At 56.9% G+C, this 105,365-nt stretch overlaps 8 protein-coding genes across 55 annotated transcripts; 4 read left to right on the top strand and 4 right to left on the bottom strand.

Annotated features, from left to right (window-relative positions):
- Window positions 1-1,366: 1,366 nt before the first annotated feature.
- Window positions 1,367-6,476, bottom strand: SIGLEC11 (sialic acid binding Ig like lectin 11). Its single transcript, XM_084965674.1, is given in 11 exon segments — window positions 1,367-1,763; window positions 2,789-2,852; window positions 3,162-3,258; window positions 3,674-3,791; window positions 3,793-3,844; window positions 3,846-3,957; window positions 4,052-4,309; window positions 5,293-5,340; window positions 5,536-5,808; window positions 5,959-6,342; window positions 6,425-6,476. Coding segments are annotated over 11 exon segments (1,650 nt in total). The 3' UTR covers window positions 1,367-1,571.
- A 13,973-nt stretch (window positions 6,477-20,449) lies between these two features.
- ATF5 (activating transcription factor 5) lies at window positions 20,450-25,131 on the bottom strand. Its single transcript, XM_013998679.3, has 3 exons — window positions 24,934-25,131; window positions 23,288-23,584; window positions 20,450-21,738 (listed from the first exon to the last, which is right to left on the bottom strand). The coding sequence occupies exons 2-3, from the start codon at window positions 23,463-23,465 to the stop codon at window positions 21,068-21,070; spliced, it is 849 nt and encodes a 282-aa protein (XP_013854133.1). The 5' UTR covers window positions 23,466-23,584; window positions 24,934-25,131; the 3' UTR covers window positions 20,450-21,067.
- Window positions 24,831-50,838, top strand: NUP62 (nucleoporin 62). Of its 3 annotated transcripts, none has more exons than XM_084961620.1 (2): window positions 24,831-25,008; window positions 47,281-50,838. In XM_084961620.1, exon 2 carries the CDS (start codon window positions 47,338-47,340, stop codon window positions 48,934-48,936), a length of 1,599 nt encoding a protein of 532 aa, XP_084817746.1. In that variant the 5' UTR covers window positions 24,831-25,008; window positions 47,281-47,337; the 3' UTR covers window positions 48,937-50,838. The 3 variants fall into 3 exon arrangements, with proteins under 3 accessions (XP_084817746.1, XP_084817744.1, XP_084817745.1); XM_084961618.1 differs by having other exon boundaries at window positions 47,274-50,838; XM_084961619.1 differs by having other exon boundaries at window positions 24,831-25,093; window positions 47,274-50,838.
- On the top strand, window positions 24,831-64,185 carry IL4I1 (interleukin 4 induced 1). 14 transcript variants are annotated; one of them, XM_084961594.1, is made up of 10 exons: window positions 24,831-25,008; window positions 51,088-51,210; window positions 51,581-51,636; window positions 54,500-54,646; window positions 58,697-58,935; window positions 59,848-59,960; window positions 60,549-60,750; window positions 62,421-62,489; window positions 62,824-62,960; window positions 63,233-64,185. In XM_084961594.1, exons 4-10 carry the CDS (start codon window positions 54,610-54,612, stop codon window positions 64,167-64,169), a joined length of 1,734 nt encoding a protein of 577 aa, XP_084817720.1. In that variant the 5' UTR covers window positions 24,831-25,008; window positions 51,088-51,210; window positions 51,581-51,636; window positions 54,500-54,609; the 3' UTR covers window positions 64,170-64,185. The 14 variants fall into 14 exon arrangements, with proteins under 14 accessions (XP_084817720.1, XP_084817724.1, XP_084817723.1 ...); XM_084961598.1 differs by having other exon boundaries at window positions 54,472-54,646; XM_084961597.1 differs by having other exon boundaries at window positions 51,581-51,640.
- Window positions 64,186-64,441: 256 nt separating this feature from the next.
- On the bottom strand, window positions 64,442-79,360 carry TBC1D17 (TBC1 domain family member 17). Of its 4 annotated transcripts, none has more exons than XR_014806490.1 (17): window positions 79,316-79,360; window positions 78,738-78,836; window positions 78,437-78,511; window positions 72,839-72,962; window positions 72,032-72,239; window positions 70,969-71,080; window positions 70,714-70,872; window positions 70,278-70,406; window positions 70,085-70,188; window positions 68,810-68,904; window positions 68,256-68,431; window positions 68,050-68,150; window positions 67,869-67,968; window positions 66,139-66,236; window positions 65,858-65,974; window positions 65,242-65,328; window positions 64,442-65,155 (listed from the first exon to the last, which is right to left on the bottom strand). XR_014806490.1 is itself a non-coding variant. In XM_013998674.3 (17 exons), exons 1-17 carry the CDS (start codon window positions 79,334-79,336, stop codon window positions 64,952-64,954), a joined length of 1,950 nt encoding a protein of 649 aa, XP_013854128.3. In that variant the 5' UTR covers window positions 79,337-79,360; the 3' UTR covers window positions 64,442-64,951. The 4 variants fall into 4 exon arrangements, 1 of the variants encoding a protein (XP_013854128.3); XR_014806489.1 differs by having other exon boundaries at window positions 68,050-68,097; window positions 68,256-68,372; XM_013998674.3 differs by having other exon boundaries at window positions 68,256-68,372.
- A 338-nt stretch (window positions 79,361-79,698) lies between these two features.
- On the top strand, window positions 79,699-89,020 carry AKT1S1 (AKT1 substrate 1). Of its 6 annotated transcripts, XM_084961845.1 has the most exons (6): window positions 79,699-79,820; window positions 80,526-80,704; window positions 84,386-84,771; window positions 86,028-86,105; window positions 86,188-86,357; window positions 87,960-89,020. In XM_084961845.1, the coding sequence occupies exons 2-6, from the start codon at window positions 80,652-80,654 to the stop codon at window positions 88,101-88,103; spliced, it is 831 nt and encodes a 276-aa protein (XP_084817971.1). In that variant the 5' UTR covers window positions 79,699-79,820; window positions 80,526-80,651; the 3' UTR covers window positions 88,104-89,020. The 6 variants fall into 6 exon arrangements, with proteins under 6 accessions (XP_084817971.1, XP_005664808.1, XP_020950426.1 ...); XM_005664751.4 differs by lacking the exon at window positions 80,526-80,704; XM_021094767.2 differs by lacking the exon at window positions 80,526-80,704 and having other exon boundaries at window positions 79,699-79,935.
- Window positions 89,021-89,866: 846 nt separating this feature from the next.
- On the top strand, window positions 89,867-100,262 carry PNKP (polynucleotide kinase 3'-phosphatase). 19 transcript variants are annotated; one of them, XM_084961438.1, is made up of 18 exons: window positions 89,867-89,930; window positions 90,211-90,374; window positions 90,981-91,027; window positions 91,613-91,915; window positions 93,008-93,087; window positions 93,167-93,224; window positions 93,305-93,412; window positions 93,752-93,823; window positions 94,752-94,800; window positions 94,892-94,962; window positions 95,034-95,126; window positions 95,211-95,307; window positions 95,400-95,461; window positions 95,621-95,730; window positions 95,818-95,905; window positions 95,989-96,050; window positions 96,381-96,763; window positions 97,427-100,262. In XM_084961438.1, exons 2-18 carry the CDS (start codon window positions 90,224-90,226, stop codon window positions 97,459-97,461), a joined length of 1,869 nt encoding a protein of 622 aa, XP_084817564.1. In that variant the 5' UTR covers window positions 89,867-89,930; window positions 90,211-90,223; the 3' UTR covers window positions 97,462-100,262. The 19 variants fall into 19 exon arrangements, with proteins under 19 accessions (XP_084817564.1, XP_005664806.4, XP_084817569.1 ...); XM_005664749.4 differs by having other exon boundaries at window positions 96,129-96,763; XM_084961443.1 differs by having other exon boundaries at window positions 95,989-96,054; window positions 96,133-96,763.
- Window positions 96,870-104,998, bottom strand: PTOV1 (PTOV1 extended AT-hook containing adaptor protein). 7 transcript variants are annotated; one of them, XR_303878.4, is made up of 13 exons: window positions 104,662-104,900; window positions 101,954-102,091; window positions 101,735-101,817; window positions 101,606-101,663; window positions 101,416-101,523; window positions 100,001-100,156; window positions 99,560-99,646; window positions 99,402-99,475; window positions 99,260-99,317; window positions 98,898-99,002; window positions 97,400-97,597; window positions 97,249-97,320; window positions 96,870-97,002 (listed from the first exon to the last, which is right to left on the bottom strand). XR_303878.4 is itself a non-coding variant. In NM_001445490.1 (12 exon segments), coding segments are annotated over 12 exon segments (1,248 nt in total). In that variant the 5' UTR covers window positions 104,833-104,998; the 3' UTR covers window positions 96,870-97,308.
- Window positions 104,999-105,365: the final 367 nt, after the last annotated feature.

Genomic DNA, 105,365 nt, shown 5'->3' with positions numbered 1-105,365 from the left:
GCGTTGCTGTGGCTCTGGTGTAGGCTGGCAGCTACAGCTCCAATTAGACCCCTAGCCTGGAAAACTCCATATGCCAGGGGAGCGGCCCAAGAAATGGCAAAAAGACAAAAAAAGATATCGAGTATAGTTCCCTGTGCTGTGCAGTAGGGCCTTGTTGTTCACCTCTTTTACAAATAGTAGCGTGTCTGTCTTACTCCCCTGACTCCTCACTTATCCCTGCCCACCCGCTTCCCCTTTGGTAAGTTTGTTTCCAGTGTTTCTGAGAAGAAACCCTGACTTGAAGCGGGTCACTGTTGCCGCATTTCCATGATGCTCTTTTCACAAAGGCTTCATCCTTTGAAGAAGGTATGTCTGTTACACAGATGTCACCAAATATTCTGCCAGCATGGGAACACCGTGAACCATCTTGTGTCACTTTGAGGGCGGGGGTAAAAAGGGACACCAGGGAGTTCCTGTCGTGGCACAGCGGAAACGAATCTGACTAGGAACCATGAGGTTGCGGGTTCAATATCTGGCCTCGCTCAGCGGGTTAAGGATCTGGCATTACTGTGAGCTGTGGTGTAGATTGCAGAAGTGGCTCAGATCTGGCATGGCTGTGGCTGTGGCATAGGCCCACAGCTGTAGCTCCAATTGGACCCCTAGCTTGGGATCCTCCATATGCCATGGGTGCGGCCCTAAAAAGCAAAGAAAAAAAAAAGTGACAACAAAACTCTTGTTTTGTCAGTGAACCTTTTTTATTTTTTTGTTTTGGCCACACCTGAAGCATGCTGAAGATCCCAGCCAGGGATGGAAGCTGCTCCACAGCAGTGACAATATCTAGTCCTTAATGGCTAGGCTACCAGGGAACTACCAGTGGACATAATTTTTAAAAGTCATTGATCAAGAGATGCCACATAACCCTGAAAAATGGCAAAGCAAAATGTGCTACAAAAGATGGAATCACATGCGTCAGCCCTTAGGATGGCCCAGCCCTTATCCCACATGGGCTGCCCCAGAAAGAGGTTTGACCTTGGGTGCAATACACCTTCGACCCTGCAGGACACCTTGTGTTCACTGCCGCCTCAACACCTGGGAGTTCCCGTCGTGGCGCAGTGGTTAACGAATCCGACTAGGAACCATGAGGTTGCGGGTTCGGTCCCTGCCCTTGCTCAGTGGGTTAACGATCCGGCGTTGCTGTGAGCTGTGGTGTAGGTTGCAGACGCGGCTTGGATCCTGCGTTGCTGTGGCTCTGGCATAGGCCGGTGGCTACAGCTCCGATTGGACCCCTAGCCTGGGAACCTCCATATGCTGCGGGCGCGGCCCAAGAAATAGCAAAAAAAAAGACAAAAAAAAAAAAAAACACCCCACAACAGCCCTCTGCACTAGGTTTATTGTGTCCATTTTACAGAGGGGGAGACTGAGAGAGTGCCGTGCTCAAACCCGTGTTGGTGACAGGGCTGAAATTCGAGCCCAGTTCTGCCTATCACCCCGCCACTGGGCTTCCCACACACTTCGTTGTGGTATCCCATTTACATGGAAGATGAGTCTCCCTTCCCACAGAGGCCCTGGGCCCTGGGCGGGAGCCGGGGTCATCACTGCTGGATCTTGATCTCAGCGTATTCCGTAGTCCTGGTGACCTCTGGGTCCTGAGGCTCCCAGGGCCTCGGCGCGTGGAAAATGAGGGAGGCGTAGTGGAGTTCCCGCTCCTCCCCTGTGGTGGGGCTGGCTGCTGTAGGGGGCAGCTGGTCCAGGGGGCTTCCTGGCCACCCCCCATGCTGGTAACCCTGAGCAGAGGGGAAAGGAGAGAGTCTTATTAGGATAACTGGGACTGCAAGGGGGCCAGGAGGTCCTTAAATCTGGAAACTGAACGTCTAGTCTTTCATTCTAGACATTGGCTGGACCCCCACTCATTCATTCAACAAATAATAATTGAGAGTCATAATTCCTGGCCCTTGGTAGTCAGTTGCCAATCTCCTAGTTTCCTCACAGGAATCTATTCAGGAGACACTGTCGGCCCCATTTATCAGGGGGAGAAACTGAAGCTAAGGAGATACCTTCCAAATTGCATATCTAGTCATTGGTGGGGCCAAGATTTATGCTAGATCTTTTTCTTTCTTTTTCTTTTTTCTTTTTTTTTTTTAAGGGCCACAGCCATGGCATATGGAGGTTCCCAGGCTAGGGGTCCAATCGTCGGAGTTACAGCTGCCAGCCTATGCCACAGCCACAGCAACGCCAGATCCAAGTCATGTCCATGACCTATCCCCCAGCTTACAGCAACACCAGATCCTTAACCCACTGGAGACTGAACCCGCATCCTCATGGATAAGTGTTGGGTTCTTAACCCACTGAGCCACAATGGGGATTCCCTCCCATAGCTGATTTTAATCTCTATCCTGTCCTGTAGTAAAGTGTAACCATGAGTATGAAAGCTTTCAGTGAGTTCTGTGAGTTCTTCTAGTGAGTTACTGAACCTGAGGGTGTCTTGGGGACCCCTGAACTTGCAAGTAGGCAATAATTATTTGAGGGAGATGTGGCATCCTGCCTTGTGGAGGTGAGATTGGAAGTGGCGAGGGAGCAGGTCAGGGGTCCAGAGAGAAATGAGGAGGCAGGGGTAGGGAGGGCTTAGTTGGAACTGAATGCAGTCAGGTGGGTGTGGTCCTTGGCTCTGGGCTGGTGAGTGTTGATGCGACCCAATAGGAAAAGCCTGTTTGGGGCTTGCTGATCATCTAAGTCAGGGAGAGGACAGGGTCATGGGAGTCCTGGGAGGAAGCCAGCTGAGATTTCAAGGGGTGGGGGTCTCATTGCTCACCAGGGAAGTGGTCGCCGGCGAGGCAGAGGCATCCTCCCCAGCTGCCTTCCTGAAGGTCTTCACTCTTGAGGGGGGAGGCCAGGACCTTTCATCAGCCTGACTGGCTCAGAGCTTGGAATGTCCCCCCACTTGAGGCTAGAAGGGCTGACCAAGGCCAGGAGGTAGGGGACATGCCTCACCTCGTGACTCTCACGATGAAAAGGGGTGCCCTTCAAGGATGGCTGGGATCGAGGGCTGGGGACAGATTTTCTGACCCAAGGCCCAGTTCTCAAAAGCTCTGCACCATCCATATCCCCCTGGGGCTGCCTGGGGTTCCACAACTGGGACCACCCCCTGCTCCCCACATTTGCCCCCCACCAGGAATGATACTCACATGAAGAAGATGAGGCAGGAACAGAGACTGAGCAGGCCAGCAATGCCAGCTCCCCCGACGGCCCCCAGAACCAATCCTCCTCCAACCCTGGGCTTCCCTGCAGATGAGTGGGGTTTAGGGTGACTCCCCTCCAGGACCCAGAACCCATTTTTTTTTTTTTTTTTTTTTTTTTTTTTGGCCAGGCCTGTGTCACACAGAAGTTCCCAGGCCAGGGACTGAACATCTGCTGCAGCACTGGCCCTCACCACAGCAGTAGCAGTGAGAATGCCAGATCCTTAACCCACCATGCCACCAGGGAACTCTAAACCCCAGAACCTTCAAACCCCCTCCTCCCACAGAATTTGAGCTCTCCTGTCCTCCAGCCCTCAACCAGCCAACTTGCAGGGCTCTTTCTGCACCCTTGCCTTTTACCCCCTCCCATCCAGGCCCTCCCCCCACCCCCCAGCTTCTCCAGGATGGAAAGAGAAGCTTGGGCTTTCCCCTAAGCCTCTGCCCCCAATAAGTGCCCTGACCTGGCAGCAGCAGGACAGTGGTGCTCTGGGCCCCGTGGACGTTCTGGGCCTCGAAGCTGAGTCTGAGGCTGGAGCTGAGGCCCTCGCGGAAGCTCAGGGAGCTGTTGGCCCAGGGCCCCGGTGGAGCCAGAGGTGACCTTGATGGAGGCGTTGCTGAGATTCCGGTCCAGGTCCCTCCCCCAGCCGCCAGCGCCGGGAGAGGGCGGGCTGAGCTTGGGAGGAGCAGCTGCAGTGCAGACCCTCATCCTCCCAGGAGCAGAAGGGACCCAGCAGCTTCGGGGGGTCTGCGCGGAGGGAGGAGATGGGTCAGGGGGCCCCTCCCCTCCCCTGGACCCGAGCATCCTCTCCCCCGGGGTGTTTTCCCTCCTCCCAGCTCACTCTGCACAGAGAGATGCAGGGAGCCGTGCACGGATCCCCAAAGATGCTGAGCTCCGCACGTGAATTCACCTTCGTGGCCCGACTCCACCCGGGGCAGCTGCAGGACCCCGGGGTTCCAGGGCTGCGAGGGGCTCAGGGTCCGGCCCCGTCGGGCCCAGCTCAGTGTGGCCGGGGGGGTGCTGTCAACGACGCAGACCAGGCACAGAGATTCCCCTTCCAGGACAGGAAGAGATGAGCCATTCCCCAGGTATTTCAGCTCTGGAGGAAAGAGACAGAGACAGAGGAACTTCTGCATGCTGCAGGCGTGGCCAAAAAGAAGGAGTATGAAAAAGAATGTGTGTATGTGTGTAACTGAGCCCCTGTACTGCACAGCAGAAATTAACACAACATTGTAAAACAGCTATACTTCAATTTAAAGTTTTATAAGTAAGAAGTTCTTTTGTGGCGCTGTGGGTTAAGGATCTAGCATTGTCACTGCAGCGGCAGCTTGGGTTCCTGCTATGGCACAGGTTCGATCCCTGGCCAGAGAATTTCCACATGCAGGGGCGGGGGTCCTCAGCCAAAAAAAAAAAAAAAGGTATCTCTACACCTTGTATCCATGAGGACTCAGATTCCATCCCTGGCCCTGCTCCGTGGGTTAAGGATCAGGCATTGCAGTGAGCTGTGGTGTAGGCCAGCAGCTACAGCTCTGATTGGACCCCTAGCCTGGGAACCTCCATATGCCGTGGGTGTGGCCCTCAAAAGACAAATAAATAAATAAATAAAACAAAATCAGTAAAAAGAATCACACAAACTTCTGTGTTGCGTGTAGTGGCTTCGTCTGAAGTCAGAAGGAAGGGGCTAAAATCAGCTGCTTCAAAGTTGGGGTCATTGATCTAGTTCTTACTTGGGGTGGTGATTCCCCAGCTGTTCATTCTTTTTAGGGGTCACGTCGGAGCTACAGCTGCTACACCACAGCCACAGCAACATCAGATCTGAGCCGCGTCTGCAATCTACACCACAGATAGTTAACCCACTGAGCGAGGCAGGGATGGAACCCGCAACCTCATGGTTCCTAGTCAGATTCGTTTCTGCTGCGCCACGACAGGAACTCCCCAGCTGCGCATTCTGTGGTGTCTCCACATAACTTGCCTATGTGTGACAAATCGTCTTTGCACATAGTGAATCAGGTAAAAATAATCTTGCCTAAGAGTGAATGGGGGCTCTCCTCTCCCTGTGTCCCCAGGGCCCTTGCGTCCTACCTGTGCAATTTCCTCGAGAGATGCCGATGGCCAGGTTCCGGGGAGCATCTAGAGCAGTGAGGAAGGGAGTCAGAGCTGGCTTTCCTCCCCCAACCCCATCCCGGGGGAAGTGCAGAAATAGGAAGCAAAGCAGAACAGGGCCTGCCTCCTCCCCGCCACCCCTCCCAGGCCCCTGGCCTCTGGGCCGCCAGCGCCCATCCCGCCCCCCCGCAGGTGGCCCGCCATCCCAGGTCCTGCGCTCACATGACACGTTGAGCTGGAGGGTCCACTCCGTGCTCACACCAGCCCTGGGGAAGGTCACCCGGAAAGTGAGGTCGGTGCCATGGTCCTGGGGGCGGGGGGTGAGCAGGATCTCTGAGGAGTTAGAGGCAGCTGAGGCGTCCGGGGCAGCCCCCATCCAGGAGATGGTGGGGGGCGTGGCCCAGTCACAAGCGCCTGGCAGGGAGCACGTCAGGTGGCTGCCGGAGCCAGATGCCAGGGGCTCCTTGATGTAGATATCAGGGGTCCATGTCAGTGCTGGAGAGGAAAGAGGGAGAGGCCAGATCCCAGAGGGGACCCCCGCGGGGGCCCAACCCTGATCTGTCACTATCCCCCTTAGAGATGAGAGGCAGGGACCACCTCTCGCTCGCCCCCTGCTGTGGTCAGTTCCTGGGGACCACTCTGTACCTGTCACGTTCACAGTGAGCAGACTACGTCTGAAACTGTATTTCACCTCAGCTCCTCTCACCAGCTGAAAATAATAGCTTCCACTGTCCCTCTTCCTGGCGTCTCTGATGCTCAGGGAGCAGTTGTTGGCCCCGGGGTCCCCGGAGAGGTCGAATGGGAATTTCCTCCTCTTTTGTGCGGCCCTGACGGGGTGGTTTGTGGCCACAATGACATCATTTTGGGGTTTCTCCTCTTTCCGCATCCAGTAGCCGTAGGCGGGAGTAGCGTCATTCCAGCCCGTCCAGGGTTAGGAGATGGTGCAGGGCACAAGGACGCATAGACCCTCCGGCACTGTCACAGATTCCTGCACTTGGAGCTGGTACCATGGGTCCCTCTGCGGGGACACTGGGGGCAGGGACACAGAGGCTCAGCTGCAGCCCCAGCCCCCGCCCCAGCCCCGGACCCCCTCTCCCCACCTACCGCTCACCCATGCGCAGCAAGAGCAGCAGCAGCGGCAGCGGCAGCATCTTCACGTCCATGGGGTCAGGACTTCTCAGGACTGTCCACCTTCTGGACCTGCCTGTCTGTCCTAGAAGGAAGCTCCAACAGGAAGCTTCTGGGGGAGAAGGGGCACTGCCTATCTGCAAAAGAGCAAAAGAGGAAGCTCAGAATCGCAGAGGTCTGGAATACATCTCTTCTGACTTCTCCTTTCATGGATGGAGGCATCAGGGCAGGGGGCGGGGGGTGGCGGGGGGAGCCTGCAGGGCTCAGCCTAGGGGGAGGGCAGTGCCGGGAATGGGGCTCTGAAGGCAAACAGGTGAGGAAGGGCGCCAGGTGAGGTGCTGGAGGCAGGGATTCCCTCACTCACTTATTCATTCACTCACTCATTCGTGCGCCAGCAAACATCTCTCTACTCTATGCAGGTGCTGGGGACAGAGGAGGGCCTCCCAACTCCTGCCTTTCCCTGTATGACCCCAAACCCAATGTCCTCCTCAGGCTCCCCAAGGACCCTCAACCCCTTGACCCCGCACCTGTCTTGGGGCCGAGTGTGTGTCCACACAAGGCCCTGGGCTCCACATTAAGAAATTACGGCACAAGGCCCCAGGCTCAGAAGGGCCTGGGGTTTGATGAACTGAGGTTGCCATCTTGAAATTCCCAATAATTTTATCTTTGGATTTGCACTTTGTGAATAAAGTCTAATGGGATAAGGAGGAGGCACCGGGGGAATCAGAACCTTGGATCACACGCAGGTGATCTGGGGATGTCTTGCATCCAGGGACAGGCTCTCTGCCCCACTCCCCCCCGCCCTGTCCCTGCATGCCTCCAGCTGGGTACAGGAAGGGGAGGGGTGTGGTGAGCTGAGAGGTGAGCGCCTGTGAGGGTCTCTACTGCCCACCCCCTACCCCCATCAAGCCCTATGGATTGGATATTAACTAGCAAATAAAAAATACTATGAACAAAATGTGGTCCAGCCACACAATGGAATATTACTCAGCCGTCAACAGGAATGCAGCCCTGACACACACTACAATGTGAGGGCCCTCAAAAGATTACGCCAAGCCAAAGACGCCAGACACAAAAGACTACATAATCCAGGATTCGTCTTTGGGAAGGAAGCAATTCAACCTGCAAGAGGCTCCAATAAAAACGGTGGTCAGGAGTTCCTGTCGTGGCTCAGCAGAAACGAATCTGACTGGCATCCATGAGGATACAGGTTCAATCCCCAGCCTTGCTCAGTAGGTTCAGGATCCAGTGTATTGTGGTGTAGGTCGCAGACAAGGCTCAGATCCTGCATTGCTATGGCTGTAACATAGGCCAGCGGCTACAGCTCCGATTTGACCCCTAGCCTGGGAACCTCCATATGCCATGGGTTTGGCCCTTAAAAAAAAAAAAGGGCACACACAGGCACAAAAACTCCATCCAGGTTTGTGCTCTGTACATGCTGTCACACACATTCTTGCTGAATGTATTAGCTTTGGGTTGCCATAAGATAGCACACACCAGGAGTTCCCGTCGTGGCGCAGTGGTTAACGAATCCGACTAGGAACCATGAGGTCGCGGGTTCAGTCCCTGCCCTTGCTCAGTGGGTTAACGATCCGGTGTTGCCGTGAGCTGTGGTGTAGGTTGCAGACGCGGCTTGGATCCCGCGTTGCTGTGGCTCTGGCGTAGGCCAGTGGCTACAGCTCTGATTCGGCCCCTAGCTTGGGAACCTCCATATGCCGCGGAAGCGGTCCAAGAGATAGCAACAACAACAACAAAAGACAAAAAGACCAAAAAAAAAAAAAAAAAAAAAAGATAGCACACACCAGACAGTTTATTCTTTTTCTTTTTCTTTTTAGGGCCACACCTGTGGCATATGGAAGTTCCCAGGCTAGGGGTCCAATCAGAGCTACATGTGCAAACTATGCCACAGCTTATGGCAACGCCAGAGATCAAACCTGCATCCTCAGGGATACTAGTCAGGTTCTTAACCCACTGAGCCACAATGGGAACTCCTGGACCGTTTAAACAAGACATTTACACTCTCATGGTCCTGGAGGCCAGAAGTCCAAGATCAAGGTGTCAGTTTGGTGAGGGCTTGCTTCCTGGCTTACAGAGGGCTGCCTTCTTGCTGTGTCCTCATGCGGCAGAGACAGAGAGACAGGAAAAAAGAGAGACAGGAAGAGTGGTGTCCCTGTGTCTCTTCCTATTAAGGACACTAATCCCATCATATCAGGGCCCCACCTCTACTCGGTTCCCAGGCTAGGGGTCAAATTGGAGCTGTAGCCGCTGGCCTACACCACAGCCACAGCAATGCACCACAATGCCAGACACACAACCCACTGAGCGAGGTCAGGGAACCCAAATCCTCATGGATACTAGTGGCGTTCCTTACCACTGAGCCACGAGGGGAACTCCCTCCTTCGTAGAGTTTAATCCATTTCCTTTTCACTCTAAGTACCTCATAAAGACTTTCTGAGTCCTTCTAGCAAATCATCAAACCTCAAGGTGGTCTTGGAAGCGCCCCCCCCCCGCCCCCGGAACAGTCTGTTCCCATCCTCAGGCTGTTTTGCCGAAGCCACAATTTCCCTAAGAGGGGGCGACGGAGCCCAGCTGCGGGGGTCGCCCATCCTGGGGACCCGCGCTCGCGTTCTCGGGCGCCCCCTGGTGGACCTGCAGCCGTCCGCTCTCAAAGAGCTCAGAGCGTCTCTTCGGCGGGAAGTTCTGCGGAGGAAAACTGCTGAGTGTGTCACAAAAACACGAAGGGAAATGCGATAAACGCAGCTTGCAAATGCACGGGGAAACCATCAGTTCCTTTTCGTCTGTAACAAGTTCCTAACTTTACTTCTCAATCGCTTGTCTCTCAAACAGGCGGCAACAGCACTTTGGACTAAATGGTCCCAGCTGGTAACAAGCTGCCCTTCCCGCCTCTGGCCCTGGCTGCTCTGTCGTCTGCAGCCCGGCCTGGACCCCATGGAGAGCAACCCTCAGGGGCAGACTCTGTGGAGACGGGCCATCAGGACCTCTGTCTCTGACTCAGTCACTCTACCTTTTTTTTTTTTTTTTTTTGTCTTTTTGACATTTCTTGGGCCACTCCTGCGGCATATGGAGGTTCCCAGGCTAGGGGTCGAATCCGAGCTGTAGTCGCCGGCCTACGCCAGAGCCACAGCAACGCGGGATCCAAGCCGCGTCTGCGACCTACACCACAGCTCACGGCAACGCCGGATCCTTAACCCATGGAGTGAGGCCAGAGATCGAACCCACAACCTCATGGTTCTTAGTCGGACTCGTCAACCACTGAGCCACGATGGGAACTCCTCAGTCACTCTGCATTGTTCTGGTTTGAGTCAGTTTTCCAAGTTCTACAAATTTGCAAAACAGGTCCCTAAAAACGTCCCTACTTTTAAAGCAAGTGAATGATTCATTGCTTTTACGACAGATGGCCAGGAAGAATGGGGGTGGGGATTTGGCCACTGGCAGGATTCCAGGGACCCAGGACCACATAGTATGGATGCTTAGAGTGTGCGAAGGACCAAGAAGCCACCCCAAACCCTCTTCTTTTCTTTCCTGTGGGAGAGGTCATGGCCTCCGGGTCTCCTTGGCCTGAGAACTAGGTCCAGTTGCCTGAATGCAGGTCCACCCTTCCCCTGCACAACGAAATAGTAGGATGGGGATTCTACCCCAGAAGTCACAATGTGTGTGTGTGTGTGTGTGTGTGTGTGTGTGTGTGTGTGTGTGTGTGTGTGTGAGTGTACAGTGGGGCCCAGGGCAGACCACCTCAAAATGTGCCTTAAAGGATTATTTTGCATTGTAGTTACTTAGGAAACAAACAGCCAGGAGTTCCCATCGTGGCTCAGTGGTTAACGAATCTGACTAGGAACCATGAGGTTGCAGGTTCCATCCCTGGCCTCGCCTGGTGGGTTAAGGATCTGGCATTGCCATGAGTTGTGGTGTGGGTCGCAGACGTGGCTCAGATCCTGCGTTGCTGTGGCTCCGGCGTAGGCCAGCGGCTACAGTTCCGATTCCACCCCTCGCCTGGGAACCTCCATATGCCGCAGGTGCAGCCCTAGAAAACACAAAAAAAAGAAAAAAGAAAAGAAACAAACAGCCAATGCAAGAATGACACCTGACCCTCCTTTCTGTCTCCCTGACCTGAAAGCTGGAGTAAATCTCTCATGTGGGGAGTTCCCATTGTGGCGCAGTGGAAACGAACCCGACTAGGAACCATGAGGTTGCAGATTGGATCCCTGGGCTTGCTCAGTGGGTTAAGGATCTGGCATTGCCGTGAGCTGTGGTGTAGGGCGCAGACGCAGCTCCAATCTGCTGTGGCTGTGGCTGTGGCTGTGGCTGTGGCCAACAGCGGAAGCTCTGATTCGACCCCCAGCCTGGGAACTTCCATATGCTGCAATGCAGCCCTAAAAAGCAAAAAAAAAAAAAAAAAAAAAAAAAAAAAGTCTCATATGAAAGGGACTCTCCCTGCATCTGGAGGGAGGACACCCTTGTCACCAGGTACAGGGCACTCAGGCCAGAAGCCAGTATAAACAATCCTTGTTCCCCCATCATTTACTACTCCAAGCCCAAATTCTGTTTTGTTTGGTTGGTTGGTTTTGTTTTGTGGCGGCACCCACGGCACATGCAAGTTCCCAGTCCAGGGATTGAATCTGAATCTGAGCCACAGCTGCAACCTGCGCCTGTAGCTTCCGGATCCTTTAACCCACTGCACCCAGCCGGGGAGCAAATCTGCAGCTCCACAGTGACCCGAGCCACTGCAGTCAGATTCCTAATCCACTGTGCCACAGCGGGAACTCCTGTGAGTCTATTTCTGTTTTGTAAATAAGTTCACTGATATCACTTTTTTTTTTTTTAGATTCCACATAGAAGTGATACCTTATGATATTTGTCTTTCTCTGCCAGACCTACTTCACTTAATACGATAACTTCCAGGTCCATCCCTGTCGCTGCCAATGGCATTATTTAATTTTTTGTATGTTTGGTTTGGGTTTGGTCTTGGTTTGGTTTTTGGCCATGCCCACAGCATGCAGAAGTTCCCTGGGTCAGGGATCAAACCCTTGCTACAGCAATGACCCCAGCTGCTTCAGTGACAATGCCGGACACTTCACCTGCTGTACCACAAGAGAATTTTTGTTCGTTTTGCTTTGTCTTTCATTCTTTTTTATACCTGAGTAATTGTCCATTGTATATATGAACCACGTCTTCTTTATCCATTCATCTGTCCGTGGACATTTAGGTTGCTTCCACGTTTGTTTGGTTGGTTGTTTTGTTTGTTTGTTTGTTTGTTTGTTTGTTTGTTTGTCTCTTTGTCTTTTTAGGGCTACGCCTGCAGCATATGGAGGTTCCCAGGCTAGGGGTTTAATCCAAGCTACAGCTGCCGCCCTGCACCGCAGCCACAGCAATGCCAGATCTGAGCCACATCTGCGACCTACACCACAGTTCATGGCAGCTCTGGATCCTTAACCCAGTGAGAAAGGCCAAGGATCGACCCCCCAACCTCATGGTTCCTATTTGGATTTGTTAACCACTGAGCCACAACAGAAGCTCCTGCTTCCATGTTTTGGCTATTATAAATAGTGCTACTATGAGCATTGGGTGCATGTATTTTTTCGAATTACACTTTTCTCTGGATTTATGTCTTAGGTCCCGTTTTTATGAGATTTCTAGTTGTACAAATTAATATTTATTTCTTGGAGTTCTCTGGTGGCCTAGGGGTTAAAGACTCAGCATTGTCATTGCTGTGTCGGGTCGCTGCTATAGCTTGGGTTCCATCCCTGGCCTGGGAATTTCCAAATACCATGGGTATGGCTAAAAAAATTATTATTTTTTTTTTAGGGCCGCACCTACAGCATATGGAAGTCACCAGCCTAGAGTCTGAATCTGAGCCACAGCCGCCGGCCTTCACCAGAGCCACAGCAATGTGGGATCTGAGCCACGTCTGCGACCTACACCACAGCTCACAGCAACGCCAGATCCTTAACCCACTGAGCAAGACCAGGAATCGAACCCACAACCTCGTGGTTCCTAGTTGGATTGTTAACCACTGAGCCACAACGGGAACTCCAGGAATGCAAATATTAAGTGATGCCGCCCAACTTATTTCCTCTGCTGTAGGATTCCCAGAAGTGGCTGCACACCCCCCATTCATTCTGCACAATGAAGCTCATTCCAGGCCTAAAACAGGTTTCTCTGGGAGTTCTCTTGCAGGGCAGCAGGTTAAGGATGGCCAGTGTCACTGCAGCAGTTTGGGTGGCTGCTGTGGTGCAGGTTCGATCCCTGGCCCAGGCACTTCCGAGTTGGGGGGGGGGGTGTTGGTGCACAGCCAGAAAAAAAAAAAGCAGGTTTCTCTAGGCTTGGTGTCACCTGTCAGGCTGAGCTGGACCCAGGAAAGGCGCATCCTCAGCTGCCCCGCCCCCAACTCCCCCCACCACCACCACCTCTGGAACCCCAGCGTCCCAGAGCTGCTTCGGGCAGGGCCAGGCCCCACCAGACTTGAAGTCAGCAGACGGCTTCCAGCTCCCCCAGGCTTATCCCAACATCTGGGCTGTGCTCCAGGGGGGAGGGGGGCTGAGGATGGGGAGGGGCTCACACCAGAGCAGGGGCGGGACCTCCGGGGCTGCAGGGATGTGACATCGCATGGGGAGAGACAGAAGGGGCCTTTCTCTCTCTCCTCCCACAGGATCCGAGAAAATGCCACAGTCCAGACGGAGGATTCAGGAAGACGGAGTAGGTGATGGGCTGAATAATGGCCCACAGCGCAGTCCTGCCTTTTTTTTTTTTTTTTTTTTAAGGGCCGCACCCTTGGCATATGGAGGTTCCCAGGCTAGGGGGTCGAATCAGAGCTGCAGCTGCCGGCCTACACCACAGCCACGCCAGATCCGAGCTGCGTCTGCGACCTACACCACAGCTCACGGCCATGCCAGATCCTTAACCCACTGAGGGAGGCCAGGGATCGAACCTGTGTCCTCATGGATGCTAGTCAGATTCGTTTCCAATGGGTACGACAGGAACTCCGGTCCTGCATCTTAATCCCTGGAACCTGTGCCCACGTTCCCTTGCAGGGCAAAAGGACTTTGTAGGGGAAATCACTGAAGGTCTTGGGAGGGAGAGGTTTTCCAGGTGGACCCTTGGAGTCATCCCAAGTCTATTAAGAGCGGCAGGGGGCGCTCGGGCCCGGGGAAGCAGGAAAGGATCAACGATATAGAAGAGGTGGTAGCGATGCCGCCACGCGGACTCGCAAGAAACAAGACGGACCTTCGCCTCTGGATCCCCCAGAAGAAAGCAATCGTGTGGAAACCCTGGTTTTTATCGCCTTGAGACTCCGGGTGGACTTCTGGACTCCAGAACTGTAAGAGGACCCCACTGTGTTAAGCCCCGAAACTGCCCTTGATGCCCTGATCCCTGGAGAGGCCCTAAGGGAAAATCCATCCCCTGGCTTCTGGCCGCTGCGCCCACTGCAACGCCAGTGGAGTGGCGTCTTCTCCGTCTGACTCTGCTCTTTTATCACATGGCCTTTTCCTCTGTGTTCAAATCTCCCACTACCTCCCTCTTGTAGGAATGCTTAAGTTTCCTGGTTGTACAGCGGAATAAGGATCCTATTCTGAGTTGTCACAGCTCTGGCTTGGGTCACTGCTGTGGAGTAGGTTCGATCCCTGCCCCAGGAACTTCCACATGCCTCTGGCGTGGCAAAAAGAAAAAAGAAGTAAAAAAAAAAGATGGAGTTGCTCTCATGGCTCGGAGGTAATGAACCCGACTGGCATCCTTGAGGAAGTGGGTTCAATCCCTGTCCTCACTCAGTGGGTTATGGATCCAGTGCTCCAGGAGCTGTGGTGTAGATCGCAGGCTCGCAGGCGCAGCTCGGATCCCGAGGTGTTGTGGCTGTGGTGTAAGCCGGTAGCTGCAGCTCTGATTTGACCCTCCATATGCCTGGGTGCGGCCCCAAAAACAACAACAACAAAGAAAATAGAAGGTTTGTGGTGACATTGAGGGCCCCCACCTGTAATGCAAGATCTCTGCCCCGTCTCAAAATACTTAATTTGCTCACATGGCCAAAGTCCTTTTTGCCGTGGACATGAACTTTTGCAGGATCCAGAGATGAGCCCGTGCTGTCTGTGAGAGCTCTGTTCTTGCACATGCGTATTCCATGATTCTGTTTATGGGAATTATTCAGATTTGGCTAATTCATAGGGATGGAAATGTTTTCTGGGACCTGGGGGCAGAAGGGTTTGGTGAGTGATTGCTTAATGGGTCCAGGGTTCCTATTTGGGGCTGGGGGGAGGGATGAACAAGTTCTGGAACTAGACAGTGTTTTTGTTTTTGTCTTTTTGCCTTTTCTAGGGCCGCTCCCGGGGCATATGGAGGTTCCCAGGCTAGGGATCGAATAGGAGCTGTAGCCACCGGCCTACGCCAGAGCCACAGCAATGCGGGATCCAAGCTGCATCTGCAACCCACACCACAGCTCACGGCAACGCCAGATCCTTAACCCACTGAGCGAGGCCAGGGATCAAACCCGCAACCTCATGGTTCCTAGTGGGATTTGTTAACCACTACGCCACGACGGGAACTCCTAGAACTAGATGGTGTTGATGGTTATGCAACAATGCGAATGCGCCAAAGGCCACTTTAGGACCATTCAAATCCTTTCATGTATTTTTTTATTGCAGTATAGTTTATGACATTGTGTTAGTTTTAGGTATACAGCAACGTGATTCAGATTTTTTTTGTTTTTTTTGGCATATGGAAGTTCCTGGGCTACCGGTCTAATCAGAGCTGGAGCCACCAGCCTACACCACAGATACGGCAACGCAGGATCCGAGTCGCATCTGCGACCTACACCACAGCTCACGGTAACACCAGATCCTTAACCCACTGAGCAAGGCCAGGGATCGAACCGAACCCACAACCTCATGGTTCCTAGTCAGAATCGTTAACCACTGAGCTACGATGGGAACTCCTGGGTGTATTTCATTGTAAGAAAATGCTTTATTTCCTCATCTGGCTATTCCACTGATCCCAGAGACAGGGCCTCATGCTGGTCTCAGCTGTGGCTTCCATACTGACTGTTGTCAACTTGGGCCCTGGGCTCTGATGGATATTTGGCTGGTTTTGGCATCCTCATGGATACCAGTCGGGTTCTCAAGCCCCTGGGCTGGGAATCAGGATCACTGGACTCAACTCAGAGATCTTTCTAGGGGGAGAAAAATAGGGCTTTGGTCATTCACTCCCCTACCCTGCTCCTCAGTGTTCTCTGTCAAACAGGAATTTTTGGTAATTGGTTTAACAAACATACCAGGCCCCTCAATGTGCTTTTCAAATATTAACGCATTTAGGGCTCACGATAACCCTCTGAAGTAGGTGCTATGAGTCCCATTTTAGGGCAGAGGAAACTGAGGCACATCTGCCCAAGGTCTACAGCTGCAGGATACCCGCCCCCCCATCCCCCCGCACCCGGTTGTTGTGCAACAGACTAGGCAGGGAGGCCTCCCTGTACTGGCGGGGGCTCATGAGTTCGGGATCTTGTCGGTTCTCCCCCACTGGGATGTGAGTTCTGGGAGCAGGGACTCCGTCTGGCGCACAGAGGCACGTCACGGACATTGTGGAATGAGTTTAGGACAGAGTAGAACCAACTCACGACGGGGCACGGGCGCCACCTGGTGGCGATATCCTGCTAAGACAGAGCCGCCGGGAGGCCGGAAGTGTTTGCTTTGGACGAGTTGGAACCCTCATCTGAAGGGGAGTTGGTATTGGGTGTATTAGTGGACAGGTACAAAGATGGGTGCCCTCGGCCAGTGGCTTCCAAACTTTTCTGATCATTATGCAAAGTAAGAAATCATTTCGCGGAGTTCCCGTTGTGGCTCAGTGGTTAACGAATCCGACTAGGAACCCTGAGGTTGAGGGTTTGATCACCGGCCTGGCTCAGTGGGTTAAGGATCCAGCGCTGCTGTGAGTTGTGGTGTAGGTTGCAGACGCGGATCGGAACCCGAGTTGCTGTGGCTGTGGCGTAGGCCGGAGGCTACGGCTCCAATAAGACCCCTAGCCTGGGAACCTCCATATAATGCGGCCCTAGAAAAGGCAAAAAGACAAAAAAAAAAAAAAAAAAAAAAAAATCATTTCACATCAACATAGTTTCATGAAATACTATTCTGTAATACATGGTATTTTGTATGCTGTTCTATCCTATTCATATCTTTAACCGCTGGTCAAAAATCCTCTAAATTGATTCCTGACTCTATGGATGCCCAGCTGCCTCACTTTTCTTCAGCTCATAAAGAAAGATTATGATGGACAAAACACCCAGGTCCAACTCCCTCCAAAATAATTTTTCTCCATGTGTGTGCTGCCTCTGGTCCAGCCTTGCCATCCTGACTTCAAGATAAGGAACATGGGGAGTTCCCGCTGTGGCACAGTGGGTTAAGGACCTGGCACTGCTGTGGCTGTGATAGCTGTGGTGTAGATCGCAGCTGCAGCTGGGATTCAGTCCCTGGCCCAGAAACTTCCGTATGCTGTGGGTGCAGCAAAACAAACAAAAAGATAGAAAGAAAAAGATAAGGAACCTGGGCTCAGAGAAGCAAAGACACCTGTTCAAGGGCACACAGCTCAGATGTGTGGTACCAGATTCTGCTTTATTTCTTGAGGAGAAAAAGCACTAAATTCTCCTAATTTTTTTATTTTTTTTTCTTTCTGGTCGCACCTGCAGCATGTGGAAGTTCCTGAGCCAGGGGTTGAAGCACCAACCTGAGCCACAGCAGTGACAATGCCAAATCCTTAACTGGCTGTGCCACCAGGGAACTCCTAATTTCACTATTATTGAGGCAAGTTTAATTTAGTCCCCTTTCCCTGCCTGCTGATAAGATTGAGCTGCCTGGCCTGTGGTTTTCTTGTCATGTACAATGTAAATTACCGACATTCCAGAGCTTGGGCTTACAACTCCAAGGCTTCATAGGAAGCACAATGAATCAGAGCTGGCGCTAGAGTCTGTGTCTCTTCTAGATTGTTCAAACAAGCCATCCCATTTAAATACATGGAAAGGTGACAGCTGAAATATAGAAATCACTTTCTGAGCAACAGGACTGAAGGCGTCGGCTACTCCAGGAGAACTTGAACTTGGGCTTTGACATTTGCAGGTACTTCCGCCAAGCAGCAATACCAGTCAGGGATGCTTCAAACCAAGTTCAACCTCTGAGGGTCCCTGTCCCCCCAACTATGAGCACCCAGGGTGAATATTCACAGTAAGCCTGGGCCGTGGCCATGGCTTCTCAAAGATGTATTTTTCTTTTTTTTTTTTTTCTTTGCTTTTTAGGGCCACACACGCAGCATATGGAGGTTCCCAGGCTAAGGATCGAATCAGAGCTGCAGCTGCCAGCCTACACCACAGCCACAGCAATGTGGGATTTGAGCTGCGTCTGCGACCGACACCACAGCTCACGGCAGCGCCGGATCCTTAACCCACTGAGCAAGGCCATGGGTTGAACCTCTCAACTCATGGATGTAGTCAGATTAGTTAACCGCTGAGCCATGATGGGAACTCTCTCTTTTTTAAAATCTTGCTCTGTTCAGCACCAAGAGATGAAGGCTAATAAAGTAAAAGGGCTCCCCAAGTGGAGCATCTAAAAGATGACCCTGGGGTTTCTGCTGTGGTTCAGTGCATTAATGATCTGCCTTGTCTCTGTGGGGGCGCAGGTTTGATCCCTGGCCTCTGCCCAGTGGGTTAAGGATCTGGTGTTGCCGAGGCCGTGGCATAGGTCACAGCTCTGGCTGGGATTTTTTCCCTGCTCAGGAACTTCCACATGCTGCCACCGGGGCTAAAAAAGAAAAGTGGGCTGGATTTTGAAGGCTCTATGGGGGTATCCTTCCTTGCCTCTTCCAGCTTCTGGAGGCCACGGGCACCCCCTGGCTTGTGGCTGCTCCAATCTCTACATCCACCTTCCTTTATTTCTTTGGCCACACCCACTGTATGTGGAAGTTCCCAGGCCAGGGACTGAACCCGCCCCACGGCAGTGATGCCAGGTCCTTAACCTGCTAAGCCACCAGGCAACTCCCTCTGCCTCCATCTTCCCTTGGCCAACACCTCCCTCTCTGTGTCTCATTGTGTCTCTTTTCCCTCTGTCTCTGATTAGAACATTTTTCACTGCCTTTAGAACCCAAATCTGCATTTTTTTTCCCCCAAATAAGGTCGTGTTCATAGGTTCTGGGGAGTAAGACATGGATTTATGGGGGGGGGGTGTCACTATTCAACCTACTACAGACCCCGGAGGCTAAACCATCAAGCGTGAAAAAGAATTAAACTCATTCCCCCGGTTCAGGGAATTGCAAGTGTCAAATAGAAATAAACTGGGGGGGGGGGTAACTGCTGAAAGGGCACGGGGTTATGTTCTTTTGGGGTGAGGGAGACGTTTTGGAACTAGACAGAGGTGGTGGTTTGGGCAACACTGTTTGTACTAGAAGGATTTGTTCTAACATGGTTAATTACATGTTATATGAATTTCACACCAATGGAAACAAACTCAGATTCAGCACAGAGACTTTCTTCTAAAAGATTACTGCACGAATTCCCGTTGTGGCTCAGGGGTTAACGAACCCGACTAGCATCCATGAGGATGCAGGTTCGATCCCTGCCCTCCCTCAGTGGGTTAGGGATCTGGCGTTAATACTGTGAGCTGTGGTGTAGGTTGCAGACGCGACTGAGACCCCGCGTTGCTGGGATTCTGACAGCTCCAGCTCCAGTTCGACCCCTAGCCTAGAAACCTCCTTGTGCTATGGGTACGGCCCTAAAAAGACAAAACAAACAAACAAAAAAACAGAGAGAAAAAAAAGACTACTGCAAAGCAGAGGAGGGCTGATTACAACGGGGGAGGTACTATAGCCAGATAAAGGTGATAAAGTTTGGAGTTCCCATCGTGGCATGGTGGAAAAGAATCCGACTGGGAACCACGAGGTTTCGGGTTTGATCCCTGCCCTCGCTCAGTGGGTTAAGGATCCAGTGCTGCCGTGAGCTGGGGTGTAGGTGGCAGATGTCGCTCAGATCTGCCATTGCTGTGGCTGTGGTGCAGCCTGGCAGGTGTAGCTTGGATTAGACCTCTAGTCTGGGAACCTCCATATGCTGCGGGTGTGGCCCTAAAAAAAAAAAAAAAAAGATTATAAAACTTACCAACTGTGCAACGTTGGGGCAAAGATTTTTTCTTTTGTCTTTTGTCTTTTTTTTTTGTTGTTGTTATTGTTGCTATTTCTTGGGCCGCTCCCGCGGCATATGGAGGTTCCCAGGCTAGGGGTTGAATCGGAGCTGTAGCCACCGGCCTACGCCAGAGCCACAGCAACGCGGGATCCGAGCCGCGTCAACCTACACCACAGCTCACGGCAACGCCGGATCGTTAACCCACTGAGCAAGGGCAGGGATCGAACCCGCAACCTCATGGTTCCTAGTCGGATTCGTTAACCACTGCGCCATGACGAGAACTCCAAAGATTTTTTTCTTTTGCTTCCTTTTTTTGGTCACAGCGTAATGTGGGATCTCAGTTCCCAGACCATCAAACCCAAGCCGCAATGATGAAAGTGCCAACTCCTAACCTCGAGAGCACCAGGGAACTCCCAAAGGAGTTTTTTCTTCTAGAGTGTCACTGTAGTGGCTTGGGTCGCAGCTGTGGCATGGGTTTGATCCCTGACCAGGTGTTGACGGGGCCAAAGAGAAAAAAAAGAGAGCGAGCGAGCAAGCGATATGGGGAAGTGGGATGACAAGGTAGCTTGATAGGACAGGAGGTCAGAGAATGAGGCCACCTTATCCAGACCCTTTTGTTTTACTGTCACCCTTTTTGATGACAAGGACGATGGGGAGCCTGTACCTCTGGCTATTCTTTCTCTCAGTATGTAACAAACCCAAACGGAAGTTTACCAGTTCAGCCAGTCTCACCTGGGCCATGTGCCAAGTGCCTGAGCTTGACTGCAAGTATTGTATTTTCTATTATTATCCTTGTCTGTGGTCTAGGACTGTCCCCCCAAGCTCTCCTCTCAAAGACAAGACATGCAACCCGAGGAAATTCATTTTATTTCCACTCATAATCCACCCCCCGAAAAGGATCAGTCCCCACCCTGCCCTCCCGCCCCTAGATGCAGCCCCTTCCCCAACACCGCACAAAACACTGATGTCCTCCCAGAGCTAAAATGAACACCCCATCACCAATCACGGCCATTCCCCGCCCTGCCCGCCGCCCCAAGGGCCCGCGCCTCCACCTGCCCTGCCGGCTTGGCCACCCTTTGGCTCCACTCCCCCCAGTGTAGTTCCCCAAGGTCACTCGGCTTGTTTTGCTCATATTCTATGGGCACGTTTCTGAAAACCCTCCCTGACTTTGTCTCCAGAGCCCCCTCTGCAGAGCTTCCTGGCTTCCCTTCCCGGCTTGAGACCGGATTTGCAAGCTCTGCCCTGCTCCCTGCATTCCCCTGGGGCCTCAGGTCCTCCAGCTGGTACTTGAAGGGGGTAGGTACTGACTAAGGCCAAACAGTGTGCGATCCTGGAGAGGGAGGAGGGGTCGGCCAGGGTACCTGGGGAGAGGGGGAAGCCGGGGATGACGGAGAGGCCCTCCCAGCCCAGCCCCGAAAGAGGAGGGAGCCGGAGCTGACGAGCAGCGCCCCCTACCGCCCGGAGGCCCTAGCTGTGCCGGGTCCTCTGGCTTCGCGCCTTGTACACTTCGATGAGCAGATCCTTGACATACTGGATCTCCCGCTCCACCGACTCCGCCCTCTCCCTCAGCTCCCGGTTCCGCGCCTCCAGCCCCTGGCACTCGCCCTCCAGGGCCTCGCCCTCTGCACGCTTCCGCTGGCGGTACCTCAGAGCTGCGGACTTGTTCTGGTCTCTCTTCTTTTGCTTGCGGTCCCCTCGGGGGGTGGCAGGATTCGGGTAGGGGGCCGGGCGAGAGGCTGGAGGCGGAGGCAGAGGAGGAGGAGGAGGGGGCTGCTGGGGGGCGGGCAGGGGCGCCAAGCCCGAGTCCCCCGGCCCGGCCTCACTGCGGCAATAGATGGCCAGCAAGTCGAGGGTGTCCAGGGCAGGGGGCTGGGGGAGGTCAAAGGTGGGGAGGGGGAGAGGGAGGGAGGGTGCTGGTGCTGGCGGTGGCGGCGGTGGGGAGGTTGGTGGGAGCAGTGGGGCATCGAGGAAGAAGTCTTCCATCTGTTCCAACTCCTTCTTGAGGAGGGAGGCCATAGCTTCCAGGTCGGGGGCAGGTGGGGAAGTTGCGGAGAGGGCACCCGAGGGCAAGGGGGGCTCCAGAGGGAGAAGGGCTGTAAAGTCCACCCGCTCGGTCATCCAGTCAGAGAAGCCGTCACCTGGAGGATTGGAGAGGGACAGAAAGTTCCTTGAGTTCCCAGTCCTTCAGCCAGCCAGGTCTCACCCCTGTCCGCCTCATTCACCCCATTCATTCGGTAAAACCAGCAACCAGTCAATCAGTCAACCAACCAATGAATAAACCAAGAGACTAGCCAACTACCCAACCCATCAACCAAACAGCTAACCAGCCAATCAACTGAGTCAACCAACTGCTAATCCACAGACCAATCAACCTATTAACTAAGCAATCAATGAATAAGCCAACCAACCACGACCCACTCAACGAAACAGTCAACCATTTCAAGCCTTTTGTTTGTTTGGTTTGCTTTTTAGGGCCCCACTTGCAGCATGTGGAGGTTCCCAGGGTAGGGATCGAATTGGAGCTGTAGCCACCGGCCTACACCACAGCCACAGCAATGCAGGATCCAAGTCGTGTCTGCAACCTACACCATAGCTCACAGCAACGCCGGATCCTTAATTCACTGAGTGAGGCCAGGGATGGAACCCGCATCCTCATGGATACTAGACAGGCAGGTTAACTGCTGAGCCACGAAGGGAACTCCTCCAACACCCTCACTCTGCACCTGCGGTTTCTTGATTTTCCCTCTAGTTCATTCTCAAATGGCAAACTAGATCACACATAAACACACCTGATTTCATCTTTAATTATTATCGTCTTTTTAGGGCTGCACCTGCAGCATATGGAGGTTCCCAGGCTGGGGGTCGGATCAGAGCTGTAGCCACTGGCCTACACCACAGCCACAGCAACTCCAGATCCTTGACCCACTTTGCGAGGCCAGTGATCAAACCCGAAACCTCATGGTTCCTAGTCGGATTCGTTTCTACTGCGCCACAATGGGCACTCCTCCCCCTGTCTTTTCATGGCTCATTCCGTACCATTTTTTTTTTTTTTTTGGTCTTTTGTCTTTGTTGTTGTTGTTATTGTTGCTATTTCTTGGGCCGCTCCCGCGGCATATGGAGGTTCCCAGGCTAGGGGTTGAATCGGAGCTGTAGCCACCGGCCTACGCCAGAGCCACAGCAACGCGGGATCCGAGCCGCGTCTGCAACCTACACCACAGCTCACGGCAACGCCGGATCGTTAACCCTCTGAGCAAGGGCAGGGATCGAACCCGCAACCTCATGGTTCCTAGTCGGATTCGTTAACCACTGCGCCACGACGGGAACTCCCGTACCATTTTTTAAGCCTCAGCCAAAATGTTACTGCCTTGGAAAGGGTGTCCCAGCTCCCCACTGTAAACTAGTCCTCGCTGTCGCTTTTGAGCTCAGCTACTGTTTCCTGCTTATCCCCACACATCGTCATTTGTCTCTTGTCTGTCCCCAGTAGAGTGTGAGCGCCAAAAGGGTAGGCACCACGTCGGTCTTGTTCCCAGCTGTATCCCCAGCACCTAACAGTGCCTGACATATTATAGGTGCTCAGGAAATATTTATTGAAGGAATAAATACACGAATGAATGAATTCTTCTTCTCCCCTGCCCCCTGACCCCAGCTCACTCCATGACTCCACCTCCATTCTTTGCCTACCCTTACCTGCCAGGGGCTCTCCCCCCCCTGGAAGCCCGCCCTCCAGGGCTCCCCCAAGGACCTCATAGGGGCCCAGGGGGGCAGGGGCCAGGGGGAGTTTCCCATAGTCTACGAGCCAGCCCAGCCCGCTAGCTGGGAGCAGGGTCCTGTCCAGCTCCAGCCCCAGGGTCGCCAGGAGTGACATGGCTGCAGCTCGGGTGCGGGGCACAGATGGCAATGAAGGAGGCTGCACCAACAGCTGGCAGGAGGCTCTGGAGATTACTCAGCTGGGCGAAGACGGGCACCAAGGCGAGAGTGGAGGACCTACGAGTGGGAGACAAAAGTGAGTGGGTTAGGGGCCAGCCTCGCCAACGGCCAAGGCCATGGGGAAACCAAGCGATACCCCCTCAGGTCCCCAGGATTCCTTACCTTTTGGGAATTCTACATCTGCCCTTTCTTTCCTCAAATGGGGACCCCACCCATTCCCAAGGGAATTTTCTTTAGGCCCCGACTTACTTTTCCTCAGAATTCCCTAGACCCAATCCTTCCAATATTGAAACATAATGGTGTCCCAGGGGAATTACCTTAAGACCCTCCCACCCACCCCATAATACTATCTCTCATGGAAAAAAAAAAAAAAAAAAAACACAAAAACCTCAATCCCAGGGGAATTTTCTTCCAGCCACACCTCTTGCCCTAAAACATATCCTTTAGGCCCCACCCTGTCCCTAGATTCCTGCTGTGAATCTGTTCCCAGGGGAATCCCGCTGCCCCGCCCCTTCATCAAAATCCTCCATTCAAATCCCATTCTTCCCTTCGAATTTTGCAGTGGTCTCCCGTCCCCCCAAGCCCTGCCCCCTGGTTTATTAGCTCCACCCTCCCCGACGATTCCCAGAGGCCCCGCCTCTTTCTCAATATAAACCCCACCCCCTCAGCGCACGGTGCGCTTAGCCACGCCCCTTCTCCCAAAGGGTACCCCCGCCCCCGCCCCACCCTCCGCGACGTCTCTTATCCTAGCTCCCGTCCCTTAACTGGTCGTTTCTAAGCCCCGCCTTCTCCCCCCCGCCCCCGCCCCCGTAGTTGCTTGAAAGAAAGGGAGGGAAGACGTGCTTTTACGCCTGAGCAAACTGGAGGGAGGCGGAGGGTGGAGGGGGGCGGGATGAGAACAGCTCCCGACTCCCCCTCCCCCCACCCCCGTACACGGCTGTCTCGCCGAGGGCCAAAGCGCAGGCTCCAGCCCCAGAGCTGTCCTATTGCCCCCGCAAGGCTCCGCCCTCCTCGGGATCAGTGCTGCGCACGTGCGGCTGCTGCTCGTCAGCCCTTTGCTCCGAGATACAAGCGCCGGTGGATCTGAGCAATCGCTGATTGACAGACTCAATCAGAGCGGGGAGGAGGGGGGAAACCCACCCTCTCTGGGAGCTAGTGCGCAGGCGCAAACGCATGTGGTCGTCTTTAAACGCCAACATTGTCTGGAAGAACGCACCCTCCCCCCATCAGCTGAGTGCGCATGCTCCGCAGCGCGCAAACGGAGCGTCTTGTCTCTTCTGCGCCTGCGCGACCGTGATTCCTCACTCTTGTCTCCCCACCCCCCCGAGCCCGGTGGTGAGGGCCGCGAGCTTGGAAAGGGCGGGAAAGACGGTTGGAGAGGGAGGGGCGAGCGAGCGGTTACTCACTCCATGGCTGCGGAAAGAAGAGGCGGCGGTGGCCTCAGCTGAAGAAAGACGGCAGGAGCGGAGAGCGCAGGCGCGGTGAGCACGGCGACTGGCCGGGGGCACAGAGGGGTCGCGGCTACAGAGCCATGGCTGGAGCTACGCGGGCGGAGGAGGTGTCGCGGTACTGTGAGGAGAGATTGTGATCTGAGGATGGGGAATGAGGCGGCCCGGGGGACTGGGGACAGATATACCGGGGGCGGCGCAGCACGGCGTGCCCGGATCCTTCCGCGCCCCGCCCCGCGCTGCCCCAACCGGGAGGCGGGCTTGGCCTCCAGCCCTCGGGGATCCCGGGGACTGTCCCCCACTTCCGACCAGGGCGTTCAGCCCTCCCCTTCCTCTGACCTGAGGATCTGGCCCTGCTTTGCTCCCGACCCCCTGGACCACCCCCACTCGGGTGGGGCCCCTTTCTCCTTCTGATCCGGGGTCCGGCTTTCTGTTCCCTCTCATTCTGGTGGTTCAGCCTCACCTCTTCCCCGATCCCTGCACGAGTTCATTTCTCCTTTCCTTTCTCTTGCTTCACGAATTTCCGGCCAGCCACGTGCTGATCTCTTCAACTGCCACGGCACTCTGAGAACCCTTGTTGTGGCTTAGGATCTGGTTTGAGTCACAGACCGCGCTCCATTCAAATCGCAGACGGGCGCGGGTGGCCTTGGGCAAATAATTTAAATTCTCTAGCCTCGTAGATAGGGAACTACCTGTAAAATGAGAATAATCACCTCTTCCTAGTGGGGTCGTTTGTGAAAATCCGTGCAGTCGGTGTCTGTGAAACCAGCCCTCCTTCATGCCTGGTCCAACCGCTTTTATTATCCATAACAAGGACCTCTGGGGACCAGTCTCACCCCTTCCAACTCCCCTGGCCAGAGCCCCAGACTCGACCATCCAACACCTGCTAATAGATCATTCTTGTGTCTCCTTCGCTCTAGCATCCCTGCCCTCCCCCATTTCAAACGATGGACGCTCAGCCCCATCCTGCTGCCGGGAGCAAGGCATCATTGCCCAGACTCTCGTGTCCATCCCCTGCTGGCTTCCCCTTAGCCCTTATCCTTAGCACGCCTTTCAGGCCCGTTGGTTCATTCTTCTGTCCCTGCCCCTCACCTAGACGTCCTTTCAAATGGTTTTCTACCTCCGTGCACCCCACCCTCACCCCCAGATCAGTTTTCCACCTTTGCCAGACTTAGGGAGATCTGTAGTTCCATTTGCTGAAAGAGATGGGGCTTCCTGGCCAGTCCCTCCCATTACACAGGGCCTTCCACCAGACCCCGTAGACGAGGGTCTTTGCTGCAAGCCCCTCTCCTCCCCCATTCATCCACATCTAGACGTTACACCTGGAGTACAACTTTTCAGGACTTTGGTGGTGGTTATGAGACTGAGTCAAGATCCAAAGGTGGGAGACCCAGATCTTGAGTTACCTGGAATGATACATGGGCCTCTTTTGTTTTGTTCCATGTGCATGTGCTTTTTTTTTTTCCAGTTTTACTCAAGATATAATTAAACTTTATAAATTTAAGGTGTACAGTATAACAATTTGATTACCCATAAGTTTAGTGAACATTTATCATTTCCTGTAGATGTGAAATTAAAGATATAGAAATAGGGAGTTCCCATTGTGGTGCAGCGGAAACGAATCTGACTAGCATCCATGAGGATGCATGTTCAATCCCTGGTCTTGCTCACTGGGATAAGGATCCAGCGTTGCCATGAGCGGTAGTGTAGGTCGCAGATGTGGCTTGGATCTGGTGCTGCTGTGGCGTAAGCCGGCACCTGTAGCTCCGATTCGACCCCTAGCCTGGAACCTCCATATGCCTTAGGTGCAGCCCCGAAAAAGACCCAAAAAAGTAAATAAATAGATACTTAGAAAAAATACATATTTCTTTTTTTCTTTGGCAACTCCATGGCATATGAGTTCACAGGCCAGGAATCAGATCCGAGCCAAAGGTATGACATATGGAAGGGTTTATTCTCTCTCTCTCTCTCTCTCTTTTTTTTTTTTTTTTTTTTTTTTGCTTTTTAGGGCCACATCTGAGGCATATGGAAGTTCCCAGGCTAGGGGTTGAAATGGAGCTACAGCTGTCAGCCTACGCCACAGCCACAGCCATAGCTATGCAGGATCCCAGCCACATCTGTGACCTGCATCACAGCTCACAGCAACACCAGATCCTTAATCCACTGAGCAGGGCCATGGATCGAACCTGCATCTTCATGGATCCTAGTCTGGTTCGTTAACCACTGAGTCACAAAGGGAACTCTGGGTTTATTCTCTTAATAACTTTGATATGTAACATACAGCAGTGTTAATTATACTGATCATTTGATATATTACATACCCAGTACAGGCTGCTCTTCCTACAGGAAGCCCTTTTTGGGATCTGACCCCGTTCCCTTAGAGTACTTCCTGTCCACTGTGCCAGTATTTGAGCACTTGTCCTTTGGGGCCACATTATTACCTAGGCGGCATGGAGTAGTAGTTAAGAGCACAGACTCTGGAGGCAAGTTGTTGGATTCACACCCTGACTATACCCCACTTATTAGCTTCCTGGCAGTTTCGCTGTGCCTCGGTTTCCATTAATAGTGCCAGAACAGAAGTCCTCTGGTGGCCTAGCAGGTTGGGGATCTGGTGTTACCTCTGTGGCTCTGGTTATTACTTGGTGAGGGTTTGGTCCCTGGTCGGGAAGTTTTGTGGGCGCAACCAAAAAAAAAAAAAAAAAATAGTGCCAGGATAAAATGTGGAGTTTAGTGACTAGAAACATACAGATGTAAGTGGCTGTCCGTAGTGCCTCCTTCTTAGTGTTGTCTGATATTTAAATGAGTAAATCCAGGCCACCTGCTCATAGCCTAGTTCCTGGCACACATCAGGTGCTACATAAGCGGTTTCTGTTGTTACGGAGGTGGATATGTTTTCTCCATTGCTAAGCCGTAGTGCTTTCAAAGGCCTTTTAAGTGAGAAGTAAGGACCTCCTTCTCCTTGCCCTCCTCAGTGTAGGTACTTGAGCCATAGCAGGTAGGATTAGGGTCGACTCTTGGGCAGGCTGTTGGCAACGAGGGGGCACAGTCCCCCCACTCTTCTCTTGAAAAGACCTTCTAGGTCATGACGGGTGGACTAGGCAGAGTATTTTTCTTTGAATAAACTTTTTATTTTGGAATAATTGTAGATTTATAGAAAAGCTGTGAAGGCCGTGCAGAGGAGTAGAAGTCGGTGCCTTTACATTGCCATGGCGCACTTGTCACAACACTGGAGTCAACATCAGCCCCTTTCTATCGCCTCAACTCCACCTGGTCCTCGGATTTGGCCACTTGTTCCCCAACGCCCCTCCTCTGTTCCAGGATCCCCCCAGGATGCCACGTTACACTTAGTGGTCGCGTCTCCTTGGCTGCCTCTGGTCTGTCTGCGGAGGCTTTTTCAGACTTGCCTTGTCTCAGGATCTCGATGGTCTTGAAGAGTATGGGTTGGGTGCTCTACGGACTGTCTCTCCATTTGGTTTTGCTCGTAGGTGGAGATTATGGGGTTTTGAGGACGGCCAGGTAGAATGCTTTTTAACAACTGCAGACGAACTTAACTGGGTATGGGAGTCATGTTGCCAGTTGCTTGTGGTGTATGCTGACTGAGAAGCCCCTGGTCCCTGCTCCCGGCCCCTTGTGCCTTTCTCTCGCTCCAGCTGCTGGCTCCCACAGAGTTAAGTCCTGATGCCAACTGCCCTACCCAAGCAGCCTGAGTCCCTTCTGCTGAGCGGGTGCCAGCGGGCACTTAGTTCCCCAGCATATTCGAGTTTATGGGCAGTGGGTCGTCAGTGGTGCCGGTAAGCCCGGGTCTTGGCGCCCTGAGCCCTCTCCCCATGCCTGGCCCTGATCTGGATCCATGGCCCCTCCAGGACTCAGATGCCTCCCCCACCCCTACTTCCCAGACACCTCCAAGGGTCCAGTACCCCAGGCCCTCCAACTCCTCAGCTGGGGCTGGGAGCATGGGTGGAGCTGCTGGGGACTCTTTTTCAGTGCGGAGGAGCTAGGTTGGGGAGTGAGGCGGTTATTGCAGGCAGGTTGCATCACCCTGGCTCTTTGATGGGGAGGGGGAGTGGGGGGATTCCCTGGGGGCCCCCCTGCACACCTGGCAACTGGAGCCCTGGAGCTGAGGATCTGGCAGAGGCCCCAGCAGAGCAGGGGAGGGGGCCAGGGAGGGGGGAAGGAGAGCTCCCTGTGCAGGACCCTGAGAATCAGGCCCGATGCCAAGAATGGGCTCAGCTCACAGAGGCTGACCTGCTTGTCTGGCAGCAGGCAAGACTGAGGCCTTGAGAGGTGAGAGGACCTGTGTCCAGTCACACTGCTGCTTACAGCCCGGGCCTCCACGGTACAGCTGCCACCGCCCTGCAGGCCCCGGAGGGAGCCTGTCTCCTCTCAGATGTGTGGGGTCCCTGACCCCCAGCTCAGGACATAGCCTGCCTGGAGGCCACCACGCCTGGACCTTCACTCCAGGTTTGCTGTGGTTCACAATTGCCAAATTCTATTGATTGTGACCTGCCCCTGCCCAGAGGAGGCCGTCCTCACCTGCACTACTGCAGAACCCTTTCCTGGCTTCCCTGCCAAGGTGACAGCCTGGCATGATGAGAGGGACACCAGGATTCCGTCAGATGGATTCAGGTTCCAGCCCTGAGCTCACACCACCTGGTCTTGGCCCTTACTCTGCCTGGACCACTGCCTTCTGAAAAGTGGCTCAGAGCGTGGACTCCAGAGCCAGCCTGCTAGCTTCACATCCCAACAGCACCACTTCTGTGACCTTTGGCAAGTGGTTTCTGTGACTCTGTTTGCTCGTCCATAAATTGAAGATAAGATGACTCACTTCATTGGGGTTATTGTGCAGATGAAATAGGTAAATGTATGTAAAGTTCCTAGGTTAATTACGAGCAATAATGATTTCTCTCTAAGGCTTAGGTATTAGGAGAATTACGTGAGGTGATGTAGGGAAAGCCCAGCACTACTCGGAGCTCATGGTCAGCATGTTTGTTTCTCTTCCTATTCCCTCTCTACCGTGTTCTGCTTTCACAGCGTAGGCAGATGTCTGCATACGTCAGTTTCCCTGAGCAATTAACGGAGAAGTCAGAACTTCCCTTATTCCCAAGAATTGGTCCCCCCAGCCCTGTGGGCATCAATTCACTTTTATTTTTTCTTTCTTCTTTTTTGGGGGGGGGCACTCCCACATCATATGAAGGGTCCCAGGGCTAGGAGTCCAATCAGAGCTGTAGCCCCCAGCCTATGCCAGAGCCACAGCAACTCAGGATCCAAGCCACGTCTGCGACCCACACCACAGCTTACAGCAACGCCAGATCCTCAACCCACTGAGTGAGGCCAAGGATCAAACTGCTGTCCTCATGAATGCTAGTTAGGTTCGTTAGCCACTGAGGCATGATGGCAACTCAGGTTCCCTTTTTTTTTTTTTTTTTTTTTTGCTAGAGGTCGAATCAGAGCTGTAGCCGCCGGCCTATGCCACAGCCACAGCAACGCCAGATCTGAGCCACATCTGCAACCTACACCACAGCTCACAGCAACACTAGATCCTTAACCCACTGAGCAGGGACCGAACCCGCAACCTCATGGTTCCTAGTTGGCTTCGTTTCCTCTGTGCCACAACAGGAACGCCCCAGTTCCCTTTTAAATGAATTGTTCCAGCACTGAAACTGGGGAATTCAATACTGTGGGCCCTGAAGAGGCACTAGGGCAAGTTTCTAGGTCATGAAGGCCTGGAGGGCAGGGGTTGGGAGTGGGTGTCTTGGCAAACAAGGGCGGGAAGGCCAAGGCCAGTTCGTTTGGGGAAAGGGCAGTGCAGGGGCCAGGCACACAGAGCACAGGTCAGCCACGTGGCCTGTGGCTCAGAGTCCTCCAGAGCCCTTTTCCTGCCCTCGCTCCTGCTACATGTCCCTCAGCAGAAGCAGCCCCCGCTCTCAGAGGCTGCTCAGGCCCCACCCACTCCAGCGCCCTCCATGCTCAGCTTCTCTACTCGTTTCCTGTGGCCGCTGTAACAACTTGCCACAAACTTAGTGGCTTGAAACGACACACATTTACTCCCTCTACTGGAGACAGAAATCTCAAAGGGGTCCTTCTAGAGGCTCTAGTGGAGAATCTGTGTCTTCGCCTTTTCCAGTTTCTGGAGGCTGCCTGCATTCCTTGGCTAGGGGCCCCTTCCTCGAATCATTTCTGCCTCTGCTTCCATCCTCACATGTCCTGTTTCCTCCCTTGACCTTTCCCTCCCTCTTAGAAAGACCCTTGTGATCGCTGTAGGGCACACCCAGATAGCCCAGTGGAGCTCTCCGTCTGAAGATCCTTGATTTCATCACATCCGCAGAGCCCCTTCTGCCTCGTGGGGTAGCGTGATCATGGCTTCTGAGGGCGAGGGTGGGGGCGTGTTTGGGAGCCATTATCCATCCTAGCACCCCACCCTTCTTGGAGCCACGTCTCCTTGTCTGGGAGGTGAAGGCTGGCGCCACCCCTGGGATTCCCCTCTCTCCCATGCCCTCAGCGCTGGCTACAGAAGGACTGGACAGGCTGAAGGTGGTTGGCAACATAGTGTCCGGGAGCTCGGGACACCATCGCTTACCATTGTGTGGCCTTCGGCGGGACACCGTGCCCCTGTGGGCTGCATCAGTAGAGCACAGGAAATAGCAGAAGAGGCAGTGGTGAGGTCACCTGTGGAAAGGCCTAGAACGACACCTGTCTCCACAGGCACAGGCGTTGCCTGGGGTTGCCCTGTGTGCTGGGCAGCAGTGCCGGCCTGGTGGCGCAGAGCTTCAGATTTTACAGGAGAGGTTAGTAACCAGCCTTTCTGCGTGATCCACGTCTTAAAAGGCTGGTGAGTCATTCAGAGATCGTGGTGAGGCTGGGGCCGAGGGCCCTCCCTGACTACATGCAGTGATCCCCCCGCCCGGATCCGCCGTCCTCTGCCCGAAGTCACTGAGGATTCGGGCCTCACCCAGACTGCCTGGTCCTCTGTAGAGCTGGGGAGGGCGGTGTCTGTGGGCAGCTGGGCAGCAGGGAAGGGGAAGTCTAGGGATTGTCTGGGGGCTGGGGGCTTTTTACCCCTTCTGTCCTTGGTCAGCCCCCAGCTGGAAGCCACTCCCAATACACGTGGTTAAACAGTGTGGGTTTCTTGCTTATTGCAGTCAGGGGGCCACCTTAGTACAGGGATTGTCAGAGGACTTCTAGGGGCTGGGCTGGGTTGGGGAAGCGAGGTTTTGCTCTGGATCGGAGGCTGGCAGGAAACAGGGCCAAGCCTACAACCAGCATCCTTATCAGTGGGGACGATGCCGTGCTTAGTTAAGCAGCAGCTGTCAGCTCTGAGCCAGGAGGGTGACGTTTGGTCATTTTTGTGCCTTGGACAATGTTTGTGTTTTTGTCTGTGTTGAGACGTGTCGTAATCTGTTGCAGCCAGAGTGGCCTTGCCTGGTGTCTGTTCTGCGACATTGTGCCAAGCAGGAGAGCACCAGGGCCTGGCTGTCAGGGGTGCCCTGCCCTTTCTCACAGCAGACCCGCTCCTCCTGCCTGGTGGGAGACGGAGGTGGAGAGCCAAGGCAGGGCCCACAGGGGCACCTGCAGCGCGGCTTGTACCCCTGCCCTGAGGTGGGCCTTGGATGCTCTGTACTGCTGGGGAAAGTCGCAGGGCCTGAACGAACCCAGCCACACCCACTGGGGTGGCCAGTCGGGGAACTGAGTGGAGCCAGAGAGAGGCTTGAGGCAGAGGCAGGGGAACCTCACACGCCCAGGGGTCCCTTGGAGAGCGTTGGGGGTCAGCGGCCAACAGGGCCCCTGGACCTCAGACCTCTTAGGTTTGTTCTAGAGCCCTTTGCCTTCCTCCTGCTCCCTCCCAGAGCAGGAACGGGTTCCCATGGGGGTGGAGAGGCAGGAAAGAGCAGCTGGGGCCCCCTCTTCACTCCAAGCCACTGCCCGGAGTCTCCCCTTGGGGGTGGGGGAGCAGATAGCACCGAAGTGGATGTGAGAGTGAAACTAGTCTGGAAGGTGATGGCGACGGGATGTCATTCGAGAACAGGAAGGAGCTGGACGTGGCAGGCGCCAGGGGGGTGGTCGAACAGGTCACATTGGAGAGCTCAGCTCTGGGGTCAGACAGCCTTGTCAGTCCTGACTGCCTGTGTGACTTTGGGCAAGTTATCTAAGTTCCTGTGGCTTCAGTTTGCTCATCTGTTAAATGGGAGGCCTAGAGTTCCCACCCCTTTGGGTTGCAGTGAGTACAGGAAAAGCCCTCCGAACAGGGCCCCGCACTTGTGTCCAGAAAGGAGTGTTCGTGTGGTGCGTGCTCCCCAGGAGCAGGTTGGGGCTGTGGTTGGTTCTGATCTCAGACTCAGAGCCACCCTGCCCCCCACCCCTGGTGGTTTTCATCTGGTTCCCAGAGAAGCCGTCTCCATAGCAACTGCCTCTGCCCCACACCTCCATCCCCGACACCCACCCCGACTGACACCACTGCCTCTCCCCTAGGTCTTACAGGAGAGAGGCTGGGAGGGAGCACAGATGTTCTGTCTACACACACACACAGCCACATCCACCTGCTCATCTCGTAAAGTCCCTTGGCCCTGGTGTTTCAGACCCTCGCCGAGCCTTGTGTTGGGAGTGTGTCCATGCCAAAGCACCTTTCCCCTGGAGCCCCCGATGGCCTCCATCTTCTCCCCCAGCCTGTTCTCAACCAGCTTGCTCGTCCCTAGAAGAGAGTGTGATCCTGACTAGAAAGCAGCTCTGCGCGGCCCCCACCTGTCTCTGCCCTCTCACCTCTCCCTGGTAGCTCATGCTTGCTGGGTTTGTCTGATGGCTTTATTGAAATACCTCATAGTTCACATCCATTTATTAAAGTGTGCAATCCAGTGGTTTTTAGTTCAGAGTTGTGTACCTAGCAGCAGAATCTAATTTTTGAACATCTTCATCCTCTTAAAAAGAAACCCGTGCCTATTAGTCACTCCCCATTCCCTCGTCCCCAGGCAGCCACTAACCTACTTTCTGTCTCTATAGCTTTGCTTACTCTGGACATTTCATATGAATGCAGTCATACGATAGGTGGTCCTTTGTGTGTGTTTTTTTAGATTCATCCATTTTGTAGCACATTTCAATACTATATTCCTTATTAAAGCTGACTGACAGTCCATTGTATGGCTGGACTGCATTTTGTCCATTCATCGATTGATGGACTTCTGGGCTGTTTCTCCTCTTTGCCTGTTTTAGAATACATGTGTACTAGTTTTCGTATGGACATATGTTTTCATTGCTCTTAGAAGCCAGAAATTCAATTGCTTGGAATTGCTGGATTGTAGGAGAACGCTAGGCTTAACCTCTCTAGGAACTGCCAGACTGTTTTCCAAAGCAGCTGCCCCATCTTACATTCCCACTAGCGATGAATGAGGGTTCCAGTTCCTCCACATCCTCACCGACACTTGACATTGTCCATCTTTTTTCTCGTTGTCCTAGTGGCACCAGTGAACTGGTATCTCATGGCATATGGAAGTTCCCAGGCTAGGGATCGAATCAGAGCTGTATCCACTGGCCTGCGCCACAACCACAACAACACGGGGTCCTTAACCCACTAAGCCAGGCCAGGGATCGAACCCACCTCCTCATGGATCCTGGTTGGGTTCTTTAACTGCTGAGCCACGAAGGGAACTTCCTCCCTCGTAGTTTTGATTTGCATTTCCCAATGGCTAAGAATGCTTTTCCCATACTTACCAGCTGCTTGTGTGTCTCTGGCATCCCATGGTTTTAGCACAGGGTGTTATACTGTTCCTCAAGGCAGCAAGCCCCTGCTTGCCTGAGCTTTTTGTCTGCCGTGAGCTATTGCTCCAACGCATCCTGCCCCAACTCCTCCATATCCCTCAAAACAGGCTCAAACATCCCTTCCTCCTGTAGGACGTTGTCCTCGACCCTTCTGTGGGCTTTCAGTTGGTCCTAAGCAAAATGGTGTCTACGATGGCATCCAGTAGTCTGCGTCTTTGTTAGCCTCAGTAAACTCGGAGTCATTTAAGGGCAGGGACTTGTCTTATCCTGGCTCTGACACTTACATTGACATTGGGCACGTTACCCCAACTCCAAAAGGGAGATGCGAATGGTAGCTACCCCACAGTAGGAGGAGGGAGAACCTAACTAGTTAGTACATGCGAAGCACTCAAATAGTACCTGGCACACATCAACCTGGATCTGTTTATTCGGTTAACAGGCATTTGCTGAGCGCTCCCAGTGGCCAGCAAGTATTTCCGACCTTGAGATACAGCAGTGGCGATCTTGGGCAGAAACCCTGCCTCTCATGGAGCTGCTGTCCTCACGGGGAGGGAGGCAGCCAGTGAGCTCTGTAAATGGAGTGTAATGTGTTTCAGGTGGTGCTGGGGCCTAAGGATAGCTGGGGCAGACCTTCCTGTGTAGGTGACATTTTAGCAAAGACCTGCAGGAGGTATAAGGGAGTGAAGCATGGGCCCTCTGAGGGGAAAGTGCTCCCAGGAGAGGAAACGAAAGCCCTGAGGCAGGATGAGGGCTTTAGGCCTGTGTGAAAAACAGCGACAAGGCTGGTAGGGGCAGGAGCAGTGATGATGGAGGCAAAGCGGTGGGAGGTGGGGGCACCTTTTGGCTGTTGGGAATAATGCTTCTGTGAACAGCGTGTACATGTTTTTGTTTGAATACCTGTTTCAATTCTAGTGGCTTTTCCTTCGTCACATCTCTAACACTCTGGGTTTTTAAGGCTGGGTGGCCGTGCCATATTGTCTTTGTCTGCCCAGCACAAGGCTTGTCCTAGGTCTCAGTAGATGTTTGTCAGCTGACTGAATGAGGTATTGGTGAGTTATCCGACACATTCTGGCACACAGTGGCCCTGTAGGGTTAGTGCTTTTATCAGTTTTCTTTCTTTGGCCACGTCTGTAGCATGTAAAAGTTCTTGGGCCAGGGATTGAACCCAAAGAACAGCAGTGACAATGCTAGATCCTGAACCTGCTAGACCACAGGCAACGCCTATCTTTTTTTTTTTTTTTTTTTTTTTTTTTTTTTTTTTTTTTTTTTTTTTTTTGTCTTTTTATGACTGTACCCGAGGCATATGAAGGTTCCCAGGCTAGGGGTCAAATCAGAGCTGCAGCTGCCGGCCTACACCACAGCCACAGCAATGCCGGATCCTTAACCCACTGAGCAGGAGCCAGGGGTCTAACCCACGTCCTCATGGATACTAGTTGGGTTTGTTACCACTGAGCCACAACGGGAACTCCCCATTATTTTTTAATAAATGTAGTTGGGGGGTTCCCATTGTGGCTCAGGGGAAACAAATCTGACTAGCATCCATGAGGACACAGGTTCGATCCCTGGCCTTGCTCATTGGGTTAAGGATCCGGCATTGCTGTGAACTGTGGTATAGGCCGGCAGCTGCAGCTCTGATTTGACCCCTACCCTGGGAACCTCCATATGCTTCAGGTGCAGCCCTTAAAAAAAAAAAAAAAAAGACCAAAAAAAAAAAAGAAAAAAGGCAGTTGGTACATCAGATTGGTAGAACTTTCCTAATTTCAGGTGCTGGCAGCTTGTAGGGAAATCGTTATCTCAGGCACTGCCAGTTAGAATAAAAGCAAGTATAGGCAAATTGGAGAGCACTCTGGTTGTCCCTCGTAAAACCAAAATGCAAGTATCTGTGGGCAGCAGTTGTTCTTCTGAAGATCGGCCTTGGAAAGTGTCTGCACTTGTGCCCGAGAAAGCATGAGCGAGCGTGCTTGTTGCCATATTGTGTATAATAAAGAAAACTCGGGAAGCATCCTAGATGTCCGTTGGTAGAAAGAGGGATAAATGAAATGCGGTGTAGTCACGCCGTGGACTGATTTCAGCAGATTGATGGGACAAAAAAAGCCTGTTGAAAACTACAGATTGCGGAGTGATGCATGCAGTATGGCACACCGTGAAGGAGAGGAGAAGGAGTAAAACATGTCCCCTGGCTATGAGCACGCATATGAGATAGAAGGTTCACAGCGCTTAACGGGTACCTCACGGTCTGGGGAATCAGCTTTGTCAGTGCTGGCCAAAATAATATTTGAAAGAGAGGCCTGGTATGTTGATTGAGTAGTTAAAATTTAAATATTAAAGATGCACTGAGGGAATTCCCATCGTGGTGCAGCAGAAATGAACCCAACTAGTATCCATGAGGTTGCGGGTTCCATCTCTGGTCTCGCTCAGTAGGGTAAGGATCTGGTGTTGCCGGGAGCTGGGGTGCGGGTCGCAGACGTGGCTCAGATCTGGCGTTGCTGTGGCTGTGGTGCAGGCCGGCAGCTGTAGCTCCTATTAGACCCCTAGCCTGGGAACCTCCATGTGCCAAGGGTGTGGCTATAAAAAGCAAAAAAAAAAAAAAAAGTTCTAGATAGAATCTTGCTAAAAAATCTGCTCTTCTGGTTGTTGTTTCCTGACTCCTTTTGCGTGTATATCTTACCTGACTTCTTTTTTCCGTGGGGAAAGTTGCTGTTTGTCCCACCACCTGAGCTCCTCCGAGTGCAAGTTTGGGCCCCTAGGGAGAAGGAGAAAGTAATTGCTCATTAGCTGTGAGGTGACTTCTCGGGGGAGAGAGAGTATTTTTCAAGGGAGGGAAGGAAGACGAGGATGGCTGAGAACCTAGGAGTCCAAGAAGCATTTAGCTACCAGCTGAGGCAACGCCACGGCGAGGCGAGGCTCTCCTCCTCCGTCCAGTGAGGGTGAGGGTGGTACCTGCTGCCAGGCAAAGGCAGCGGGAGGGGGCATGCGCAGCCGGGCAGAGTGCAGACGGCACTCCCCAAAGTGCGTTGACAGTCTCTGGAAAGAGGCACAAGGCACCCAAAAGCTTGTCCCCAGGGAAGGCAGGTGCCTGCGTGGGGGTGGGGGGACCACAGAGACCATGCATTCCCTCTGCAGCTTCTGAGCAGAGAACTGGGTGAACAAACTACTCATGAAAAGAACTTAATTTGGGAAGTGGCACACGTGAGACAGTGCCTCCTGGGCCGTCGGTATGCAGGGACATTTAGGGATCCGTTCATGTGACCAGGGCCTGGCAGTAGGACAGGCAGGGAGGCTTTCCATGGCCCTCCCCTTGAGGGACAGAAGGACAGACAGACGTGCCTCTTTGAACAGGTCTCAAGTGCATCATGCAGGTTCCCTACACCTGCGAGGGTGAGAGGCCCCGTCTTTAGACGAGAATCACAGGCAGCTTAAGCGGGGAGGGGGCCGTTGAAAACTGGCTTGTCTGGTCTCCTGCCCACCCTTGCTGTTGGGGACCTTGTGCTGTGGAGAGAGGCGACCTCTGGACAGAGGGGAGTGCCGAGTTTTCCCGGCCGCAGACTGGCTTAGAAAGGCACCCCTGCTCCTCCCTGAGGCTCCATTTCCCGCACCCGGGATTGACGGGACCCACCAGCCAAGAGAGCCGGGCAAAGTGGCCCTGGTCACTTGGCTCCTGCCAGGCCACTGCAGGCGTCTTGCCCGACCCCACCCCCAGCAACTTGAGTGAGTCCATCAAAACTGTACCTCCACTGGTGGCCCATCAGCACCCCCGTGGCTTCACACCACACACTGGTCCAGCCATTCGGGCTTCTCACTGCTCTGGGCCTGAAACGGTCGAGACTCGGCTACAGTCTGGTGAGCATACGGCTGACTGGTTGAGTTTCTTTTCTTTTTTTTTTTTTTTTTCTTGTGGCTGCATCCGTGGCATATGGAAGTTCCCAGGCCAGGGATTGAATTCGAGCAGCTGTGGCAACGCCAGATTCTTTAACCTACTGCGCCATGGCGGGAACTCCTGATTTTCATTTTTGAAGGGCAGTCTCTCTTGACTCATTTGTTTTCTTGGGCTTTAGAGGGATTTTCTTTTACTCAAGGGAGAGGGGGGATTCAATTCAAGAGAGATTTAAGAAGCAAGAGTTTGTGGGCTTGGGCTTGACCTTTGGTGAGACATCCCCGAGGAAGTGACTCGGGGCAGGGGGGTGCCCTGTCCTAACACAGCAGAGGTAGCAGCTGGGCTGGGCTGATGACCAGAAATAACGGTCTCCCAGTCTCTGATGTGCCCCCTCGCTCTCGGCTCTCTCCTCCGCTCCTCTGGTCTCTCTGAGCCCACAGTCTCACTTCCTCCAAGTCTTATTATGTAGAAAGCTAATGCCGGGGCAAAGGGTGGTTGGCACAGAGCTGCCTTGGCACTGTCTGGGCTGGGTGTTGTCGGCAGCGCCATCAGGTGGCTGTGGGCAGAATGCCAGGAGCTTTGGCTCCCTTCACCTCCCAGAACTGGCATTAAGTTCACAATTTCTGGGCCCCAAGGATACCCCAGGCACTTAGCTAAGTGCTTGACAGGGATCAGACCATTTCACTTCACAGAGACCATATGATTCTGTGGCCATCATCAGCTTTTTTCAGATAGGAAACTGGGGCTCCGTGGGATCAGCCTGGAATGAAGATCCCACAGCCAGGAGTAGTGGAGCAGCGCTGGGCCATGTCCTGCCGGGTGACTGACACAAGGTCAGCCGAAGGCCGCTGACCGCAGAGCTCCCATGGTGCATGTGCAAGTGCCTGGTGGGCTTGGGATGACAGCTGTGGGTCTGCCACCCTTCTCCTGGCCCCTCCGTGGACTAGACAGCCGAGTTTGTACTCCTGAGCTTCGTCAAGGAGCCCTCGGAGACACAGTCCTTTGGACTCGCTGCTGCTGCGCCAAATGAAAGAGAGTTTCTGTTTTGAAGGAAGGGGGTGGATATAGGGGACAGCAGCCATCTCAGCCCCAGTGGATGAGGCTTATTGTGAGCGGGTTGCTCGAGCTTCTGCGGTGGAAAGCTGCAGGGCCACGGCGGGGTCAGGAGGGAATCAGGGTCACGGCTTTGTCTCTGTCCAGGGGGTGGACCAGCTGGCAGTCAGTCTGCGACCTGGCCTTCAACACCACTCCCCGTAGCCTGCTGCTCCAGCCGCGGCTGTACCGGAGCTGGCCTCTGTCACTCCTCCTGGAAGGCTCGATTCTGACCTCTCCCCCTCCCCTGCCCCAGAAAGAGCCAGACCCCCTTCCTGGGACTAGTGTTCATTGCTCTGTGACCTTGGAGAAGTCAAATTGCTTCTCTGAGTCTGTTTCCCATCCAGCAAGGGTGCAGTGCTGCTACCCAATGCTCCTGGCCTGGGTGCCGCTTGCATAGGTGGACTCAGTAAAGGGTGGTTATTGTTACTTCTCAGTGCACCCGCCACTCACCATTACTGGGCACCTGCTGCATGCTGGGCACTGCTCTCAGTGCACGAAACGGAGCAATCCTGCCTTGCGGGCTCATCACCACCGAGAGCCCTCCTTGATGCTCCCAGGCCATCTTGTCCCTCCTTTGGTCCTAGGTGGCCTGCCCTTGCTGGGTGTCACACGCGTTCACGCCCATGAGATGGCCCCTATGGCAGGGAGTGAACAGGTTTTCAGAATTACAGCTCACAGTTCTTTTCCCCTCTAGCCCCTCAGCTGCCGGAGCCCAGCGGTTGCCACAGCCCCATGCCCTCGGCCCTTGCACAGAGGCAGGCCTGCCCCGTCGCCCCTCAGTCCAGCTCTGGGATATGTTGCCCATCCCTTTATCTGCGCTTAGTTCCATCTTGTTCTTTCTTTGTCCCTTCCCCTGGTATTAGGTTCTTATTGCTGTTGGAACAAGTTACCGCAAACCTAGTGGCTTAAAACAGCACAGACGTTTCCTCTCTCAGCTCTGGAGGGCAGACGTCTGAGCGGAGCGGAGCGCGTGGCGCTGTGCTCCTCTGGAGACCCAGGGAGAGGCTGCTTTTGGCCTTTCCGGCTCCTCCCAGGCCACCTGCTTTCCTTGGCTCGTGGCCCCTCCCTCCGTCTTCAGAGTAGCCTTTCCTGCAACGGTCCCAGTCCCGCTGGCTCTGCCGTCTGCCTCCTTGAGGACGTTTTAAAGCCCACACACAGATCATCCGAGACCATCTCCCCGTCACCTCTGTCAAGTCCCTTTTTGCCGAGTGAGGTCGCATGTTCACAAGTTACAGGATTGGGGTATGGACATGTCTAGGGCTGTTCTTCTGTCCACACACCACACCCCTCCCCCCATATCCCCCTTAATCTTTCCATTCCTCTGTTCCAAGGCTGAGGTCCCCCCGTATTCATCCCCAGCAAACGCCCCTGCTCTTGCTATCTGGAGGTGGGGGTGGGCGTGAGTCCCGGGACTTTGCTCTGGCTGCTCCCTCTGGTCTCAGATGCTCTTCCCCTGGGCTGTCTTGTTTAATGCCCACACCCTGCACCGGCGCCCCCACTGCCCCTGCCCCACTCCGTCTTTTCTCCTTGACGCTGAGCCTCTTCTAACACGTAATTTCTCTGTGACGTCTTTTCCTGCCTCTCTCCCCTGTGGGGATGTGAGAGCTGGGGCTCGTTGGTCCCATCGGTGATAAAAAGATGCACAAAAATACCTGTTGTGGGAGTTCCCTGGTAGCTCAGTGGGTTAAGGATCAAGTGCTATCATTGTTGTGGTGTGAGTTTGATCCCTGGCCTGAGAACTTGCTCTTGCTTGGGCATGGACAAAAAAGACCCCCAAAACCTGTTGTATGACTGACCATTGTACTGCAGAGAATTGGGCCTATGTGACCACCCCGCCTTGTGGGGACAGGCCTTTTTTCCTCTCTGTTGTCATCACTACGCACCGGGCAGGGCTGAGTAATTGCTGGATTGAATAAAGTAGATAAAGTTGGGTTTGGAGCGGCACAAGAACTGCAGACAGGGCTGAGGTTGGTGGACTCGTGAGGCTCGAGGTGACAGTGGAGAACCTGGGTCCTCAAAGCCAGGGACAGGAGTTCCCGTCGTGGCTCAGTGGTTAGCAAATCGAACTAGTATCCATGAGGCCTTGGGTTCGATCCCTGGCCTTGCTTAGTGGAGTGGGTTAAGGATCCGGCGTTGCCGTGAACCGTGGTGTAGGTTTCAGACACGACTCGGATCTGGCGTGGCTGTGGCTGTGGCTGGCAGGTGCAGCTTCAGTTCGACCCCTAGCCTGGGAACTTCCGTATGCTGCAGGTGTGGCCCTAAAAAGACCAAAAAAAAAAGGCCAGGGACACGGTGTGTGTCTATAGGTGGGAATCCCAGACGCCCCCCTGGGCTGCGAAGGCAGCTGGAGGTGGTTTGAAAAACAAGGGCAAGTGCATGGCTGCCTGCTCTGCCGGTAACTCCCTCAGCGCCCTCAGGCAGCCACTTCTCCCTCCGGGCCTCATCCCCTGTGGCCGACGGAGCACACCCTCAGCTTTTTCCAGGAAGAGCACCGCCTGCCCCGCTTTTGTACCCCCCCCCCCCCCCCCGCCGCCAGCACCGCCAGCTCCTCTGTGGGGAAGCTCACCGCTTTGGTAAAAGTGGACGAGCCCTCACGGAGGGCTTCCTCCTCTCCCCCCAGTTCACAGTGGTGTGCCTGTGTTTAGCCACCTTTGTGAGAAACTCTGGAAGTTCTGGTTGGTTAACCAGGACAGGCCCTGCAGAACCATCAGTTTGTCTCATTTCATTGCAGATGTAGACATTTCCTGACCTGGGGCTGTCTTCGCTGTCCCTCGAGTCCTGGCTCAGGTCTTGGGCTCAGGGCCTGGACCGTGTCCCAGCCTCCACCCCTCCAGCCTATCCCCCACACACAGATCTGGCCATGTTAGGCCTTCCCAGAAGCTTCCTTAAAGTTTCTCCACGGCACCCTCAGGATAAAGTCTGACCGTGATTGTGGCATCTCTGGCTCTGCCAGCGTCTCTCATCATGTCACGTGGCAGCATACAGGCATGTCAGGCATCCCTGAGACCACCCTCAGGTTCCATGATTTGCTAGGACTCACAGCTCAGCAGAGTTGTGGTTTATTACAGCAGAAAACAAAAAGATTGAAATCAGCAAAGGTAAAAGGGACACAGGGCAGAGTCCAGGAGACACGAGGTCACAGCTTCCGGTCGTCCTCTCCCAGTGGGGTCACACAGCACATGCGCAGAATGTTGCCCACCAAGGAAGCCTTGCCATCCAGGCTCCGAGCACCTGTCACTGACCTTTGTTACTCAGTCCCCAGCCCCCCACAGATCATGCTGATACCCTGAGACACCCGCCCCCTTAAAGACGTGCTGTTAGGCAGGATGCTCCAAGGACTTAAGGTTCCCTCCCAGGAGCTGGCAGGGGCCAGTCGTTCTTTGGGATGTGCGGGGTTCGGACCACCTGGGCCTGCCTGTCAGCCCTTCCCTGCTCCCCCTCAAGCCGGGCCTCCTCCCCATTTCCAGGCGGAGGCCAGGAGTTCAGTAACCTCCCTGGACCTCACTCCCCTCGTTTGTCAGATGGACCTGTTTTCGGGCACAAGTGAGCAGGGGCCCGCAGTGTTCCGGGCTGGGCCAGGGCGCCCTCACCATCGTTCGTGGGTCCCTGGCATCCGAGCTGTTGGAAATGGATGACCGAACCGTTAAACCAGGCAGGCCCCCACAGAAGATTGTTTTCCTTGTGGTTTCTTAATGGTATAAAAAGCAAAGAACTTTCTATAAATGCTCTTCTGAAAACTTGTAGCTGCAGCTTATTAATAATAGCGAAAGTTCTCTCGGGTGAGGTCTTGAGAACTGAGACGCGGAGTTGTAGCCATTCTGGCTGCTTCTACTAACAGCGGACCCGGCTTGAGGGGCAGGGGTGGGGTGGGGCGTCTCCAGCCAGGAGGGGTCTGGCGCAGGGCCAGGTGCCTGTGGTCTTCAGAGTGGCGGCCACCACCTTTTTCTGAGGCCCACAGAAGGGCTTTGCAGAGAGGCCAAGGCCGGGTTCCCGTCCCCGGAGAGACGGAAGTTGGTGATATGAGTGCCCGTGCGCGTCTGGAGTGTGGGTCCTGGAGGTGCCGGCCTGGAGGGCGCCAGTGGAGATCTGGCCGAGACCAGCAGGCTGGGGTGGTCCGGGCTCCTCTCCCCAGAAGCACGGGCACAAGGCCAGAGCTCTGCTAGGAAGGCAGAGGGAAGGGCAGCTACGCAGGCAGGTTTCCTCTGCCTCTGGCTGGGAGAGGGTTCCCTGTGGATCCCGAGAGAAAGGAAGAACCAGGCTGGGAGAGGGAGCAGGACCTGTGGGCACCTTCTCTGGGCCAGGCCCGCGGCCCCTCAGTCGAAACCTCGGGTGATTCTCCCGGGTGCGAGGGGCTGTCCTCATCACAGGCAGGGAAGCAGAGACGGAGCAGGGGCAGCCACCTGCCCCGGGACCCACAGCTAGTGAGCGGCAGGAGCAGAGTTCAAGCCCGGGTCTTTCCTTTATATCTGGAGACCAATTTCGTGCCTGCAAACGGAGCCACAGTGCCGCTGTCTTAAGATGAAGGGAGAATAAGCACACGAGGGTGGGGGCAAAGTGGGCTGCCGCTGGCTGTGCCCCTGGAGCAGCACTGTTGGCCCTGTGACCTGCTTGATGGAGCAGAAGTAGAGTGGGTTTGCAGGGCAAAGGCAGGGGTCCAGGGACCCACTGTGGGTGGTATCGCAGGTGACTTGGTCAGAGCCCCTCCCCTTGCACCTGTGTGCCGGGGCCATCACCCCGACCTCATCACAGGGCGGTTGTGAGGAGGGGTCCATAGCTCAGTGCTGGGCACACAGCTATCGGGCCAGGGTGGGTGACCTAAAAACCACCTTGGTCTTGACACTGGAGTGGGCACTTCTCATGCAGCCCAAGGCACCCTGAGCAGTGACAGTGACCATGAGTTCGTGTTTAATTTGAGGTCAGCCACGACCCCCGGGTCTTTTCATGAGAACTTCATAGTTGGGTTCCCAGCCCCTCCTGGGCTTCCTTCTTTGCTCACCACTTCCAGAGGCTGCCCAGAGGGACAGTGCTGCGCGTCCCAGCATGAGGTGCCAGTGGTCAGAGCACTGGCACTCCCCTGACCTTGGCCAAGCTGCAGCTGAATCTCAGAGCCCTAGGGTGTCGGGAGGCCTCCTCTCTCATCCCCAGGCACTTTCTACTCCCCTGCTATATTTGCTTGGCTGCTCTCCTGGGTGACCACAGACTTGGCAGCAGAAACACTACAGATCATTCTCTTTCAGATGAGATAAGATCAGTCTAACAGTCTCACTGGGCTGAAATCAGGTGTCAAAGGGATGGTTCCTTCTGGAGACTCCAGGGGAGATTCCGGTACCTTGCCTTTTCCAGGTTTTAGAGGCCGCCTGCACTCACCGACTCTTCTCTCATCGAATCTCTCTCTGCCTCCATTTTATAAGGACACCCATGGTGACATTTAGGGCCCACCATTTAATCCAGGATAATTGCCTCATTTCAAGATCCTTAATTTAATCACACCTGAACATTCCTTCTGCCACACACTGTGGTGTAGTACAGGTTCCAGGGAGTGGGACACGGGCATCCTTGGAGGCCCACGTCTTTGGCACAGTCTTATATCCATGTGCCAGCTTCCCCCGCTGCCTTTGGCCCAACCCGTGGTGTCTGGTCCTTCCCCATGCCCGAGTCACCTTTGGGGCAAGACGAGGTCTGATTGAGAGCCAGCCTTGGGGAGGCTTGTTTAATTCAGTAACTCTATCTGTCCCACTTGAACTGTGATTTTTAGAACCTGACTGCATGGAGTTCCCTTCAGGGTGCAGCAGAAATGAATCCAGCTAATATTACCACGGGGATGCGGGTTCTGATCCCTGGCCTCGCTCAGTGGGTCAGGGATCTGGTGTGACCGTGAGCTGTGGTGTAGGCTGGCAGCTTTAGCTCTGATTTGACCCCTAGCCTGGGAACTTCCATATGCTGCGGTGTGCCCCCCCCCCCCCAAAAAAAGAAGGAACCTGGCTGCACAAGTTTCCTGGTTCTGCAGAGTAAATTTATACCACGTGATTTAGTTATTTTTGAAAACCTTGCTTATCATTACGTTTCTTTATTGTACAGACAGAACAAGCGTTTGGGAATGACTGCCAGTTACCAAGCAGCTGAGCCACGTGTAGTCCCACACCCCAGAGACAGCCCCTGACCACATCTCGATATATTTCCTTCTGACCTGCTTTGCTCTGAGTTGTTCTCTTTTTCCACAGCCGAGATTGCGCTGAACTGCTAAATTTGCCTGCCGCGTCCCTTTGTTGTCATTTCTCGCATTTCTTGTGCATAGTTGAGGCCACATTAGTGGGTGTGATGCAGATCTTCCCTTGTGGCTGATACCTCACTGGTCCCCTCAGTGGGTGCAGAGAAATGCCCTGCCTGTCGTCTGGTGCCTGCGCTGGGCAAGGAGATGCGTGGGTGGGGCCAGCAGGGTCCCGAGAAGACCCTCGGCCTGGGTCCGCTCCTGGCAGGTCACCGCAGCCCTCTGAGCCCGTTTCCTCATCTTGGACACGGGGACCTGACCTTTGCCTCCAGACCGCGGTGGGAGGGCGCATCCACGAGCTGCCTGCCTGACGTCAGTGCTAGCGTGGGCCCCTTTGCCTAAAAACATCTCTGTCTAGCTCACCCTCTGACCCTTTCCTCTCCAAATCACCTTGGACATTCCAGCTAACACAAGGCTCTGCTCAGGGCTTTTCAGTTAGAGATTATGGAAATCCCGTCAGCTTAAACCCAACGGGGGCTGGGCTGGCCCACAGAGAGCTTCTGCTAAGATGGGGTGAGGCTGGTGAGCAGGACTGGATTCTTCCACAGTCGCTCTCTCCCCATCTCCTCTCTGTGCTCTCTCGGGTGTCGGCCTCTTTCTCCCACTGCCAGCGGCTGAGAAGATGGGGGTGCCCTGCAGGTGCAGGAGGCCGCCTCTCCCGCACCTGGAGAGAAACCTCTCAACTGCCTGGCATCTCAATGTCCTCTTGACCTGGGGTGCCAAGCGCTCTGATTGAGCACCCAGGTCTCCTGCTCGCCCCTGAATTAGAAGGAGGGTGGGGGTACACACCTACCCTCCTAAACAGTGTGGGTGCACAAGGGGGGGCCTTGGGCACCTGAGGCCTTGCTACACGGCTTTGCTTCCCAGGGCCATCTCTCTGTGAGATCCAGAATCAGTCTACATCCCGCCCGCTTGCAGTCAGCAGAGGGCTCTGCAGCGTGGGTCCCAAAGGCATTTGTGTGTCTCTGGTCCCGCTTGCCAGAGCGCCTCCAGTCTGACCGCCTCCTTGGGCTGCAGTCGGTTGGGCCTTCCCCCCCTCAACAGCGGGACTCCAGCTGACCAGGCTGTGCTGGGCCCAAGTCCATCCTGCTCCTTGCGCCTAATCCGCCGGGGTAGCGGCTGTGTGTCCCGGTCCTTCCTTCCTAGCTGAGCAGGGCCTGCTTAGGTTTGGTGGCGGGAAGAGGAAGGGTGGCCGCTTATCGTAATTATCGAGCCCTGCCACCCTGCAGATGGGCTCCATCGTGCCACTGAGGCTGCCTTTCCAAAACTGCCATCTGATCGTGTCACTTCCTCTGCTTTAACCATCTTTCCAAGGTTGCAGACACCGGTGGAATTGCTTTGGGAGCCGGAGTAGCTGCTGCCACCAGAGTCTGGAGCCATGAGCAGGTTTAATTTTGGAGGCACGGGGGCCCCCACAGGCGGGTTTACATTCGGCGCTGCAAAGACAGCAACGACCACACCTGCTGCGTTTTCTTTCTCTACATCTGGCACCGGAGGGTTTAATTTTGGGACCCCTTCCCAGCCGGCCTCGAGCACCCCTTCCACCAGCCTGTTCTCACTCACCACCCAGGCTTCAGCGACAACGCAGGCCCCGGGATTCAGTTTTGGAACCACAACTCCTGCCGCAGGAGGAACTGGGTTTTCCTTAGGCCTGAGCACCCCAAAGCTAAACCTGAGCAGCAGCGCAGCTGCCACCCCAGCCCCAGCACAGCCCAGCGGCTTCGGGCTGGGCGGCAGCACGCTCTCCAATGCCGTCTCGAGCGCCGTCACATCCGCCCAGGGCTCCACGCCCAGCGGCTTTGTGTTTGGCTCCACCACCACCTCTGCTGCTCCGTCTACCACGCCCGGGGGCTTCTCGTTCACAAGTGGAAGCACGTCCCAGACTGGGACCTCCAGCTTCAACATCGGCTCCGTGGGGAGTTCGGCCCAACCCACAGCCCTTCCCGGGCTGCCCTTCACTCCGGCCACTCCAGTAGCCACTGGGGCGGGGGCCACACAGCCGGCTGCCCCCACACCCACCACCGCCGCCGCCGCCGCCACCACCACCACCACCACCACCACCACCACCACCACCACCACTGGGCCCACGCTCTTTGCCTCACTGGCAACCACTCCAGCCTCATCTACCACCTCGGGGCTCTCCCTTTGTGCCCCAGCAACCACAGCCGGAACGCCCGGAACAGGGATGCTGGGCTTTAGCCTGAAGCCCCCCGGAGCAGCTTCCACCACCTCTGCAGCCACGACCACCACCGCCGCCGCCGCCACCACCACAGGCTTGGCCTTGAATCTCAAACCACTGGCACCAGCTGCCATCCCCAGCAACACAGCGGCCTCCGGGACCGCTGCGGCCGGCCCCAGTGCGGCCACCGGCGTATCCGCCAACCCCGCGATGACCTACGCCCAACTGGAGAGTCTGATCAACAAGTGGAGCCTGGAGCTGGAGGACCAGGAGCGGCACTTCCTGCAGCAGGCCACGCAGGTCAACGCCTGGGACCGCACGCTGATCGAGAACGGGGAGAAGATCACCACCCTCCACCGCGAGGTCGAGAAGGTGAAACTGGACCAGAAGAGGCTGGACCAGGAGCTCGACTTCATCCTGTCTCAGCAGAAGGAGCTGGAGGACCTGCTGAGCCCGCTGGAGGAGTCGGTCAAGGAGCAGAGCGGGACAGTGTACCTGCAGCACGCGGATGAGGAGCGAGAGAAGACCTACAAGCTGGCCGAGAACATCGACGCGCAGCTCAAGCGCATGGCCCAGGACCTTAAGGACATCATTGAGCACCTGAACACGTCGGGGGGCCCCGCCGACACCAGTGACCCACTGCAGCAGATCTGCAAGATCCTCAATGCGCACATGGACTCCCTGCAGTGGATCGACCAGAACTCGGCCCTGCTGCAGAGGAAGGTGGAGGAGGTGACCAAGGTGTGCGAGGGCCGGCGCAAGGAGCAGGAGCGCAGCCTCCGCATCACCTTTGACTAAGCCCAGGGCGTCACCCGGCAGCGCGCATGTGCCGTGTGGAACGTGCAGTCACTGTCTTGGTTCTGGTTGCAACGAAATACTTGGTTGGTTGCTTGCTTGCTTCTTTCTTTCTTTCCTTCAGATAGCTGTGCTGTTGAGAGCACTGTCCCATGGTTTGACTTTTCGTCTTAGGGGGTAGCAAGTATTCTTAGCACTCCGATCCAGGCAGCAGCTTAGTAGGTGTGGCGTGTGTACCATCTGTGTGTTCTGGACCCTCTCCGCCTGCCGCCCCCCCCCCCCCCCCCACCTCCAAGTGGTGGAGAAGCGCTGAGCCACCTCAGAAGCCCGGCTCCCAGCCAGGGGGCCCAGCACACAGTTGTGGGTGCAGGGAGAAAAGACTGAGGTGCAGGAGTCTCCGTCCTGGAGGAGCCAGCAATCGAGGGTAAATGTAGTCAGTACAAAGAAGTGACTTAGGAATGGAACGGACAGTGGGAGGTAGAATTTCAAAGGCGGAAAGATAGGTCTGCTGAGGGGCTGGAATGAAGATGTCTCATCTTGCCTGGCTGACCCCTCCTCCAGGAAGCCCTCTCTGCCACCCCGAGCCTGAGTCAGGTGGCCGTCCTGTGAGCCCCACAACGCGGAGCTAGTGAGTACCCAGTTCACGACCCCTTTGGTAACGCTCGCCATGTTGCCTTGTGCCCCTGGCTTGCTTCTCTGCCTCACCCTTAGCTTGCGCGTCCCTGTGGGCAGGGACTATTTCTTGTTGCCTTTGTGTCCTCAGTGCAATCCTTGTCACACTTGTCAATTGTATTAACAGTGGACCTGAAACCTGGCATAAAACATTAGTCCACAGAGTGCCCGTTGAAAGGGCCAGGGTGCCAGAGGTGGCCCCTGACTTGGCTCTGAACCTCTCAACGCCAGAGCAGACCCGGTCAGTTCGTGAGATGCACGGTGTTCGGAAGACAGGAGCCAGACCACCTGCATCCCAGGTGGCTTTTGTATTTGTCTCTACACTCTTTTGCATCCTCTGAAATACCCATGGCTGTATGTTGCTTTTCTTCTAAAGAAAATAAAAGTTACCGTGGAACCCGAAATGCTGCTGTTAATGTTGGCACCTTAGAAGGAGAGGGTTGAAAACAGAGCAGGTTCAAGTTCAAGTCAGATGCCATTTGTCTGAAACTTAGAAGCAAGCAGAACCAGAGCATTGGCGAGGCATGCCCACGCCTAGGCAGAGATGTTCACACGTCTGGTGCTGATGCAAGAGAGGAGCACACGGGGGCACCAGTTGTAGCTGGGTTGTATCTTCCGGCATACAAGCGTCAGGTCGCCATCCCCAAGGCGTGTCATTGGCAGCATTCCTGCCTTTGTTACCTCAGGCTGCCTGGGGGGTTCTGGCCATGCCTCAACCGTGGGAAACAGGTAAAGCTGGGGGGGCAGCCGCCTTGTCTCGAGTGATTTCCAGACACCAGCCTGACGCGCTGCCTCGGCCCCTGGCCCCCGCAGCTGCGAGTGACGCCGAGCACCTGGATCTGGTTCCTGGTGCGGAGCAGAAAATATGCCCAGTTTTTCCCCTCCAAAGGCTCCGCCTCCTGCCACAGTGGCCCCTTGTGCAGTCTGTGAGCCATGACCTCATCCAGGACCCATATCTGACCCCTCGCCTGAGGGGAGGAGAAATGGGGATGCCTCGAAAATCAGAAGTAGTATTTTTACCTACATGTATTCACTCTACACCCATCTTTGGAGCACCTGCTACATACCAAGTCCTGATCTGGTATTGGGGTTTTGAAGATGAAACCCGATTTACCTATGAGGTCCTTGGCAGGGGCCACACAATCATGGTAAGAAAAAAAAAATGATTGAACTTGCATTTGCCATGTGTATAATGTACCTATTATTTGGCATATTAAAATTAATGAAGCTTAATGGCTTTCTGATAGTTGTATTTTTTTGGTAAAAACAAAATGAAGTTGGAGTTCCCTTGTAGCACGTTGAGTTAAGGATCCGGCATTGTCGATGCTGCAACTCAGGTTGCCACTGTGCCTTGGGTGGTTAGGTCCCTGGCCCAGGAACTTCTGCATTCCTGGGAGGTCAGGGAGGGGGGCCCCAAGATTGCAACAGGCTCAGCAGCTGGCTGGATGCTGACTTCATTGTAATTGCAGTTTCCCTTTCCAGGAATAAAACAGCTAATGTTTCTTTGCCAGTCCAGACACATAGCCTCTCCTTAAGTTCCTCTTCATTAATTAACATGAAGACAACAAACGTGGTGACTAAAGTTGGAGTCAAAGGCTTTTAAAGGTGAATCTCCTCAGTAAACTGTTTCCTACATTTCTTCTCCCTCTTCAGGGAAGAGAGTGGCCGTTGGATTTACGATGATGGCCTTGCTTTCATCTCAAAGACACCCTCAAACTCCCTCCCTCATGGCCCAGCCCCTTTCCCCAGGTTGCTGCCCTGGCCTCCTAGGCACTACAGGGCATCAAGGGTCAGATGTTTGAAACAGCCAGCATTTCCGGAGCGAGCGCAACCTTGATCTCCAAAGGGAAGTGGTTGAAACAGATGATTCCCTAGTGGGAGCACTGAGGTGCTGGTAAATGTCAGCGCCCCCAGGGGGAGAGGAGCCCTCATGGGCCACATGTGCCAATTCCCATGGTGTAAATTCTCCCACCAGGACTGATTTCAAGCCACCCGGTGACTGAACACGAACTTGGGAAATTGCCATCCCACGTAGGTAAAATTAATTCACCAACGTGTGTGTGCGTGCACGTGTGCATATATTTAATAGTAACAATGTAATCAAATAATTGATGAGATTTGAGTATTTGTTTTTAATAAAAGTAATCATAGGAGTTCCTGTCACGGCTCAGTGGAAACAAATCTGACTAGTATCCATGAGGACACAGATTCAATCCCTGGCCTCACTCAGTGGGTTAAGGATCCAGTGTTGCCGTGCGCTGTGGTGTAGGTGGCAGACCTAGCTTGGATCCTGTGTTACTGTGGCTGTGGTATAGGCTGGCAGCTGCCGCTGATTCAACCCCTAGCCTAGGAACCTCCATATGCCACAGATGCGGCCCTGAAAAAACAAATTAAAAAATAAGTAAAATAAAATTAATTACAAATATTGCAATTTTTAAGTAACAGCTGGCAAAGCAAAACCAAAAAGAGGTCTGAAAATTAAAGTCAGCTCTTGTGAAATAGTATGAGCCACCTTCGGCACACCACTGCTCCCAAGGTTTGCAGTCAACCTCAAAATTGCCTGGGTGCTTTAACCTCTGTCCCCAGGAGTTCCTATTGTAGTTCAGCAGGTTAAGGACCCCATGTCTCTTTGAGGATCCAAGTTTGATCACCAGCCTTGCTCAGTGAGGTAAGGATCCAGTGCTGCCGTGGCTGTAGCATAGGCCAGCAGCTGTAGTTCCAATTCAACCCCTGCCCGAGGAACGTGCAGGATGGCCCTTAAAAAGGGGGGAGGGGGGAGTCCCTGTCTTAGCTCAGTGGTTAATAAACCTGACGAGTATCCAGGAGGATGAGGGTTCAATTTCTGGCCTTGCTCAGTGGGTTAAGGATCTGCCGTTGCCGTGAACTGTAGAGGTCACAGATGCAGCTTTGATCTGGCGTGTCTGTGGCTGTGGCACAGGCCAGCAGCTGCAGCTCCCAATTCCACCCCTAGCCTGGGAACCTCTATATGCCTCAGGTCCGGCCCTAAAGAGACAAAAAAAGGTGGGGGGGGGGGACCTTCTCAGGAACAAAGTCCTTCACTCTCAGAAGTCAGGTCTGCCCATGAATACTAGCCAGCCCCCAGCCAGACTTAACTGTCCAGAGCTGCCCCTGGGCCTGTCCCATAACCCTCACACACCTTGGCACTGATGACTTGCCATACCAGTGACTCCTGGGCACCTGCCCACGCCTCAACTCCAAACACCATCCTGCCTCAGCCCCATGACTTCCAGAGATTTCCTCAAGGCAGAGACCAGACCTGCTGTGCTGCTATGCTCGGTTCAGGCCTAGCCTGGGGCAGGGCAGTCCCATCAGACCCCTCCTGGTCCTAAGGACAGAGACTCCCAGATCCACTGAACTGAAAATGGCACTTCTTTACAGTGTTACTTAGATGCAATGCAGACTCTTTGTTGATTCAAACTGTTTTAAAAAAGGTTTTGAGGAGTTCCCATCGTGGCACAGTGGTTAATGGATCCGACTAGGAACGGTGAATTTGCAGGTTCAATCCTTGGCCTTGCTCAGTGGGTTAAGGATCCGGTGTTGCCATGAGCTGTGGTGTAGGTCACAGACATGGCTTGGATCCTGCGTTGCTGTGGCTCTGGCGTAGGCTGGCAGCTGTAGCTCCGATTAGACCCCTAGCCTGGGAACCTCCATATGCCGTAGGAGCAGCCCTAGAAAAGGCAAAAAAAAAAAAAAAAAAAAGGTTTTGAGGAGTTCCCATCATAGCGCAGCGGAAACAGATCCAACTAGGAACCATGAGGTTGCAGGTTTGATCCCTGGCCTCACTCAGTGGGTTAAGGATCCGGCACTGCCATGAGCTGTGGTGTAGGTCACAGACACGGCTCAGATCCCAAGTTACTGTGGCTCTGGCGTGGGCCGGCAGCTGCAGCTCCAATTAGAGCACTAGCCTGGGAACCTCCATATGTCTTGGGTGCAGCCCTAAAAAGCACACGCCCGCACACAAAGTTTTGAGACAGTGAAATGCAAGCATTGACTTACCGCCAAGTTTAAATGTGATAACGGTATAGAGTTTTTGAAACAGCAAAATAAGTTATTTTAGAGCAGAGGTTGGCAAATTATGGCCCCACTTCCTATTTTGTTAAGTAAAGTTTTGTTGGAACACAGCCGGTTCATTTACATGCTGTGACCTCTTCGAGGGCAGGGTTGAGTAGGCAAGGTGGAGACCATGTGGCCCACAAAGCCTCATATTTATAGAGAAAGTTTGCCAACCTCTTCTTACAGAAATATCCTTGCGTATTTTACCTACAAAATAATAATCTGTCTAGGGTTTGCTTTGAAATAACCCAATGGGGAGTTCCCGTTGTGGCTTGGCAGGTTAAGAACCCCACATAGTGTCTGTGAGGATGCGGGTAGGTTGAGGAGCTGGCATTGCTGCAAGCTGCAGTATAGGTCGGAGATGACCACTCAGATCCAGTGTCGCCATGGCTGTGGCGCAGGCCGGCAGCTGCAGCTCGGATTTGATCCCTACCTAGCCTGGGACCTTCCATGTGCCAAGGGTGCAGCCCTAAAACAAACTCTGGGAGGAGTTCTCTTGCAGTGCATCAGGTTAAGGGTCTGGCGTTGTCCCTATAGCAGCTCCGGTCACTGCTGTAGTGCAGGTTCAGTCCCTGGCCTGGGAACTTCCATATGTCACAGGCGCAGCAAAAAAAAAAATAATAATTAATTAAATTAAAACCCAGTGGGGAAGGTAGAAAATGTAAATGAAACGAGATGGGCTATGAGGCGATGAATGCACCTGGGTTCATCATCCTAGTTGCTCTGTTTTTATATGTGTTTGAAATTTCCATAATAAAAAGCTCCTGAGAAGGGAGGGCCTCCCCTCCACAGCCTCTCTGCTTCTCTGACCCCACACCAGGACCCTGGCATCTCTGGTCTAACAAGGGAATCAGGACAGAGCCACCACCACTCAGCCCGGTTTCACACACGCCCAACGATGACTTCGGTCCCAGGCTAACCAGCAAGGCCATGGGCGCTGAGAGAGCCTGCCAGAGCCAGCCATGCAGTGAGTGTCCCTGTCGGGGCCCTGGGGTTCTAGGAGCTGGGGCGGGGGCCCTGTCTAGGGGTCAGGCCAGAGATCTGGGGCCTCAAGGAGGCCTGCCCTCTGTTCTCTACACCCCTCCCCAACCAGATCTGCACCCCTGACTGCTGTCTGGGGCCCTGGGTGTCCCACGGTAGGCCCTGCCCTCCTCTGAGACTCGGTCAACATTTTAATTCTGACCAATCAGGGTTTCTGGGTGACAGAGAAAAGAACCTATGGGAGGCACTAGCCCCATCTCTCGCCCATCTATCTCAGCGGCCACCATCACTCTCAGCTGTCCAGTGGGCCACAGCCCCATGGGAGCCAGGCTGGGTCTCCGGCTGCTCCGGGAGTGACCGAACCCCATTAGACCTGTCGTTGTGGTTCTAGAAGCAAGCCAAATAAGGTGGGGTCTTCTCCCTGAAGACAGTTTTTTATCTGAAAGGACTGACACTGTTTTTGAGAAACTCCATCATAAAAAAAGACAATCCCGGAGTTCCTGTTGTGGCGAAGAGGAAGTGAATCCGACTAGGAACCATGAGGTTGTGGGTTTGATCCCCGGCCTCGATCAGTGAGTTAAGGATCAGGCGTTGCCATGAGCTGTGATGTTGGTCGCAGACGCATCTTGGATCCCATGTTGCTGTGGCTCTGGCTTAGGCCAGCAGCTGTAGCCCCAATTTGACCCATAGCCTGGGAACCTCCATATGTCTCCAGTGTGGCCTTAAAAAGCAAAAAAAAAAAGGCAAACCTAACCCCAAATCAGCTGAGGCAGACAGTTGATTCGGTGGGAAGGCCCAGGTCTTCCCCACCATCTGCCCCTACCCTCGATTTCCTCCCCCAGGCTTAGGAAACCTGGCCTAATCCACTGCTCTTTCTTCTGACCCCGATCCGCACCCTAAATTCAACCCCTAACATCACTCTCCTCGATGCCGTCAGGAATGACTGGAAGTTCCAGTTATTTGCTCCAAAGCCGTCCCAAATGACTGCCTCCTAACCCCAAAACAACCTCTGCCATCCGGCCTCCCTGCATTTCTCTTCCTGCCAATTTTCCTGGACCATATCTGGCCATTCTTGGGCATCCCGCCCAGCACGAACCTAACCCTGGCCCAGTGCTTTTCAGCCCGGGCAATTCCCCTGCCGCCCCGGGAGCCGTTGGCAATATCCGGAGACATTACTTGGGCCTAGAGGGGCGAGCACTGCTGGCACGTGATGGGTCAAGGCTGGTGACGCCCCTTGACATCCTGCCCACACAGGACGGTCTCCACAGAAGTGGTCCCGCCTGCCCGGCACCGAGACGGGGCACCCCCACCTCTGGTCCTCGAGCCAGAGCGCCTGGCTGATCACCACGTGCTCGTTAGGAACACAGGCCTGGGAGTTCTCTTGTGGTGAAGCTAGTTAAGGATCCGGTGGTGTCACTGCAGCGGCTCGGGTCACTGCTGTGGCGCAGGTTCGATCCCTGGTGCGGGAACTTTCACATGCCACCGGTGCAGCCAAAACAAAAACAAAACAGCCCTGGAACCAGGCTGTGCCACTTCTTAGCGGGTGCCTGATCTGGGCCTCAGTTTTCTCCACTATAAAATGAGGACTGCTCAGCCCCCTGTCACTTGTCACTGGAGTAAATGAAGCAGAACCCAGGAAGTATCCAGGCCACGGTGGTAGTGGTACCCACAGTCATTAGAGCGGCAGCCAGGGGACTGGCTTCTTGAATGGGTTCTCCTGGGTGAGGCCTGCATTCCTTCCACTGACCCCAGAGCCAGCGGGACTGGGAGCAATGACCCTGTGTGGGAGGTCAACCCAGGGACCCTGGGAGGGTCCTCCCAGCTGCTCTGGGGACTCCCTGCCCAGACACACCCCAAGAGCCTCCTGGCTCTGCTGCCTCCACCCCTTTCTGCCTCCATGTTATTCCTGCTTCCCTCCGCTGTGTGGGACTTTGCCGCGAGGCTGTAGAGCAGAGGGGCCTCTGGGCAGGGGATGGGGGGCGTTGGGCTCAGCTGGACCCCCAGCTCCACCGTTTCCCCCAACCAGAAGATACATAAGGTCATGACAAGGTGGCACACCTGTCCTCACTGTCATCATGGATGAAGCAGGTGGGATCTGGGGCAAGTCCTGGGATCCTTCCCTGCATGCAGCCCCTCGCCCCCCCCCACCACCTCTGAGTGCCAGATTCCTCCTCTGTCCCCTGCAGCGTTGCGAGGTCCACAGTGAGTGTAGAGCTTCTAGCACAGGCCACCCCAGGGAGGGGACAGTCCCTCACACTGCCACTTTTTGCTGACTCTGTCCCTTGCCTTTCTCTAGTCCTCCAGGCTCTGTCCAGCTCACTGATTTTGCTTCCGTCTTAGTCACTGCCTCCCACTCCCTCACATCAGATGTTTTCTGACTCTTGTGTGCACCCCTCCATCAAACCACATCCCTGTTTGATTTACTGTTGGGGTTTTTCCATTGGTCGCTGCAGAGGACCTGCCGCCCTCCAACTTTCCTTCCCCCCCGCCCAAGAACAATCCCCAAAATAGCCTCTCTGCACCCACCCACTTCAGGGGACCTGGCATGTGTCCCCTTGGCTAAAGCCCCAAAGCTGTGAGACCCCCCGCTTGAAGCCGGGTCATCTTGTTCTCACTGCCCACCGCCCGCCCTCAGGAGATAAGCACCCACAGACAGCAGCAGGGGGCATCGGCCAAAGGCTGGGAGAGAGGCAGAGGTTTCTCCGAGGTCCCCCTACCCCCTGCCACCCTGGCCAGAGCTGAGGGTCACGGTGGGTGGTTTTCAGTGCAGGGGTGAGAAGGGCTCCTTGTGAGGGCTGGGGTCGGGGGCACTCACAGAACCCCTCTGGGCTCCCCCACGGCAGCGGCAGCTGGCATTTCCAAAGAAGCGTGTTCCAGTCCCACCCCAGGTGCCGTGGTGGGGGGCCCAACCTGGATTCACCCCCCATCCCCATAGCACTGTAGCGGCCCCCACTCAGCGGAGGCAGACAGCAGCCACCGAGAGAGGGGAAGGCCCCAAGTCCCCCGCTGGCAGATGCCAGGCTCTGGAGCCAGGCAGGCTGGTCCAGAGCTCGTGCCGCTGCCCTGCGGGCCACTGCCTGCGAGTCCCCCCACGGTGCCCACTGCACCCAGGGAGACAGGCTCAGAGCAGCCATGTGTGAGGGGAGGGGAGCTAGCGAGGGCCCCTAGGGCACAGAGACTGCTGACCCACAGAGGGACCCAGAGGCTTTCGAAGGAAACATGCGGCCCCAAGGCCAGAGACCCTGTCTCCTCCTGCCTTGAGCATTAAGGAGGCAGAGGGGGCACAGGAGAGGCCAGACATAGCAGCCCTGCCACCAGAGGACAGCTCCTGCCCTTAGCACGGCTACCTGAGCATTTACTTCCAGCCTTCTGACCACCCTTGAACTATTTGGGGCAAGAGGAAGAAAGCAGCCTGGTTCGCTTCCTGTACACCCCTTCCCCACCTGCCCCTCCAGCCTCTGCTAGACCCTCAGCATCTGCCCCTCCTGCCTCCCAGGAAAGCAGTTTCATTTCCCTGCAGCCCGATTTACCAAAAGGGTGGGGAGGGCGGGGCTCAGCCCATTTTAAGGCCAGAGAAGGGGGGACTCAGCAGACACGCGGAGGGGGCAGAGGTGAGAGCTCTTGCTGCTGGCTGAAGTCGAGGTAGCAAGGAGGCTGCGGAGAGCCTGGGCCCCACAGAAATAGGTGGGGAGAGGGAGGCAGGGGAGAGGGGAGACAGGGAGGAGGGGAGAGAGATGGGGACAGACAGAGAAAGAGACCGACGGGGGGAGCAGAGCAGGGCGGACAGGGGAGCCCAGGGCCACAGACAAGGGTGGGGCGAGGGCTGAGGTGGGAGCGGGGCAGCCCACAGTGTGGCGGTGAGGCGAGGGTGGGACCCAGGCTCCTGTCACAGCAGCCCTTGCTTCCCCTCCAACCCAGACATCATCCCCCAGAGTCATGGCCACCTTGGGTAAGTAAGCAGGGGAGGGGACAGAACCCACTTTTCTCCCCTGACACCCACTGACCTGCCACTGACCCTGTCTTCCCCCCTCCCCAGCCTGGCACCTCCTCGCCCTGGTCCCCGTCTTCCTCAGCCTGGCGGCCTCCCTGGACTGGCAGGCCGCCCACAGCCATGACCCCTTCGAGAAATGCATGCATGATCCTGACTACGAGCAGCTGCTCCGAGTCGTGACCTTGGGCCTCAATCGGACCTCAAAGCCCCAGAGGGTGATTGTGGTTGGTGCGGGTGTAGCTGGACTGGTGGCCGCCAAGGTGCTCAGCGATGCCGGACACAAGGTGAGAAGTGCTGCTTTCGGTCTGCCTTAAGTCCTTCCTGCTGCAGCCAGAAGTCCAGTGTGGAGGGATCTGGCCGCATCCCTGTTGAGGGGTGGGGGTGTCAGGAGGCGGGGAGAGGGAGCTATGCCTTCCTCCTGGTCTGGAGAGTGGGTCTGGGACCCCCTGCTCTAACGGGAAACCCAGAGGGAGAGCCTGCCTGCGCTGCAGGGCCTTTGGCATGCCCTGCCCCTTTTTCATCCTAAGAGAAGTCCCTTGAAGCATCCTGCAGCCGTCTTGCCTGGGTGGGGTTGGAAACGCCACCCAAGGGGAAGTACCTCTGAAGTCCAACTGCCACCGTCCCCCTCACTGAAATTCCAGAATGTGTGTGGGCCAGGCCAGTGGCTTTGGTGCGCGTGAGAAATCTCCCCACCCCCTGAGCTGGGAAGTCCCTCTGAAACCTGGCCAGCAGCCTTCCTGTTAATGTTCTGTTTTCCCACTAGCCCCCTTCCACCTCCCCACCAAAAAGAGAAAGCTCCTGGAGGTCCCGTTGTGGCTTAGTGGAAACAAGCCAGACTAGTATCCATGAGGATGCGGGTTCAATCCTTGGCCTCACTCAGTGGGTTAAGGGTCCTGAGTTGCTGTGGCTGTGCTGTAGGCTGGCGGCTGCAGCTCCAATTCGATCTCTAGCCTGGGAACCTCCATATGCTGCAGGTGTGGCCTTAAAAGGCAAACAAACAAACAAACAAACAAACAAAACAAAAACACGCACACAAAAAACAAAGAACAAAAGAAAGAAAAAAAGAAAAGCTCTCCATCTATGCTGCTATGGGGGTGGAAGGCCAGGGGTGGTGCCACCCGGGTGGAGGTGGGGGGCTTAAGGGGAGGAGCTGAAGGACCCTGCCTGTGGGCGGGCGGCCCATCGTCGTCCCTCAGGTCACCGTCCTGGAGGCAGCCAACAGGATTGGGGGCCGCATCTTCACCTACCGGGACCGGAGAACAGGCTGGATTGGGGAGCTGGGAGCCATGCGCATGCCCAGCTCGCACAGGTGAGACCTGGCCGGGCCGCCAGGCAGGTGCAGGCTGCCCCAGCCCCACCTCCCTGCCCAGGCTCAACCAGACCCCCAGGTCCGTCCCTGCTTCAGTGCCAGCACGAGATTCAACGCTGACCCCAATTGGAGTGCCCCAGCAAGTCGGTCTAGACCCAGCCTCCACCTCCGTCCTTTTCCTAACCCCATGTGAGGGCCTCTCGGCTCCGGCCCCACTGCTGTACCTCCTGAAGTGCTCAGGCTGCTGCGTTCAGCCCCTCCAGAGCCCCGGCTCTGTCTTCCCCAACCCTGGTCCTTTCCCCATCCAGGCTCCCACCCCGTCTACCCCCGCCCTGTCCCCATTTCCTCCCCCCGCCCCCCCACCCTGGTGAAGGCAAACTCCCACTCAAACCCCAGCCCAGAGCCGTAGCGCCCTCAGCCTTCCCACACTCTCCCCACTGTTCCTATCGCTAGCGCGGTCCAGTCCAGATCTAGCCCAGCTCCGGCCGCATCCCCAGCTGCCTGCCCTCCCCCTTCCCTCTCCAGCCCCCTGGGGAGAGGGCCGCCCACCCTGCTGCCCAGCCTCACCAGCGTCTCCCGCCCCCTCAGGATCCTCCACCAGCTCTGCAAGAGCCTGGGCCTCAACCTGACCAAATTCACCCAGTACGACGAGAACACGTGGACCGAGGTGAACGAGGTGAAGCTGCGGAACTACGTGGTGGAGAAGATGCCCGAGAAGCTGGGCTACAAGCTACAGCCCACGGAGAAGGGCCGCTCGCCCGAAGAAATCTTCCAGATGGCTCTCAACAGGGTAGGAGCGGCCAGGAGCCCGCGGCCCCGTCCCCCGCCCCCTCGCCTCCTCCCCGGCCCGGCTTCCTTTCCCCTTCCTTCCCGTCGTCCGTCCGTCGCTGGTTCTTCCATCTTTCGTTTCCCCACAGACCCCACCCGTTCCGATCCCCAGTCCCCTTCTCACCCACACGCCGGCCTGGACAGACCCACCTTTCTACGCCTTTGGCTTCAACTACGTATGGCCTGAGGCTTATGTCTTTCAAGCCCATCTCCTGAGACCCTGCTTTACATCTGCCACCCCCCAGGACCCGCCAGCTCCCATGGAGCTCGGCCTCTTCCTGGAACCTACTCACACCCCCGGGTTTCCCCCCCCCCCCGTTCACATCACCCCCACCCCCGGGGCCACCCTCCCTTGCTGCCCCTGCCTTCCTCTCACCCCCTGCTCTCCTCTCCTAACTCTCCCACACTGGTCCCACCTCTGTGTCCCCGCAGCCTTGGCCCCAGCCCAGGCCAGGGCCTCTCCCCGCATCCTCACCCTGCCCCTTCTCTGCCCACAGCCCTGTGCTCCCCAGGCTTCAGCTTCAGGTCCAAGCCCTGAGTGGTCTGGTCTCTATCACCCTTTTAGCCCCACCCTCTCTCCTCCATGACATTTTTGCTACCCTTCCCCAAACCGGGTGGCCCCAACACCCCCAGCTCTGGACTCCTTCATACCCACTGTGTTTGTCCGCCAGCTCACACCCATGCCACCTGCCCTGCCCGGAGACCTTTTCTCATTCCCACCCAGAGAACCCTACTCATCCCTCAGGCAACAGCTCCAAGGTTCCCTCCTCCAGGCAGCTGCCCCTGATGCCCCTCAGGGAAGGGCCAGCCTCATCCTCCTCTGGGAGCTCTGAATTGTCCATCTCCCCTCCTGGCCAAGGGTGGGCGCTGAGGCCAGGCCATTGCTGTGCCCTGGCACTGCCCGGTGCAGAGGGCCCTGAGAGGGTGGGCTGAAGGCCGTGAGCAGCCAGCGAGGGGACACATCCTTCAGGGAATTCCGTGGCCACCAGGGCCAGGCCAGGTGGACAAAGGCGAGGGCTGAAATCGGAGGGGCAGTGACGCTTCTGAGAGGAGAGGAGGCTTGAACAGAGCAAGCATGGCTCCTCGGGTGCCTGGCAAAGAGGAGGCAGGGAGAGCGAGTGCAGGGGCATGGAGGTGGGGGAGACCCGAGGGTGTTCTGAGACTGGACACTAGGCTGTAGACCCAGAACTGCCCTAAGAGCTGGTGACTGTGACCAAGCGGCTGGCAGGGGCAGGCTGAGGGCTGCAAGTCTGGTTCCAGGCGCTGGGGAGCCCCGCGAAGGCTGGCACTGCCAGGGCTGTTGGACAGGTGGCAGAAGGGACTCCACTTCTGTCTGTGCCCACGGTGATCCAGGTGACAGATAATTACTGGGCACCAGAAAGACACAGCACTGAGACGGACGCCGTCCCTGCCTGTACAGAGCGCTGGGGCTGGAGGGGGAGGGCAGACCGGGGAAGCCTGCCCCGGGTGGTGACGCGGCGCTGCAGTGGAGGCCAAGGCTGAGGGCACCGCGTGGGCAACGTCTGGCCCTGGGCAGCAGGAGCAGGAAGAGACGCCGGACTGCACGCCGGGCAGGGCGCCCCCCTCGGGTCCCCACAGCTCAGCACAAACTGTCTGCTTGCTCCACCGCAGGCCCTTGAAGATCTCAAGACACTGGGCTGCAGAAAGGCAATGAAGAAGTTTGACAGGCACACGCTCCTGGTGAGTGGGGGCCTCGGCGTCCCTGAGAAATGCAGACAAGGAAGGCGCCGGGGGTCTTGGGCCGGGAGTCAGAGGGCAGGAGCCCGGGACCTCAGGCCTGCCACCGCCTCCCTGCCTGACGAGGGCCAGACGTGCCCCTCCCTCTCTGGGCTTCGGTTTCCCTCATCTGTCCCAAGAGGGGGGGGTCGGGCCGCTTAGGCCCAGGGAACCATGGTAAACCGAGTCACCTCCCTGAACAGAGGGGATCCGCGGGGAGCGGCCCCCTTGGGAGGCGGGACGGAGGTGGTGGGTGCAGCCAGCCTGGGCCCTGACCTGGGCCGCAACCGTCCCCCAGGAGTATCTCCTCAGCGAGGGGAACCTGAGCCAGCCAGCCGTGCGGCTCCTGGGAGATGTAATGTCCAAGGACGGCCTCTTCTACCTCAGCTTCGCCGAGGCCCTGCGGGCCCACAGCTGCCTCAACGACAAGCTCCGGTGAGGCCGCGCGCTGGGCCGGGCGCCGGGGCAGGGCTGGCGGGAGGGCGCGGCCTGGGGTTCGAGAGCAGGGCCCCAGGGGGCGGAGAGGTGTGCCGGCCTGGCCACACTCGCCCTCCCAGCCCAGGGCCTGGGGAGGAAGAAAGGTCCCGGAGAGGGAGGCGAGGGAGAGAGGGAGTGGCTGAAGGGGCGGCTGGGCCAGGGCAGGTAGGGGCAGCACCGCGGGAGGCGCGGGGCCCAAGAGCCCGGGTCACGCTCCCGCCCACCCGCAGGTACAGCCGCATCGTGGGCGGCTGGGACCTGCTGCCGCGCGCGCTGCTGAGCTCGCTGTCGGGGCCTGTGCTGTTGCGCGCGCCTGTCGTGGCGATTAAGCAGGGGACGCGCGAGGTGAGCGTGCACATTGAGTCCTGGAGCCGGGTCCGGACCCTGAAGGCCCTGACGGCCGACGCGGTGCTGCTGACGGTGAGCGGGCCGGCGCTGCAGCGCATAACCTTCACGCCGCCGCTGACGCGCAGGCGGCAGGAGGCGGTGCGCGCGCTGCACTACCTGCCGGCCACCAAGGTGTTCCTGAGTTTCCGCCGGCCCTTCTGGCAAGACGAGCACATCGAGGGCGGCCACTCCAACACCGACCGCCCGTCGCGCGCCATGTTTTACCCGCCGCCCGGCGAGGGCGCGCTGCTGCTGGCCTCGTACACGTGGTCCGACGAGGCGGCCACGTTCGCCGGCCTGAGTACCCGGGACGCGCTGCGCCTGGCGCTCAACGACGTGGCGGCGCTTCACGGGCCCATCGTGTACCGGCTCTGGGACGGCAGCGGCGTCATCAAGCGCTGGGGGGAGGACCCGCACAGCCAGGGCGGCTTCGTGCTGCAGCCGCCCACGCTCTGGCAAAAGGACGAGGACGACGAGCGAGAGCACGACTGGGCCGTCCCCTACGGCCGCATCTACTTCGCCGGCGAGCACACGGCCTTCCCGCACGGCTGGGTGGAGACGGCCGTCAAGTCGGCTCTGCGTGCCGCCGTGGGCATCAACCGTCGGAGCAGCCCGCCGACCAGCAGCTCGGTCAACCCCAGGACCGACAGCCGGGTGGGGCACGTGCACTTGGCGCCGAGCCACCAGTCGTGCAACCTCGGAAGCGGGCGGGGCAGCCACTTTCCAGACTTACTCGCTGTAACCCTTCGGCGCACCAGCCCAAAGAGAACCCGGTATTAAAGTACTTTTGGAAACAGTTGTGTGGTCCTGCCCCTCCCTGGCTTAGTCGCTCCCCCAGTTCGCAGAGTGCAAAGCCATTCGCCCTGGCGGTAGAAGGGGCTGCGCCCATCCTGAAGCCCCAGAAGCTGACCTACTTCTTCCTGGGCCCTGGGGGGAGGAAGAGGTACAGGGTGGATACCGCTTTGCACGCGGTGGTAAGTGGTATCACAGTTCCCAGCACCCTGCCGCGGCACAGGTGGATCCTGACGCAAGTAACAAAAGCCCAACCAACACAGGGTTAAACACGAGTTTACTTTTGTCATAACAAGAAGCTGGTAGGCAGAGTCCCAGAGGGAGCAGCTCTGCAGGCCCTTCCTTCTCGGCTCTGGCCGGGATGTGGCCCTGCTCATCTACTAAGTGGCAGCCACACCCCAGCACCCCATCCTCACTCCTCCGAAAATCCCAAATTGAGGCAGGTAAGGGAGCCTGGCCTCCACAAACCCCACCACTCACCCCGAGGGGGCTCCTCTTATGCCTCCCTGGCCCGGCCATGGTCACAGTGGTCAGACAACGACTCTGCAGGGTGGTCAGCGGAGACCCCGAGCCACCCCCTCCCCATCCAGGGCCAAGCTAACGTGGTGGCTGCCTTCCTCCACCTACTCGAGGCCGACTGGACAGGAAAAGTGTCAGTTTCAAGAACCCAGTCCCCTCCCCTCCCCTCCCCGGCCTCCAGGAGGGACTGGGTCGTGGGGTGAGAGCTGAAGAGTGTCTGCCACTGAGCTGGCGGCTGTCGCGCGGCTGGGTTAGGAGTCCGCGCTCTCCTCCTCCTCCTCTTCTGGCAGGATCTCCAAGCTGCTGTCCGGCTGCTGGACTGTGTCCGCAGGGGGCGGCGGAGCCGGCGGGGCCCGGGCGGGCGACAGCGGCAGTGGGGAGGCAGGGGGCGACGGGCTCTGGGGCTCTGCGGGTGGCGCCAGACCCAGGACCTCCTGCACATTGTGGGGCAGCTCCTGGAGGGGTCCCGGGTAGGGAGCGAAAAGTCAGCAGTCTGAAGGGGGTTGGGGGGGCTCTCGGGAGAGGTCAGGGACTCACTCACCCGGCAGGCAGTCAGCTGCCGGTAAAGGGCCTCGGCCCGCGTCAGCACGTCCTCCACACTTAGCTTCATGGTCAGCTCGTTGATGTGCTGCGGGAGGGGACGGGTCAGGCCTGCCTGCCTGCAAGCCCTCAGCCACCACCGCCCCGGCGCCTACTCTGTGCCTCCTCGTGCTGGGGACACACTGGAGGGAAGACCGGCTGGCCCTCTCGGGGTTCATAACGGAGCTCTGGGCGATCAGGGGAGGTCACGCTTTCTCACGCTCCTTGCCAGGCACCCGCTACGGGGAAGGAAAAGGGGGCCAGGTCCCACCCCCCGCGGCTCCGCCCCACCTTAATGCACTGGGGGAGGGGCAGGCTCCTCCCAACAAGCGGGGGCCAAGGGCTCAGTGAGGGCACTGCTGGCAGCCAGGGATGTGATGGGGCAGGAGAAAAAAAACCCCATCTCACAGCCAACCATACTTTCAATACTCCTGTTTCAAGTACCTACCACGGAAAGGGACTGTAACACGCGGGCAGCGCCAGCATCCACCCAGTTCACACCCAGCTGCTGTGCCTCCCCCATGCAGGTCAGGATGGGCAAGGGGAGGGTGCGGACTGGGAGGGAGCCAGGGTCTCACCTTGAGGATCTCATTGGAGCCGAAGCCCGAAAGCATGAGGGTGTCCCGCTCCATGTCCAAGATGGCACAGGCCACCAGCAGGTGCAGATTGGGGCCCGGGAGCCCTGTCCACAGCACCTAGTGGTGCAGGAGGGAGGGGGTCACGGCCAAGGCCCTGCCTGAGGTCCCACTCAGGCCTGCCCCACGCTCTGCCCACCTCCCACCAACATCTGGGGCCCGCCCATCGGCAAGAGCGCCCATCGCTTTCTCCTCAGTTCTCCCATCCGAACCGCCTGGCTCACCTCCCACAGCCTCAGGACGTCCGGGAAGGGGAACTCCCTCTTGAACCAAATGAGCAGCCACCGGAAGCAGAAGCAGAGAGAGCCAGAGTCCTGGGCATCTAAGGGAGGACGGGGATGGAGGCAGAGCTCAGCCAGGAGCAAACTCCAGCCCAGCTCTAATTCACAGTGCAGGGTGGTTGGACTGGACTCCAAGAAATCACACTGGGAGTTCCCATCGTGGCTCAGCAGAAACGAATCTGACTAGCATCCGTGAGGATGCAGCTTCGATCCCTGGCCTTGCTCAGAGGGATCCGGTATTGCTGTGGCTGTGGTGTAGGCCGGCGGCTACAGCTCGGATTAGACCCCTAGCCTGGGAATCTCCATGTGCAGTGGGAGTGGCCCTAGAAAAAAAGGCAAAAAGACAAAAAAAAAAAAAAAAAAATCCGACGGCAACAGCTCAGGTCACTGTGAAGACACGGGTTCAATCCCTGGCCTGGCACAGTGTTTTTTGGGTTTTGGTTTATTTTTTTTGTCTTTTTAGGGCTGTACTCGCAGCCTAAGAAGGTTCCCAGACTAAGGGTCCAATCAGAGCTGTAGCCACCAGCCTACAGCAATGCCAGATCCAAGCCATGTCTGTGACCTACACCACAGGTCACAGCAATGCAAGATCTACTGTGCAAGGGCAGGGATCGAACCCGAAACCTCATGGTTCCTAGTCGGATTCGCTTCTGCTGCACCACAACGGGAACTCCAAAGAGAGTTTTTTGTTTGGTTGGTTGGTTTTTGTCTTCACGGTGTGTTAAAAGATCAGGCACTGCCTCTGCTGCAGCTCAGATTCAATTCCTGGCCTGGGAACTTCCATATGCTGTAGGTGTGGCCATTAAAAAAAAAGAAATGCCCCAAAGTAAGTGAGGTTACCATCATCTACATTCAGAAGGACAGTATTATCAATGACAATATTTACTTTCTTTTCTCATAACTGAATTTTCTGCCTTTTTTTTTTTTTTTTTGCTTTTTTTTGTTTTTCAGGGCCACACCTGCAGCATATGAAAGTTCCCATGCTAGGGGTCTAATTGGAACTGCAGCGGCAGGTGTACACCACAGCCATAACAACGTGGGATCTGAGCTGCATCTTCGACCTTCACCATAGCTCGTGGAGTGAGGCCAGGGATCAAACCTGACTGAACCTTCACGGATACTAGGTGGATTCTTAAATCCGCTGAGCCACGACGGGAACTCCTCCATTTTTCACATTGTACAAGTAATACAGACCAATTTTTTTTTCCCCCAGCTATTCCTGCAACCACGTGGAAATTCTGGGGCCAGGGAATGAACCTGCATCACAGCAGCAAACCAAGCCACTACAATGATGACACCAGATCCTTAACCCACTGTGCCACAAAAGAACTCCAATGCAGACCAGTTTGAAAGCCCAGATGTGGCAGTTCCAGCCCCAGGACCCCAGAGAACCACTGTCCAATCCCGGCTCAGGGTGGGGAAAGGTAAGAGCTGGGTGGAGGTGAGGAGCTGGACACCGTGTCCCGGTCATCTGAAGTCTGCAGGACACGAAGGAGCTCACAGGGCAGTGGGGCCCAGGGCGGGCACCCACCTCTGCATTTGCGGAGGTTTTGCTCCAGATGGCAATCCTGCTGCAACGTGTCAGCTCTGGGTTCTGCCGGGACGTTTCTCCTGTTTGGCCTGGGCCACCCTCCCACCTCCCCACCCCCCGCGCCCCGCCCAGAGACAAGTACCCAGGAAATCGCAGAGCGGCGGGTCCAGCACCCTCAGGAGCAGCAGGAGTTGCCCGAGTTGCCGCTTCATGGTCTCCTGACTCTCCTCGAAGTTCCCGTGCTGCGGGAGCGAGGGCCACGTGAGGCGCCAGCCCCCGAGCCTTCGAGGGGGCCCGACTCCCGCCCCTGCCCTGAGCCTCACCACCAACTCCATGAAGCCGCAGAAACACCAGAAGGCATCCACCTCGTTCTGAGTGACGTAGAGGATTGGGGAGAGAAGGTCACTCATGCCCTGGACGTAACCTGGGGGGACACGCGGTCAGGGGCCGGCCCAGGCCTGTGGCGCCCCGCCCCCAGGGAAGGCCCCGCCCCCGGCCCGGCCCGGCCCTGGCTGCGCGCGCACCGCACCGAGGTCGAAGTGGTACATGCAGTAGGTGAGGAGGATGTCGTTCAGCAGGCCCAGCCCCGGGTTCTCGGGGCCCTCGTAAAATTTGTTGGTCCTGTCGGTGCGGCTCACGTCTCTCTCTGCGGGCACAGGGCGCAGCGCGCAAAGGTGGGAAAGGGGCCCTGTCCGTGCCGGCCGCCTGCATCCCAGGCAGAGATGGCTCGACCAGAAACCCAAACCAGAAACCATTCCAAACGCTCTCACGTGAGCGGCGCTCCAGGCTCACCCGCTGGCCGCACCCTCCCAGCAGCGCACAGCTACCGCGTCCTCAACAGATGAGGACACCGAGGCCCAGGGAGGTAAAACCACTCGCCAAGACCTCATAGTGAGGAGATGGCAGATTTGAACCCAAGGAGCCTAGCTCCCCTCCCCTGATCCCCCCTCCCCTGCCCGTCCATCCCTGCTCACCCCCATCTCACCCCCCACCCACCCCCGCAGGCGACTTCGCCCTGGGTCTTGGAGGGGAGGGGGCTCCCTCCAGCCTCTCCCCGCTGGGTTCTGGTCTCCCCCAACCCACCTATGAGGCTGCGGTATCCGTGCAGTAATGAGTTCCTGCGCTCCTGCTCGGGGCTCACAGATTTCCACTGCAGCTTCATGCGGAAATACTCGTCCCTGGGGGTGGGGGTGGGAAGAGGTGAGACCTAAGAACACCCCTGTCCCCCGCCTCCTCATCCTCCAGGGCTCGGCGCATGCCGCCACCCTGGAGCTGCCCTCTGACCACGCAGACCCATACGGGCCACCAGGTTATCACCATCTCGCCACCACCCCCATGCTTCCCCTTCCTGACTTCTCTCTTGACACTGAACACTCTTAGGGGTTTTGTTCTAAGTCTGTCATCCCCACTGGACAGAGCATAGGAAGTGGGGGAGCAGGGACTAGGACACACAGCAGAAGAACAAGATAGACCAGGAACAATGAGAGGTGGCCACATGGGGTTAGGAAGCCTGGTGCCAAGTGGTCATCACGGAAAGACGTGCATGGTGCCAGGGGGAAAATGGCATCGGAGATGGGCTATGGGCCGGGCAGGTGCAGGGCCACCGCCTCCATCTCCTGTGTGTGCAGGTGGATGTTTGGGGAGCAAGCCCATCTGTGTGCCTGCAGCATGCTGGTGCCCGGCTGCCCACTGGGATACGTTGATCAAAAACCTCCAGTCGGAGTTCTCATCGTGGCTCAGCAGTTAATGAATCTGACTAGGAACTACGAGGACGCAGGTTCAATCCCTGGCCTCATTCAGTGGGTTAAAGACCCGGTGTTGTCATGAGCTGTGGTGTAGGTCTCAGACATGGCTTGGATCTGGTGTTGCTGTGGCTGTGGTGTAGGCCAGCAGCTACAGCTCTGATTCAACCCCTAGCCTGGGAACCTCCATATGCCGGGGATGCGGCCCTAAAAAGACAAAAAGGCAAAAACAAAAATCTCCAGTCAGGAGTTCCCGTCGTGGCGCAGTGGTTAACGAATCCGACTAGGAACCATGAGGTTGCGGGTTCGGTCCCTGCCCTTGCTCAGGGGGTTAACGATCCGGCGTTGCCATGAGCTGTGGTGTAGGTTGCAGACGCGGCTCGGATCCCGCGTTGCTGTGGCACTGGCGTAGGCCAGTGGCTACAGCTCCGATTGGACCCCTAGCCTGGGAACCTCCATATGCCGCGGGAGCGGCCCAAGAAATAGCAACGACAACAACAACAAAAGACAAAAGACAAAAAAAAAAAAAAAAAAAAAAAACTCCAGTCAACCCAGGAGACGGGGGAGACCAGAGGCTGGCGCCCAGCCGGGCCGGGGGCCACGGCTTCTCACTCACGTTTTCTTGCGCACATGGGCCTTGTGCTCCTCGGCAGAGCCCTCCCAGCTCAGGTACCCCAGGAGGAACTTCCAGGCCTCGCGCCGAAGGCTGGGGCTCAGACCCTGGAGGGGAAGGGAGGGCAGCTCAGAGGGGCCTCCCCTTGGCCGCCCACCGGCCCTGCCCAGCCCTGCCCACTCACTCGGCTCCTCACCCCTGAGAAGATGCGGGCCTTCAGCTCAGGGACCTGCTGCAGACGGCCCTCGGGACCCACGTGGCGGGCCCACTCCTCCTCTGTGACCGGAGGTGCCCGCTCCACGGCTGGCCGTGGCCCCAGCTCCACCTTTGGGACACAGGGCTTATGAGCACATGGCTCCGCTTGGCCCCATGGTGCTCCCCAGCCCCGTCAGAGCCCTTCTTAGCCGGACGGACAGACAAAACAGTCAGGATAGGACACATCTCCTTCCCTGGGTCAGAGAAAAAGTCACCCCCAGAAACAGGCCCCAGGGGCACAGGCTACAGGCCCAATGCGCAGAGTCACCAGGCAACCCGATGAGGAAGGCTCGGCCATTACCCCCTCTCCCTGAGGACATGCAGTCACGTGCCCGAGGTGACAGCCAGAGAGTAGCAGCCTCCACCCCCAGACTCACACAGGAAATGACCTCGAACCCAGGCTCAGGCTCATCATCGGGGGCCGGAGGCAGGTCGGGGGAGGCGCCCTCCGGGTGCGGTTGCAGGGCCCCCCGGAAGAAGTTGGTCACTCGGGAGAAGCTGCTGAAGGTGGTGGAGTAGGGGTCCTGGAGGAAGCGCTGGGGACAGGGCGGGAGCGGTCACGGCCCGCCTCCCGGCCCCCCTTCCCCGCCCATTCCCGCAGCCGGGCGCCCCGCAGCCCAGCCGGGACTCACAGACACCACGTTGGAGCTGTCCTGGTCGAAGAGCTGCAGGTGGTGGAAGGAGTTGGAGAGGGCCGAGGAGTCGTGCGGGAAGACAAGGTAGAGGCGGGAGTCCTGCGGGGAACTGGGGGCGGCCGTTCGGTGACTCCCAGGGACACCCCCAGCCCCCACGTTTGGGTCAGCGCCCCCCTGCCCTTGGGGAATGTCCCCTCTCAGGCCTGAGACCAGAGCTGGACCCACCCCGGGGCCGGGCAGGGCTAGGCGGCCGAGGGCCTTCCACCTCCCTGCCCGGGGTGGCGGGTTCATGGATGGCGCCGACGGGAGGCGGCCCCAGGATGCTGCTTGTGGGGAGAGAGGTGCTCTCTATCCACTGGGGCCCCAGAGGATGAGACAAACTTAGAGGGAAAAGAGCAACTGCATCCTGGGTCCGGGTTCTGCCTCATGTCAAACTGCCCGTTATACACGCCAGGCAGTTCTCTTTTTCTTTTCTTTTTTGTCTATTTTTTTTTGTTGTTGTTGTTGGTCTTTTTCTGGGGCTGCTCCCACAGCATGTGGAGGTTCCCAGGCTAGGAGCCTAATTGGAGCTGTAGCCGCTGGCCTACACCACAGCCACAGCAACTCAGGATCCGGGCCGCGTCTGCGACCTAAACCACAGCTCACTGCCAATGCCGGATCCTTAACCCACTGAGCGAGGCCAGGGATCGAACCCGCAACTCATAGTTCCTAGTCAGATTTGTTAACCACTGCGCCACAACAGGAACTCCTCTTTTCTTTTTTTTTTTAAATGAGAGTTGCAACGTCTACTTCAGGTTCACTCTAGTTTGGGGGGGGGGTTGTATTTTTTTCTTTGTTGCCACATAGGCAGCATGTGGGAATTCCTGGGCCAGGGACCAAACCTACGCCACACAGCAGCAACCAGGGCCGCAGCGGTAAGGACGCAGGAGCCTCACCCCGCTAGGCCCTCAGAGGACCCCCAGTTCTCGTTTTCGGCCTTTGACTGGCTTGTGTCTCCTTCCAGCCCTGAGGGGTAAGGCGGCAGCCATGGAGGGATGGCCCGCGCTGGGAGAAGGCTCACCTGGCCAGGAGCAGGTAACGGCTGAGGACACGGAGCAGGGCGCGGGTGCCCCCGCGGTGGAAGTGCAGGGCGGGCAGGGAGCCTCCGGCCTGCGTGACCAGGACCAGGTATGCCCAGCTGAGGCCCGGCTTGGAACGGCGGATGGACTTGAGCTCCCCCAGACTCACCGAGAAGGCCCAGGAGCCCCGGGGGGAGCTGGGCTCTGCACCTTGGGGACAGCGCAGCGTTGGGAGCAGGCGGGGGAGCCAGGGGCGGCTCGGTTGTTCCTGAGAGCCCACCTCGAGCCAGCCCCAGGCCTCCCACCCTGTCCGTCTCACCTCCGACCCTCGACCCTCTCTTCGTTCGGGATCCCACCCTTGAGCCTCGACAACAGGCTGAGGTTTCCTACACACGCCCCAGGCCGCTGGCTTTGCTCCTGCTGGGAGAGCAAACTCCCAAGCGCCCCTCAGAGCAGAGCCAGCCTCTGACACCACCTCTGCCTGGGGGTGAGATACCTCCTCTGGGTCTCCAGCACCCTTGTGTGATGCACCCAAATTACCCTGTCACCTTGCACTTGGCACTTTGACAGCCCAAAGACTTCAGAGGCAGCACTTAACGTGGGGGAGCCTGGCAGGATGTGCAAAGACGGGAACCCCTGGAGACCTGGCCATGCTGGGAACCCCCCGAGACCCACCCACTCTCCTAGGACCGGAAGGCCAGTGCTGGGTGGCCATCTTGACTGTGGGTAGCAAAGCCCGGGGAGCCATGACCACTGAGGGTAAGTCGCATCTCCACCCACCTGCCCCCAGCAGCACCTGCTCAGCCTACCTCTTGTGGGCTCTGAGTGGCGAGGCCGTGGCCGCACGGTGCTGATGACAGCCCAGTCGGGTTCATAGCCAGGGTCGAAGGTCGGTTCCTCTTCAGAGGGGCAGGAGTCACCCCCACTGGGATCCTTAGGGGAGGAAAGGAAAAGGGATTGAGGGCTCATGGATTGAGAGTTTCCAGAGCTGAGCCTCGAGGCCACCCTGGAAGGTACTCCCGCGAACAAAGAGGGGGACTGGGATGCAAAGAGGCCATAGCACTTGCTCTGGGCCACCCACTGCAGCCAGGGCCTAGGACTGGGCCGGGTGACTGGGTCTCACAGTGGCTCTCACCAAAGCACCCCCACGTGGGAAGCAGGGAGTTAAGCAGGGGCTGGGGTGCTTTGCAGACAGAGGGCTAGAGGTCACTGTGCTTAAAATAGGTAGTTAGTAGTTACTAGGGCAACTCGAATCAAAACCACGATCAGACACCCACTGGGATGGCAAGAATAAAAAAAGACAGGTAGTGAGAAAAAGAATATATATATATATATATATATATATATATATATATATATATGTGTGTGTGTGTGTGTGTGTGTATGTATGTATGTACGACTAGGTCACTTTGCTGTACTAAACCAATGGAAAAAAAGAAAAATCATTAAAAAAAAGACAGGTAATAACAAGTGTCGGTGAAGATGTGGAGAAACGGCAACCTCTTACACTGCTGGGACTGTAACATGGTACAGCCACTGTAGAAACAGGCTGGCAGGTCCTCGGAAGGTGAAATACAGAATTACCATATGACCCAGCAATTCCACTCCTGGGTGTACAGCCAAGAGAAGCCAACATGGATGGCCACGCAAAAACTGAAACTCGAGTGTTCACAGCAGCACTATACATTATTAAACAACTTGACTCTCCTTCAAACTGATGCGTTAACAGCATGTGTACAGACCCATACAATAGAATTTTATTCAGCAGTAAAAAGGAAAGACCCTGCTGATAGATGCTGTGGTATGAATTTTCCTCTTTGCCACAAAGAACCACATACTGTATGATTCCATTTATTTATTTTTTTTTGAGAATTGCAATGATTTTTAAAAAATATGTATTTATTTATTTATTTTGCTTTTTAGGGCTGCACCCCCAGCATATGGAGGTTCCCAGTCTAGGGGTCGAATTGGAACTGTAGCCACTGGCCAACACCCCAGCCACAGCAACGCAGGATCTGAGCCCTGTCTGTGACCTACAGCACCGTTCACAGCAACGCCAGATCCTTAACCCGCTGAACAAGGCCAGAGATCGTACCTGCACCCTCATGGATGCTAGTCAAATTTGTTTCTGCTGAGCCACAACGGGAACTCCTGGAAATATTGTATTTAATTAAATTTATTTATTTATGTTAGGGCCACACCTTCAGCATATGGAAGTTCCCAGGCTAGGGACCAAATTGGAGCTACAGCTGCTGGCCTAGGCCACAGTCACAGCAACGTAGGGTTGAGCTACATCCATGACCTACGTCGCACCCTGTGGCAACATCAGATCCTTAATCCACTGAGGGAGGCCAGGGATCAATCCCGCATCCTCATGGATACTAATCGGGTTCTTAACCTGCTAAGCCCCAACATGAACTCCACGCTTTGAAAATTCTAAATTTTCAGAAAGCTTGAACTTTACTGAGTTTTATGATAAATGAATTCTATCTGAATAAAAGAAAAAAGTAGCTGGCTCACAGTTTGTTATGAAAATAATGTGAAGTACCCAACATGGGGCTGGTGGCGGTGTGTTAAGAGCTCAGGGGCCTGCTGGGCAGATTCAGGGCCATGCTGAGGGTTAGAGTGCAGTAAAAGTTGGAGTTCCCATCGTGGCACAGTGGTTAACGAATCCGACTAGGAACCATGAGGTTGCGGGTTCAATCCCTGGCCTTGCTTAGCGGGTTAAGGATCCGGTGTTGCCGTGAGCTGTGGTGTAGGTCACAGACGCAGCTCGGATCCCACGTTGCTGTGGCTCTGGTGTAGGCTGGCGGCCACAGCCCCGATTGGACCCCTAGCCTGGGAACCTCCATATGCCGCGGGAGCAGCCCCAGAAAAGCCAAAAAGACCAAAAAAAAAAAAAAAAAAAAAAAAGTTGATGGTGCTGGCCATGGGCCAGGGAGGAGGACAGGGAGGGGACAGAGTGTGTGAAGACTGCAGTGACTAAATTCATTCAAAGCTAGAGTGCCTTCCTCTATGGCAAAGACTAAAAAGCTAAAGACTACATTTCCCAGGATCCTTGGAACCCTTGCAGCTAGGGTTCCAGGCACAAGATAAGAGCCTACCAATCAGATGCACTCAGATCTACAAAGCAGAAATCAGATAAAGGCAACTTCCTGCCTCTCTGGCTGGTGTTTGGCTGATGAGGTAAGAGGAGGGGGGTCATCTTTATCTTCCCGCACACAGAGAGGCAACTCGGGCAGCAGCGGGGCCAGCTCAGTCCCTGGAAGTGAGGGGCTGAAGAGCACCTTGGACAGTAGTGGTCTTGACAGCTCCAGTGACAGTCCCATCCCCCACAGCCCTCATTCTGGCAATGGTGGCAGCTCCCTTGGCAGGTCAGTTCTGCAGTGTCCGTCCTATTTTCTCATAGTCCTCCAGCCTTTGTAAGAATTCTATAAGCCTCTACTTCTTTGCATGTAGCCCCCTGCTGCCTTAAATAACTGAAACATTTTGATTCCTGCAGTGAAACCCTGCGTGATTAGAAGGACCCAGACTGTGGGTTTAGCTAACAGCCATTTCTGTTGCTTCTTCCAGGCTGACAGAGCCCTCCCCCAGCACAAGCTGAAATCTCCCAGCAGCTGCTTTCCTCACCCTCCCTACGGTTCTGAGTGGCCTAGGGACTCAACTGTGGCCAGTGGGAAGTAAGAGCACATCTGTTTGAAGTTTGGAGGAGACTGAAGAAGGGAAGTTGGAATTTGAAGAAGGGAAATTCCCGAGAAAAAGGCCCTTAGAGGAGTAAGCACCTGTTCAGGCTAGCCTCTGGATGCTGTCAAGAGATGATATAGTATTTGGAGCTATGGCAACCCTAGGGCCATGAGGAGAAAGCCAAGGAATGACAGGGACACCTGTCCACATCCTGCCAAACCAGCCCCGTCAAAGCCATCTCTGCCCTTCGTGTTTTGTGACATGAAAAATTCGATGATTTCGCCAATTTTTGTTCTGTTTTGTTTGCTTTTTAGGGCCACAACTGTAGCATATGGGAGTTCCCAGGGTAGGGAATTGAATGGGAACTACAGCTGCCATCCTACACCACAGCCACAGCCATGCGGGATCCCAGTGGCATCTGTGGTCTACACCACAGCTCCTGGCAACGCTGGGTCCCCGATCCACTAAGCAAGGCCAAGGATCAAAACCGCATCTTCATGGATACCAGTTGGATTCATTTCCACTGCCCCACAACAGGAACTCCTGGCCAATGTTAATACAATTATAATGATAGCTAGTAGAGTTGTTTGCCAAATATTTGCAGCTCTGCCTCTTGGGCACACAGCAGGACTACAGCTCATTGACCTGTCCTGGCTGAGTAGAGGTGTGCAACTAGTTCTGGCCAAAGGGCTAGCTAGGATGTTTATCACTTCCAGGCTGGACTGTTTAACTGTGAGCACAAGATTTCCAGAGCTTTCTTCCTCTCCGCCACCAGGAATGGAGATCTTTAAGATGGTGGCTGCTCTATCAGCATGCTTCCTTGAGTAATCATGATGAGCAGAGCTCCTTGGCCAACCTGTGATACACATATAGAGTAGGCAAAAACAGTTAAAAAAGCTGGTGCTCCAGCAGCCCTTTTGGATCAAGAGGCAGCCATGTGTTGAGGATGGATGCCACAAGCTGAGGATAACAGAGCAAAGAATGAAAGAAGCTGGGTCACTGATAACATATATAAACCTGTACTGCTGACTTCTGGGCTTTGTCAAGTAGAGAAATGAGCTGCTATCTTGCTTAGCCCCCCAGTACTCCTGTTTCTCTTACATATACAGCCAAATGCAACTCCTAACCAATGCAGGGGGCTTCTGGGAAATCTCTTGCTTTTCCTGATGAGAAGGAAAGATGTGATTGGCACCCTGTTGGCCCCATTTTCCCTGCCTTCAAAGGCAGATGCAATGGCCTTTTAAGCTGGAACAGTCATTTAAAGCCTTCTTGGGCAGGCACGGTAGGGTCTCAGCACTTCCAGGCCCCAATGTCACCAACTAAGGACAGCAGCCCCATACCTCCTGGAATCTTATGAGATGAAAGAAACAAACTTGTTTGCTTAACTTGTTGTCAGTCCAGTTCTGTATTCCTTGGAGCTGATTGTGTCCGGAATTTATACCCTTCCCCTTGATGCCACCTCAACAGGTCTCTGTAATTTGAAAATGAGAGCGCCAAGGAAGACAGCAATATTCTCAAGAAAGGCACTCAGACCGCCTGTGAGGTTGGTGAAAAACACGAAATCCTGGTCGCTGTTTCTTCAGCTTCTATATGGGAGGCTGCAGACTCTCCATTTGAAACCGCGCAGCCCCAGCTAAAGCTTCGCCCCTTCTTTCTGGCCCCTCACACTGGCCTCCCTCCTGACCGCCCTGCCTCCAATCTCCCTCCATTCAGTCCTTCTCAGCCCCCAGGAGGACAGGGGCCAAGCTTCTCAGCCTGGTGTTTCCAGCAAACTTCTCTACAGATACATCCCACTTCCCCCTGCACCGTGAAACACACTTTCTCCTGCCATCACAGAAATATTTTATACATATTTTAAGACAGATATATATATATGCTTTTTTTCCCCCCACTCCTGAGGCACGTGGAAGTTTGGAAGTTCCTGGGCCAGGGATTGGACCACACCACAGCAGCGACCCAAGCCACTGCAGTGACAACGCTAGATCTTTAACCCACTGTGCCACAGGGGAACTCCCTTGAAATATATTCTTGTCTCCTTCTCATTTTTGGAGTCCCAGCCCAAATGTCTGCTCCCCAGGAAAAGGCAGGCTCAGTGTATCTGGGTTCACATCCAAATTCCAACACCTCCCAGCCTTCCTGACCTCAGGAAAGGGGTTTCCTTTCATTATGTCTTGGTTTGTCAAAAACAGAGGGAAGACTTAGGCAGTGTCTGGGGTGGATTTATCTCTAGGTCCCAGCACCATCTAGCACAAGGCCTGGCAACAAGACATCTGGAAATGGAAAGGTGAGGTCTCGTACACGGAGAAGGAAGGAATCCTGGCAAAGGGGGTGATTATACTCTGTCAGGTCCTGTTCCCTCTTAGACACGCCCAAGAGACAGTGCCACACTCTGTCAAGTTCTGATGGGCTAGAACCGGAATCCACAGGCTGCGCTGGCCTCCTGCACCCTGGCACGGCTCTCCCAAGAAGACAACGCAGGGGGCTGAGGAGGGAGGCAGCTGTCCCCATGGACACAGATCTCAGAGTCTGCTTTCTCTCTGCGAATGGGCAGCTTCAGCCCCGTTTCACAGCGAAGAGGAAACCCAAGGGCAAAGAGCACTCAGATCCCAACCAGGGTCACACATGCTCCAAGGGTGGGTCTGGGATTGTACCCAGGTCCTTCAAATGCCTTCCACTCCCCAAGAGAAAAGCAAGTGGAGAAGGAGGAAGAAAGGGAGGCCTACCTTCTTGGAGAAGAAGATTTGGGTGGAATCTCCAGCCTCCTCTACAGGAGCCCAGTGCAGGAGGACATCATTGTCCTGAGGGAAGGAAACGGGTTGGAGAGGCTCCCCTCCAGACTCCCCAATCCGTCTGTCCAAACTTCTTCCCGGTTCCGGACCCTCAGCCTTAGAAAGTCCCATCTCCTTCCAGACTCCACCGCAGCCTTCATGAGGTCCCACTGCTGACCTCTGCACTATTCTACAGACGCCGCCTCCATCCCGCTCTGGACCTGCCCGTGCCCTTCCCTGCTCCCTCCTGGCCCACCTTCTCCACGACACGGATAACGCCGGCGATGAGGGAGTCTGGGTCTTGGTGTTTCTTGGCACTGGTGTGCAGGTACACGCCTCCCTTCTCAAACACCACCTGGAGATGGGGACTAGTGAAGGGCGGGGCCCAGGCGCGGGAAGACACCCCCCTGAGGGCGGGGCCCAAAGGGGAGCCAATGGGAGAAGGCCAAGGGAGGAGCTATTCGCCAAGGGGCGGGCCCGGGGTACTATTACCTAGGTGATGGGATCTGGAGTGGAGAAGACTGAATACAGCCAGCCAGGCGTCAGGGGGGCTGGAAATGGGGGCGGGGGGCGGGGTAGTAGAGGAAGAAGGAGTAGATCCAAAGTGGGCGGGGCTGGAAGAGGGTCTTGGCAGCTCAGTGGGCGGGGCTAAATGATATGTGTCTCCTTATGGCCTTGGAAAGAAGGGTGACAGTGCGTTTATTAAGGGAATGGTGTGTTTTGTTAAGGATGTGCCGGGCTCCCAGACCCCAGCAAAGCGTGAGAAGGAAGCGGACCACCGAAGGGGGGCGTTTCGCATCGACAGAAGCAAAAGAATGCGTCTTCAGTGCTTACCCTGTAACCGGCTCCCTCCATAGTCGCGGCCGAGGCCCTACTGCCCCGGCTCCCTCCTTTTCCGGGTCATCGTATTGTCACATCCGGATAGGAGACTCCCCTCAAGCCCAGAGAGTGGTAGCGGCTCTATCTGGTCTAGAACAGGAGTGGGTGTAACCATTTTTCAGAACAGGGTGGGTAGACTTGAACCACGAGGTTTCAAGTCACATGGCACAGACATGAAAGGTGGAGCGGCCAGCGAGAGTGCGCAGGCGCAGTGTTACAGTCCTTACCACGAAGTAAACAAGGGGGCGGGCCCAAGAACTCCACCCCCTCACTCAAGCTGGCTCGGAAAAACCTACTCCTTTTTCCATATTGTATACTGGCATCGAAGCCAAAATGATGCCATTTTGCTCGAGGGCACAGTCAGAGCCAGTTAGCTGCGGCCATGTTAATGTGGGGCAGTCCCGTCTCTCTGCGGGGCGCTACAGCAAGGTCCTGGAAGAGAGAAACGGCAAAGAAAAAGGTGAGAGAAGCCTGAAGGACTCGAGTAATTGGGATGAAACCGTCAGTATCCCCGAGAATGAAGCGTTTCCAGACAAAGTCCAGAATCACCATCGAGAGAAAGTGGCCTGAGCTGGGCAAACTGAAGCAAAAAAAGAAGCTGCCGTGTGGGGGTTTTGCACGTTTTGGTGCGGAAGGGGTTTAACCCAGAGAGGGTTTGTGTGCCAGGTACACTGCAGGCAAGTGAAGCCACGTTAGCGGCTCCGTTCTTAACAGGCATTGTTTTCTACCAGTACTTGTGGTCACTATGCACAAAGAACGTGAAGTTACTTGTATTAAGGTACCGTGGTTCCGTGTGAGCGTGTGCATTTGTCTCGTCCTTTTGGAGCAAATAGAAATGGTCTAAGAGTTCCCGTCGTGGCGCAGTGGTTAACGAATCCGACTAGGAACCATGGGGTTGCGGGTTCGATCTCTGCCCCTGCTCAGTGGGTTAACGATCCGGCGTTGCCATGAGCTGTGGTGTAGGTTGCAGACGCGGCTCGGATCCCGTGTTGCTGTGGCTCTGGTGTAGGCCAGCGGCTACAGCTCCGATTGGACCCCTAGCCTGGGAACCTCCATATGCCGCGGGAGCGGCCCAAGAAATAGCAAAAAGACCAAAAAAAAAAAATGGTCTAGGTTTGTTTCTGAGCAAACGGCGGCCTTTCTTTCACCATCTTTCACCTTGCAGTCGCCTTTGTCCCACTGTGATCCGGAGAAGCCCCGGTGGCCACCACCTTGATCTCATGCGGGTGGGATTTGGGAGGTGGAGTGTGCAGAGAAGAGGCGGGCCACGGAAGTGACGCAAGGCGCCGCCATGTCTTTTGAGGGCGGCGACGGCGCCAGGCCGGCCATGCTGGCTACGGGCACGTGAGTGGAGGCGGCGTTGTGAACCGCGGTGTGGGGAGGTTTTGGCCGTCCGGAGAGGGGCGTTGGGAGGGCGAGCAGGTCGCGGGAGGGGTACAGCCTGTGTAGATCAGAGGGCAGAGATCGCCCAGTGACCCTACGCTGAGCGTTGGAAAGGTGCCGCCCGTGTGAACCGTCGTGCTTGACCTGAGGCGAGGCTTAGACAGCCTTACTCCCCGGTCTCCAGAACCATTAGGATCCTCCCCTTGGCCGTGGACCACGTCCACAGGGTCGGGGGGTTACTCGGTGGGGCCTCGGGGCGCCCCTCACCCGTCTGAGGGCGGGACTTCCGGTCATGGCCCCTACCTGGGCGGGATTTCCTGTTTTCTTCCTAGAGAAGTGGGTCTTCCCTGGACCCCCGGGCGAAGAGGGGAGGTTTTCCAGCGGTAGGGAAAGACCCCAGGCATTCACCTGTTCCTGGCCACAGGTGCATCTTCGAGTTCCTTCCACCTTGGGGTGGGGAAAGGGTTACTTCCAGGTTGACAGGTGGTTGGAAGGGACTTCACTAGCATCCCTCATTCCTTGCAGGACTTTTCCTCTTTCCTCACTCCTGGTGTCAGCTTCCCCACCTCCTCACCTAACCCTAAAAGACCAAATACTTTACCTCTCTTTTGCCCTTTTTATGGGGGGTCAGGTCTCACTTCCCTCTCACGCTGATCTTAAACGCCTCCGTTTGGAGGGAGGAGGGTCTTCCACGTCGGAGCTCCGTGAAAGATACAGTACTTCCTGCAGAAGCTGTAGTGTTAAGTGACTCTCCCATTGGAGCCACTCTCCTTTTGAGTAACCCACTCCACAGAGCCCCCAGGCCTTGGCAGAGAGGTTGGTGGGATTCACCCTCCTCCTTGTATGGGCGCCTCCTCTTTGAGGTGTGTGTGGGACCCTTACGACCCCCCTTGCTACCACTGTTCTAAGGTCTAGGAGTTTGTTCTAAGAGATCTTGCCTAAGAGAGGAGTTTAATATTGGTGTCCCAAGGAAGTGAGAGCCTCAGATGCAGCACTCCCAGGCTGTGTGACCTTGGACCAGTCATTTCCCTGCCTCAGTTCCCACCATCAGGTGGGGATGTCCCAAGGAGCCGCTGTGGGATCCTGAGCGCCTCCCAGTTTGGGGTTTTTGAGTTGGGCAGACAGCAATTTCAGCCCTACTTTTGCCCTTTCTAGCTGTGTGCCTTCTGGCCAGTACCTTAATCTCTCTGAACCTCACTTTCCCATCTGGACTAGGAGATCATAAATCTTTCCTCATAAGGTTGGCAGGATGGCATTGGGAGTTCCTGTTGTGGCACAGTGAAAACGAATCCAACTAGGAACCATGAGGTTGCAGGTTCGATCCCTGGCCTCGCTCAGTGGGTTAAGGATCCTGCGTTGCTATGAGCTGTGGTGTAGGTCGCAGACGAGTCTCTGATCCCGAGTTGCTGTGGCTGTGGTGTAGGCCGGCAGCTATAGCTCCAATTCAACCCCTAGCCTGAGAACCTCCATATGCTGCGGGTGCAGCCTTAAAAAAAAAAAAAAACAAAAAAAAACAAGAACAGGCTCTGGTCCCAACTGACAGATCCAGGTCCCAGCTCTCCTTCTCTCTTGCCAAATGCCCTGTCAAGATATTGAATCTCCCTGGGCCTCAGTTTGCATCTGTAAAGTGGGGTGAGCAGAGCTCCTCCCTCATAGGGTCATGGGATGGGGGAGGCGGGGATGACCCCCTTGGGTCCCTGCCGGGCCTGTGGAAGGTGCAGTAGAGACTTGCTCCAGGGCTGTCAGGGCTGGTGCTGGTCGCGCTCTCCCTGTGTGTCACTTCTGGCAAGGGCTTTGTGAACTTCGGTTGTCCTGTTTGTGAGGTTAACACCTCCCACCTTAGTGGGTCAGCTCGGAGGTGAGCCAGCGGGTGCAGGGTCCTCGCACAGAGGAGATGCTCAGCAAACACTGGTTTCTGTGCTCATGGGTCACAAAGGGCCTGCAAGCTGCAATGAAACCACTACCACCCCAGCGGGCTGGATCACAACCCTGCTTGGATCCCTCCAATGATGGGGAGCCCACTCCCTCTGTGGAGGCTCCACAGCTGCCCAGCAGCCCTAGCTCAACCGCTGATTTACAGGGAGAAGACAGTGAGGCCCAGAGCAGGCCATTCAGGGGTCCAAGGTTACACAGCAGTCTGGGCAGGAAGCCAGGCCCCTTGTCCCTTCTTCTCACCTGGTAAGGGGATACTTCCAGCAGGTGGTCTGTTGAGAGCAGACCTGTCCTGAGGACGCAGATCTCTGACCTCAGGTTGCCCGTAGTCTGATGGAGGAGGCAGAAGGAGGTACAGCTGTCACAGGCTTGTGCGCCCCTGAGCTATGGTGCAGGTAGCCTAGGGCACTGTGGGTCTAGGGAAGGCATCCCGTCTGTCCTGGGGAATCACGGAAGACTTCCAGAGGCCCTGCCGAAACGGGAACGAGAGCTCTGCGGGTGGAGTCCGGGCACAGAGAGCAGCTGGCACACCATTTTCTGCTCAAGCCCGGCTCTCTGTGGCCAGGCTAGTGTCTCAGAGATAATCCGACAGGCCTGCGCTCTGGCCTGGGAGATGCATGTGGATCCAGGGGGTATTCCCCGGAGGGACATGTGCTAGAACAAAGGTCCCTCGGACTTTGTGGGAACCCATAGATGGGGCGGGCTGACCTGATCTGGGGGTGAGCGAAGGAGTGACAAGTTCGAGAAGGACAAGTGGTCCAGGAAGCGGGGTCCACCTTGGCGGAAGGCCTCAGGAGTCTAGCAGTGTGTGAGGCCGGGAGCAGGCCCCCCAGTGCCGGCCTGAGGGGCTGTGACCTTGTCAGGTAGAAGGGCTCCTTCGGGGCTGTGTGCCGGCTGGGCTGGAGGCTAGGACAGTGGTCCAGGGTGGCACCGTCCCGCAGACATGATCCAACCATGTGTATAATTTCAGATTTTGTCTAAGCCCCATTAAATAAGTAAAAAGGAAAGAGATGAAATTCATTTGACCATATATTTTATTTAGCCAGCATAAATAAATGTCATCCTTTCAACATTTAGTCAACTGCAGATGGCTCATGAGGTATTTTCCATCCTACCTTTCTGTACTAAGTCTTTGTTTTTTATTTTATTTTATTTTTTCAGGGCCACACCCGCAGCATATGGATGTTCCCAGGCCAGGGGTTGAATTGGACACTGGTTGCCAGCCTACACCACAGCCACAGCCACAGCCACAGCCACGCAGGATCCCAGCCACATCTGCGACCTACACCGCAGCTCTCAGCAACGCTGGATCCTTAACCCACAGTGTGAGGCCAGGGATCAAACCCATAATCTCCTGGATACTAGTTGGGTTCCTTACCACTGAACTACGGGGGAACTCCTGCACTGCATCTTGGAAACCCTGTGTGGATTTCACTCTGGTAGCCCCGGCTAGCTGTGGATCAGTTACCTCTCCAGGGCTCCCTAGTCACACGTGACTGATGGCTTCCGTGTAGGATGGGGCTGGGCCGAGAGGAGGACAGGGCCTGGCGATCTGGATGGGCGGGGATCGTGGGGGGTGGCGGGTCGGGGGGCAGATGCTGAGCTCCGCGGGGATAAGGCCGCTAGCCGGGGGTGGCTGGAGTCGGGGACCGGGGACGCCGGGGACCGCGGCCTCGGCCTCAGCCCCCGCTGTCCTGCTCTGGCCCGCAGGGCGCGGATGGCGTCAGGGCGCCCCGAGGAGCTGTGGGAGGCCGTGGTGGGGGCTGCCGAGCGCTTCCGGGCCCGGACCGGCACGGAGCTGGTGCTGCTGACGGCGGCGCCGCCCCCGCCGCCCCGCCCGGGGCCCTGCGCCTACGCGGCCCACGGTCGAGGGGCCCTGGCCGAGGCCGCCCGCCGCTGCCTCCACGACATCGCCCTGGCCCACCGGGCAGCCGCCGCCGCCCGGCCTCCCGCGCCCCCACCAGCACCGCAGGCGCCCAGCCCCGCACGGAGCCCACCCCGGACTGCCCTGGCCCGGGAGGAGGATGAGGAGGACGAGGACGAGCCAACAGAGACAGAGACCTCGGGGGAGCCGCTGGGCGTCAGCGATAACGGAGGTGAGAGGGGCAGGGGCTGGGGTAGCTCTTGGCAAGTTGCCTCCCAGGTGGGTTTTCCCGAAGGGGTCGACTTGCCTCTGAGCCCTGGTGTTCAGGGAGGCTGCAGGCTTACCTGTGAGTCACTCTGACCCCGAGCGAGTCATTGCCCCTTTCTGAGTCTCGGTTTCCTTAGATCAAGCTGGGCACAGAGAAGGCCACCTGGGAGACTTCTCTAGGGCCTCCAGGTTGGCCAAAGAATTGGGGTCCTGACATGAGACGGTGCCCCACGGAGGCCGTGGGGTGGGGAGGGAGTCTCCTGAATCAGGAGCATGAATAGAACAGAACTGGGGTGTCTAATGCCCAGGAGCTAGAGGAGTCAGGGCTGCCGCAGCAGCCGAGGAGGCCGGGGGAGGAAGCAACTGGCTCTTTGGGGGGAAATGTGGCAGTTGGTTGCTTCCCAGAGACTGGACTATATATAACATTAGGGCTTTGAAGACTGATTAGGAGTTTTCAGTGGGCAGCTCAATAAGTAGTGGTTACTCATTTGTTACTGTCAGTGGCTGGCTTCCTCACTGTTGCTAGAGAAATCCACATAGGGTTCAGGGCTCAGACTCTGGAACTGCCTGGCCAGGGTTCAAATCCTGGTGACCTTACTTATTAGATGTGGACTTTCGGCAAGTAAATTAATCTCTCTGCCTCCAGGTCCCCGTTTGTCAAACAGGGCTCATAATTATCTCGTCATTCTCTCAGCTGTATTTTGAGTCCGTGCATCCCAAACAGATCTTATAGATTTCATGTTCATCGAACCAGTTGCTTTCACCTGGGGACATGATGGAAACTGGATTTTTTTTTTTTTTTTTGTCTTTTTGCCATTTCTTGGGCAGCTCCCACGGCATATGGAGGTTCCCAGGCTAGGGGTCTAATCAGAGCTGTAGCTGCCAGCCTACGCCAGAGCCACAGCAATGTGGGATCCGAGCCGCATCTGCGACCTACACCACAGCTCACAGCCACGCCAGATCCTTAACCCACTGAGCAAGGCCAGGGATCGAACCCACAACCTCATGGTTCCTAGTCGGATTCCCTAACCACTGTGCCATGATGGGAACTCCTGGATTTATTTCTGCTGCCGGCCAGGCACATAACCAGGGGGAGGGAGTGATAATTCCAGAAGCTTCGAGCCTTGCAAGGGCCTGACCAGCGCAGGGCACTGGGAGGTGGTGGCAGTGTCTGGAGTCTGGCAGGACCCAACTGGCCCCAGCCCCTAACGCCATCCACAGGACTCTTTGTGATGGACGAGGACGCCACGCTCCAGGACCTGCCCCCCTTCTGTGAGTCGGACCCTGAGAGCACAGACGGTGAGTGTCGCAGGCTATCCCCATCCCCAGAGGAGGGGAGGACGAAGGCAGGAACAGAGGCTGAAGTCCACCCTCTCTACAGATGGCAGCCTGAGCGAGGAGACCCCTGCCGGCCCCGCAGCCTACTCAGTGCCCCCCGCCTCAGCCCTGCCCACACAGCAGTATGCCAAGTCCCTGCCTGTCTCCGTGCCCGTGTGGGCCTTCAAGGAGAAGAGGACAGAAGCGCGGTCATCTGATGAGGAGAATGGGCCGGTGAGGGGCAAATGGGAGGCGGGAAGGAGGGGCTTGGGAAGCCACCTCCTCCAGGAAGCCCTTGGGATGAGGATGCCACGTGTCACAGGACCCATCCTCCCCTCCACCTCATAAGGCTGGTTCTTGGGCCGGAGCCCTGCAGTGTTAACCACCCACAGCCTTGTAATGCATCCCGGGCCCGTGCAGAGAAACAGCCTCTCCCTTCCAGGAATAGTTCCATTTATAGAACATCTGCTCTGGGCAAGGCACCAGTATTTTGGTACCGGCTCCAGGCGGGGGAAGCTGGAGCACAGAGGGCTCAGATAACCTTCCACCCCCACCCGTCTCCTCCCGGACTCTGTGCCGTCTCCTTTGTCCTCTGTGCCGTCTCCCTTGTCCTCAGTTGCTCCCGTATCATCCTGGGTGGGTCCTCACCTCCCATCACTAAAGCTACTCGCAGCAGAGGGGAAACCGAGGCACAGCGTCCACAGGACTTCCCTGAGGCTCAGCCTGGATGGGGCAGAGCTGGGATTGGAACACAGCTTCCCTTTGGCGAAAAGCTATGGACTTCGAGGCAGGAGGTCTTGTGTCCATCCCATCCCATGGTTCCCCTCCCTGTGACACCTCTCAGTGTCCTCATTTACAGACTGGCAGGGCCCATCATCAGCTGCTGTCCTTTTTTTTTTTTTTTTTTGTCTTTTCAGGGCTACACCTGTGGCATATGCGGCTATTGGACCCAGGCTAGGGGTTGAATCAGAGCTACAGCTTCCAGCCACAGCAGCGCCAGATCCGAGCCACATCTGCAACCTCCACCACAGCTCACAGCAACTCTGGATCCTTAACCCACTGAGCAAGGTCAGGGATTGAACCTGTGTCCTCATGAATACTAGTCAGATTGATTTCCACTGAGCCTCAATGGGAACTCCCCGCTGCTGCCCTTCTTTGTCACTGGTGGAAACAGTTATTTAACTGAACATGTGAGTCCTGAGTACTGGGCCCCGGGCTGGCCTCTGAGAGGGCGCAGGTCTCGCTTCTGTCATGGCCTCTCCCATTCTGCTAGGAGTCAAGCCCAGCTCAGGGTGACAGCGGCCCTGAGGTGGTGCTAGGTGCCTGGGCTGCAGGCAGAATGACAGGACCTCTCTGCTCTGAAGACTGACATGGAGAGGGCTCCTTTCTGTACGCACTGGTGACAAGTCTTCACCTTTCTTGAGCAGTCGCTGTGCTGGTTATGTCAGGCCGTCATCAGCCCCATTTATCGGAGGGGAGACCAAAAGCTAGGGAGGAAAACCCCTGTTGCCAGTTAGTGGGTGACTGAACCCAGATCCTTAGACATGAGACCCTCTGGGTGCACATGGCCTTGACGGTCAGCAGACCCGCAGCACCTCCTCTGCGTGGAAGAACCGTGGGGAGACAGGCAGCTGTGCTTGCTCATGTCCAGGCCGAGGGGAGAGAGAGGAGAGGGGCGGGAAGGCTTCTTGGAGGAGGTAGAGTTTTGAGTTGGGCAGCAGAGCCCTAAATGGTGGAGGACAGGGGGAAGGGCCTTTCTGGCTGTGGGCATCGCTAGGAGAGGGTCTGGAGCCCAAGGAACCGGCCCTGACCCCATCCGTGTCGTCATTCCCACAGCCCTCCTCGCCGGACCTGGACCGTATCGCGGCGAGCATGCGCGCGCTGGTGCTGCGGGAGGCGGAGGACACTCAGGTCTTCGGGGACCTGCCGCGGCCACGGCTCAACACCAGTGACTTCCAGAAGCTGAAGCGGAAATACTGAGGCCCAGGGAGGGAGCTTCCCGGCCCGGCGCCCGCCCCACCCAACACTACACCCCCGCCCCGCCTCCGGGACCTGCCAATCCGAGTCAGAGCTATGACCGGCCTCCCACGGTCCCTGGCCCCAGGATTGACCCGTCCCTGGTCCCTGCGGATCCCCACCGCCCTTCCGGCCCCCAGCCGCTCCAGCGCCTGTCCAGTTTCCCGATTGGGTCTGTCTTCTCTCCGCCCAGCGACAGATTCTTTCTATTAAGGGATTGGCGTGGTCCGGCATCAGGGCGCGGCCAGTTGACTTAATAGGTCAACTCTGTCGTTTTCTGCCTAGCAACAAGGGCTTTGCTCTCACGGCATTGGCTCCGTTCCCGAAAGAGCACAGTCAAGCTGCAGGATTGGGTAGTAGCCCTCCACTTCGCATAGTGAATGGGCAGTTCCTTCGTTTGATTGGCTTGAACACTGTAAAGGGCTTGACCAACATCCCAAGAGTCCTGTCCACCCCGAGTTACCCCACCTGATTGGCTCCAGCCTCCTGGGGGCGTGGCCAATCCCCTTTGCCCAGGATTGGCCTGTGGCCTTACATTTACAGTCTTTACACTACTGGGGCTGGGGTCGTTTTTTGGCTCAGTCCTGACAATTGTCCCTCTGGCCCCCTCAAGGATGGCCTAATCCTGTTCCTGCGTCTGACACCCTCTCATTGGTTTTATCACAACTGCCTGCCAATCAAAACCCGTCCTTGTGTCCAGGACGTTACCAGCTCCCGCCCCTCTCCCCCCACCCCCACAGGTGCCTTAAAGGGCCCTCGTCCACCCAAGGTGGAGGGCAGGGGGCCTCACTCTCCGGCCCTGGTGTGGGGGAGAGAATGGGGGGTCGGGATCAGGAGTTGAGAGGGGCGCTCCGAGATTAAAGAGTTTTACCTCTGACAAATGACTATGAGGTGTGTTGTGTTATTCAACATTTTCTGAAGCCAAATGAGCAGTGTCTCATTGCTTCTCAGTGCAAAGCTGCGAATTAAACTAATTGTGCCTATTTTACAGACAAGATAATGGAGATTCGCGGGGTAGGAGGAAGGATTCCAGTCCTGTGTAGTCATTGATTCCCACTCTTCAGGAGTGTGAGTGTTGGGAATAGTTTAAGGAACTACAGTTCCTGAGTTCCTGAGTGCCCAGGAAAGCCAGGAACCTCCAGCTGACGCCAGGAGTTTTCTGACTATTCTAAGTCAGCTGGTGGTTACAGAGCAATGGCGCCAGACGTGAAGATGGGGCCAGGTCCAGTAAGCGTGGAATACCCATCTCCCATCAGACCACCATGGGTGGAATGTTAACAGACGAAACTTAAACCGAGCCAACTACCACCTAGAAACTTTTCTGAAGTATTTATATGTACTAACTCCTTTCATCTTTCTAGTAACCCTGCAACGTGGAAAGGATTATCCCCACTTTGCAGATGAGGAAACTGCAGCATGAGGGTAGGTGTGTGTTGGGGCAGGGTTTCTTCGACTGCCAATAGTCAACAAAGAGGAAGGATAACTTCCCGCTGTAACTGTCCAGCAAGGGGAATGAAAACGAGAGTTTAGCGTGGAAAGAGGAAAATCTGTGGAGACCCCCTTCCCCCTACTGGCCTGAGCCTCACCCTGCAGCAGGAGAGATGAAGGTCAGAGCCGCAGAGGGACTAGAGAGGCCCCGGGACCGCTAAGAGGCGGGGCTTACGTCATGGGCGGGACCAACGCCCCGCCCACTTTAGTAGGCGAGTCATTTCCGTCCGCGGAGAAACGGAGAAAGCTGCAAGGCGAGTTGCGGGCCAGGCGCCTCGGGCGGGATTTCCTTGGTTGGAAGTGGTGAGTGAGCCAAGCAGCGGGCAAGGGTGAGCAAAGGGTTGAGGCGGGAGTTCATGAGTTTCTCGGCCTTTGCCCTGGGAAGTAGGAGTCGGGGCTCTGGGAGGGACGAAGCGGGGAGTCGTCGCCTGGGAAACGGCGCGAGCCCCAAGCCGGAGAGCGGGTGGAATTTCCTGAGCCATTCGCGGAAGAAGAGAATTCCTGGTGGAGCGGCCGAGGAGGCGGGACTTCCTGTAGCAATCTGCGGGCTGCCACTCAAACCTATTTACCTACTTCCCTTTAGGCCGGCTTCCAGGATGGCCAAGGTGGAGGCCCGGGGCCGCCTGTGGCTGGAGAGCCCCCCTGGGGGAGCACCTCCCATCTTCCTGCCCTCCGACGGGCAAGCCCTGGTCCTGGGCCGGGGACCCTTGACTCTGGTTACCGACCGGAAATGCTCCCGAAACCAAGGTGGGCGAGGGCGGGGCCTGAGCCGGAGGGGGTGTGGCCTGCTTCAGAAGCGGGAACACAATCAATGGGAAAGACCGAGAGTTAGTCCGGGGAGGGATGTGCTTGGCCCCCAGGCCGAATCGCGTGGTGCAGCTAGTCCTGAAGTTGGCAAGTGCCCTCCGGGGAGCACAGAAGGGAAAGGTGGTGCCTGACCCCACCTGGAACTAGCCAGATAACTCGGGCTTGAATCCGGCCACCACCTTGTCCAGGAGAGAGCCGATCCTATGAAGAAAAATGCATATTGCTGAGCAGAGATGGGTGGTAGCAGGCCAAGCCCAGGACTTGCATCTCGTCAGGTTCCTGCGTTGTCAAGGAGAAACCAATGCTATACAGAAAAACACCTGCCTTGCCCCTAGGCGAGGACCGGTGTCACAGGCTATCCTAAGGCCATTATCTGGCTACTGCATATCGAGGAGTGAGCCAAACCTACTTAGAAATAAACCACCTCCTCCTGCTGAATGGGTGTTGTAGCCCCATCCTGTGGCCTGAAGCAGGCCACACTCCCCAGTAGGGAAGGAAACAATCACCGAAAGATTCAGATCCCAACTCCACCCCCTCAATCCTCAGTGGAGCTGGTTGCAGACCCTGAGACTCGGACCGTGGCAGTGAAACAGGTACCAGTTCGTTGGCAAGGGGCAGCAGGCCTGGGGGTGGGGCGGGGTGGGGGGGGTCGAAGGGTAGGAACAGCTGGGGAAACTGGCCCATCGAGAAAATCTAACTGCCTGGGAGGGGAGGAGGTCTGGCCTCTTTCAGTGGGGTAAACTTTCATCCCCATTTAAATTGGGTAAGACTAGGAATTCCCCTTGTGGCTCAGGAGGGTAAGGATATGACGTCGTCTCTGTGGGGATGTGGGTTCCATCCCCGGCTGTAAAGGATCCAGCGTTATTGTAAACTACGGCCGTAACTCCGCAGATGAGACTGGGATCCGGCGTTGCTATGGCGCTGTGGCCTAGGCCTCCGCTATGGATTCCACTCCTTCCATGTGCCGCAGGTGTAGCAGTCAAAGAAAAAAAACAAAATTGGTTAGGACTGGATGCGTATTACCTTCCCAATGCCCTGATTGGCGGTACACAGTGAAGAGGTGGAGCTTAAGGGTCTGATTGGCTGATGGAGAAAGGAAGGCCTTTTTGAGGTTATTTGATTGGATGAGGTTACTGGTGGGGTGGAGCCTGTACCAGCACCTCCCTCTTTCTCTGCAGCTAGGAGTTAACCCCTCAACTGCTGGAGCCCAAGAGCTGAGGCCGGGGTTGGAGGGCTCTCTAGGGGTGGGGGACACGTTGTATTTGGTCAACGGCCTCCACCCGTTGACCCTGCGCTGGGAAGAGGCTCGCACTCCAGAATTGCAGCCAGACACTCCACCTGGCACGCCTCCTGTGCCCCCACACGAGGAGGAGGAAGAGGCTGAGCCGCCGAAAAAGCAGATGCGGAAGTCATCTCCTGGCTGGGAGAGCTTTGAGAAGCTACTAGTATTCACAGCACCTGGTGTGAAGCCGCGGGGCAAGGTGAGGCCCGAGCTGAGGATTGCGGGGTTCATTGTCAGCATTGGGAAAATCGATGCATGTCAGCTCCTGCCCCACCCACAGTAACCACCCAGTAACCATAGCCATTGGTCATGATCATGTTGGCGGGAGTTATGATGAGTATTTCTTAGGTCAGAGAGGCGAGTTCAAATGCTGTTACACTGGAGTTCCCGTTGTGGCTCTGCGGGTTAAGGACCCATCCGTTGTCTCTGTGAGGATGAATGTCCAATCCCTGGTCTTCCTCGGTGGGTTAAAGATCTAGCATTGCCACAAGCAGTGGCATAGGTCCCAGATGTGGCTCCGTTCCTGAGTTGCTGTGCCTGTGGCGTAGGCCGGCAGCTGTAGCTCCAGTTCAATCCCTAGCCCAAGAATTTCCATATGCTGCAGGTGCAGCCCTAACAACAACAAAAAAAAGGCTGTTACACCATGTTCTTTGAGCCCCACTTCTCTCATCATAAGAGGAATCCACAAAAAGCAGTCCCTGATGTGCACTAACCGCCAAAACAAAACTTAGCTCCTGGTTTTATTTCATGGTTATTAGCCCATTAGCCCTCCGCGGTGGAAAAGGTCAGGGGGGGAGGCTGGGTCAGATTTAAAGCCCCCCCCCTTTTGGCTTTTTAGGGCCGCACCCACGGCATATGGAGGTTCCCAGGCCAGGGGTCGAATCAGAGCTGTAGCCGCTGGCCTACGCCACAGCTACTCGGGATCTGAGCTGCATCTGCGACCTACACCACAGCTCACGGCTCCTTAATCCACTGAGCAAGGCCAGGGATCGAACCTGTGTCCTCATGGATGCTAGTCAGATTTGCGCTGAGCCACGACGGGGACTCCTGAAGCCCATTTTAAAGATGGAAACAATGAGAGGCTGAGAGGAATAGGAGGTGGTGGGGTGAAGCCTTCACTCTCTGCCCTCTGGTTTCCCGGATGCATCTTACCATGACTTATCCTTGCAAAAGCTGTGTCGTCTCCCTGTGACTCAGTTCCCCACCCTACAGGTCGATGGAAACCAGCCTGTGAGCAAGGGGGATCAGAGGTGTAACCGAGCTGCGCTTTCTCTTTTCCGGGTGACGCCAGGTAGCCAGTTTTGATCTCGATGGGACCCTCATCACCACACGATCTGGGAAGGTCTTTCCCACGGGCCCCAGCGACTGGAGGTGATCGGCGGCAGGAGGAGGGGGTGAGTGCGGCGCGCTCCGGACCCCGGGTCACCTTGCGCTTCCTCGCCCGCCCTAGGATCTTGTACCTGGAGATTCCGCGGAAGCTCCGGGAACTGGACGCGGAGGGTTACAAGGTGTGTGCGTGTGTGGTGGCGGGGACGCTAGACAGGCCTGGGCCTCATGAGGGCACCGGGTGACGCCCATCTGTCCCCAGCTGGTGATCTTCACCAACCAGATGGGCATTGGACGCGGGAAGCTGCCAGCGGAGGAGTTCAAGGCCAAGGTGGAGGCTGTGGTGGAGAAGCTGGGGGTTCCCTTTCAGGTATGGCTGCAAGGGAAGCCGAAGGGCTATGGCGGGGCGGGGGCGGGAGGGGGGGGGACCACACACAGACGCCGAGATGGGACAGAGAGGAGGGAACAGAGACCCAGGGAGAAGGCATTACACGGAGAGCCAGCTGGGAGGGCAGAGACCCTGGGTGAATGGTGGGGTAGGGGTGCGGGTTTATGCTGATGGCAACCCATCATGATCCGGGGCACTGGCCTTCTCCTTGGATTTGTAAGCGTCGGGGTGGTAGCATCCTTAGGACCCACGTGTCCTTGGGTGTCCTTGGGTGCTAGAGGAGGAGCCAGGGATGGTGTCTCCGCCCCGCCCCGCCCACAGGTGCTGGTGGCCACCCATGCGGGCCTGTACCGGAAGCCGGTGATCGGCATGTGGGACCACCTGCGGGAACAGGTGAGCTTCGGGCTCCCAGTGACTCTCCTTTCCCTCCGCCTCCCCACTCGGTTTCTGGCCCATGACCTTCCTCTCCTGCCGGGGCATGGTCTTGTCAGTTTCTTTGCTATCATGTCCTAGTGTTGGTACCTGAGGCCGGTGCTCTTAAACCCTGGAAGCCAGAGTGGTCGAGAGGGAAATCGCTCGTGCATTCATTCATTCGTGTGCGTGTGTGTGTGTGTGTGTGTGTGTGTTCCGAAGCTCAACAGCTTCTTGACCGAAGATATTAGGGAAGACGACAGATCTGCCAGCTCCCGGATCAGGGAGGGTACAGATTATAGAGACCTTGAGAGATGCACAGGACAGCAGAGCGAGGATAAGGCGGGGTGTCGTTGCGGCTGTGGAGGCCGTGAACACCTCTCCACGTGCCACTGAGGAAAGAGCTAAAGCTGCCGAGGGCGGGAGCCACGTAGGGGAAGGAGGGGCCAGGCAGGAGTAGAAAGCACAAGGGGCCTGAGGTGGGACCGAGCCCACTTCACTCATGGGCAGTAAGGAGGCCCTGTGGCTGCACCTGAGCGGGTGAGGAGGCGAGCAGGGGGTCCCATGAGCCCCACAGGTGGCCACCCCACTGGAGGGATGGGACTAGGTAGGAGCCGGCGCCCTCTGGCGGCCATGCGGGGAACAGACGGGCCAAAATGGAAGCTGGGAAACCAGGAAGGAGGGAGGGAATAGTTCAGAGAGATGCTGGTGAAGGGGGTGAGGAGTGGCAGCAAGGCTGTGCCAATAGCACTTGCTGATGGATTAGACGCAGGGCACCAGAGCTTAGAGACCAGGCCTAGCGAGGGGCCCTGGGCAAGCCGAGCATCACTTTGGGAGCCGTTAGTGTTCTGCGGGGTGGGGGTGGGGACGGGAGTGGGTTCCTTACCACCTGTCGTCTGTCCCTCCCCAGGGCAATGAGGGTGTTCCCATCTCCATAGGAGACAGCGTATTTGTGGGCGGTAAGGACCTAGGGGCTGAGGGGGGTGGGTTCGGTCCCCCGTCCCGTGAGGCTGCTGGTGGAGGTGGGGGTGTGTCCTCTGTGTGCTCCAGATGCAGCCGGACGCCCAGCCAACTGGGCCCCGGGGCGGAAGAAGAAGGACTTCTCGTGTGCAGACCGCCTGGTGAGGCCGCCCCACCCTGCCCCGCGCCCCGCGCCGGCCCGCCCCCGTCTGACCTTCCCTCTTGCCCCCAGTTTGCCCTCAACCTGGGGCTGCCTTTCGCCACGCCGGAGGAGTTCTTTCTGAAGTGGCCGGTGGCCCGCTTTGAGCTGCCAGCCTTTGACCCGGTGAGGCTTCGGGCTGGGCGCTGGAGTGGAGGCGGAGGGGAGGGGCAGGGGTCCCGTCTCACCCATCGTGTCCGCCCCTCCCAGAGGACCGTCTCCCGCTCTGGGCCTCTCTGCCTCCCCGAGTCCAGCTCCCTCTTAAGCCCGGACCCTGAGGTGGTCGTCGCCGTGGGATTTCCTGGGGGTGAGACTCCCCGACCCCGGACCTAGAAGCCCCTGCCCCTGCCCCGCGCCCCCCGCCCCAGGCAGGCTCCACTAACGCTGCACCCTTCACAGCCGGCAAGTCCACCTTCCTCCGGGAGCATCTCGTGTCTGCCGGCTACGTCCACGTGAACAGGGTAGGGCCCTGCCGGGAGCCCCGTCCCATCCCTGGTCTCTGCCCCCCCCCACCTCTCGCCTTCTTTTTCAGGTCCCCCACAGCCCAAGTCCCTAACCCTGTATCTGTGGCTCTCTTTCTCTCTGGGTCCCTGTCCCCTGGTCTCTTCCTGGGTCCCCAGGACACCTTGGGCTCCTGGCAGCGCTGCGTGACCACCTGCGAGGCAGCTCTGAAGCAACGGAAACGGGTCGTGATCGATAACACGAACCCGGACCTCCAGAGCCGGGCCAGGTACCGGGTCTCCGGAGCCGGGGGACGGGGGGGGGGGGGGGGCTCTGCAGAGTGGGCCGGGGCCCCTCACCAGCCCGCCCCTAACAGGTACATCAAGTGTGCCCGAGACGCAGGCGTCCCCTGCCGCTGCTTCCTCTTCAGCGCCAGCCTGGAGCAGGCGCGTCACAACAACCGGGTGAGCCGGCGGCGGCCCCGCGGCCTGACCCGCCCCCGCCCTGGCCCCGCCGCGGCCTGACCCATCCCCCTCTGTCCCCGCAGTTCCGGGAGATGACGGACCCCTCCCACGTCCCCGTGTCCGACATCGTCATCTACGGCTACAGGCAGGTGCCTCGGGCGGCGGGGGGCGGGGACCCGGGGACCGGGTAGGAACCACCTCCACCGTCGCCCTCTGCCGCCAGGAAGCAGTTCGAAGCACCCACGCTGGCCGAAGGCTTCGCGGCCGTCCTGGAGATCCCGTTCCGGCTGCACGTGGCGCCGCAGCTTGAGCGGCTGTACCGCCAGTTCTCAGAGGGCTGAGCCACCCCTGCCCGCTCCCAATGCCCAATAAACGCTCTTTTCTTCATGCGTGACCAGCACTTTGCTGGGAAGAAAGGGGGGCCCCCAGGAGTGCTGAGGCCTGCCGGCGGGGCTTCAGAAACGTACCCTCGCAGGCTCTGCGGGTGCTCTGGCTGGGCGGCCCAGCGGACAGGCCCCAGGGGGGGTTCTCCTGGAGCTGCAGAGCCCACCCAGGCGGGCGAGGCCAAACGCGGGACCCCAAGAGGAGAGGCGGAGAAGCCAGACGCTCTGCACCTTGGACCTGAGCCCCGGGGCTGTGGCCTGGGCCTGCAGTGGCGAGAGGGGGCCCCTGCGGGCAAGACCAGCAGCAAGAGGCAGGAAGCTGCGGGGCGCCGCCTTGCGTCTGCGCCCAGCTATGCGAGGCCCGGAGGTCGAGTGGGGTTCCGGGAGCCGGCCCTGCTGCCGCGAAGTCAGCCCTGGAAGACCCGGCGCCCAACAAGCAGCACCCAGACCCGAAGCCCGTCCCCACCTGGCTCAGGTGACATGATCTCAGAGAGAATCTCCTCTGCGAAGCTGTTAGGTTCTGGGTGTGGCCGCCCACGGACAGGAGGGTATCTGTCTGGTCAGTGAGCTGGTGGCCACAAGACTTTTAAAAGACTTTAATAGGGAAACATACGGGGGGGGGGGGGGGACCGTCCTTGGAGACATCTCAGGACGCTGTCCTCCATCTCGCTGGGCAGTTGTGGTCCCCAGGGTCCCCTGCTCAGAAGCACTGACCTGGGGGCAGGGTATAGTGGGAGGGGCTAGAGGGGGACTCCCAGCCCCCCTGGACCTCTGGCCCCAGGGTGCGATGCCTCCTGGAAGGGTGAGGGGCTGCGGTTTCCAGGAGGCCTTGGGACCGCCGGGGACTGGCGTGCCTCTCGCTCGCTCTGCTGTGGTCTTTGCAAGGCGAGGGTCACACAACGTCCCAAACCCCAGGCACATCTGAGGGTCTATCCTGCATTCAGCCTGGGTGCCACTCACCAGTCTTGGCGGGGGCCTCTTCTGTGACTCCTGGAGAGGCCCAGCCCGGGGGAGTGGCCACTACCCCCCCATCTGTGGGGAAGGAAGCCAGGAAGGGTCAGCCGTGGGGCGCCGGTGGATGGGGGGCACGAAGGAGCAGGGGCGGGCTCACCCCTCGCTGCTGCTGCTCCTGTTCCAGGTTCCGCTGCAGGACCTGCTGCTGGTTGGCGATAACACGCCGGATGCCATTGAGGAAGTTGCCCTGGTCGTGGGGGATGAGGCCGATGAAGATCTTCTTCTCCGAGGAGTACAGGAGCATGAGCACGCGCACCTCGCACGAGGCCTTGTAGGAGAAGTGCACGCAGCCCGCCTGCGGCACAGAGCGGGGTCACTGGCGGCCCTGGGCCCAGAGGCTCCTCGCTGCCCTCACGATGCGCACAAACCACACGGCTCCACTGGCCCCCCTCCGCCCTGTCGCTGCTCCCAGCTGGGGACACCAGGAGCCAGAGAGGCCTGCCCACCGGCTCTGCAGCCCAAGTCTCCTCCATGAGCTCTGGGGAGATGGGTGGATGGGAGCCACCAGGCCGGCACCCCGGACACCCCCAGGACCAGCGGTGCCCATGAAGGCCTCGCGGGGGAAGAAATACCAGGTCCAATCCAGTGTTCAGGCTCCCTCCACATGGCAACCCCCTGAGGCAGCTGAGGCACCAGGAGGCCACGCCACTGTCACCTCCACTCAGCTCAGGGATGTGGCTGCAGGTCACAGTGGCCGGAGCGTCAAGGGGCCCAGTGGACCGACTGCTCCGAGCCCCTTCGCCAGATCCCCTCTCTGCAGGCTGGAGAGCACTGTGCCCACCTCACAGGTGGACAAACCGAGGCTAAGCTTCAGGATTTGCAGGCTCCCAGAGCCAGATGGGATCGTGTCTACCCTCGGCCCTGTGTGCCACCTTGAGGGACAGTGGTGACACGTCCAAGAGGAAGCCCCTCACAGTGCCCACCTGAGGCGACAGCCTGACGGGAGGCCCAGAGAGCCGAGAGGAGGGCCGGCCGCCAGGCTCACGGCCTTTAAAAGCACTGAGTTCCCTCAGGGAACCAACGACACGCGAGAGGTACAGGACCGGCCCCTCAAATGCCCGATGGCACAACTATGACAGGGGACAGCTGCGGATTCAGGAGCGCAGAAGTCTCTCACCCTCCTCACTTCGCAGAAACTGAGGCCCAGAGAGGGAAACGGACCTGGCCCACACCCACCAGGAGGTAACCCCTGGGGGCTTCAAGGAGCGGCCTGCCTGGCGAGGGCCCTGGGGGAGCCTGGGGGTTTCCACCGGAAAACCCGGAGTGACATGACGGCACCCCGTCCCTGGGCAGCGAGCAGGAGGAAAGCCACAGGAGAGGACCTGGGAGCCTGGTGCGGGCAGCCCTGCTCCACTGAGTAAACCGACACACAGCAGCCCGGAGGCCAGGCTGGCTGGCTCAGCCTCTGGGCCTCCGGGCCTCCGGTCTCCCCATCGGTGCAGCGGGGTCAGGGGAGCCCGTGTCGGGGCGCACAGCAACCCCACCCCGCCTTCACCATGGCTGCCCTCACGCCCCCTCCTGCTGTTTGCGGGGGGACCTGTCCCCCTTCCAGTTTCTGGCCCTGCGGTCCGCCGCTGCCCCTGCCGCCCACTCACGAAGCCGTTGTCCATGATGCGGCACAGGCTCTTCAGCGTCTCCAGGTCCTTGGTGAAGTGGAACTGCACCAGGCGGGAGTTCCGGAAGAGGGGCACCAGCGTGGTCTGTGGGGAGGCCCGGGGGCCCAGCCCGTGAGGCGCTACAGCTGCGCCCCCGCCTCTGCCCCCACACGGGGGCCGGCCCCACGTGGCCCCTCGGACCTGCGGCCCCTCCAAGCTGGCCCTGCGGGACCCACCACCACCGCCCGCCTCCAGCCACAGGGCCTGTGCACACAGGGCTCCCCTCCTGCCGGCGCCCCAGGGCGCCAGCTCGGGAAAGCGCCCCTGCCAGCCCCGCGGCCGCGGCGCCCCTTGCCACTCACCAGCAGCTGCTGCGGGATGAGCTGCATGTACAGCTTCCGGGGCCACTGCTCGGTCCGCCTGCGGTGGGAGGGGACGAGGGGACGAGGCTCAGGAGGCCGGGTCTCCCCGTAAGGGTGCCTCCCTCCCCTGCCCGACACTCACAGGATCTCCCCTTGGTTCACGTAGACATGCGACGGCAGCCACCTCTTAGACCGGCTGTTGGGCTCAGGCCTGGGCTTTTGGGGAGAAGAAGGGAGCCATCAGGACGGGAGGCACCCAAGCCCGGGAGGACCCGTGTCCCCGGGCTGCTCAGGGCTCACCTCTTGCCACTCCATGACTCCGCTCCAGGCCAGGAACTTGTTGTTGACGATCTGGACGGGCCCCGCCACGCCCCCAGGTCCCACTGCCTGGGAGGAAACCCAGCCCATCAGCCCCCAGGCGCAGGGGCTGCCCCAGAGCTCCCAGGGGCCCCCGGTGCCCTGGGACAGGTCCCACCCTGCGAGCCTGGGACACAGACCCGAGGCTCCCTGGTTCTGCCACTAGGAACAGTGCAGCCCTGTGACTTGCTGCACAAACTGGGACACTTTTGGGGGAGGGGGACCGTGGACAATTGCTAAGGCGTGAGCCAGGACACGCAGCACCGTCCCCCCACCTCCCGGCGGACACCCCTGCTGCGGAGACCCACCAGGGAGCCCCTCCACCCCCCTGTTCTTCAAAGCTTCCCCAGCACGTCTGGCGGCCGGGGCCCGAGGAGGACACACCTGTTTGCGGGTGGTGATGACCTGCCGGATAGCGTTGACGAAGCCGCTCTGGTCGTAGGGGATGAGGCCCATGAAGATCTTTTTCTTGGACGAGTACAGGAGCATGAGCACGCGCACCTCGCAGGGCGAGATGTGGGGGAAGAGCATGCAGCCCGCCTGCGGGGAGGGCGGGGGTCAGGGACCCCACCTCCGCATAGCCGGGGGAGGGAGGCCGTCCTCCGGTCGACACTGGTGCCCAAAATGAAGTGGTGTGTGGCCAAGACACGTTCTGGGAATTTGTGATGTGAGCCTCGGTGTCCCCCCACTGTGAATCTGGGGCCGGGGGGTGGGGGGGTCATGAGAGGGCTCCATCACCCCGTGCCCCGCCAGGCCAGCCCTCTCCTGCGGGTTAAAAGCACAGACACAGACCAGACTGCTTGGGAGTAAACCCAGCTCTGCTACCTCCTAGTCAACCATCTAAGGCCTCAGTTTTCCTGTCCCTAAAACGGCATAAAAACAGTGTACCCAGTAAGTGCCACTTAAGAGATGCTGGTGCCTCTGTGGGATTGAGAGAGACCTCAAGCCACATCTGGACAGAAGGGGACACACTTCCCAAAAACACCTCTCAAGTGCTGTGCTCTGGAGACCTTGTACCCGGCCTTCCCGGGCCCATGGGCCATCCAAGAACTGCTAGCAGGACCAGGAGTAGAACCAGGCCTGCCAAGGAGAGCGTGTGCTAACACCCACCTGAGGGCCTCAGCGCTGCACAAAGGGGCGACCAGGCAGCCAAGAGACCCCATATCAGTCAACCCAGCATTGGGGGTGGCAGCCCACGTGGTGTCCCTAAGGGAACCAGGGACTGGAGGCGACCCCAGAGCAGAGTCCTCGGGGCAGAGGGCCTACTCCCAGCCCAGGCCCAACCCCTCCCCAGCACCCATCTGTCCTGCTGCCAAACCCCTGCATACCCAGACATGGGGGGGGGGGGCACAGTCCAGACCGCAGAGGCGGCAGGGACCACGCCAACCACCATGGCCCTGCGTCTGAAGCGCGGGGTCTAATAACGCTCCCCCTGAGCGCCCACCTCCCTCCTGGGCTTTGCACGGGCTCCTCCCTGTGGTCCTGGGACCCACTGTCCGCCGGTCCACAGGTGAGCAACCTGAGTTCCAGCACAGACCACTCCTGGCCACCCCTGCATGCAAGTCCCCCAACAGGTGAGGCTGCCTATGACCCCAACAGGCTTCTAGGTCCCAGGAGACCCTCTGTGGTCCCAGGCTGGGTGGTAGCCCTGCTCCACCAGGATCAGCCAGGCTCCTCTGCTCTCTGCTCCTGAGGGCAGCTCCCAGGGCCTGGCTCACAGACAGGGACAGGACACTGCCCCCTGCCTGGGAAGTCCCAGCAGAGCTCCCGAGGAGTCTCCCGCCCCCTGCCCCACTCACGAAGCCGTTGCCCATGACGCGGCAGAGCCCCTTCAGAGAGTCGCAGTCTCTGTTGGTGAAGTGGAACTGCGCCAGCTGGGAGTTGCGGAACAGGGGGCCCAGGGTGGTCTGGGGGTGACAGGGGCACAGCTGGGTCAGGGCCGGGTGGGTGCGCAGGGGGGCTGTGTGGGGGGCGTGGGGGCGGCCTCACCAGCAGCTGCTGTGGGATCAGCTGCATGATCAGCTTCTGCGGCCACTGGTCGGTCTCCCTGCGGGTAGCAGAGGTTCAGGGGAGTGCCCTGCCAGGCCAGCCCACCCGGCACCCCTGCCCACCACTCACAGGTTCTCGCCCTGGTTGACATAGGCCTGGCAGGGGAGTGCCCGCTTCAGCTTCGCGGTGGAATCCGAGTAGGGTCTGCGCTTCTGTGGCAGGAGCAGGAGGGGTCACTGGACACAACCCTGGTGCCCAGGCCTCCCCCCACCTGCAGGGGCAGAAGGAACCCCAGGGTCCAGCCCGAAGCCCCCAGGGCTCAATGGGGACCCGCTGAGGACCACTCACCTCCTGCCACTCGAGGACGCCACTCCAGGCCAGCAGCTTGTTGCTGAGCCGGTGCTCGCCGACGGCCAGGCCCCCAAGGGCGAGCCCCGGCGAGGAGGGCCCAATGGGCCCCAGGGCCCCAAAGACACGAGCACCTTGCTGTGGCAGAGAGTGTGGGGAAACTGAGGTTGGGGGGCCGCTGAGGAGCTGTCCCCCACGTTCCTGGGAAGGGACGTCCCACTGTACAGACCCAAACCCCTGCTCTGAAGCCCAGGGCCATCGCCAAACCCTCTGTCCCAATGGTCACGACCCCACGTGGCTGACCCCATGCCCTTTTCCAGCTGCCACTTCAGGAGTCTTCACCCTGCCAGCCTGCTCGTCAACAGGCAGGGTGGCCCACGAAGGGGCCCTGAAAGCCTCCCACCACGTCCTCACCCAGCCTCTGCTCCACTGTGCATGCCCCCGGCTCATCTTCCCAGGCTGACCAATTTCTGCTCCGTCCGTGGAAACCCAGCTGAAAAGCAGCTCTCTGGGGATCCAGAGCCTCCTCGAAGCCCCCGAAGCCCCCAAGCCAGCCTGGGTTGTGTCTGTCTGGCACACCGGTTGGCTCCATCCTGGCCATGCCCTGCCAAGGCTCCCCAGGCCCTCAAGACAAAGTCCACACTCTTCCCTCTGGCTCCCGCCAACCTCTCCCAGGCTGTCGCCGGCCCTCTCTTGCACAGCCCAGGTTGTAGCCACCTCAGCCTGATACCCGGGGAGCACGGGGCAGGAAGGAAGCGCCCAGAAGCACACAGAACCATCCAGGGAAGTGGGGAGACGTTTGGAACAAAGAGCATAACAACACCTGGAGGGATCTTTCAAACAATGTTTTGAGAACACCCACAGGACACCTGACGAACGTTCTAGCAATGAAGCCACAGAAAGCCACACGTTCTATCACAGGGCACTCTCCAGTTAGCCTTTCTTAAACCAAAACCATCTATCTGAAAGCAAAAGCAGACCAGCAGGGCAGCAAGAAACCCAGAAAAACCTCAACAGTAAATAAACCTCCAGACAAAAAAAAAAAAAGTAGTGGTTGTTATTTTGTATCTTATCACTAATGGATATTTTCCAAATTTTCTGTGAAGTACATAGATGTTTTCTGTCCAAAGAGTAAAGACAGGCATGAAAAAAATGTATCTTTTAAGACCTTAAAGAATAAAAACAAAACAAAAAACCTAAGCAAGCATGCTCTCCCCCTGGGCAGGTGGTGCTGGGTGGGATTCCAGCAAGGTCTGAGATCAAGAAGAAAAGCAGAAGGTACTGGGGGAAAACCGGGGGGGGGGGGGGGGGGGCGAGGTTCCCTGCTTAAGTGTCTGAGATGGAGGATGGCTGCTGCAGCGCTGGCTGTGAAGGCACCACTGCCAGGGCGCACAGCGTCTGAGAAAATGCACTCAAGGCACACGACTGCAAGAGCCTTTGGGGTCCAGGTGGACGCACTTAAGGACCCAGTCGGTGTGAGCTCCAGAGACACACGTATGGGAAACCCCGCTGACCACGTCTGAATCTGGGATATGAAGACCAGGGGTGCTTAAGCTCAGGTCTCCCCTGGAAGAGCAGAAAGCGCATCAAGATGCAGGACCACGTTTAAGGATGAGACCTAAGTGCGATCCCACAGGAGAACTCACACCTAGGCAGGGGAGGGCACGATTTGGCTGTTTCTCCGACCTGGGATGTGTTGTTTACTGCACAGGAAGCCCATTTAGTACTTGGAGGGAGGATAGAAGCCTCAGGGTGCATGTTTAAGGACTCAGGAGGCGCTTCTGAACCAGTAGACACAAATGCTAAGAAAGGGGGAAGGCGGCGGAGGGAAGGATTACTTTTAAATTTAGACAGACGTTCAGAGTCCGGATGGCTACGTATAAAAGTCCATGACACATTTTTAAGGCTCATGCAGACCTGCCACAGCTCCCCGCCAAGCACAACGCCGGGGCAGAATGTTTTAAGACAGCTTGAGCGCCAGGATAGAACGCGCATCCCCGCGAGAGTGTCACGGTTCGGCAGTCCGTGAAGCATTGAGATGTGGCTTTACCGCTCCAGAAAACCTTATAGAGCTTTCTGAGAAGTGTATGCATGTTTCATGGCTGGCGAAGCATCTGTAACTTAGGGTACCTGCGAAGCTAGATGTCGAAGCCTGCAAAGCTAGACTTGCAGCGATCGGTAGGGGCATCCCACATCTGCGCGAGCGTGCAAATAAATCCTGGGCGCACACGCCACGGGCGCCGTGGAGGGGCGCGTGGGCCCGAGGAGAACGCCCCCGAGGGCAACACCTGGGCGCGCGCGAGTGCAAGACGCGAAGCCCCCACTCGCCGCCGTCCCCCAACCCCCTCCCCCATTTCCAGATTTCCTGCCGGGAGAGCGAACAACTTTCCCATTGGAAAAACAAGCGCGCACGCTGCCCGCCCCCCACCCCGCGTTTAAATCAGGCCGCGGAGTCAGCAGTAATCTGAGCGCTCCCCGCCCCCGTACCCCACCCCCGCCACCCCGGCCCGAAGGCGAAACAAAGGGGAGAGACCGGCGCGTACCACCTGAGGGGTTTCACGGGGGAAGCCGGCCCCAGGCGGGACCAGCCTTCGGGCCACCCGAAAGACCCCTAAGAGAAGTGGGTCGCGGACAAAGACGCCTGCCGGGGAGAGGGGCCTGCGGGGGCGGGGCCGTGGAAAGCTCTGGAAAAAGGGCGGGGGGCTCACCATGGGAGGGGCCGAGCGAGCCCGGATCCGCGGCGGCTGCGGACCCCGGGGACTGGCGGGCCAGGAGCGCGAGCGGGCGGCGCGCACCGTGAGGAGCGGCAGGGGTCGGCCGCGACCCCCGAGGGGGCCCCCAGCGCCGGAGCGGTGCGGGGCGCGGCGCGGACGGACCATGGCGGGCGTGGGCCGAGCGGGCTGGGGGCTGCCACGGGCCGCACGGGGGGCTGCGGGTTCCACCGACTGAGGGGCGAGGGCGCGCGGCTTCGGGGGAGACGGGCTGGGCTGTACCAAACGCGGAGGACGCGCCGCTGGAGAGGGGTTGCTGCGGCCAAACCACTGTGGTGAGCGGGGGAGCGCGGCGCCTACCAAGAGCGTCTGCGAGGGGGCGTGGCCGGCGTGTACCAAAATAGAGCTAGGGGAGCCCCGGGAAAAGGAGAGGGTGTGGGGGGCGGGGAATTCGACAATTGGAAGATACTATGGGCCGAAGGGGAGGGACCCAGAGGACGTGAAAGAAACAACTTCGGCGGGGGCGTGGCAGGAAAGACCATGCCGAAGCGTCACGGGGGGGGCGAGAGGAACGTAGAGGACGATACCAAGATCGGGATGGGGGGTGACATACCGGGAGACCGTACCCTGAGTCCCAGACCCTCGGAGCCGGGAGACTATATCAAGACACATCAGGAAAAGGGGGAGGAAGGAGTAACAGA

This window comes from Sus scrofa, chromosome 6, assembly GCF_054392235.1.
Source record: "Sus scrofa isolate SSC_HxYL_T2T_F1_AM1 chromosome 6, Sscrofa_HxYL_maternal_Yorkshire_Landrace_v2.0, whole genome shotgun sequence".
Classification (NCBI taxonomy): domain Eukaryota; kingdom Metazoa; phylum Chordata; class Mammalia; order Artiodactyla; family Suidae; genus Sus; species Sus scrofa.
The sequence above is the reverse complement of the archived record's forward strand: the minus strand, read 5'-3'. Positions and strand labels throughout refer to the sequence as shown.

Excerpts from the sequence above, each read along its gene's own strand:
- AKT1S1 (XM_084961845.1), top strand. The coding sequence starts at position 80,652 with ATGTCTTTTGAGGGCGGCGACGGCGCCAGGCCGGCCATGCTGGCTACG. Across the intron at positions 84,772-86,027 it reads GGGCGTCAGCGATAACGGAG|GACTCTTTGTGATGGACGAG; the intron begins GTGAGAGGGGCA and ends CGCCATCCACAG. Across the intron at positions 86,106-86,187 it reads GGACCCTGAGAGCACAGACG|ATGGCAGCCTGAGCGAGGAG; the intron begins GTGAGTGTCGCA and ends CCCTCTCTACAG.
- ATF5 (XM_013998679.3), bottom strand. The coding sequence starts at position 23,465 with ATGTCACTCCTGGCGACCCTGGGGCTGGAGCTGGACAGGACCCTGCTC. Across the intron at positions 21,739-23,287 it reads GGGGGGAGAGCCCCTGGCAG|GTGACGGCTTCTCTGACTGG; the intron begins GTAAGGGTAGGC and ends CCAATCCTCCAG.
- PTOV1 (XM_084958305.1), bottom strand. The coding sequence starts at position 104,832 with ATGGTCCGTCCGCGCCGCGCCCCGCACCGCTCCGGCGCTGGGGGCCCC. Across the intron at positions 101,818-101,953 it reads GCGTCCTCGAGTGGCAGGAG|AAGCGCAGACCCTACTCGGA; the intron begins GTGAGTGGTCCT and ends CTCCTGCCACAG. Across the intron at positions 99,318-99,401 it reads GTGAACCAAGGGGAGATCCT|GCGGACCGAGCAGTGGCCCC; the intron begins GTGAGTGTCGGG and ends CTCCCACCGCAG.
- IL4I1 (XM_003481897.5), top strand. The coding sequence starts at position 54,610 with ATGGGCGCTGAGAGAGCCTGCCAGAGCCAGCCATGCA. Across the intron at positions 54,647-58,696 it reads CTGCCAGAGCCAGCCATGCA|CCTGGCACCTCCTCGCCCTG; the intron begins GTGAGTGTCCCT and ends CCCCCTCCCCAG. Across the intron at positions 59,961-60,548 it reads CGCATGCCCAGCTCGCACAG|GATCCTCCACCAGCTCTGCA; the intron begins GTGAGACCTGGC and ends CCGCCCCCTCAG.
- NUP62 (XM_084961620.1), top strand. The coding sequence starts at position 47,338 with ATGAGCAGGTTTAATTTTGGAGGCACGGGGGCCCCCACAGGCGGGTTT.
- PNKP (XM_084961436.1), top strand. The coding sequence starts at position 90,224 with ATGGCCAAGGTGGAGGCCCGGGGCCGCCTGTGGCTGGAGAGCCCCCCT. Across the intron at positions 90,375-90,980 it reads GAAATGCTCCCGAAACCAAG|TGGAGCTGGTTGCAGACCCT; the intron begins GTGGGCGAGGGC and ends CTCAATCCTCAG. Across the intron at positions 91,028-91,612 it reads GGACCGTGGCAGTGAAACAG|CTAGGAGTTAACCCCTCAAC; the intron begins GTACCAGTTCGT and ends CTTTCTCTGCAG.
- TBC1D17 (XM_013998674.3), bottom strand. The coding sequence starts at position 79,336 with ATGGAGGGAGCCGGTTACAGG. Across the intron at positions 70,189-70,277 it reads AGGCCCGCATCTTCTCAGGG|GGTCTGAGCCCCAGCCTTCG; the intron begins GTGAGGAGCCGA and ends CTTCCCCTCCAG. Across the intron at positions 68,373-68,809 it reads CGGATACCGCAGCCTCATAG|AGAGAGACGTGAGCCGCACC; the intron begins GTGGGTTGGGGG and ends CTGTGCCCGCAG.